This window comes from Primulina tabacum, chromosome 6 (assembly GCF_025594145.1).
Source record: "Primulina tabacum isolate GXHZ01 chromosome 6, ASM2559414v2, whole genome shotgun sequence".
Taxonomy (NCBI): Eukaryota; Viridiplantae; Streptophyta; class Magnoliopsida; order Lamiales; family Gesneriaceae; genus Primulina; species Primulina tabacum.
In genome coordinates, this window is record NC_134555.1 from 964356 (window position 1) to 1079065 (window position 114710).

Consider the following 114710-nt stretch of genomic DNA (forward strand, 5'->3'; position numbering starts at 1 on the left):
CTGGGTGCTTGTTTGCTTGCTGAAATCGTTGGAGAATGATAGGAAAAAAAAAACACATATATATAAGAAAAAGAAAAGGAAGGAAAAGGGGAAAAACACATTTGCATTTCAACCAATATTTTAAATGATAAGTAATTGTTTATCACGAAAACTTGCGGACGTGTCAGGCACTTGATCATGCGAAAGATGAAATGATTTGACTTTTTTTATTAAGCGTTGTGTGTCTCGATTCGATCTTTCGTTATAACATTCGGTATGACTTCAAAGCTAAAAATATAAATTGAGAAATATGATGAAATTATAGAGAGAGTCCATGAATAACATCACCTCTAATTATGTTGTTATGAACTTGAACGATATTTTTATAAGAAAGTTGAAGAAATATGTCAAAAATTAAAGAAACTAGATTGCTGAAAATTGAAAACACAGTCAAATGATTGAAAGAATTTTTCATAAACTTTGCTCTAGTTTTTTGATGATTTTTTCGAGAGTTTGTTTGTTATTTGCTGTTGGTTTTTGTTCAACTCCGCCGAGCAGTTATGACCATCTTCCAAATCATCAATCATAGATCGTGGGTCGGCTTCTACAAACGAGTGTATCAACTGATTTCTTCATAGACTTGGCAACCGGGCTTCTCACATTTATTGGACTTCATTGTCGATGGGCTTTGCAGAATTTGAGCTCAACAACATATAGTTTTTTTAGACATATAACTATTTTTTTAAAAATAAAACCGAGAGTGGGGCATATATCCCCAATTTTCCCCCAAAATAATGCCTAAACTAGTTTGGTGTAGTGGTGAAATTTTTTCCAAAATCCCAAAATATCTTTCAACTTCTTTACATTTTGTAGCTATTCGTTACTGTTGAGCATTGTGGCACACACACACAATGCATGCTCGCCGAATACGGAAGATAGCGTGCGCCAGATGTAGAACGAAAGAAAATTAAGTATCTCAACCATATGATATGATCAAATCTTATTCATGAGATCGTCAATATACATGTCAATTTTCATAAAAATGTGAGAGATCTAGGTGATCATATTTAAAAAAAGAAAAAACATTATTGATATAATACTGACTAGGGGCGGAGCCAGGATTCAAAATTATCTTGGGCTGGCTCCGTCCCATGCTGTATTTAATAAAATAAATAAAAAATCTAAAATAAAAAATATGTAAACATTGACTTCATGAAAACATAGAACAAGTGTATTTAATATTTAATATCTTCAAAAACGTGGAGCTAAAACACTACTGAAGTTGTGCTATTCGATTTTTCTTAATTTAACTTATTATGACTAACTAAATCAAATCAACATTACCGATACTAAATAATTGTTAGTCAATCCAATAAACCTCGAACAATTATAATTATTCCAAAACAATTTACGAAGTTAACATTTGACAATCCTAAGGCATAATACATTTAAATATAAAAATTTTACGGCCTTATAAGTTCGAAAATCTCATTTACATAATTCTGAATTTTTCAAAAATTCCTACAAAATTTCATAAATTTGCATTTACATTTTCTATAGCATCTAAACATCCAAATAATAAATAATCAACACTAAAAATCGAAAAAACCCAATATAAATATGAAAATTCGAAATAATGCCCCCCAATCGGCTCAAATATAGTACCTACAATCATCAATTTAACATATATCAATTATTGGAATTCAAAAGAACCAAAATACCCAAATTTCGAAACACTAAACTCCGAAACTACCTTTAAAATTCGAAATCTAACTTAGAACAACAAGAACGAGCTGTAGTAAGTCTAACATTAAGATTTTCTCACGATCTCCGGTGAAAACGACGATCGATGGCCGATGGCCGATTTCAATATGAAAAAGAAATGTCGAAAATTTGGTATTAAAAGAAAGTTTATGTCGCGGACTTTCCGAATCTACAATCGATTTTGAAAATCGACGACCGACGGTGAAGTTACAGCTATTTCAAGTAACGAAAATTGTGATGGTTTGAGGGAGAAGAATGAAGATGCCACTGGGAGTGTAGAAAGTGAATAAGAGAGAGAAAATTGATTGGGGCTAGTCAACAAAATTTTTAAATAAAACTTACCTATAATTTTTGTAAAAAAAATTAGGTGGGGCTAGAGCCCAACATGGCTCCGCCCTTGATACTGACTAACCCGAAACGAAGATATTGCATAACAAATTTTAAACTACTTTTACTTATATTGATAACAAAACACATTTCTAAAAACTTTTGTAGTGTATCTCAAGTTCAAAACAAAAAAAAAAAAAAAGCTTAAAATGAAGGCACTGACAATTGCCATTCTATTTAAAATTGTAGTCGATGATAACATTTAACTTAAATATTTCAATTATTTATTTTTAATTTGAGTTTGATCTTCTGACGAAATTATCAATTATAGTTGAGATTTATTATGTCTAATCAAAATTTTTGAGTTATTACAAACAAAATTACGAAAATTAGACATAAAAAATAATTTAATTTTAAAATAAGTAGAAATTTTATTTTTAATCCTCAGGCAATAATCAACAAAAAGAGTTGTCTACAGTGAAATTAAATTGAGACTTGAAATAAATTATAAGATGGAATGCTTAGTTAATACTATGACCCATGATATTAAACTTCTGCATTTCATTTCAAATTTATAAAAATTACATTCTTATATACCAAATAAATAAAATAATATGCAATCAATATAACTTTTACCAAAATCAAGAATTAATAGATGACAAAACTTGTGTTAGACGATATCACAGATCGTTTTTTGTGAGACAGATATCTTATTTGGGTCATTTATGAAAAAATATTACTTTTTATGATAAGAATATTACTTTTATCTGGGTCATTTATGAAAAGTATTATTTTTTATTGTGAATATCGGTAAACTTGATCCGTCTCACAGATAAAACTTCGTGAGACCGTCTCATAATATACTTACTCTTGATAGATATGGTAAATTTGTGCTTTGAAAGTGTTATTTTATGGTAGAATTTGAAAAGTAACATTTAAGGTAACTTTGTCCATTTTTAATGCAAAATATGGAAATAGTGTGAGGCACCCTTTAACTTTGTCCCCATGTAAATGGCATAGAGAGGTTCGAGGTTTACGTTTCAACTTGAAATTCAGAGAGAAGATAAAAGAAACCGTTTCCGGCAGCCAGCGACGTCACGTACTGCACGCGCCGCCGCACAAGTGATCAACCCATTTGCTTTGTGTGACGCGTAGTAGTGCGGACACAAGTTTCGCATTCCCCATGTCTACTAATTATTGGTCGTCCTCTGGCATTTTTCGGATGATGCGATAAGTTCTTTAAACCCTAACTAAGTTTCCTTCTCTTTTAATGCTGAAACTAATATAATTTCGACGAAGCCTTATTTTCTTGACAAAAAAGTATGGAAATCGATCAACCCGAAGAAGACGATCCAGGAAAGCATCTGGCGTTACGAAGCCTTACAGAAACGAAAGGGTTAACCACCTCGATAGCGAAGCTGTCAGGTTCATCTAGAGGGGTGCCCTCACAAAAAGATTTCCATTTCTATAACAATTTTCAAGAATTCAAGAACCCAGTTGAAGAAATTGATGGAAAGTCGAAATGCATGCTACGAAAAATTGGGGAATCAGAAAATTTATGCGGGAAGCCAATTGCTTTTCCTGGTGATAAATTTGACGACGATGCAGCGTACGATTGGCTGGAGAATATGAATGACCAGATTTTCGACAAGATTGATGCGTGCTTGGAAGAGTTTAAGAGTTTGCAGAATAAAACAGAAAGTAGGGGATTGAAGGGAGTTTTAGAAGTGAAGGTGGCATCGAAAGTTAAACAAAAAATTCCGTTTCATGTTCCCACGACACCGAGGCCGCAGGACGAGTATAAAATCGTCGTGGACAATTCGAACCAGCCATTTGACCATGTCTCGTTGCAGATAAGTGACGATGGGTCAAGGTTCATACATCCCTTGGTTAGTTATTGAATGTGTGTGTATGTGTGCGTGTGTGTGTTTTCCCCGTTCTTTGTTATTTCTACTTGCCTGCACGCTTGATGTTATATGAGTGTGTGCTATGTTTTATTGACATTGTACTTCCCCTTTGGTGAATAGTGGTACTGATATTGACTTTTCTCGGAAATTCAGTTTTGTTGGTTCTGTAGTTTAATAGCAAGCATGTTTGTTGAAGCAAATTGCATGACTTGAAGCTTTATGAAATAATCAATACACTATTTTCTCATGCACAAGGGCGCAAGTGAGTAAAGGTGAATAACAATGCCAAAATATTTATTTCTTGTCGTGGTTACGGATATATATGGCATGGAAGTATGAAGTATCTAGATTGCCTGGATAAATACTATTAATAGTGCACTATGTCAATTCCTCGAACCTGGAGACTATGTTGAACAATGCCATTTTTTTTAAATTCTTGTCGAGATTACAAATATCTATCACATATAAGCATCTTAATTACCTTGAGAATCAGTGTTTGATAGTGCACACTTTCCATTTTTCTAAGAAGGGACTATGATGCATCTATTAACTCATGTAATCTTTACTATACGGGCGAATGTGCTACACTCGAGTTCACGGATGATTATCACAATGTTCCCTTATATTTTTCAGTTGCATCTGTATGTTGCTCTTTTCTCTTTCGCGTTTCTATTTTTGGCATAAGAGAACGGTAAAAATATAGATATTTACTTCTAATTTTACCTTTGATTTTAAACCATGTGTTGCAAAATGCTAATTGGCTATTGCATTTTTTTAACATTTGTCTCATGGATGTATAAAATCATGTATAATACCAATTTATTTTGTGTATGCACTAACAGGATAAACCTATTACCTATTATCTATTATGCTAATTCGTTTTGTGAATGCACTAACAGGAGAAGCTTTCTGTCCTCGACTTTATTGATACAAGTGATCACAATGCCGAGCCTGTAAAACCTCCTCCAATCGAAAATACTCCATTCAACTTTGTCCAAGAAGTAAAGGAACTGAAGCAGTTGGCCATTAAGCTGCGTAACGTCAAGGAATTTGCGGTAAATTTTGCAGTGTCTATGCCTCATTGTAATATATCGACAAATGTCTTTTGTTATTGCAAACACATTAACTAAATATGCCATGGAACATGCAAATTTAATACTTGTGCTCTTGGGCATCTAAGTTTGAAAGGATATTTCTGTTAGAATAAATCATGGCTTCAATATGATGTGATTTGAGTATTTAATGTGGCTTAATGCATCACGATAATCCTTTTTTCTTTGAATTTGATTGTTCAAACTATTATATCATATTTTTTTGAAACAATTGGTTTATCTTTCTGCTGTGGTTTGTGATTGCAGTGATTTCCATCTTTAATTATCGCAATTTCCTGTTTCTACTTGTCAAGTAACAGAATTGATAAAATCGAGAATTGGCTGCCGCCTATGCGATTTTTCTTTTTTCTTAAATATCTAATTTTTTCTTGAATACTCCAATAATTCCTCTATATCGGATTCAAACTTAAAATCAATGACATATTTTTCCTCTTAATATGATACAAATTGATTGAAAAATATGTCAAACAATCTTATTTTAAAAAACATAAATAAAAAAAATAAAAAATTATATATGTTAAGTTAGACGGCCACCTAAGCCGGCTTATAAAAATCGGGGCAATGGACGACCGCCCAGCGCCTGGGCGCCGCCTTTTAGAACAATGCCCAAAAGAAGAAAGTGGTTTTAGGAATTGCATTATTTACTGGCAAATGGCGTGATTCTGTTGATCTGTTTTTCTGTGCCTTAGCTACTGTTATGCAGGTTGATTTGGAACACAACCAATTTCGCTCTTTTCAAGGGCTAACCTGCCTGATGCAAGTATCTACAAGAACCGAGGATTTTGTCATCGATACCCTGAAACTTCACGCTCAAATTGGTCCACATCTCAGAGAAGTATTTGAGGATCCATCAAAAAGAAAGGTGAGTTAACAGATTGGTGTACGTTGTTGTGATTGAAGTATCTTTAGTTTGTCATGATCTTTTTTTGCGTAACAGGTATTCCATGGAGCAGATCATGATATTTTGTGGCTTCAACAAGACTTCGGCATATATGTTTGTAATATGTTCGACACAGGACAGGTTCTTGGCTGAAGCTCTCTTTGAGACAATGTTTATTTTATCGATTCTTATGTATATTTATGTTGAAAAAAGATTTAACATTGTTTTTGTCTCTTATTGTGGGGTCCTGCTGTCCCATTTGAGCCATTCGAAATGTGTCATTTACTCATTTTATTCTCCCAAACACTTTATATGCACGATTTTGACAATTACCCTAGCAAGTAATTTAGCCATTCAAACTCTCAACACAAGAGTTTGTAGTAAACATTATGAGCATGATTTTGGTTTACATATATGTGTTTGTCAAAAGGAGCTTCCTTTTTTTTTTTTTTTATTTCTGGCTGCTGGAGTTGAGTATGGCCGCACTTCCTTTTCTTATAGGCTTCAAGAATATTGAAATTGGAGAGGTTCAGCCTTGCATACCTGCTGCTTAGTTTTTGTGGAGTTGCAGCAAACAAAGAGTATGGTCTATTGTTGTTTTAGAAATCATAGAATGTGGTTTGCTTCTTTGAATCCTCTACCCCGAACAACACACACACCCAGAGATGAGAAATAGCCAAAAGAGGTGGGAATTATTAGAGTAGAGGAAAGTTGTCTGTACTTAATTAACTATCCTATTTTGTGAAGGTACCAGAATGCTGACTGGAGAATCCGCCCACTACCTAATAAGATGATCAAGTATGTTCTTTTTCAGTTGGTTACCTGTTGCTGTAAACACCTGTGTGTTACTAGAAAAATTTCTTTTGCTCATTTATACTGAAGTTGGATAAAAAGATTTACTTTTCAATAAATTGTTGCATTCTTCAACTGATTGCTGCTGTATTTAACTTTTTAATTTTAACATAATGTGCCTCCAAGACTTCGGTTGTAGAAGACTGTTGACGTTTGTCTTGATTCATACAACTTAAACACGTTGTCATTTAACTAACTTAAATATGTACAGTTTTAATGTTTTGATGAGTGACTGTTGTGACAATCAGTAAGATGCTGAACATGGCTGTGGTATGAGCTCGGTCACTGTATCTGAATTATAATATTTTTATGTGGGTGCTTCTCTTCTTGTTGTTTTTTTTCATGGATGCGTTTGTATCAATATCTGGGTGTGAGAGGCTGGTGACTGGGCATGTTTTGAAGATTTATAAATTTTGCTTAAATCATAACATCCAAAACATGAAATTTATGGCATCTTTATATGCTTTTTGAACCAAAACTATTGTGAAATACTATTATATTGTGTTTGAATTGATGAATTTTAACTTGTTTGGATTAACTAAATTCAACTGAATTTCAAATCCACTCTATATCAAGTCAGAGAGTTTTTGTAATAATTTTGATGAATTTCAAAAACAAATCCTTCCCCAAATCGTATTCCTTCGTATGGAAGAAATTTTTCCATCCAAATACAATCTTAGCTTCTGACATTCTCTTGGTTTATACCAACTTGATTTTATTGTTAGTCTATGGAATTCTGCATTACAGATATGCCAGAGAAGACACACATTATTTGCTGTACATCTATGAAATAATGAGGAGAAAGTTACTCTCATCGTCTGCTGAATCTGAAAGTTCTGATCCTCCACTTGTCGAGGCAGGCTCTTAATCTTTCTGCTTTCTGATTGAATGTAACCATTGAGTAATTTCTTATTGTTGAAGATTTCATTATTTGAAAAAGTTGAATTTCCATTTACTCTGAAATTTGACAATAGTTCATCATAATTCATATTTTAAAACTGTCGTTCTTCCTAGTTTCTATATTACTTTTGCAACCTAACTCGTTTCTGTTATTTCAGGTCTATAAACGTAGTTATGATATATGTATTCGACTATATGAAAAAGAGCTTCTCACAGATAGTTCATACCTTCACATCTACGGGTATATTTTTCTGGTCATTTATGGTTACGATTTAAACAAAGACATTACAATCTATGGAGTTAACTGTTTGTCTTTTGTGCATTTCATCTCTAGGTTTGCTGTTTCACTGATTTGTTTACTTGTAAATGATGATTCAGGGTGCAGGATGCTGACTTCACTGCTCAGCAACTAGCGGTTGTTTCTGTAAGTGATTAATCCAACTACCTTCATAATGATTTCAATTATCTATATTTTGGACTTCGCTTTTCCCTTTGATGAGTCACATTATCCCACTCTTGAGTTGGTCCAATTGCTTTCCTGAGATGTGCAAATACAATTAATTTCCATGAGTTTCATGTTTCAGCTTTATATCGAATTTCTATTTTCTTCGTCTTTTGTCTGCTATTACTGCAATTATTAAGTGGCATTGTAGGGACTCAATGAATGGAGGGATGCTGTAGCTCGTGCAGAAGACGAGAGTACTGGCTATGTTTTGCCTAATAGGACTCTTTTTGAAATTGGTATTCACTTGCAATTAGCTGTAACTTTGTCGCTTTGCTCCAATACTCTGCCTCCTCACCCTTCCATTTATTAATCAAGCTAAACAGATGCCTCTCACATCTAGTAATTTGCGACGATTGTTGAAATCCAAGAACACATTTATTGAAAGAAACATCGATTCAATGGTTAGCATTATAAGACAATCTATTAAAAAAGCTCCTGCATTTGAAGTGGCCGTTGAGTATCTGAAGCAAAGGCGTCTGCAAGCGGTAAGTCTACAGTGGAAAAATTATTACATGTTATTTTTTTTTTCTTATTTTAGCTAATTTCTTCCTCGAGGCCTGGTGCTATCTTATGCAAATTGAGATGTAATCAATCAGGTATGACATTGAGTTAATCTTGTTTCCCGATGTTCTAAGCCTGTCCCATGCAGGGAAACTATCTATCAAGAACTCTGGTCCATAACATCAATGTGTAGTATTTTTGTCTTAGAAGCTTTTAATTTTTTGATATCTATCAAGAACTCTGGTCCATAACATCAATGTGCAGTATTTTTGTCTTAGAAGCTTTTAATTTTTTGATGGAGCTTCTTTCTCTGGTCTCTATTTCTTATTCTCATCATTCCCCCTCATTTTGAATACTTCAACTCATGCCTCAGGTATGATGCTTTGATGTTGGCACATTCTCTTTTGCAGGCAACAAAAGAATCTGGAGTTGTGACTCCTGAAGAACATAAAGTGTTAAGAACTGCTGAAAACGTCAGGTTTAAAGAGTATAATAATTCACCTAATGGTACCAAGTCCCAGAACTTGCTGTCTTCTGTAAAACGCAAGAATGAGGCTCAAAATGTTGGAAGTTCCAAGGCTAGAATTGTCACAAACATACAGGTAGCTTTACATTGGCTTCCTGGCAAAAGTGGGGAATGAAAATTGAAATGATGCCCGAGACATTCCCAAATATACACAGTAGTTAGTAATTTGAATTTATCGCATTTAGCTAATTTTCCATTTAATTAATCTCGTTATTAAATATAACCATTCAAATCCGACGCAACAGTGAAAAAATGTGCATATAAATTTTTTTAGTAAAAGACTGGCTTGTTTTATGTTAGGCTAAAGCAACTGTTCAGTTTGTAAAGAAACCACTTCAAGCTTTTGGATCATTGCTTGGAAATTCAGAAAAGAGGCAGCGTGTCCCTGATAGAAGAGTGAGTACTTATTGCCATTAGAAGTTGGAAACTTTCTGGTTCGTTATTTTCTTCTGATAGAAGAGAGTATTTATTGCATTAGAAATCAGAAACTTTCTGGTTCATTATTTTCTTCTGGTAGTTTATAAGTATTATTGGTAATAATACTTCACGTGCTTGCAATGTTGCACTCAAACATCTTCAGTTGAATCCGTACCTCGAAGGAATATCAGAACATGATACCTTGTAGTTGATGGAATGAAATCTATCCGTTGTTTGACTTTCATCTGCATTAGTTTGGCCTAGCCAGCCATTCATTATTTACCTTTTCCGCTTGTAGATACATGAAAATAGCCTACGGGAGCAGATAAAATCATCCTCTAGCGGCGCTGTGTTGGACAGGAATGAACCATTGCTCACAGATGCTAAAATATCTGCCATAATGTCAGAAACTTCAAGTTGCAAAGATACGGTTGCAGGGCCTGCTACACGTTCAGATATTGTTGTTTTAGATGATGATTCCGATGCGGAAGGATCAAGAAAATACGAGTTCAAAAGCCCCTCCTCCTCCTACGAGTTGGCTAGTCTAGAAAAAAGCATAGCAGATTTTGCTGCTGAACTTGATGCGGACAGTGACGAAGATGATTTCCTGTGAATCTTTGATTTATTCTCTTAAACTTATTGTCACTAATCATAGATCAGACAAGAAAGTTCCGAAATCACGATTTAATGTAACATCTTTCATGGTTTCTTGTAGGTGACTCGATACGATTACGAGGGCGCCACTAATAATGTAATATTTCGAGAAGCTCCCAAGACAGGAATGGTTGGAAGCGCTTCAACAATAAGAGTACCTTGACGGGGGAGGTGATTTTTAAACGGCAGTGCTATGTTTTGTTTGATTTAAAAACCTCAACTGAAACTGGTTTCTTGTATCATTGCATGTACGAAGAATGCCAAGTAGATTGGAGGGGGAAAATTAATGAAAGAAAGTTGGAAGAATATAATTATCATTTGGAGAAAGTTGAGTGTGTAAGCGAACCATTGAGTCGAATATAATGAAAAATTAAAGGTTCGAATTTCACTTGAAATATACATATATATTCGATCTCGAGGTTCAAAGTTTGAATTTTTTTAAATTTTTTGTTTGAGTTCGAATCAAATTGGGGTTTGAGTTCGGTTCGAAAGATTCAATAACATTGTGAGCTATTCGATGTTCAAAAATAAATATTTGAATGACTCGGAGTATATTTATTTAATATATTAATAAAATATCGAGGTTTATGAATTATAGAATAATTTAATTTAGATTTGAATTCAACTGAAAAAAATTACAAACATGCGTTTAATAAATTCAAATACAAAATGAAAGTTTTCGAATCGGCTCGAAAAGATAACTAACATGCTCGGTTTGTTTATATTTTTAGTCGTGGTATGCATACAAAACAATTTAGAATTAAAAAAATATATATTAATTTGACATAATCACAACTTTAAATATTTGAAAGATAATTGGAAACTTAAAGGATATATTTAGATTAATTTTAATTAGCTTGAGGGTAATGTTCCATGGAGATCCTTAATCTAGGTTGAACTTCAAAGAAATTTAAAATATTTTAGTTTGTATGGAATTATCTCATTATAAACAAATGTATTCGATTCGCATTAAATCTGATTTTTCTCTCAATTTTAATTTTTTTTTTATTCTTCAAAAGTTTTATTTATAGTTTTGTTTTTACGCAATTTAATTTGTTATTGAAATTAGAGAAGTTTTATAGGCGTAAATTTCTCCAAAGCGCAAGCAGAAAAGGCAAACCCTGCGTTGGGTGTTCATTTTTAGGCTTCCATTCTTCGCTGGTCACTCCAGTGGTCGTCTTCCTTTCCTGAATATGAGGTAGCCTCAATAACTCGAAATTTCTACTCTTGGTAACTAATTGCGGCAGAATTCTACTTTGATCTTCCTTCGTTTGATACATGCAGCCGGCAGCCGGAGGTTCTGTGGGCACAGCGGTCGGACAAAATATATCTGACCGTGTCACTGCCCGATGCTAAGGATGTTTCGGTCAAATGTGAACCTGAAGGCGTCTTTACTTTCTCTGCGGTTGGCGTCAATGGCGAACCCTTCCTGGCCACTCTCCGACTCTTTGAAAATATTAACCCCCAGGTTTTGTTATTATTTATTGGAGGGAGTTTTTAATTATCAAGCGTGACTTTTTTTGTGGGATGTGCTTCAAGATTTTTATTTGGGGCAATTGGCCTCTTGACTGTTGCAACTTGCAATAATCCTGTATGATAATGAAGCGGAACTGTTAGAATGTTGAAGCAAGATTGTGTCCTGACGACATAGTATGAGCGACATTGTGGAGGTGTGATGAAGAAAATAAAAATATTTGTTGGTCCCGACAGTTTCTCTGTTTTTTTTTAATCAATGAGCATGTACACTGACAATGAAAAATGAACTTCTGTTCCCTGTGAAGCAGTTGGTGAAATTTGATTCTTGATTCAAGTTTCAAGAATGAGTTAGAAGTCTTTTTCTCATTTTCTTCTGTGTTTCATGTATAATTTCTGTTGGGTTAGGGAACAGGTTTTGTGCCAGTGACAAAGGTTGAGTATAATTGTAAAAACGTGGCATATTTCATTGTTATTCTCTGTTGTTCTGAGGAGTACAAGGCTTCTGCTGCTAATGCATGCAATATTCTCCTTGTGGGAAAGTTTTGAGATAAATTCTCTATATTTTTTTATTTAGGCAAAGAAGCATCGAACTTGTTTGCTTTACCATCTTTCCTAAACTTAAGAACCTCAATATTGTGAATTCTGTTTCATGGATCTATCAATTTATTGCTCCTCAACTTGCCTCTGGATTTCCAGAGTTAAAGTACGATTTGTTGTTGGACTATTCTGTCTTGTGGATCCTCAACTTTGTGTGGCTAAATAAAAATAAATAAATAATGAAAGTAAGTGATATAGCAGTTGCAATCTTTGTATTTTCATTTTAGAGTATAAAATTGCCATTCTATTTTACTGAAATCATTTCCTCAGGCCGCCCGTAAAATCATCATTTTTCATTTTATTTTCTACTGTGCAAACTTTCCAGCCACTTTTGTGAAAGACCTTCTTTGAAAGATGGTGCATGTCTTCTAAATTCTTAACTGTGAACATAAAGATAGGATTCAATGTTCAACTTTTTTCGCTCTATGTATTGCTGTAATGAAACTTTGCTGCAGGGATGTAAGACAAAAATTGGTTTGAGGAATATACTATGCTCTGTTCAGAAAGAGCAAAAAGGGTGGTGGAAAAGACTGTTAAAATCTGAACAAAAGCCTCCTCCATACATCAAAGTTGATTGGAATAGATGGTGTGATGAGGATGATGAAGATTCAGAGTGTAAGTTCATGCCACCACTTGGAATTCCTACCCATATTTACCTATTCTTCAATGAAGGAGGCTTTACGGTGGGAAAGAGTTGTATTGCCTCTGGTCCTCATATATACTTATTTTATTGAACTCTATTCACGTAGCACGTTCGAAGTTTTTATTGTAGTTTCTTTTAGTCATTTGGGTGTTTGTACAGAAATGTGGCTAAGCCACTGACTACCGTAGTCAATTTTCAGATGATCAGTGAGGCTTCTTCAAATGATTCTTGAACCTTAATTTGACAAGGGCAACTTTTTTTATGCTTGACCATATCTTTTTTGCATTTGCAGCAAATCTGGCTTCTGATGAAGACTTAGCGGTAACCAAATCCCTTTTTAGATATCAATCAATTCTGGTCAGAAGGGATGTCATCTAACTTAAATATATGTTGTTTTCCAGTACGCTGGTGAAAATGATGAGAGCAGTGGTGATGAAGGAATGCTTTGTAAGTCTATCATGGATGAGTAGCATAATAGACTTGAACATTTCACTGGTTACAGCGAGAATGGTTGTTAATTGCTTTATGTTGGGTGTTTTAGTAGTTTTCCATGCTAATAGATGGCATTTCACTCCCATCGTTTTTTCATGATTTCGTAGGTTGCTTATTCATTTAGTTAAATGCTAAAAAATACTTGCCTTCTCTGACCGATTGGTCATTGATTTTTGCGTAGCTTTTTTGCAACCTTTTTCATTTTCTACTATTCAGTTGAATGTCATTGCTTGCATTTGGCAAGCTAAAATAGTCGTTCTAAAGCTCTCTTGGTCATACCCACAATGAGGTTATTTTTTACCATCTAACGACTGCTATATTGCCCCAGAAACATGACAAATTCGATGGTGTATTCCACGCTTGCATTCACATGCACGTGTTGCCTTCCTTTGTCTTACATTTTACCTTTTCAATCCACTGCAGATCTTCCTGATTTGGAGAAGGCGAGGGGAAACTAAACAAAATTCCATTCTCGGGACATTAGGCATTGCCGTGCCTATGGGGTGTGGGCATGAAGATCGCCCCGCAGTAGCCATGACTTTCTGCTTTATCACAATGTTATATGTATAAAACATTTATAGGATTCAATATTAGCAAAGGCCTGAGCCCATGTTTGACATATTTGAGCGTATGTGTTTTTAATCACATCTCCGTGGCTTCCCCACCCACTGGCCACCAGCTCTCTCCGATTGGCAGTTGTGGGCGCTTGGGGAGAAGGCAGTGTTCTAGTTATTTGAGTACTCGGGTTTCTTTTATTTTTAATAGAATGTGTCAAACTTGAATGAATGGCGCTGCCTTGCAAGGCTTTTGAAGGGGCCCAACAAGCATTACAATCAAAAAAATGCTACATTTTCCTTCTACTCGTTATCTAATTTCGTACCAATGCTCGCTTTCTATTGTAATACCAAGTACCCGAAATTCTATTGCACTTAAATGGTCTTCTCTTTTTTCAAGATAAGTTGAACGGTTCTCTCTTTTTAAAAAAAAAAAAAAAAACTTGTTATTTTGCCATTTTTAAAAAATTATATCGATAATGACAATGCAACTGGAATTTTTTAAAATTTTAGAGAAGCTCAAACTCCATGTTTAATTGAAGAGAAAATTATTGCTTCTTTTATTGATACTCATTAAAAATATAAGATTGGGTTTAGGTGAGATTAGTTCGAATGTAGATTTTGAATTTACTCTAGTTCTGAAATGACAAAAAAGATCGTTAGAAGAGTATCGGGAGGGTGTCTCCGCGTAGCACTTTGACGCTCAAATCAGGTATTTGAAATAAAATGAGAGAGAATCAATATAGTGAATTAATGAATTGGACTCTCAAACTTGATACTCTGAATCAATACTGTGAATGAATTGAAATATTTGTAAGAAAATGCATGAAGTCTAGCTTGATTAACAATGGACCGATCTAAAGTTCGATTTGAGTCTGATATTTGATTTGAATGGGATATCACTTATAATAATCTCTCTTTTCGAAGCGAAAATGCATAGGTGACGTTAGAATCGAAGAAAGGAGTCGTAGAAATAAATGCGAATCAGCTTTCTTTATAGCGTCTGAAAAGCTTTAAGTTCAAGCGCAGTTGATCTTTGAATCCACCAAAACCCTAAGAATGTACAAGAGCAAATTGCAGGAGCTTTGCCAGAGGAGGAGCTGGAACCTACCTGAGTACACCACCGTGAAAGACGGCCCAGATCACGTTCCCAGATTCAAAGCTACTACTGTTGTTAACGGCCAAAGGTTCGAGACTCAGGCTGAATGCAAGTCTGCTAAGGACGCTCAAAACTCGGTGGCTAAAATGGCCTACGATCACTTCAATATTTCTACGCCTTCTCGTGTCCATGTCCAACGATCTCCGTTGGCTGATTCCCCGGTTATTCCTTCTCGGGTTCCTGCGTGTTCTTCCCCTGCCGTTCCTGTGCCCAAAATGCAGGCTGTTGCTCCGGTTCCTCAGCTGCCACAAATTCCTATTCCAGTTTCCCCGCATCCATTGTCACTCCCACTTCCGCCTTCCGGTAATTTTTAGTTTTCATCCCGATTTGTTTCTCTTAATGATTTGGGTGATAGTTAAGCATTAAGGATGTTTTTTTTCTTGTTCAAGAATGTAAATTTGGTTGTCCTGCTGCCGTAGTAATGTGGTTGTCGGGGTGGCGTCAGTTCCTTGATGCTCTCATGTCATGTGTAGACTAGCATCAATTTTTTTAAAATCTGCATTCTAGTATTTGCACTCTTCAGTTTCATAATCATATAATTTGAAGATTTCAAGTACATCATTGTGTTTTTTGAGCATCTCTGTTATTTTTTCAGGACTTTTGCCACCAAACAATAGTTCACTTACAAAACCTGTCCACAAGGACATGTTGCAGCCAAATTTTGGAGATACGACACAACCTTCTATGATTTGCGGAACGCCAATAGGTTCCAGTGGTAAAAGTTTAAAATATCATAAAAATATTTATTTCTTTATTTAGTGTGTTAAGGTCTTTTGGCGGATTTAATTTCTTTAATACCTTTATCAATTCGTGAGCTTTTGTGTTGTAGCCTTGTTTTTTGTAAAATGGCAGCTGGGTGTTAAACATTTGTGTATTTTAGAGCCTTTACAATCTACACTAAAACCAAGGACAATGGCATCAAAACTGGTAGATTCTTTGCATATCTCAATTGAATGATAAGCTACTTGAGCATCAATTTTGTCGTTCTTGAACACAAATAAAGTATTCCCATGAAATCAGTGTTCACAATTGTTAAAATATTTGCATATCTCAATTGAGTTATAACCCTTGAGGATAAACTTCTTTGTTGTTCTTGAACGCAAATGAGGTATTCCCAAATGAAATCAATAGTCCCCAATTCTTAACTCATGCTTGGATCATTTAGTAATTCACATGATGCACCAGACTTTGAACTTGATATTGAGGTATCGTTTTGTGATATAGGGATAATATGTAGTCATCATGGTCATGTCTTACAATGGAAATGTTCATTTAAAGTTTTCATCTCTTCTTCTTGTGTTCTTTTTTTCTTCTACAGTTTCCAACTTTGGAGAAAAGTGACCTGTTAAGTCCAAAAAAATGGTTTGAGGCTATTGCATATAGGAGAAGCTTAAGTAAAAAATTAATAGCAACATTTCTAAGGCATGTTTATGGCTAGAGATGCTTTTCCTTCTTCACTTACTATGTGGATGTGGTAGGCGAGTATTTTTTTGTGCCATGTGTTAGACAGCAATTGTTCCGGTCAGGAATTTAAGTTCTTCTATCCAAGGTGGTTGGACAGGAAGAAATCCTTTTGATCAAATTTAATTTCTTTTGTCCATTGTTAATTATATGATTGCAAACATCATATATTTTTGCAAGTTTAATTATCAGCATCTATCCTGGTTGACCAACTGAATAAAAGTTTGTAAAACTGAGTAAGGATGTGCAATAGGTAAAATCCTGACGTGTGATTAGAGCAAAAGGAAAAATTAGAGAGTGACTCCAATTTATGAGTTACTCTAATTATAAAATGGTTTCAATATTATTTATTTTCCCTGAAGAGCGCCATCTCTTCGAACTTCCAAGCAAATTGTTTCATCAATGATTATGCATCTTGATCAGTATATGACGTACATTAGGGAAGAGTGGAATAGTTTTTCTTTTCCCTGACTACAGTGTTATATAGACCAAAATCAAAGACATCATTCAGATTCTCAAAGCTGTGTCCATAATTCAATTCAGCGAAAGCCTTGCTGTCAATAAAAAGGTTTCCCGTCCGACGATTCAATGCTTAAACGCAGATGGAGGGATTTGTTGTTTCCAAAATGTCACATCATCGTTAATTTTTTTCCTTTGAAAACAGGTACACTTCACATCTATAAGAATCGGTTGCAACAATACGCTCAGAAGAAGGATCTTAGCTTGCCTGTTTACACATGTGAATCCGAGGGTCCTCCGCATGCTCGCCACTTCAAGTCAAGAGTGTCATTTGATGGAAAGTCATATGAAACGATGGAATTTTTTCCTACACTAAAGGAGGCTGAACATGCGGCTGCAAAGGTTGCTTGTCAGATGTTGCAAATTGACCAGATTCAAGAGGCTAGTGCTGCAAATAAATAATAAATATTCACTTATTTTTTTAGCATGTTGCTAATTTTGTTATTTATTATGAATTTGAAAATAACATCAGGATGGAGGCTTGTACAAAAACCTTCTACAGGAACTGGCACAAAAGAGGGGTCTTCTTTGTCCAACCTATAAGACTGTCAGATCAGGTCCACCTCACAGACCTATATTTTTGTCCATTGTGGAGATAGGAAGTAGTACATTTCGTGGGGATGAAGCCAGAAGCAAGAAGCATGCAGAGATGAATGCTGCCACAGTCGCTTACTGTGCTCTAACAAAGAGTAAGAAACTAATTGGGTGTTGATTTGGTTTTGGTGTCTGGAAGGTATCATGCATAGCTATTTACTAGAATGATTGATTGCTTTTGTTTTAATCTTCTCTTCCATTTCTCATTGCAAGGAATGTCCTGACAATTTTTTGGCATTTACGTGCTGATCAATTGCTGAATGTTTTATTAGCTTCTCCATTTGGTTAGACTGATTTTTGATATTAGACCTCTATGACAATTGTAGTTTTAAATGAATGCTGTTAGTGACAAATTGTCTCACCGCAGTTATCCTTTTGCAGCATCCCTTGTGACAGAATGCTCAATGGCGTCATCTAGCATGGAATGTGTTGTTTCTGATAATCTTACACAGAGTACGTTGCCCACAGGAACAATGAAAAGGGATGAATTTGTGGCAAATGAAGGTGATTTCAGAAAATTTGAGTACTTCCATCCGTATATGCTCGTGGTTTAATTTCAAACGGGATATTTATGTATATACATAAAAGGTTGGCGGTGGACAAGATTTTAATAATATAATTTAGTAGAAAATCTAACTTCAAAATTGGCCTCATAGGATCACCATCCATCCTCCTTACAGCTGTTATGGCATTAAAAAATTAGCATTGTTTGGTTCCATTGAACTTTTTTTACCTATAATTTGTTGTTATGGCCTTTAAAATTACCATTGTTTGGTTCCATCGAATTCTTTTTACTTATAATTCGTGGTGCGATCTCCTTAAAGTGTCACCAGTTCAAGTTTGTGCCTATTACTCATTTCTTTCTCCTTATGCCTTTACTTGTCACCATAAAGTTTACAAACTCATTTTGCGATATAGCATCTCTAGTTCTATGATGATTTGCTGTTTCTTTTCTGATTATAATCCTAAATTGATTCTAGTACACGCAAGCACTCATTTTTACCCATTTTGTCTCCAGAAACTGATATTAATGCCAAAAGAGTCAAATGTTCTTCTGAAAACGAGACAGCCAATTTGCCGGATCTGCTCCCTCCCCACGTTCCATTTGCACAAGTAGAGTACCAACCTGTCACTGATCTTGTTGCTGGACAGCATGACGCCCAAGTAGAGTACCAACCTGTCACTGATCTTGTTGCTGGACAGCATGAAGCCCAGCGTGCGTTTTGCTACAAAACGGTGGTTTTTCCGCGCAAATCAAATTTTCCGATTCCGGACGGCGCCTCTGTGATGTCCTGTAGCGATGACCAATGGGTTGCTTATAAAGTGGAGCATAAGCAGGAACCGTCCACATAGGTGAAGTACAGGTTTGCTTGTAAGTCGAGCGTAACAGATGACCAACTGAGAATAGGTACACTGCATCTCTTGTCAAAACTGGCTAACATATTCGCGTAGCAGTAGAAGTCAAGCCTTAACAAAGGAAATATTATTAGCCAATCACCAGGTCTGCTTAATCACTGCAGTCGTCACAGCTAAGAGCTTCAAGGCATAAAAGAATCATTGAACAACACAAGACGAAATGAAAGCTAAGAGCTCAGTCATTTACTAAGGTTTTGAAATCTTCCAAGCCACAAAACCTCAAATATTTGCAGAGAAAAGCCCTCCTAATTTCCCTAATACAAGAAAGGCACAAAACAATGTTAGGAATAATAGAATAAGAAATCATGGAATGAAACTAGAGGAAGAAATTCATTATTCGACTTTGGAGGATGTTATGTAACTCATAACACCTGCCGTTGTGCATCATATGCAAGCCTAACCGCATATGCATGCCATGTGCACCTGGGCAGGAAGTTCACCAAGCCATGAGCTGCACATGCACATCACTGTGCACGGGCCATGGAGAAGTCCAAGACATCGTAGCTAAATTGCCGAGACTTTAATCAAGATGTAGGTAGCACTTCCACTTATCGGCCGCTACTCGTCCTAATGCGCCATATTCGGATACATTTTCAAGAAACAGGCTGCCAATGCCGCCGTCTACGTGCAAACACACCATATTTGATGCGTGCGCGTACATGCTTAATGTATTTTTTACCAAGTCGGACAAATTGGATTCGACACCATTAAAAAAATGAATTTTTTTAAAACATTAAAATTGATAAAAATAATAATAAAAAAAAATTGGTGGTATGTTTCCAACCTTTCATTGTAACTAGAATTTTTCTTCTGTAAATATCTCAAAGAACCTCGTCATATAATGTCTCATCCCGCCACTTCATAATTTGTCTATTTTTGAGTATTCTAATAATATAAAGAACTATCTCTAGTAGCTTTCTTCTTGTGTTTTTTCGTTTTGTTCCGACTTGCCAAGTATACTTTATGAGAAGATACTCAACATGCCCAACCGTGGGGTCAGAGCATGACATATGACACATGCATGCAATTTTTGTATTGTTATTTTTTTTTATACCAATTTTTACATTTTATGAAACACATTAATTCAGGTCTAGCAAATGGACCTACTTGACAGTTTTACTAGTGTAAAATTCACAATCGAGGAGACAAAACACTGTCCGCCAAAGACATGATAACATGATGAAACTATGAAACTGTTGTTAACAATCAGTTACTATAAAATCCATTGGTGTTTCTCACTGCTATTTACAAATGCGAGTTTACGAACTCAGGCTCCGATTTAAAAGACTTCGTCTTCGTCAACCTGCACAAAACAAGATTTTTGATGAGCAATCATATGCAGAATAAAGACAAGTAATCTGTGTAGAAATACCCTATCTTTCTCAAGTGCCGCAAAAATGTGTTTGCACAGAGAATCATTGAGAAGAGCGGTTGCTAAAAGTAAGGTGAAAACAAAGAGTTCTCGAGCAGAAAGAAAAAATAGGAAGTTCAACTAGATAAAGAAGCAAATTGAGCAGTGCAGTTCGTGAAAATTAGTGTACAATTACATATATTATTGGACACATAATAATAATAATAATAATAAAGTACCCGAAAGTTATAAATGATCTTCTAGACTCTAGAGTTCACAATAACGTGGATTGTAGGTTTTATTAGAGTTTGGAATAGATTATTTAAACGTGACATCATGTTCAACTTTTAACAACAATAACAAACAAAGAACCCAAGTCTCCTAGGATCAGCAAATATAGTATGTAGAAATTTTGGAAGCTGTTATTCACTTACATCTACGAAACAAATTAGTGTTTCCATGGTAAGGAGCTTGTTCCCTTGTCTGCAAAAAGAGGTTACAGAAGATATCAAGTGTTATTATGTTAATCCAATGAGAGTATCAAACAATACAATATTCTTGTATGGAACCTCGAAACGTAACAAAATTCAGGGAACCAAAAGAATAAACAGAAAACAATATTCTTTTTCTGAAAAACTAGACATCTAGGCTATTTTTTCCACGATAACAATGACTTTCCAGACATACAAAAACCACAAAATAAGCTCTCTCAATTTCTCACACTAATGACAATTATGCTCATTGAATATAGTATCAAGCCAGTACTCCCCAATATGAGAAGCTAAATCCTATAGGAAATGCCTGATCAAAGTTCTTATCATGCCACAAACAAATTTTGTGGAAAAAGTTTCATCCGTCATATAACTTAACACAGCAGAATCTATATATACCTATGAAGCAAAAAGAAGTCATTTGAGTAGGTGAAAACCAGTTGCTTTTTAGATATTTGATGGAACGAGATGAAAAAGAAGCTGTCTAAATTTACATTTCATGGTCAATACTCAATATTGACTAGGACACCAATTAAAAGGGCGAAAGAACAAGACTACGCACCTGGAAAAATCTTGGATATATTCTACCAAGAATGACTGATTCTGAGATACAATGACCATAAACCATTTGTGATGTTAGGAACGCTAGCCAAAGCATACAAATATGTAACAGCTGCTTACCAGATGTATGACCAGACCCTTGATGATGATAGGCATAAGAGGCTGTACCCCCATGTGACAAAGCACTGGAATCAGAAAATGATAAATCAATATCATGTTAGAGGAAAGTACCAGCACACTTTCAACAACTTGTGTGCCGTCCTCAAGAGGAAAATTGTTCTGTAATTTGTAGCTTAGAAAAAGTGAGAAACCTAGGATCGGAAATTGAATAACTCTCAATTCGAGCTCGAGGTAATGCTCCTGGCTCCAAAAAAAGCTGATCAGTCCCCTGAGTGAAAGGATGCAAGGTTAATCAGTTAGTTGTTTGCGCGTATTGACAGAAGACAACACTTGAGTTTTGAAAAGAAGTTTAATTTTTAGGATGATGTAGAAGAGCATATGTAAAGACCTCAAGTTACTCACCCCAAGTGAAATTGGCCGTTTGCTACCACGCAAGGGAAAATGGTCTAAAACGGAGTTTCCTGTTTCAAAAACAGAGATGAGAGTAAAGAATTGAGCTAGCTGCACAATAATCCCTCAACCAAGAGTTATAAGAGTCTAAGAATAACTTGATTTGGTACATAATGCAAATAAACGAAAGAAAAACAGATGCAGCAGTCTGTTACATTTTGGGCATAACTTAATAATAATAAACACGCAAAGGAATCTCCATTTGATGCCATGACATGTTAAAATTATTATTTTTTAAAATGAGTAAGAACTGTGCAGAAAACTAAGATGCATGAGACTTGCACTAAATTTGTACACAAAAGCTCTTGGAGCACAAGAGTCTTTATAAAATAAAAGGCCCTCGAAGTAAAAAGTATGTTATTTGGATGACTTATTAAAAAAAAATTAAAAAGACCCCTGTTTGACAAAGCACTTGTCGAATATAAGTGCTTCTACATCCAAAATGACAATTACAGCTCATTCCTCCAATAAATCCTCCCACAAACAACACAAATATGACGCCAAAAAATGCAATACAAGATACCTGCAACGGGATGTGGAGGGACATATTTGCTTGATGCTTGTTGCCTCAATATCTGCACTAGTTCATCCGTAGTTGAAGACCTGTGACCAAACTTGTCAACATCGTAATTACTGCTAGTAGCCTTTCCCTTGCTTCTTGGTTCATGAAACTTCATGGTGGCTAAGAACACACGGAATTGGACAATCAATTTTAATTCACAAGCGGTATTATGCTCTAAAAATCATCATATATATGTATATATATACATATTCTGTTTATCATCAAGAAACAATAAGTGGTATTGGAAGCGGTACGATCCATATGTTAAAAATTACAACAATTATACCTCAAAGTAGCATTCTACAAACATATCATGCATATAGTTAGCTTTGGAATAAGTAACTAAGAAAAACATATTATTGCATTAAATATTCATTTCACAGCATGGGGGCACGAACATAGAAGACAAATGTTTAACATGAACTATACAAAATTATTGGTATGAGTGACTGCGTAACTGTCATGTGTTTTCTCAGAAAAGCTCCTTCACAGTTTTTAGAGGACAAACTGGAAATTTTTGAAGGGCTAGGAAAGATGGTAGTGACAATTTGATGTGCAAACTTCAAAAATTTAATTTCAAGAACTCCACTGACAGTGGTGGGACATTACATGCTATGAAAGGACGGTCTAAAGCAACATGGTCAATCTAGGGTAGGGCTAAAGAAGACAACAGTGGCGATTTAAAAAACTTAATTTCAAGAACTCCAACTTGTGGGATATTGAATGGCAAGGACAAGACTGCATAAACCTACATGATCAAGCTAGAGTAGGGCAAGAAATCATACATAATGACAGCAATCAACTTTTCTATAATCTGAATCTCAACAATATATTTACCACTCTCACCATATACTTAGACTTCAGATAAGATTATTACAAGGCTGGTAATTTCAGCAATTAATTGTGTCAACTCCTGAAAAAATGCGCTAAAAATGAAGGAGTGCTAATTTCTTGACTGTTAAGGTTGCATTACTTCATCAAGGAGGCAAGGACCCGACCACTTTCCTGAAAAAATTTCAAAACTTGAACAAGAATCTACACAATAACCCTTTCATATCCTCGTTTATCAAACAGCAACAAAATGAAAAAAAAAATGTTTTGAGATACGAGTGCTACCCTATCCATATGAAATGTGGATGGAAAGTGTAATAAACTATAAAGTTGGATTAGTAACACAATTCACACCCATGTTATCCAAGTTTCGAAATTGTTAAAATAACTAAATATATTGATTTTGTTCTGGTGGTTTCCTAGGCACTTCTTGTCCAGTAATCAGACCGGACCAGGCTCTAACAAACTCTGACATAAAAGTAAATTTGCATGTTCTAGGACCAACATGTCCATCAAGAGTTCTCTCAAAGACCACACAATAAAAATTACAAAAACACTTCTCAAAAATAATTTTTACTTATTGCGGCTAGCTTTTCATGGAACTTCAGCATTTTTTGATATCATGTTTTTTATTATGATTTTACAAGTACAGACACAATAGAAAGAATGCAACTCCTCACCTTGCAATACCTTTGGCTTTTCCTGAGAGAATTGTTGACTAGCTGAATCAGAGGGAGGTTTCCGTTGCTTGCTCTTTGGTATTGGATTTGCAAGAGAGACTGCAATTTTAACCTAAATTATCATCGATAAGAATATCTAATCAGTAAATTAATTCCCGATGTAAATTAATATAAATTATATGACAGCGTAACCTTGGAGCCACTATGCTCTGTTCTCTCTCTGCTGACTGCTTCAATGCATGCGAGAGCAGCATCTCGGGTTGAATAGTTAATAAAAGCAAAATCTTTTCTCTTGGATGAAGTAAGATCTTTGGAAAGGACAATGTTTTCAATTTCACCAAATCTTTTGAAATGCTCTTTCACTTTTTCTTCATCCCACGAAGGAGGTAGATACTCCGCATAAACTGATTTCACCTGAACATAATTATGTTGCCCTAAAATGTTAGACAAGGTCAATAAGAAGTTCAAGGAAACAATAGATTTATGATAGCGAAAAATGAAACTAAAAGTTGGGAAACAAAGACAGGGATGGGCCAATAATAGAATAAGGATATGAAAGAGCTCAACAAAATTGTGCATGTGATGTTTCAAGAAAAGTTTTACAATGAAATTAACCACATCATAATTGGTAGGGGCGTAGGGCCATGAAGATAGATAATTCTCAATGCAAAAGAATGATCCCAGAGAACTGACATTTAAAATTTCTTCTTCTGATGCCTCGATCAAGGGTTGTGCCCATGCAATTTTTATCTTCTGGTTTTTTCCAAAAACATCCTTCTTTTTGAGTTTATGAAAAGCAATTTGAGCATCTTTATTTGTTTCGAATTCAACAAAAGCAAAACCACGATTGTTCTCCATGTTTTCAGGATCAGTCTTGAGAGTTACTACTTCGATTTTATCAACACCAGCTTTCTCCAAGAATCCCACAACCTGCAGGAAGACAACCCTTCAGTTACATCACTCTTTAGAAGGTATTCTTGAACAAGAATCAGTGCAGAACATAATTTTGCTTACATCTTCACTCTTCCATTTTCTATCTATATTGCCAAGAAATATTGTATCATTGCCCTCAACTGGTGCAGCATCACACTGATAGCCACATATCTAATGTAAAAATACAGAAGTAGAGAAGGTAAGACATGCTGCCGTTCATACTGAAGACATGCTGCCGTTCATACTGTGGTTAAAGTAGAATGCTTTCATGTTTTGCATAACAGGGCCAGAAAATTGCTGCACTTTTTTCAAGCAAGTTTTCTACTCACGTATAACATGGGTTTTCAAAGTAACTTTTTTTCACAGACAAATATGGAAACCTAACCGTTGCATGCTTTTGCCAGTTCTTGTTTCATTTTCATCAACTGCGTCTTTCAATCAAATCACAGTTAAATAAACCTTTTTATTTTTTCCAAGAAATCTGATCTAAATAATGTATCTCTAATTTTTTTTCCAATTTTTTTTCAAAAAGAAATGTTGGATATGTGACAAAACAAGTCTAATCCTCCCGATCTCATAAGGTAAAATTAACAGTCTCATAAAAATATATGTTTACTACATTTTAGAGTACGTATTAATGCTTTAAGAACACTCATAACTACCCAGCTCTAAATGTGACTAAACAAGCAAATATGTTTATGCCATTTTAACATGCCATAACTGAAATATGATTTTCACCTGTCCAACAACCTTTGGCAAACATGAACCACGATTTAGATTTATAGGATCTAAAAACTAACAATTTAGATGTCAAATTACTGAATCAACATTAAAATAAATAAGCCACCACTTGCACAACCACGAGCACATAAATCTACAAGTGATAAGGGTTCAAGGAAAATTCCACAAACTAAATAAACCAGAAATTACCTTGACTTTAGAGTATTTTTCTAATGCATTTTTAGCATCAGCTGCAGTTGCAAATCGTACAAAGGCAAACCCTTTATTTTTTCCTGTCTTATTATTCATAGCCAACCTCACTTGTAAAATTTCTCCAGCCGCATCAAACGCTTTCCGTAAATCATCCTCCTTTGCATCCTTGTCCAAACCACCAACAAAAATCTCTGTTTTTCGCCTCTTTTTGCGCTCCAACGCCTCTAATTCTCCACTCAGTAATAATCCATTGTTAGTATTCCCCATTAGAGGTTCATTCTGACCCCTAAATAGAGCGATGCATGTTTGTTCCACTGAATGCACCTTTTGATCTATAACTTCATCAACATCCCCACTTTTTGCCTCATCAGACCTCCAATTTCCCTTCAATGCATTATCAATCACGGAAGCGTCAACCCCCACTGTCAATCCACTCTGTACAGCGCTTTCACCGGCAGAATTAACACTTTCAATGATAGGATCATGATCCCTCACATTTGTCCTTCCATTCTTCGAAGTACTTTCAGCAGCTGAATTAACCTTTTCAACTTCCATCAGATCAGGATCTCTCAAAGTTTCCCCTCTGCCCAGTGCATCATCACCCTTTAATTTATCCATCTCTATCGGATGAACGACAAGCACATTGCATCTTTTTTCTATCATCGGCTCCAAGACACTAGCATCAATATTGAAATTTGATGTCTCCGTGACCTCATCTGCCGTGTTTGATTTGCCATTCATCTCATTAACAAGATGACATTTCTCCATCGCATCAAGATTATAATTTTCCATGGAATCGTTCCTAAGATTTAGATTTTCACTTATCTCGTTCAAAACGACACCAGATTCTTGATTTTCTGAACCATCCATCAAAACTCTCTTAGGAACTCTCTTCCTTATCACCCTCCTCACCACTCGCACTGTCTTTTTCACTATCTTCCTCTTCCCATATCCAGGCGCTACCACACCACCCTCCCTACTTTCAGGCCCATCCGTAGGACCAAATGATCGTCCATCCTGTCCGTACGCCAGAATATGCTCCCTTGTTACACCATGTCCACTTCCCACCACAGTTTCAATCTCCAAAGAACAGGCTTTTTGGGGCTCAACAAGTGTTACCGTAGTTGCATTATCAGTACCATTGATAACACTGTTTTCAGACTTAACCAATCCCAAATTACCAGCAACTGTTTTTTCTAAATTACTAAATCGAGACTGGGAAAGAGGGGTTGAAACAGCGGATTCATCAGGGCAGCTTTTGATTATTGATGAATTTGTGTGTACGGCTTTCTGTGAAAATTCTCCAGAGGTGAGACCCGCGGTTGACGGCGGCTCACTGACGGCGGCGGCTAACGGAGCATGGTGATTAGGTTTCCGTATAGCACGAGGGACGGACGTACCGGCGGCGGACCTAATTTCCCGCGGGTGCCGGGCGGAGGATAATTTTGGGGGCATTTTCAGCAGGCAACGTCTTCTGCAAACGGAGTTGGATTAAAAATTTGTTCTTTATATAGCAGTTGGGTAGCAGAATGAATTGGATATGTAAAATAGAATTTTAAAATTGTTCTTAATATATACACACATTTTCGAACATTGAATATACATTTGTAATATAGCATTCATATTCAAATACTTAGTTATTATGCGCACGCGCTGTGTGTGTACAATTTTTTTTAATCATTATCAATGTATTAAATTGTAATTTGACAATTTATGGAGTGATTAAATTGAATTTCAATTATTGAAATAAAAAAAAATAAAAGTGTGTTAAAATTTAAAAAAAAAAACAAAATAACAAAAAACAAAAGTATAATATTAGTATCATGTAAGGGTAAAATTGGAAGAAAAAATCGATGTGGTAATTACTGTCATGTGCTCAATCTTAATAAAATAGAATAGATACAGTTGAAAATTTATATTTTCTATCCCATATTTTCATTTTTTTAGTTCTATTAACAATATATCTACATTTTTTTATCTTATATCTGCATTTTTTTTATGTTCGTTGCGTTAACCGTAAATTTTCGTTTTTAGTAATATAACTTATATGTATTTTTATAATGTCAACATTGAATTGTATTTTAACCATGTAATTTACATGTCTTTTTTTTTTTTTTTTGCCGTTTTTTGGCCAAAGTTCGTCGTGTTTTTTTTTTCAAATAATATTCTAAAAAATTCACTATACATGTGTAAATTTCTTTCCAAAAATCCATATCAGCATTCATGTTTGCTACATAAGTAATTTTCGAGTGAGTAGGTTAAAAAAATTAAAAAAAAGATAAAAATTTATCTTTAATATGATGGAAAAAATGTAAATTAAAAATACACATTTAATTTAAATGTAATAAATAGGCAAGTTACAAGCCATTATTAACATTTATAGATCATCCGACATCATAACGGAAGTTTGAACCGAAGCAACATTTCGAAACTCAAAGCCCGGCTGCCCCAGGATCCAAACACGGCTCAATTGTTAATAATTTCAACCCCCACCACTACTGTAAATAGCACCAGCAGGAATCTTGCAGTCGCTGATGTGAAAAAATATTAACACAGAGATTACCATTATCATTAAAGCAGAAAGGAAAGTCTTTGAATTCAACATTAAACATTCTCCTGTGGCACTTACATGCTTCCTCCTCTCTCCTAAACTTCTGCCAACGGTTGAGTGTATACGAAGTATTCATATCCTCGCGCGTGTTTCACTTGAACTATTGGCACAATATCACAGAATCAAGGGGAGATTTAGCGCACAATGCAGGTAATTTTGGTTGTGATGTTTGTTTTTACTTCAGATTTCGTTGTGCTTGATGTTGTTTTTGAATTTATCACGCAGACGAGGACGGTGCAAGTTAAGAGATTGTCAGATCTAGCGACGGAGAGAGAAATCCACGAGTTCTTCTCATTTTCTGGTGAAATTGAACACGTTGAGATCCGAAGGTGAGTTCGTTGCTTTAGTCCCTCTTTGATTCGGTTTCGATTCGAGTTGCGATAATCGAAGTAGTTTTGTTGTTTCTGATTTTGGCGTGGCTCTGTGTGTGGTTGCAGAGAGTTAGGGCCGTCGAAAACTGCGTTCGTCACCTTCAAGGATGCCAAGGCTCTAGAAATCGCCTTGTTATTATCTGTAACGCTCTCTATTTTTTCTCCTTTTTACCAATTTATTGTTTATCGCCTGCTTATTTTCGAACAAATACTGACTGTTTATTTACATTTTGAGAAAGTATGGTTATTGCTTTGGCTTAAACTGACATGTGACCTAGAATATACTAAGTTTTGCAGTGTCCCTTAGTAACATATCATACTTACCAAAAAATGGAGGATAGAATTTAAGGGGGTTCGCGTCAGACTTCCCTTGCCCCGACTAATGTTTATTTAGTGAAGTGTAAGATAAACACTGATAATTAATTTTGCAATCATGTGTGCCGGGGATGTTAAGCCTGATTTGCGACCTTCATTTCTTATGCATAAAGTATGAATTATGACTGTAACTGTAAGGAGTCTTTTATAATCTCAAAAGCATCCTGTTGGCGCTATTTACAAATGATTTTTCCCTTTGTTTTCCTGTTAATGGAGGGCAAGTATGATAACATTGCTATCATCTTCATTTTATGTTATTTCTGTAGTACACCAGTACTCGTGGGTCAATGATTAGTTTATGAAAATTTCAGGATTGTTTCAATGGATAGGGAAACTGAAAGACTAGAATGGAATGTTCTTTATGCATATGCTAGAATTTATATTTATAAATGGTTGGACATCAATAATCATGTAGGACAGGATAGCAAAGCTCATCATCCATATAGCAGGATGGCAAAGTTCAGGCGTTCAGGCAATGGTTATGATTGAATATTTATTCTTGCCTCATTGCGTTTGGAGACTAGTCTTCCTACTAATTACTCGTGGCAATTTTTGAGTCAAGCTTTATGGATGTTGTTCGAAAGTTTTGATATCCAACATAACATTTTATTTGATGCAATGTGTTCTTCTATCTGTTGGCCTGGAATTTTCAGAATCGTGCACCTTATGAAATAGACAAAGACAGATGGATACTATATGTAAGTTTTTGTCGGTTGTTTGTCATGCAGGGAGCAACCATCGTTGACCAGGTGGTTAGCATAAAGGCCGTGGAAAATTATGTACCACAACCTGATATTCAGGTATCCAGTAGCGCTACTGTATATGACATTTACGGTGTCTTCGATGGCTTGGTAAATGCTACCCATATGGGTGGTGTACTCATCCACTCAACACATGATACGTGTGTCGAGTCATGAATCATGATCACTCATCCATGCATCATGGTTGAATGAGTGACCATGTGTATATGGTTGAATGAGCACACGTGTCACGTGCTGAGTGGATAAGGACACTTTCTCTATGGGTATCATGAACATAATCGTCTTCGACGTGCTATTCTTTTTAACTAACTTTGAGTCGCTGACATTTTCAGGAAGTAAGGATGGCTGACAATGATGTAAGCATTTCCCAGGATAATACTTCTCCAGTTGCCGAGGTGCTTTATTACTCAGAACTTGTTAAAATTTTAATGGCATGTGGGTTGTATGACAATATGGCACTTGGCACTACTTGTGCAGTTCTCATTTGGTGGTGTAGATGATGTGGATTGCAGCAAACACAAATATAGAAGATGTAATAACATGTTTTACACTCTGTTCAGACGTCTATCAATTGTCGACAACTAATTCGTCGCCTTCCAAATTCTTTGAATTTCGATTGTTTAGTCTTGGTTTTTCGTTTCTCCCATAGCAGGGAAAAATGAGCCCAAATAATGGGAGAGTGTACGTGACTAAAGCCCAAGATGTTGTGTCAAGTATGCTTGCAAAAGGTTCGGCTATACGCCAAGATGCTGTGAACAAGGCCAAAGCATTTGATGAAAAACATAGGTTGACTGCCAATGCATCTGCCAGAGTTATTTCCTTTGACAGGAGAGTTGGGCTTTCAGATAAATTTACCGTTGGAATTTCGGTGGTGAATGAGAAAGTGAAATCTGTGGATCAAAGATTTCAAGTATCTGATAAAACTACGGCAGCTCTTATGGCTGCGGAAAGGAAATTAAATGATACTGGGTCAGCTGTCAAAACTAGCAGGTTTGTCAATTTTGCCCAGTATTCCGTAACTATATCCTGGAATGGAAGCAAAAAGAAATTTAGGTCATTTTCTCGATGATTTTACCTCAAATATGATTTAGTGGATGTTTATATTACCTCGTCGCCTGCATGTGGCTAGACGACCTGTCTTTTATTGGCACGTCATTGACCTGTTTTCCAGGCAATTTTGGCTAGAGTAATTTTTGTATTCTCTTGGTTGAAAACTAGAAGAATTGGCTCAATGTGGATTTTATCAGGTATGTGACAGCTGGATCCACTTGGCTGAATGGTGCTTTCAACAAAGTGGCTAAAGCTGGGCAGGTAGCTGGTGTAAAAACTAGAGAGAAATGGAATGTGGCCATTTCTAATTTGACCGCAAAGGTTTATTCTAGTCCTAGATTTATGTTATGCCAACTGCCATGGATGTTTTTTTGTCAGTATATTCGAGGTTTTGATTGAAACCTTTTATTCAAAAAAATTTATAATGGTGACAAAGATCATTTCTTTACTTGCATCAACTTTTCTGTATGATTCTAATGTTTCTTTCTTTTTGGTTGCATATATTTACAGGATCCCTCGATTGCAGCATGAATCAAGGTTCGAGCTACAACAAATTGCTTGGTCTCTCTCCTTTTATTTGTTAATCTTGTGAGATATCGTATATGATTTTGATGTAATCTACACTGAGATCTATTAAATGTGTTATTGCTTTAATTTGTTAAACCTTGTGTGGGTTGTCTTGTTGCTTTGGTGCGTACTTAGCGTGTGAACTGATGCCTGACATGTTTAGGGACCTGCAAATTGTCATCTATTTTTTCTTCCTCTGTATTGATTTCACCTCTATACTGTCAAACTAAAGAGGGGTAAACTAGGCCAAAATAATAGTTCATATTTTACCGGAGATGTGTTACTGCTCTGCTTGACCTTTGGTGGCCTTGTGCCATCTTTAAATGAAATTATGATTTGCATGTGATTGAAGCCAAGATTTCAAACCTTTTCTGTGACATTTCCTGCAAAAATAAATAGTGGATCATACAAATATCTCGTGGAATTTTGATTATCAAGAACAAAATGTGGTTCCCATGAAATATCGTCAATTATTGTCTTGTGCGAGGCTATGAAAGGAACTGGGATTTTGCGGAAGAGTCGTGTTTGACCGAGGTTTGGCAGCCAATTTGGAAGCAAAGATACTTCAATATTCAAAGAAAATGAAAGTTATCCATGACTTGTTACGCCATTATGGTTTCTATTTGAGTTCAGTAACAGGTTGACTTGTTTACCGGTTTTGAAACAAGTGCACGTGCATAGCAAATTTTCTGGCGACTTAGGAGCAAAAAGTATTACATATATATATATATATTATAAAATTGTGGACACTGGGAAAAAAATTCAATTCGGACATCATTCATATGTTTATTTATTTATATATATATATATTATAAAATTGTGGACACTGGGAAAAAAATTCAATTCGGACATCATTCATATGTTTATTTATTTCATTCATCTCTCAAGTGGCAAGTGTGGTACGTCCACACCTTATCTATTGATTAATATTGCTCATCTAGTAACTTACACTTTTATTTTCATGACTTAAATGTCATGTAATTTTAACTAAATACGTTGACAATTTGATGTCCATTTCGAAAGAACAAGAAATATAAATCAATAACATTATGACATGAATAAGAGGATATGTTTGCCATTTAATCACAAGGAAATGAAGGGTGTATAATCAGCTGGGTTTTTCCAGGATTTTTATTTGAGCTTTAGTAGGGGTAATAGTTGATCCTGTTTAGAGCTCATGAAGGATGACCATGGAGACTATCCCAGTGGATTTGGAACTATATCTACTAAATTTAAACAGTAATTCTTAAAGAACTTCGCCGAAGCCATAACTCGTACATAACCATGTAAAAAGCATCATAATCCACAGGAGAAAGATGCCACTGGAAGTGTATTCTTGCCTTCAACACATTATTTTGTAAAATTAAATATTTCTCCAAGCTTACTCCTTGGAGGATTTTCTTCAGAAGAGGGATATCTAACGTAGCAACGGTGATTGAAAAACTCTTCCAGTTAAGTATATCCTCAAAAGGGAGATCATAATGATTGGCTATTATTACAGGGACACAACCGTAGTACAATGCATCGCCTATGCGGGCTGTATTGACTTCAAATCCTTTGACATGAAGGCAGAACTTACTTTTTAAAAGCTCCTCCGAATAGGGTGTTTCGAGGCGACCAAAGTGGACTGATATCTCAGCGTCATTTTCCCATTCCTGAAGCAGCGTTGCACGTACCGGTGAGTTTATTGATCCGGCAAAAAAAGCCAGCTTGAACCTGAGAATTTCGGGATCAGGTAAAATTAATAAACATTGTTGAGACAACTCCGATGAATAGCTTAGTTTAGCATCTAGTTTTAAATTGGATTGATAGATGTCATCATTCCGCGGTCAGAATTAATCCAAGAAATTGATGCAAATGCAACCAAATCTACAAATATTCAAAAGCATCCACACACCTTTCGCGTTCAAGATTTGGAGGGTTGTCCTGCCTAGGCCAAATTTGTGGCAAGGATGCATCTTTATGAGCAACATAGGAAGAAAGATAATAGCTTGAAGAGCATACGATTTGTATCGCTTTAAGCTTAACTTCAACTGCTTTCTCCATTGCAGAACGTCCAATGGAATGGCAGGCAACGTAAAAATGGTCAGCTCCCCCACTACGATTCCAGTAAGGGTACTCATGACTAATGTTGGTGATATAATCTTTAACAAAGTCTTGGAGACCAGATATCCCTACGCGAGGGTCGTGCCTCAGTCTTGCGATTGAAAAAGGTAAAAAGAAGAGATCCGCTTTGGAAGGGTCTTTTGTACTGAAATGACTATTTACGAGAATTTTCTTGAAATAACTCTCACTGGCATAATTACCATTGGGTTCGAAATCCACAGGCAAGAGCACATTAGCGAAGGGATCATCCTGTTTATATGGATAAACAAATATCTTTAAGCTTCTATTCATTTCCTTGTAGTTCTCCAGGAAGGCATCTTTGTCATGGAATATTTTTGTCTCACTATTATACATCCCTGAACACAAAACACAGCAATTTCAGACCATAATAATAAGGAATCAACTTTAGAAAATACTTGCAAGAATCCGAATCTTGACTGCAGTGACCATTTTAGTGGCATTCATCAAGTATTATTGCCTCGGAATAACATGGTATGTCCAAATGAGATTCTAGGCGAAGCTCGGCAGTGGAGACAAGCATGACAGTACATTTTTACCAGATGAACAGCAACACAGGAGAAACCAAACAAAACATCATGTTTGCTCAATTATTAATTTATGCTGACTGATAAAACTTCAACTACTGATATTACCACTGTTGGAGCAAAAGAGTAAAAGCTATTTCGAAGGAGAATCTTATAGTTTAGAAATTACACATGATATTTGGAATTTTTTTTAAAAAAAATAACGCAAAAATCAGAGAGAACTACAGCAAAATGAGAAAATTTCCACACATTAGATAATACAAGAACACATCACAAGTCATACCACCATCTATGTTCTACCTTAGCTTTATTTATAGTTCTATCTTCTCAGATGATACTTGCACACGAAACGAAAGCCAAAAGATTGCAAAAACACTACCATACTATTCCCAAAAAAACCAAAAATTTAAGAGTCAACCAAGCTGAAAGAAGAAAAAACATGAAATTCCACATACCGAGTGATCTCTTATCAAACTCCGCGTCACTTCGACCCTTCGTCTCTCCAAGAACAATTCCCCTCTCCGAAAAACGAGGAATCTCGCTGTACCCAACAGATTCCGGACTATAAAAGGTGAAAACTTTCGAGGGTTTGTCACGAATCAGAACTCCCCCATTTCCAGAACTGGAAATATGGAGCTGGTGAGGATGAATGAAGAAGAGATTAGAAGTGGATGATATATAGAGGAGTATAATAAGAGAGGTGGTAAGAGCTAAGGTGGCCGGCATGAAAAAGTAGAGGGATTTGACCGCGTAGGTATGTCTACTAGGATCGCGGCGGCGCGTGAGGAGTGTGTGCATGAATAAAGACGAAGTCGCCATTGGTGTGTGGCTGGAGGCACTATGAGGGAGGTTGGATAGTCCAAATAAAAAAATATTTAAAATGATAAATTTTATAAAATAATTTTCTATTTTAATTGAATATTTTAGTAAGATAAAAAAAATTTACGGAAAAAAATGCAGACTAGAGGAATAACATGTATATATATAATTGGGACGATGAAAAAAATGTAAGCTAAATAAGTGAGACAAAGAGAATATATATTGTTAAAATTAAGATTTGGATTTAAGTGAATCAAAATATGTTCATAAAAAAAATATGCAAAAATTTATGTAAAACGATTTCACGAGTCGTATTTTGTAAACCGTATCTCTTATTTGAATCATCCATGAAAAAATATTATTTTTTATGCTAATAATATTATTTTTTATTGTGAATATCGATAAAATTGACCCGTCTCACAGCTAAAAATTCTTGAGACCGTCTCACAAGAGAGATATTCAAAAAATTATCTTTGTTTAAACTCTTTTTTCTTCTCCAACCAAAAAAAATTCAAGGCCGTATGAAGAATTTAAAAAATGGGTGATTTGAAAACTCCAATTGCATTTTAATTTTTTTTAATGACAAAAACTTGTGTGAGACGGTCTCACGGTCGTATTTTATGAGACATATCTTTTATTTGGATAATCATAAAAAATATTACTTTTTATGCTAAGAGTATTACTTTTTATTGTGAATATGGATAGAGTTGATCCCTCTCACAAATAAAGATTCGTGAAACCGTCTCACAAAAGACGCACTCAACTTTAACATATTCTAAAGCACATATTTGTAAGATAATTATATATTAAAAAAAAATCGCAATCTTGTATCTTTTATACATATAGTACTTGTTATAACTGAGCAGAAATATTACTAAGTATATTATAATAAACAACAAATAGATCATAAAGTACAACACATATTAAATAATCTACATTTATTAGAATTTATTTATTTATAGATAACTGCATTGAACGTTACTCATGACCAACTTTCGTAGGCGGCTTCACAATAAGAACTGGGCAATGAACATGGTGAGCACAGTAATTGCTGACACTTCCCAGCAATGCTCTGCGTTAATAGTACACAATCTTTTCTCAAAATTTCGATTTAAAATCTCAGTGAAATTGACAGAAAACAAAATAATTCACTGGTACGACCTCGGCTCGGAGGGGTCGTCCCAGAACCTTGTATCCAGATTAATTTTTTGATGTAAAAAAAATATTTAAAACTTGATGAATTTATAACCTTTTAATGGTGCCGAGACCACGGCTTCCAACAACTAAGATATCAGCATGCAATTGTTCAGCGGCTAAACATATCTTTTCTTTTGGATCTCCTTCAAGAATCAAAGTTTCTGCCTTTATCTGAAACCGGCCCAAAAGAAAAGAGTCATTAATCTTGGGATATAGTAATCTTATGAATAATTTAATGGGAGTAAATACTTGAAAATTACTAGATGTGAGGCCCGCAAACAACCTTCTTCTCTTTGCACATCTGCAAACCACGACGAAGTATAGCCGCAGAATTTTGTTGCTGGGCTTGCTTCACAGATTCAGTCACTGCTGGTGTCGCGTAGACAACTGCATGTATATATATAATCATCAACAACAACAGATTAACATTTGTCTATATATATGTATGTACGTATGTACGTCGGTATGTACTTGGCCCGGCAGGGTAGATGAAGGGCTGGAAAAGAGGCTGGACATTGACTAGAGTGACCATGCTTGACTCTCCGGCAGCCAAATTAGTGAAAAAATGGTCAAGAGCCCATCTCAGGGCGTAGAAACTTCCGTCGCTCTCGTCAATAGCCACCAACAAATTCAATTTCTTTGACTCCGACAACATCAAGGGCTGCGGCTCCATTCCCTCAGCTGGCGCCCCATCACTCTTCTGCGGCGGCTCCCCTCCTGTGTCCATAGATTGTAGACTTTGGGCCATGGCCAAATATTATATTTGTATAAATTAATAAAATCTATAGACGCGAGTCACGACACAGTTTATATATAATACCCTTTCAGCTAGCAGCCTAGCACATATATATTACGTAATTAGCGAAGCTCAAAAAGTAGAAACATCTCGTCGGAATGATGAGGATGATTTGAAGTGTAATTAAGGAGTAAAATATATCTTATAATTTACAAGATACATTTACACTTGTCTTGCATGCGCAGAGAAATATCCAAATGCACCGCCACGTCCATTGACATCTGTCGGGTAGGCTTAGCCTTATCATTTTGTCGTGTATAAATAAAAATTCCTGCAAAAACATTAATGCCCGACGCTAAGGTCCATGAGCAAATAAATAATTATGAAAGCCAATGCGCCTAAACGTTAAACGTAGTTATGTATTTATTTATAGTAGATGCATGCATGCAGTACTAACGGGGTCTGTGGTTTTTGCTGAAATTTATTTTATATATAAATTAATTACATATTAATAATTAAGAATATGAGCAAATATCTATCTATATACAATAAAAAAAAAACTAATTATAGTTTCAGATACATACATATCATATTCTTGGAAGAGGCAGGCAAGGTAGATGGATAAGGTGATAGTGGCGATCGATGAGAGCGAGGAGAGTTTCTTTGCCCTCCAATGGCTACTCCTAAACTTGGATATGAAATCACTCAATATCATCCATGTCTTGGAGCCTTTCCCTCACTATGTCTTTCCAGGAGTCCAAGGCGCGTATATCTATCTATCTATCTAGCTAGCTATACACACACACACACATATATATATATATAACGATTCCAAGTTGTTGTTGTAGTTGTGTTTCCTGCAACATCGATAACTCAATCTGCGAACAGAGTTCGACGAGAGAATGCTGAAGCCCTACTTGCTCACGCAGCTCACATGTGTTCAAGATCAGCACGAGTTAGTTTTCATGCATAGTTCTAGTCCTACAGTGTCATTCCAAGGGTTCTCCAATCATCTTAACTGGATAATAATATTGATTATTTCTTGATACTAGTAAGGATCTAACTAGTTTTATCAATAAATATCATAAATAGTAATATTTTTTTAATAAAAATTAATATTTCTTTAATGTGTTTAGCAGTCTTTCTTTTTCAAAAATAAAGCTTTTTAATCTATTTTGAAAAAAAGGGCATGTCTCAATAGATAAAACGTGGGATCGTCTCATGTATACTTCTTGATGTTTAGGGGTTAATTGTGCTAAAGATTTTCAAAATTTTATAGATAATTTTTTTTTTTTAAAAAAAAACATTGCTTTCAAATGAATCTTTCAACGTTGACTTTTTGAAAACTATTCTTACAGCTAAATTTCAAATCACACATTTTAAAAAATGGGACAAAGTTAGGATGACAATTGCAGGTGAAAAAAGCAAACACATCAATCCTCGAAGGTGATCCAAAGGAAATGATATGTGAAGCTGCAGAGGAAATGCATGCCGATCTCATTGTTGTAGGTAGCCGCGGCCTTGGTAAAATCAAGAGGTAAAACAAAGATAATTCTTTTGTTACAAAACTTTACACCTTGCGGAAGAAATATATAAAGTTTTTGTCCCCAAAAACATAAAATTGGATTTGATATGTCTAAGGATGAGCATGGATTTATTCGTGACGCAGGGCTTTCTTAGGAAGTGTGAGTGACTACGTGGTTCACCACGCAAAGTGTCCTGTGCTCATAGTAAAGCCACCGGATGCATCTCCACAATAGAAACTGACATTTCCGAGAGTGTTTGTTTGTTTGTTTTAATCTTTTCATTTCACGTAATTAATATAAACTAGTGATCAGCCGAGAGATGTTTGGAGTAAATATTTTACAATGTAAATAATGTTTTTATATTTGTCTTAATCACACAAAACTATCGTACTCTCACATTGCATAGGATTTCTTTCTTTTTTTGTCGACGTCATAATTGCGACATTCTGGTAAGAGATCACACCTGCCTTTGTCTCGACTTTCACCCGATTCATTTTTATGGCGCGTTATAATTATTTTTTATTTCCATGCTCAGAATCAAATGATATAGAATAGAAAAACAATATGTCCAAATTCTCCAAGGATGTCGTATGCTTCTGAACACAAAAAACATGACAAATCTCATAAAACTGCACACACCACATAATAAATGTTGGATATGTAAATTAAACGAGTTATCGTAACAAGATTACAAAGCATGAAGATCAGTCGAGCAATCGTATACGCGATATTGGCAATTCAAAGTGTGGTGAATCAAACTAACTCCTACCCAAGAAGGTTGTATTTCTGACTCTTAGATATAGAAAAACACGAAAAGACAATCGACCCGACGAGATAAAGTGGACGCTGTTTTGTGTCTCCGGTCGGGAGGGAAATAAAGTCAGTCCATAATCAGACTACTAAATTGTACAGCTGCCAGGTTCTTGGCGCAGTATTTAAGTAGTAGCTAGCAGCAACCTCATGTATTGTGGTAACATCAGCTGATGACGCTGGTTGTCGTAATTGTGTGAAGTTAAACTCGATCTGTAGTCGATGATGAAGGGGTGTTGACATTGTTAAACCTTTCTTGATATCTTCCTGTAGTTCTCTAATTGGAATTGCAGCCAAGAAACTCTTTATGTACTCTTTGCACGATTCTTTGCCTTGACAAACCACCTCTTCTTCGGGTTCGTCTTTCATTGGTTCCTCGGGTCTTGTAACCGATGTTTCTTCTTTGAAATCTTCACTTGAGCTGATTGGCTGAGCACTCAGGTTCAAAGACTCCGGTGCTGATGAAACGGCAGCCTGCTCATCGATGGGTTTCTCTTCCAATGGTTGTTCTGTATTTGGCAGTTTATAGATAGTTGTATTCCTGTCGAATTTCAGTATGTATGCCTGGTTGCATCCCTCATGGAGTCGCTCACCTAGTGTGTCGATGATATAATAGGCGTTTTTCTCAACCTTGAGGACGAAAAAATGGTCATTCCAACTGACGATGAAAACTTGGGCATCGGTTTTCAATGAACGGTTAATTTCGTCCCAGATATTGTCGAAAGACATAGCGCTTTGCAAAAAATCAAAGTTTCCACCCACAATTTTGTCCGGGTGAAAAAACCCGATAAATGACTTTCCAGGAACTACAACAAGATCACGAATTTTAGCTTGATGAATTGTCTCAAGATCAAAGTGCTTGTCTGGGAACCGTTCCATGTACACTTCATTCTCACAAAGTTTTCTCCATTCAAAGGAGCCATCTCTGATCAAGCTATCGAACTGTGATTTTATAGGCATTAGATCAGAATTGTTCTGCAACCAGTCAGCAATAACAGCAACAAGGGCTGTACAAGCACTTTCTCCTGCAGCCCGTTCACTTCGCTGATCAATGGAGGCAAAGAAGACTTGTGTTTGAATCTTCATACGTCCATCCCTGCTAACTATTTCTTTCTGCTCCCAAGTGCCGACAGCAAAACTATCACCACCAAACTCGGAAACTGGTGATTGGTTTGAATTTGAGAATTCATCAATTTTATGCCACTGAAGAGAAGTAGCCACCACGTAATTAGACCTTGAGTAGAAATATTACTAAGTTGGAATACATGCAATTGTTGTATTTTACGTTAAAATATAATGGCAAACACTGCATTCCCTTAAGCAAATTGTATCGATATAAAGTTACCTAGAACATACGAGGGCATAAGAACGATTTCGTTAATCTAGATGGTGTATTCCCAAAAGAGGAACAAATTTGTCGATAAAAAAAAATGCATAATTAACTGATATACCATCTTTTCCGACTACTACATGAAAACAGCATTGAGTATTCATCTTTATACTTGAGCAACTACAAAATAATCAGTAATTGTGGGCTCCAAAAACATTTATTTTTATGGTTCACATTTTGCAAGTAAAGCATGAATAAAAAAGTTCTTACCCCAGAAGAGAGTGACTCATCAGAACTCAGTTGCCTTCGATCAAAGTCTATATCATCTCCACCTTCTTCTCCATATGATTTCTTCAGCAATGGCTCGCCTTTAGCTGCTTTAGGGGACCTAAAACTTAGCTTCCTTTTCTTCCAAGGTAAAATACTACGTTTAGAGTTCTGTGGTAAAGACTGCTCCGTGAAAGTTGATCCCAGTTCCTCTTTCAGTGAGCAGCCAACATCTGATCTACGGCGGTTGCTATAGTAAATCCAGTCCTCATCCTCACTGTTGATTCTTGCAGTGGAGTAAAATGACACGCCTGCGTAATTGGCATGTGCCAACGTGCCATAACTAAATGAATTCCGAAATTTTGGATCTCCCTTGTTTTCCTCGGATTCTCCTTCAGACTCTTCAGCCAAGTCTGCATCATACGGGTAAGCAAATTCACCCTCTTCGCTCTTGGCAGAGCACCTGCCCTCGCCACCCTCATCATCATGGAAGGCTTTTTTGGCTCTTTGAGATGACACATACTCGGTAAAAATTCTAACCTTTCTGAGACCAGCTTTAAGGGCCGAAACCTCATCTTTCTCCGTGGAAGATTCTCCGGATACCGAAGGGGATGGAACAGGCACAATTGGACTTGAAACCAATTCCAGTGTGTCTTGTGCACTTCTAAGTTCCAACAAGCTGAGAGATATCTGGAACATAGATGAAGATGGGACGTAATCACAAGAAGTTCAAGGTAAGTGTTAAAAACAAAAACCTAAGCATTGATGTTAAATATCAGTTACTTACACAGAGCAGAGGACAATGCTCCACCGCAGTGCTAGAAACTGCCAAAGGAATTTTGACTTCAGTCACACGGCCATCAGTCTTTGAAGCACAATCAGCAAGGTTTAGGGCTGCCAAACCAATGACAGAAAACTTGCTCTTCACTCCTTGAGTCTGCTCCTGATGCAAAACAAAATGGTTAAATACTCTAAAAATAATATCTCTAAGAACTTTTTTTCTCACACACAATAACTAGTAATCAGTAAGTCTATAAAATTTCTAAAAACGACTTCTGATTCTAGAAAATTCAAGACCAATGATGTAACAGCATAGAGCTCATTTGATTGTAGACGAAGAAAAAGGTAGAAATATTAAAACAACAACTCAATTGAATGACCTTAAAGCTAACTAATTTTTTATTAAAAATCATTCGTTTCTTATGTCACAAACCGACCAATCTTTTCTATCAGTGTGAAGTTTCCAATGAAGGATCTGCAATATGGTAATGCATTTATAGATCATTCTTCGAGACTAAAATTCAGATGCCCATGGTTTTTTCATTTGTATAAGTTAAACAGTTTTACTAGTTAAATTAGCTTTTTACTTGTCAAGTGGTGGCCGTTATCAAGATAATTAATGAACAACCCAGAGTCCTGACAAGTGTCGTTCACTGGTACCCTGTTCTTGACAAAGATTCTTAATCTCCAAATAGTTAGCTCTGAAGTCAGATTACATTATACACACAGTTATTGAATATAACAAACTAACAGGCAACAGCTCAAACCTCCAGAGGTACTGCTCAATAAAGATCATTATAAGAATAAATAAAAAATAAAAAATACACAATGCAAATCCTCAATCGACAACTGCTTACACATGGAAATAGTATCTAATGCAACTACAAATCCATTTGCAGCCACATAATAACAAGAATCTACACTGCCACAAAATATGAATACTAAGGCCTCAACAGATTCCAACGGCAGCTAAATGATAACAAAAACCCGTCATGGCACAAATCATGGATGTGAGATCACATTTGTAAACCCTTGAATCGGTTGAAAAGAGATGGCCATTTCGGGAGTGCATCCGACTTCAGTAAAATAAAGCTTTGCAAAGAGATAGTTAAACAGTCAAACGTGAATTTCAACCGAGGGATTTTTAGCAACCACACTTACAGCTCAAGATTAAAGAATCAATAAGTCTATAAAATCATATAGACATTCTCATACAAATAACCTAAGAATGAGCAATAAGATTGAGAGAAAACACAAACTAAACGGTGGTGCTATGAACAGAACCAAAAAATACTGTCCACGATAGTACGATACATAGAAAAGAAAACATCAGCATATCTTACAATTTAACTAAAAACAGTTGAGCAATTTTTCTTGATTGTGTGAACTTTGGAATAGTTGGCAAGTCAACATGGCTGTATTTCCGACTTCCAAGCGTATAGCCAGATATATGGGCCAAAATCGAAACAAAAAACCCATAAAAGAATTCAAAAATACACAAATAAGTCAAAGGGAAACATAAACTTTCGAGAAAGATAATACAGAGAAACCCAATAAAATGCGTAAACAGGTATTTAATATTTCAGTTTTTTATATAATAAAATGCGTAAACAGGTATTTAATATTTCAGTTTTTTATATATAAAAAAAGTCAAGGAAAGTAACTCACATGCAAAACAGTAAAATTGATCTCCCAGGGATGAAACACGCTATCCTTGTACCCAGAAAAACTACAAACATTCTGAAATTCCTCGCCCCACGCCACCAAAACCCCGCCGTTTAGGCCCTGTTTCACAGCCTCTATTCTGGTAAAATTTCTTTTAACAGTCCTCCTGAATGAACCCAGCGAAATCTTGGGACCCTTCCACCTGATCTCCACCGCAAGGCCACCATTATCCTCCTCCTCTTCACCCTCATGCACCCAATCACAACCCTCGAGCCTCTGCACTGTGAGTTTAACCTCATACTTCCTTGAAATCAGAGGCGGCCACGGCCTCCACCTCATCATCTTCACCACCATCCTATTATCAATCCAAGAAACAGAAAAGAGATGGGAAAACGAGAAAACTTAAGAGAAATGGTCCCACTTTCCCGAAAATTTGAAGAGATCGTATGTTAGGTGTAGGGTATGTGAAATATAATACAAGAAAACAATGAACTATCTGTGAATTCTACATGGGTTTTTCTTAATCCTACATACGCAAATTTCTCAACAATGCGAGCTTGGTTTTTTTTTTTCCTCTCTTTTTGTGCGGACTTTCCTTTCGAAAGCGAGTGGGATGGAAAGGAGAAGAGAGAAGATCTTGCCGTTACTTATCTGGTTTTGAATATAAAAAAAATACTATGAAATTGGATTAGAAAATGATGTGTGTGTTGGCAACGATAACGGCGTGGTGAATAGATATAGTTGACCATGTTTGGAGCTTTTAAGGTCAAAAGAAAATCAATATTAGGTTACTTCAGACGTTTCGTTATCCTCGTTCAATTTTAGATTTTCTGCTTTTTTACGTATTTATAATTATAATACAATCAATGTGACTCTGTATAGTTATCCGAAACATATCCAAATTATACGTCAAATAGATAAATTATATTATATTGATAGATACAAGGTGAGTATGAATGAGTGAGCAACACATCCAATAACATGATCAGATAATCAAACGATTTTTTTACAATCTGATTCGTTTTTTATAATATCATTGTTTGGTTTATAGTATCATTGTTTGGTTTATACGGTCGGTTTATATGTTTGTCAGACAAATTCAATTAATTCATTACATTTCATTCTAAAATGTATAAAATAATAATTTGAATTCAGTTTCTATAATTTTCATTCGATTTTTTGAAGTTACGTACAATTATGTAATTTGATTAGTGACTTATCTTATTTTAGTATAATTGTCTTTAGAAAGGTTAAGTTACTTAAATTTTGTTATTATAGATTTGCTAATTATGTGAGTTATAAATTAAACTAATTTTAAATAGATAAAATATTTTTGAACCGTTTTTAATAAAATCATTTGAAAATATATATAATAATTTACATTTGAAAAATTTAAAATTATATACAGTTACTAATAGTATAAATATAAATAAAATAGTTATTTTCTTAAAAGTACAATTTAAATCCGTTTTAAGTTACACAAAATTATAATGAAATTACAAATAATTTCGGTTTTAGGTTATAAAACCAAAATAAAAATTTTGGATTACGATTCAATTTTGAATTTTCGGTTTTTGCCGATCTAGACCATATTATGCTCACCCTTAATGGAAATATATCTAAATCTGTTGTTGTAGTAACAATATTCAAAACTATTTCATGTAACTTGGAAGAAACAAATACCATGCATGTAATTGTGACTATCTTTTATTCGGATCCTTGGTAGAAAGAGTGGATTATTATTAATCTTGTAATAATGGTCCACCTGCACTTTTTGACTGCCCTAATTAATATACGACAATGACACAATCTCTTGAACATTTGGTATTCTTGTTATAATTTTATAATTACATAAAACTTGTGTGAGACAGTCTAACAGGTCGTATTTTGTGAGATAGATCTCTTATTTGGATCATCCATGAAAAATTATTACTTTTTATGCTAAGAGTATTACTTTTTATTGTGAATATAGGTAGAATTGATCTGTCTCACACCTAAAGATTCGTGAGACCGTCTCATAAGAGACCTACTTTTTTATAATTCTTAGAGCACCCACCACCTCATTAAAAAGTATGGAGTCCACATGCCACATACACATTACATTAACAACTTCATTCTCTCACATTCATTTTAACATTAATACTCATTATCTATGGGTCTCACTGTCCACTTATTTATCATTATTCTTATTTTATATTAAATAAATATAATTTCAAATTGTTTACACAATTTAAATGATTATTATTTAAAATAAATAATAATATTAATTTTAAATATATTTATTGAGTAAAATAATTTTATCTTATATTACGAACGTCATTTATTTAAAATTAATCGAATAATTGAAAAGTACAATAATCGAAATTTACAATAATTGAAAAGTAAAATAATCGAAAATTACAATAAATAAAAATTACATATTCCATCTCCCCCTAATCTGTTCACATAGATGTTCGTGGATGATAAGTTGCTCCTCTGTCATTTGTGAAGTGTCTTTCGAAATGATTGTGTATTCCTTTGGTTGAACTTTGGCTAAGGCAGCTTTCGCTTTCATCTCCTTAACTTCGAGTTGTTTTTGTTTCATTTCAACTTAAACATTTTTTACGCTTGTATACTCAGTAAATTTTGCAAACATATTGTCCAAATTTATTGTCATACCTTCAATGTCAGATTTCATTTTCCCTTTTCCCTTTCTCTTTGCTGCCTTATGACCCATTGGACGAGTTTCTTCTTCATTTAAGTCTACATGTAGACTTGCATCTTGGTTAGACGAGGTATTGTTTGCCCCTGACTCCGAGGTCCTCGCCTTCTTTGTGCTAACAAGGTAATCGACGGACTGTGGAGTAAACATTTGACGGTCTTTTACGATTCTCCACACATGCTCGAGATTAAATGCAATGCCGTTATTTTCCTCACGATATTTTTCATACGCAAGCCGCAATATATCCTCATCACTGTGGCCGCTACGATACGCACTATATACACTATTGTAATTTGCATTGAAGCGATATACCTTTTTTTGTATGGTATTGTGCCGTGCGATCGTATGACACTTGCAATTCTGCTGGGTGTACCTGGAGAATTGTGAAAATCCGTCGCAAATAGCGACGGTTTGTGTCCAATTTTTTTTAAAAAATAATCGGACAGATGGGCGTTCATAAAATATAATTAAAATAATTCAAAACATATTGGGCCCGCGTGTCAGCAAATCAGCGACGGTTTCTAAAAAGCCGTCGCTAATAGCGACGGTTTTTCAAAAATCGTCGCTAATTGTCCAATTTTTTAAAAAAAATAAACTGACACAGGGGCGTTCAATTCTTTGAACGCCCCATACCCTCTCTCCTGTGAGTGGGCGTTATAACTAGGGCCGTAAACGAATCGAATCGAATTTTATGAAATTTTCAGTATTCGAGCTCGAGCTCGAATTCGAATAAACATATTCGAAGGTCGATTCGAAACTCGAACTTTTATTATTTTCGATTCGAACTCGATTCGAACTGAGGCTCGAGTTCGAATTCGATTCGAACTCGAATAATATTATATATAATATATTATATATAAATATATATATATATTATATATATATATACTTAATAATATTATATATACATATATATATATATATATATACTTAATAATATTTTATTTATTTTTTAAATATAATGCTAAAGTTCGCGAACAGTTCGCGAACAATCGAACAATATAATTTTAGCTCGAATTCGATTCGAAAAATATTCGAACATGTTCGAGTTCGGCTCGAATTCGAACCAAATATTATTCGAACCGGCTCGAAAAGTTCGTGAACGTGTTCGATTCGTTTACACCCCTAGTTATAACGCGCACTCACAATGGAGAAGGGTGTTAAATGAGTGTTATAATTTTGATATTATAACTTAAACCTACATATATTTTAATGCATTTTATCAATTCGTCGTAAAGTTAAGGATGGCCAATTTTAGGTATTGTCAAAAAAGTGAAACACAATAACAATTTTGCGCCTTTAACGGTTTAATAGATGGTGAGTTTATTGCAACCACACCAAACAATTTAATATCATTTAATAGGATTAGTCCATGCTTTATCTCGACTAATTCTTATGTCATAATATCATTAGTCAAAATGCTAAATTTTGGTCATATTATTTGAACATTGTTCTAAAAAATGGCAGACGGACTGTCTTCCACCGCCTTCTCCTAGGCGATTTTTTTTTACCTAAGTATATAATTTTTTTTGTTTATCTCCGTATTTCTCTAATAATTTATCTATATCAGATTTTAAACACAAAAATAATTGCATATTGTTTTTTTTATACGGTACAAATTGATTGAAAAATATGTCAAACAATTGTTTTACATTTTTTTTATAAAATCCATATATTATTTTGGACGATAGTCTAGACGACACCAAAGAGACCTTAGACTGTTCATTTTAGAACACTAATTATAAGACAAAATACATTTGATGTAGCATTGAAAAAACCCAATACTTCTTTGTCAACATTTTTTGGGATTCAGTGATCTTGGTTTAAGTTGTCCAAGTTAGGTCAAGTGTTGTAATTCTTTAAAGAGTAGGTTTTTGTGAGACGATCTCACGAATCTTTATCTGTGAGACGAGTCAATCATACCAATATTCACAATAAAAAGTAATACTTTTAGTATAAAAAGTAATATTTTTCATGGATGATCCAAATAAGACATCTGTCTCACAAAATACGACCCGTGAGACCGTCTCACACAAATTTTTATCTTCTTTGAATCTTTGTTTCACTTTCCAAAAATTCATTAAAAACAATGCATTTAGATAAATTGTCGTTGTTATTGTCCCCGATATTTTATATCTATTACGTTACAATTTATAACACATTAAATATCATTCGAAACAAAATCGAACCACTTTAGTGATTTGGCACACGAAATACAATTTTTTTTTTGGGAAATGAGATAAAAATACAAATTGGATCGACACTTTAATATTTATATACATATTGAAATTTGTCTAATGTAGTTAAAAATATTTAAATTATGTTTACAATTAATCAAAATATGTCGAAAAAAATAAAGTAACATTTAAAAAACAATTGTAAATCAGAATCTGTCTTATTCTGACTCGGGTTTTATGGACAAGGCCAATTGAGAAAATGAAATACAGTGCAGTAAAACTGGAAGGGCAGCGCTCTGTAGTCTGACCGGCGAACCCCATCCTTATGACGTCATCCGGCAATGGTGAGCGCTAGCTATCTTCTCTATGCAACGTAATCTCTGTGATGTGTGTAGTTGGGATGAATCGGCTCGAGCTTTTGGTTAAACTATTCGCACATGGTTAATATCGCACTCAAACGCAATCGCAGTTTGCTTATAATTTGTTCAGAGGATTTTCCTGTGTTCAATTTGGGTTTTGGGAGAGCTGATTTTGAAATCTAATTCCAGTATTACTCCAAAACCCTAAATTCCAACAAGTGTCCGACCTGGAGATATGAAGAAGGGTTCGGTTTTACAGTTTTTCGAATCTGGAGATGGGTTTTCTTATTTTTGGCATTTGGCTTAATAACCTTCTTTCGGGAGGGAACAAAAATATGAAGTTGATTTTTTATTTTTTATTGGTTGAAATTTGTGTTATTTGTTGAGTGCTGTATTCTTTGTGTTATTGTTATCTGGAGAATCCGTGAATTTATTATCCAAGGCCTAAGACACATGATCAGAGAATCTGCGAGTGAGCTTGAAAAATCATTTTTGAGCTCGGGTTCGAGCTGAAAATTTCAGTCGAGCTCCAGTGCAAGAATTTTTTTAAATCATATACTCCTGAGCCTATTCTCTGCTCTTTTTGACTTGATAAACACTTTTAATTCTTATTATTCGTGCTATATGATACTTGATTTGTCAACAAAGTATTGTCAGAATAGTAAGTAGTGTGTTCTAATGCTAGCCTTCGGTTTTACTTGTTGGGGCCGCAGCTTATGTAGAAACGACTATGGGTGACAAGCTTGTATTAAGGGGTTTAAAGTTCCATGGGTTCCACGGGGTAAAGCCCGAAGAACGGGTGTTGGGTCAGAAATTCTTGATAGATGTAGATGCCTGGATGGATCTTCAGGCTGCGGGTAATTCGGACGACCTATCAGATACCATCAGTTATACTGCTATATACCGGTGAGTCATAACTACGATTTATCTCGGCAGTTTAGACATGAATGAATTCGAAATGGGGAAGTCTGGGCTCCTAAAGTTCGACATTGAATCTTTGTATTCTTTAACAGTTTCACTATGTAAATGTTGTCTTATCTAACAATTGCATAATTTATTTCGGATGATTTAGCTAAAAGTTATCGCAATCTTTGATCTTGCCCGTGTGAGTTAAGTTGATTCTTTGATAACTTGACCATGTTCGTGCAGCATTGTTAAAGAAATCGTCGAGGGTTCACCTCACAATCTTCTCGAATCCGTAGCTCAGCTGATAGCTTCCTCAACCTTGTGCAAGTTCCCCCAGATATCTGCAGTTCGTGTACAGGTAGGAAAGCCACATGTTGCTGTGGTTGGCCCTGTTGACTACCTTGGCGTCGAGATCATTAGATATAGGAAAAACGAAGGACAAAGCTAAGCTGTACAAATGCTTCATTGTTCTAAGGCACAGGACACAAATTCCTTTATTTGCTCTTTTTTGTTTGAATGTGTGTTTTATGCCTTGCCTGCTGTTTCTTCCTCGATTTACTTTTGTCCTAAATCAAATTATTCCGTATAATCTTCAACTGCTAAAATGAATTTTGATAGGTTAGGGTTATTAGTTTTAAGAAAATAAGGTAGAATTTAGATTTATTTAGGTTTTTATCTTTTTACATGGTAAATCAATCTATATATATAGATACAAGCGCGGTACGCCAACCAATTATGTACCAAAAGTCAACAACTGCCTATTTATTACAACTATGATTGGAATTGCTGGACTGGAAGCCGACAATAAATTATTGCAAATTATATTTTTTCAAAAGTTACTGGTATATCAAAGTGGAACTTTGTCAAATTTTTCTATCCATCTCTAAATGCATATTTCATTATACGTACAACAAGTTGCTTAAATTATCGAAGACAAAAATTTATGTGAGACGGTATCACGGATCGTATTTTGTGAGACATATATTTTATCTATGAAAAATTATTACTTTTTATGGTAAGAGTATTATTTGTATTATGAATATTGGTAAGGTTGATCCGTCTCACGGATAAAGATTTGTGAGATCGTCCCACGAGAGACCTACTCATTATCGATAATTACCACAAGATTGGAAATAGTTATGATTAATTTTACTAGTAACAAGTAAATATGTCACACTCAGTTCGATTTCGATCAGTTTAAAATCGTCAAATTCTCACCAGAGATCTACTCATTATCGATAATTACCACAAGATTGGAAATAGTTATGATTAATTTTACTAGTAACAAGTAAATATGTCACACTCAGTTCGATTTCGATCAGCTTAAAATCGTCAAATTCAGTTGTCATATTGATCTTTCTTCGAATCTGTACCAAAAAAAATTCCAAGCAGTCGAAACTTTTTCATCAATTTTTTTTAGACAATAAAAAATATTCAATAATTTGGGATTTAAAAATTCCTGCTTTTCGATTAGTTCCATCCAATTGCATTAAATACATTACTGAATTTTTCCAAGTACGATTCAACTCCACAGATTGTGTTCCTACGAAGTTCTCAAGAATTTGATGCCGCATCACTTCATTTTGCCTCGTGTCTGCAAATTCGTGGTGTTCAAGAGAGACCCATTTTAGGCTTGTATAGTATCAGCTGATATTGACTCGACTCCTCTTGCGATCATCTCTGTTTGCGATTTGCGATTTTCTTGCATCCGACGTTTAGTAAATCTATTGGGTTTCTGTTGAATACAAGGGCTGCTAGTGAGAGTTTACCTGCTTTTATGGCTATTTATTGATTCGGATTGATTTTGCTTATGAGATATGTAGAGATGATCAATATGCTGTTTGAAGGTTATTCAAACGATAAGTAGATTGAGTATGATTCTGTTTGGCGTCCTATATCATTGGGTGCTTTAAAAGATTAGATCTTCAGCAAGAATTTGTTGAACTATTCATTTCTTGTACTGCTACGGTTGATTTTATGGCCCGTTTCTGTATTATGGTCACATCTTATTGTTTTAGAAAGTATGAACACGTTTAAATGTGTCATAATGTAAATAGTTATATCTGTTCACAGTAACGGCATCGATTGCTTCTTTTTATCTTATATCATAGTATAGAATATGGTAATTTGAAAAATTCTCAGACTGTTGGTTTTTAATTTTGTGTTTTGTACTCAAATAGGTTGTTTTCTGGCTGACAGATTATTCTCTTTTAGTTTGGACTAGAAAAACTATATTTGGTTTTGTTGTAGTGCACTTGTATGTCCGTGATCAATAAAAATCAATTTGTTTGTTTTGATCATTAGATATTCCGTGGGAGTTTCCCCCTTTTGTTTTGAAAGCAAATATGGAGAGGAAAGGTGATATATCTGATTATAGAAGCAAACTGGATAACACCTTGGCATCTCCTGACTTGACAAATGATGAGACAATTAAGACCCTTCTGAAGAATCAAATTTTAGAGTCATCATATTTGCAGTTTGAAGGTTTGTTTTTTGATAACTGAGTTTTCTGATACATGGCTCTACTATTAATGTGCAAAGTTTATGTTTTATCGAATATTATTATGTCAGTTACATTACTTTCAGAATACCTAGATAATGCGGTGGAAAGAAAAAGCAAGGAAGTTTCCGACTTCCTAGAAATGTTGAGAAGTGCAACAAAATCAAGCAGCAAGGATTTAAATCGTGGTTGGAAAGTATGCTGTCCATTTTCCCTTTGCCAAATCTTTTTTTTTTCCTGCAATCTTTGTAATACTAACTCGATCAAGAACATCTCCCTTCTATCTTTTTTCTTCTGTTCATATGAAAAGTGCTGTTGGTGCGTCTTTTTATTGAAGCTTTCATGACAAATTTCTCACCTTAGCATTCCACATTTGGCGTGTGAAAGCTCTGAAAGATTAAATTTGACATTTGGCCTTCCTATATTTTAATTTTAGTCCTATCTGGACCGGGAAATTTTATCTAGCTTTTGAAAACTCGTTTTTTCTAGCCTGTTAGTTGATTATCCATGATGGCTCATATTGATTTACTTTATCATTAACTGCGGATATACATCTTATTGGGTTTAGCAGTTTAGAGTGGAAAATATGTTTAACATTCTTTTATTTAGGTAAAAGAAGAAACAGAAGAATTTCGAGTTATGTATCGAGAAGGACCAGAGGGCACTCCATTCCATTCACTGCTTGTTGAAGGCTATGTGGATGGACCTCTCGATGTTTGTAAGATAAACTTAAAAATACTCAGACATTACTCTTTTTCAAAATGTTATTAAATGCATCATCACTTTATGGATCACACAAAATTGTGAAGACATTTCTTCATCTCTGACAGGTCTCTGTATTTCATGGGAGTCAGGTCTCTATCAAAAATGGTAACAGTTAACTTCTATGGCAATGTTTGGTTTCATTTCTGTCGATTCCAAGTTCGTGATATATGTTTAGTATTTGGGTATCTTAAAATATTAAATTGAGTTAGTGTATATTATAATGTTTGAGTTTTCTTGGGAAATGGTAATTAGATGTAATGATTTTATCAGAAGATATGAAAAATGAGATGAAAATAATATTGGGAAGATTGTAATAGAGATTTATTTCTTCTGTGTTTGAATCTATAATAATGCTGCCAGATTTTATCCTTCCAGGTTGCCTCAAATTTCAATTCCAACATTCAAAGTCGTCTCATCCCAATGTTTACGAAGAATCAGAACCAGTGAAAACATATCATTGGTGAGGTAATGTGTTGCTACTCGTAATTTTTGCAGTAGTTTTGGATGTGGACCACGGCTATAAAATGCTGATATTTTCCCAATTATTTGGAAGAAAGGATGAAGGTTCCGTGGCCGCTTTCCAGTAGAGAGGCTTTACTACATGGTTTTACATTTGAGTATTTTGAGGATGGTCTAATCGTGGTGCTTTTGAACTCTGTAAGTTATCATTATTTCTTTGTGAGACAAATGACTCTCTTCTTTATTAGAAATATGAAATATTTGATAAATTTTCAGATATCTGACTCAGAGACTATTGATATACGTACTCATGGGTTCACTCGAGACGGGATACCTGACGCACAGGATGTAGTAAGAATAGACTTGGTGGGAGGTTTTGCTTTACAGAAAGTTACCGCAGATAGAAGCTTCTTCAGGTACAACATAAAACTATTTTCATCATCCTAGTTTGTGTATATCATCAATCTTGCCTTAGATCTGAAAAGTACATGTGCATAAAAACATGTAGAAATCAATTTTTGCTATAATGCTTTCGAAAAATGGGTGAATGTGTTTTGATATGGACGATTGATGCATGCGGAATGCACAGTATCATTGTCTGGGCATGTGTGCTTAGCTAAGTTGGCCAACTGAATGACCGTCATACTGTTTTCTCCTTTCTATTTAAGTTATAATTTAACAGCCAGTGTTTCGTTCTAAGGTTCTGATTTTTATAACAATAAACCATGATCAATTCAAGAAGGTTCATGATGAGTATGCATCATTTTTTTGTGATGATTATGCTTGTTAGATTAAGGAGATAAACAAAAAATTGGTCTGTGAGTTTTTCTTTTCCATCCCCATTTGAAGTCAACAACAAAATTAGAGCGAGCGTAAAACAGTTCAGAAATTAGTGTCATTATTTCATTTTCGAATATAATCTTTTCTCCATCACCCCGACTCTGGTCACAGCGTTCCCAGTTTTGCAGGACAATTGCAAACATGGATATCAAGTTGGACTTCGTTCCTCCAGCATTAATCAATTTTATCTCGAGGCAGCTTTTAGGTAGTGGTTTTAAGCTCTATAAAAAGGTAACTTTCGAAAATTGATTTCTATAAAGGTGTCTATCGATTGATTATGATCATATGATTAATAATGAGTGGAAAACTCTGGATATACTGTACGTCCCTTTAATCAAATGGACGCCAGAATATTATTTTTCTTCAGTTAGTTTGTTGGCAGCCCTCTTATTTTTATTAGTCTGGGCCAACTACAGGAAGTTGCTGCTGTTTCTCAAGGTGATGAAAAATTTCTTGAGGCCTTGAGAGACCCCTTGTACTGTCGTATCCGTGAGGCTCTTTTTATGGGAAATACATTGTATGAATCCCCCGAACAAGAAAATCTGAAACAAAGCATGTCCATTGAGCTTAGACAACAAGGGACAAAAGAATTGGAACTTAATCATTCTGAGTCGAATAATGGTCGTGATGACTCTGTTATTGCCTCAGAGTATGTAGTGAGTGTAGGTCGAAATACAAGTGATGAAATTGAGGAGTTAGATGAAAATGATACTAAAGGAAGCAAATTATTACTCAATAATGTTGAGAAATTGTGTGATGATTCAAGTAGTGAACTTACAGAAAGGGCTGACAAGGAAATCGTTACAGGCCAAGAGCTAGAACAAATTTCAATAACCACCCATGAAATTGCAGAAACTTTAAAGACGAAGAATGCGATTGTCAGTCAAGAGGTTGAACAAGCTCTCGGAACATTGGAAAAGATCATTTACATGTATCGGGAGACTAATGGTAACCAGGGAATCTTTCATCCCAAAATCCATACAAGAGTTAATTTAGAAAAATGTGATGTGGAAGAATCTCTGGGCTCTGAAGCTGATCGGATGTGCAGAAAAAGCGAAAATTGTGAATCCTCAAGAACAGGACCAACAGAAACGACCTCACAAGAACTCAGAAACAGCTCTGACCATCATGCTTCCAGGTAGTATATTTTTTTATTTTATTTTTTTATTATTATTTCTATATAAGAAACGACTTCCAGGTAATATATTTTTTGGAGTAATTAACATGAAATTGGCCGTTAGACAACAAATGTCGGTAAAAAATAATGCTTGTTTGCGTAATTGTTCTGCTAGGTACTACCCTTACCCCACATTTCACATTACCTTTTCGACCTTAATTATTTATGGTTTCCATCAAGTTCCATAATCAAAGCACCTTCTGTTCTGACGAAGAAATAATACCATGATTTAGTTTCGCTTTCTTGAAACCAAATATAGTTCGGTACTCGAAGTAGACAATACCAAGTTGAGCCAAACCTACTCTGCTCTGATTTTTCTCGTTAAAATCTTACTTCAGGCTTGAAGAGTCCACACATTACTCAAAGGGAACAAACCATAGCCACAATGCACCAGCTTCACAGGATAAATCCTCCTCTCACGCCAAGCATGTTGCTTCAGGCTCCTTTATGGACCAGAGAACTGAATCGCCATTCCGTGAGAAGACGACAGAGAATCATGCCGTGAATGCTAGTGCAAACAACACTAATGGACATGTCAAGACTAAAACAAGAAATGAGAAATATCGGTATTGTTGCTTCAATTCTATTTCTGGGAACTAAAGAGGGAAGGAAGCAACTCCTGTAATTCATTGGATCGGAAGGGTAGGAGTTTTTGACACGATGTTGGGCTCCAACACATTTTTATGCAGTTCATGTTGCATGGAAACAAGAAACAAGAATATCGGTATTGTTGCTTCCATTCTATTTCTGGGAACTAAAGAGGGAAGGAAGCAACTCCTGAAATTCATTGGATCGGAAGGGTAGGAGTTTTTGACACGATGTTGGGCTCCAACACATTTTTATGCAGTTCATGTTGCATGGGAACAACAAACAAGAATATATCTCATTAAAAGTGTATAGTTGACTGGTTTGATTAATTGCATGGCATATGTTGTGTAGTTTGGTTCGATAAATTTTTATAAATATTTTTATCACACCAAGTCATATTTCATATGCAGATAAGGGGTCTTTCGACCCTACAGTTCTCACTATAGGGAAATGATCCAAATGTGATCACACGTGATTTTCATATGAGGTCCACGTAAATCACGTGAGTCATACATAAAATTAGTCAAATCTTGTTTATTGATGTTATAGATGGATAGTGCAAATAACTTATGCAAACTTTCACTCTCTTTTTTGTTGTTGTAATAATCTGAATGTGGCTACATAATTTCTCAATTTTCTTCATCCTTTTTCCTAGGAAGTTTGAGTGGCAGTTAGGTGTCGTTAGGACAGGGGTAATTTAGACATTTCGCTCCAATGCCAAAGAACCAGTCCATTTGTTTATTTAAAAAAAACACTTGAAATTCTCCATGAATGAAAGGAAACCTCTAACCTTGTGGAAGGAACCACATACGATAGAAAACAACATTCAACTTCGATACAGATCATTTGTTGTGTTTCGTTTGTCGCAGCGTTGATCCTCACACTAGGTAATGCTACAGTTATAAGTTAAAATACTTTTCTCTATATGCCCTGTGGCCTGTTTCTCGATTCGTGCACCAGTGGATTCTTTGCTGTTGTTGATTCATCGCTAGTTTGATCATTTGCACTTGCCTTTGCTTACTTGGTTTAGAGCTAAAATTTACTGGAAATGGAGACCGAATGTGGGGTTCCTATTGAGGATGAGAAAAAAGTTATCCTTGATGGGGAAGGCTCTGTTCTTGATCTAAACAACGAGATTACTAGCAGCACTGAACCAAATCAAGTGACTAAAGAGAAACAAAATGGTTGCATAACATCTGCAGCAGAAGTCGAAAAGTTGGGTACCAAATCACCAAATAATATTAAAGATTCTAATAATAATTTCCTCAAAACCAAAAACTTGGTCAAGAATCTATCGAACCCAATAGGAACACCTGCGTTCGGACGAAAGCCGAGTCCAGATATTCAGAAGTGGACTCCAGTTCTGGTTCACGTTTGAACTCATCCGAGAAGGTGTCATCTCCTGAGGCAGCTGGCAGAAGAACAACGTTACCATCTGGTTCAAGCCGTCGTCAATCTAGAGTTAAAATACATTTCTAGTTCTAATTTCCTACGTCATCAATTCTTGATTCTTTGAATAACATTTTTTTTTGAACTGTAATCTTACATTCAGCCTGTGAAACATGCATTCACTAACGGTACTGCAGCCAACTTAGCACCTAATGGGTGAGTATATAATGCAATGCTCGATTTGATTTTTCTCAAGTGCGTACATTTACTTATCGAGTATTTAAATCAGTAATAGTTGCAGATCGATTGAGATAAATGCAGAGAGTGGCAACAATGTATCATTGCCCATGAAGGAGGAGGATGCTCAATCCACCACTTCATCGTAATGCTCATAGATCAAGCCATTTATCTTCATTTTTCTATGTTTCTTCTAGTTTTGCGGTACTTTAATTAGAACTGCTACTCCCCGGTCACAGCAGAAGAACAATGTCCCCATCTTTAGGTTGGAAGAACGCTCATCATAAATTGTTTGGAATTCAAATTTTTTGTTCATCAAAGCATGATGTAAATGTTGGTATTTGATCTTGCTAATCAGTTCTTTTTAAAGATAGAAGAGAAAATACATGCCAAGGAAGTGGAAAAAACTAAACTTGCAAGCACGATCAAAGGTTCTTGATAAAAAAACACTCGAATAGAAGTATTTTCGATTTTTTTTAAAAAAAATCTTAGACGCATTTCAGTGAACTGCCTGTCTTTTTATCTTCTGGGTTTCGACAACAGGAAAATCAATATGCAGAAATAAAGCAACTGAGAAAGAGTTTGACGGTCAAATCTATGCCTATGCCAAGTTTCTACAAAGAATCCCCTGAAAAAGTTGAGCTGAAGAAGGTAATAACCACCTTGAGTACTGTATTTTCCACTGATTCTTGCTTAAAATCAGAGGTGTTCTTTTACATTTGATAGTTACCCAAGTAAATGAAATACCGATGAGAGATTTCAAAGAAGTGGCTCAAACTTCAGTACTATGATGAATCATCATACAGCGTAGCGTGTATATATGAAAATTATGATTTGTTTTTCAATGTGATGATCATTTGCCGACTACTCGCCCAGTATCGCCCAAGCTAGGAAGGAACAAGGGCTTTTGCCCCCATGTCTAGCAATGCCCACGAAAACGGCGGTACGCATCTCAGCCAACAAATGACTAGAGGGGATGCCAAATTGCGAAAGGTCCCCCTAAGAAATAGTGAAAAGGGCAATGCTATTTTGAAGAAATTCATCAAGAACTCCATAGCTAAGGCTCAATCTTGTGAATCCTCGACTCCAAGAAAAATGAAACTTGCCGAAACAGAAAACTTGGAAGAAACACAAAATCGGCCTCATTGCATTGAAGAATCGCTCGAGGAGCCAATACAGGAAGGGGGTGAAAAGACTCGCACCGATTATCTTGCTCCAAAAAATTCCGAGGGGGATTCCTGCTCTAGCCGTTGAAGAGTAAAAGATTCAAATTCTTCAAACGTAGTTTTTCAAGGCGTTGTATCATAAAGCTACATTTTGTATGAAATGTTAATGTTTGGGATATATATCATATGTGTTCCATACCGTTCAATCATTTATAATATATAAGTTTCAAGGGGTGTATTTAACTGTTATCTGTATGGTGTGGCTGTAAGCAATGCTCTATTTTCGTATTCCAACAATAGCTGTTTTCTTTTTGGTAACCCAAACATACGAGCTTCGTCCGACTAATTCCCGAGGAAACAATAGCTGTTTCTTGGTGGCATTTACGTTATTCGAAGGTGACTGGTGGAGCGACCATGGGTGGTACTCTTTGCTGCTAAATCATCACACGAACATAATAAAAAGATCTAGATGTTCAGTTCCTTAATTCCTAATATGAATTGCTTGGCGAGTTCAAAAGTATGCATAAATCGCATTTTATATAGTGAGAATTTGATAAATATTAGCTTATTGACGTAGTTAGATATTGACAGTCCCAGTTTGTCTTGTTTCTTACGTCGACCTTTTTATTTTATTTTTATTTTTCGTGGCTTGTAAAATTCTCTGCAGCCATGTATATACAGTTTGCATCTCAAAAACTATTCATCGAGAATTATTCAATGTCAATCCCTGCATGCATGCAAGACCACCACCTGGAGGAGAACATGGCGGCTGGAATTCAGCAGCTTGAACATATTTCTAAAGTTTACCACCAAGATTCTCCATCAAATCGACACATTAGCGAAATCTATGGAATTATTGATGTTCAAAATCAACACATATCTTTGTTTAAATCTATCGATCTTTCTACTATAATATTCCAACCCAATTAAACCGTATACACGTACCAAAATCAGGTGACACGGTCATGCATGTGTAGGAACATGGTATCATAACCATTACAAAAGCGGCTAAAAATTAATTGTAGCACAGGTAGTGATTTAGAGTTTTTGCCCACTATTTTTTTTGTAGTTGCTGGTTATTTTAGTACACGCTGAAATCGTTTATTAATTTATTGATGTCAAGAGGTAAAATAAGAGCCATTATGTTTATGAGGTTGAATGGCACAGATGAATTTATTAATACCTGGAGAAAGTAAAAGCACCAATCCTAAAATGCAGCCTAGAATAGCCAGTTTGAATTATCTTTTTGCCCTTCCCCATCAAACCATGTCTGGTGGACATGCATCCAAGTGAGCCCTTGTGCAACACTCATATCCTGTGGGTAAAACAATCACAAGTAAAAGGATTAGCGCAAAGAAATGGATCCAATTCAGCACAAAATGTAGTTCAGAATTTTCTACCTTAGAGCTCAACAAAACAGTGGTAAGACAACTTTTTCGCTCTTCGCCTGCATAATACAACCAGTACTCGGTCAAATCAAGAGAATTAGAGATGTTATCTGTTTCTACAACTAAACTTTAGTGTGACATAAAAATAAAAAAGGCTTCAATTTCAATGGATGCTTGAGTAAAACGCCAGCAAGCGGGGAAATCGAGATTTACCAAATTGCTCCCATTTCTTGAATTTGACAAGCCACGAGTCTGAACCAATCTGTACGGGTAAAACCTGATCAACCCAAACCCGGAAATTTTTCCCTTGTTTATCACCGTAACACGTTTTAAGCAAGTTTACACAGTCATGAAGAGATTGCTCGATGCCAGATGGATGGATGAAAACCCCGGATGGTGACTGCAAAAGAAAGCAGATAGTGAAGCTCGATTGCTATAACTTACCAGGAAATTCAAAGAAATAAGCTCCAACACTGGTTTTGTCCTAGTAGGACAGCAATACAAACTGTCGATACAGGAAAAAAAAAAGAAACAATGAAAGAATGACACCATCATATATAAACACATCAGTTTTTTCAACTTTGTTCGAGCCACGGCTGCTTCAGAGTTTAAGTTCAAATTCAAATAACCTGAGGAAAACAAAAAAAAAAGATCTGGATACAGAGAGTGCATCCTTCCGGTTGATAAAATATATTTGGCCCATACACTTGACAACATAGATTTTCAAACTGAAACTCACAAACTAACCATCTATGGGCAACTTGGCATGTCTTGGGTCATATAATAAAAGAAAATATGATGTGACTTATCCTCTTTCACATTTCATTTTCTTCTACAGAAACAAACCAACATCAGGCTGACTTAATAAATATAACAAACGTCTTCGATATTCTTATCTATCCTGAGCTCATTTATTCTGGCCAAGAATAAGAACAAAAGTCATTTCAGTCTCAAATTAATAGCAGCTGTCAACATTTAAATAGTAATGAATAAAAAGCTCATCACCAGAGTGAATAACACAAGAACCTACAAAAATAAACATAAATATCATGCTCCCAGACTTCATGCGGCATAGAATCTGGCAACATTTGATTCTCACTCACACATAGATTAACAGCAACCCCAAAGCATGCAAGCAATGTGTGCATAAAGATACAGTTACATCAAGAAACGAACATACACAAACAGCTTTCAGATTTGCCAAATACAGCTCCGAACTTTGAACTTCAGCACGTCTCCATCTCTCATAAAACATGTAAAATTTCACAACTTCATAAGCAGGATCAAAGTTCTCCATCTTAGAGCTGGACAGATCCGTATCATCTCTGGGAGATGTACTTGGACCAAGGTTAAAATGACCAATAGCTTGTATAATACCAGCCGCACATCTCTCCGTTGCATGTATTATTTTAGAATTATCCTTTGCATTGGCAGCATGCCACTGCAATAATTCTTCCTGGGCATTACTGACCTGTAAGAGGTTTTTTTTTTTTTAAAAAAAAAAGCTTTCAGAAACTAATTGCCATAATCTTGAGATTCCATCAAGGGGAAGCAAACAGTAGCAAATATTTGTGAAACACTGACCATGACACCATGTACGTCTGGAATGCTAAAGAGTTCAGCATCATTTCCAGAGTCGCCACAAACAAGTGTATTGTCTGGCGTTTTCCCCTCAGACTTGAAGTTTTTGAGCAAATAAGCAAGTGCCTGCCCTTTGCCAGCACCTCGTGGCAATATGTCGAGGTCTATTCCCCCACTATAAATAATTTTGACATCCAACTGGAAATCAAAGAGCCGAGAGGTGAGGGACTAAGCCAAAAAGAAGAACGCTGAATAAAATTGCTTCTATTTCATCTCCAGTGAAATAAAATAACAAGATTTTGCATAAATATAACATAGTTGAACTTGACATGGTAACACATAAATGGGAAATAGTTATCATACCCCACGTTCTTCCAAGCGCATTGAAAGAGCCTTCATAATCTCCTGAACCTTGTCTTTCTGAACATAAAAGCTTACTTTGTGTAACCGTTGCTCTGTTTCCGACTGCAATGCCACAAAATGTTTAGATAGACCACATATTCCCATGTAAACCTTACTAACCAGGTGGTATTTTCAATTCATATATCAATCTGTATGCTGTATCTATGACAATACCTGAAGTTTAAGTTCAGAAAATTTTTTGGTCTCTTCAGATACAATGTTTCTGTCCCATTTATGATTTAAGAATTCAACCCAGCCTTCATCTGGTACCATAGAGTTTCCATATGTTATTTCTGTTCCAACTGACAATATTGTGATATCAGGGGTTAGCAGCGGCTTCTCTTTCCTTAGCTCCTTGTATAGTGTGGGTGACCTTCCAGTTGAAAACACCAACAAGGAATTTTCACGATAATTGGATTCCCACAAGCCATTGAATCTAAGAAGCGAGAGGTTCTCGGGATCATGATGGTCAACCTGAATTATACAGTCTCATTTGTTCAATCAACATAAGCTGGATAATAAAAGCAAAAACTTACCATCGTATGGTCAAGATCTGAGACAATCATGAGACGTGCAGCACCAGATAGCCTGTCCATGCTTATCCTAAGGTTAGGTTCAATCTGTAAATAAATAGGCGACAATGAGGGGAAAAAGTAATAAAGAACTAATTTCATCACCACTCATTTTTAAACAACATTTTCTTCTTGACAATAATACAGCTAAAAGACGAACACGTTCTATACATTTTATGTCACTGAACTGAGATATAGGAACTTACTTGAGAAGTCTATGCCAAATTTAGGACTTAAATTTTACAATCTATCCCCCATGCAAACAATTTGCAAAAATAGACAGACCCCAAAGATAACACCCTCGCACAAACAAATCACATGATTCGATAATAAAACTAATGAACCACACAGAAAATGAAGATCACAAAACATTTAGTCACAGAGAATCAGTGATAAGATTCAACAGTACAAAATGCCAATATAGCACATCCAGATAACTGATGAAAAATTCAAAAAGATAAAAAAAATTTTCACGTTCATCACTATATCACTAACATCTATTTTGCATGCAAAAACGTGAAACTATTTGGGGCAATATGTTGATACTAGGAAGCTCGATTTCAGATCAAGAAAAACGTACATCTCTACCACCAAATCAAATTTTCTCCCTGTCATACGACATCCAGTAGAATAAATGGAATAGCACTAAGATTCAAAAGCAAGGTTCAAATTATTTCGTTCAAAATCCATAAAAATTGATCAAACAAATTTATTCACCAAGAGAGAGCGAATTGTATTTGTATATCCTCATAAATGAACAGAAAAAACCACATCTTTCTTGTAAAGAAGATATTGGCAAACGCAAGATTCGAATTTTAGCAAATCAAAACTACATAATCCATCCACGAAGAGGAAAAGAATATCAGACGTGCAAATTTCAAGATAATCACATTCAAAACAAACTCGTCTTATCATCGATTCATAGAGCAAAACCCATAACACAAGATTCCCTTTTTTAAAGAAAAGAGACAGAATATCTCGCTATAGAGATTTAACGATTCGATCCCACACGCGGATACACAGACCCAGACCACACCCAACCGTTGCTCAACAAATAAAAATACACGTCAGCATTCGTAGGTGTTCCGATGTACCTGAGTAACAGCCGCGGATGCGGTGACGGTGGTGGAAGAGAAGCGAGCGATGAAGAAAGGCGACGAAATTGGAATATTCGCAGAGGGAGGAAAGCGGAACAACTGAAGTGTGAGATATGGTGGCATGGAACTGCTGCTAATTCGGCCAATTGGCCTCTCACTTTACTGGCAGTTAATTAAACTTTGCCACCCTTTCTCTTTTTTCCACAAATTCATGCAATTAAGACCCCAAATCTTTATTTTTTTAAAAAATATAACACATTATAAGCAAAATCATTAAAAAAAATTCAATGCCTATCTTTAAATTCTCAAAGGGAAAGAATTATTTTCACGATGAACCACAAATATGTGACAAAAACAATAAATTAATCACTTATTTGGATGATTGAAAATGGAGTATGTCTCTTCTGAGACGGTCTCACGAATCTTTATTTATGATACGTGTCAATCTTACCGATATTCACAATAAAAAGTAATATTCTTAGCATAAAAAGTAATACTTTTTCATGGATCACCCAAATAAGAGATCCGTCTCACAAAATACGACTCGTGAGACCATCTCACGCAAGTTTTTATCTTGAAAATGACATTTCACATTGATTAATTTATAACTTCCAATCTAATATAATTCTAATATATAAAAAGGGCCAGGTAATGAGAAGCCTGACACGTTTAATATGAAAAGACTAAGCATTATTAATAGATGTTGTCAATTAGATATTATTCAACTATAAGATATAATACACAATATTTAAATTATATATTTAATAGATATGAAAATGTACAATATATTAAAATTATATACGACTGTATGTATATATGCATAATTTATACATTTCTTTGTGGTGCACATTTCGGATAGGGTTGGGTTAGCCAATCGTGAACGGGTGGGTAATGCAAATGGGAGATAAAAGATATTAATATTTTTTAAAATTAATGGCAGATTCTATATAATATTTTAAAAATAATATAACTTTTGATGACATTTATTTTCTCTTCACAATTAAAATTATATAATATTTTATAATTATTTATTATTTTTAAAATTAAACAATTCAAAAAAGCTACTAAATAATTTTTAGTAGTGGTGATTCAAATATATTTTTATCTCTAACATTAATAACATGGAATATGTATCCTCCATGCATCCCTTAGTCTCCCGCGATTCTCTCGCAAAAACCTGCTCTCATAATAGTAGGCAATGTAGGATTTGGATCTGTAAACAAAGCATTTGATATTGCAATGTAGGATTTGGATCTGTAAACAAAGCATTTGATATTGTGCAATTTTTACGTCAGATGATCACCTGATCATCTTGTGAACATCTTGTCATATAAAATAAATTTAAAAAATTATCAGATTAAATAAAATGATCATGTGATATCTCGGATAAAAAATGCACTAACACTTGTGTATTTGATACTGTGCAGGGGCTGTGTTTTCAACGCAACGGAGATCCAAATCCAGGCAATGTAAGTGGCTGAACGAACCCAATATCGATCTCGTGCTCCAAATATCCAGTGACCTCGTAATTTCAAGAAATGGGATCGGTCTGGGCTCTGACAAGTTGAAGGCCAACTATGGATATCTTGGATTTTGGGTTTTCGAATTCTCACCGGTTCAGCACTATAAGCAGGAGTAATCCTTTGTTCGGCTTTGGCGTCCAAAAACCAAGAAACCTATGCCAGAATGCATTTCGTTTTAACTCGTTGAAGACCCAGAATTGCTGTGATTACCAGCTTCATAAGTTGAAATTTGGGGGTGGGAAGGCTAAACAGATGAAAAGATTCTACCTTTTTAGGTTAAAAGCAGGCGTAGACGTAGATAAAACAGTGGAAGATGTGGGTAGTCTTGTTGGTGATGCACATAGTTCTTTTTATGACGCTATTGTTATAGGTTCTGGAATTGGTGGATTGGTGGCAGCTACTCAGCTGGCTGTGAAAGGTGCCAAAGTCTTGGTTCTGGAGAAGTACGTGATTCCTGGGGGAAGCTCTGGGTTTTACCAGAGGGATGGATTCACTTTTGATGTTGGTTCATCAGTGATGTTTGGTTTCAGTGATAAGGTTAGTTTATCACTGAATGACGTCTCCTCATTCAAAGGTTTTGAGCTGTTTTTTCTTGGATAATTTAGTTCTATGCTAACCTGAGGTTGCTCCATTTGTGTGGAAGATCAATTCAATATAGTCTAAGAATCCAAGTAGTAATCATCCACTCTAATATACAACGCCGCCAAATGTTAACGGGATTGCGATTGATGTTGTAAGTAGTTCTCCTTTTAGATTTGTCTTTGATTTAAGGCTATTATTAGTTATAACTTATAATTTCTATTGAAGGCATAACAGATTGGTCTACCGGATTTTCAAATCATATAAATATTGAGTGTTGTAACTGGCAGTCGGAATGCCACTTCGTTGGCAACAATTTTGGTCCACTTTCATGCAAAAGAATTACAGAATATTTCTTGTTAGCATTTAAGGCAGCGGCCTACTTAAACATACTTATTTGGCTAAGACTCGGATGAATTCTGTGTCTAAAACTTCCAGAAGATGGAAGATGTGAACATCCAAATTTAGAGATGCAGGTTACTTTTCACATGCTTGTCTTCTAATGAAGAATGTGATGCAATGGAAAGAGTTTTGGCATGGTTTTTCTTATGCTATTTGGTGAGAACTTATTGCTGGATGTGAGATTGAGAGATTAGATATAAACCTACTTATAATGAAAAGAAGATGTAAATTTGTGTGCAATGATATTTGGAAAAAACAAAAAAGTCTTAATACTGCAGTAAAGCTGGTAAAATTTGGCTCCAGGATGAAATATTTAACTGTGAGATCATAAATCTTGTCCTATTTGGTGGTTGACTAGATTGAAGTGAGAACTTGTCTCTTTAGTTTCGATGGTAATATACCATAACTGTATATTCTATGCAGCTTCATATCAAATTATAATCGTTGAGTTGAATGTGTCCTTGTTTCTTCGATTATGTTCTGTGGTATGGCAATTATCTTGTAATTAAAATATTTTCCTAGAACAGATTGGGTTGACTTGAAGTTTGATGCCCTTACTAATGTATGGCAATTGTTCTTGGAATTAAAATATGCTTAAGCATGGATTCAAAAAAACACCTGCTTAAGCATAGTAAATATATATTATATCTTTTCAGGGGAATCTTAACTTGATTACTCAAGCACTGGAAGCTGTTGGATGTAAGATGCAAGTGATACCTGATCCTACCACTGTTCACTATCATTTACCCAACAGCCTTTCCATCCAAGTACACAAAGAATATGACGAATTTATTGCGGAACTTGTCAGTAAATTTCCCCGCGAGAAAGAGGGAATTCTTAAATTTTATGGTGACTGCTGGAAGGTTTGTTTTGCTTAACGTGATTTCTGTCTACTCTTGATTATGCGACAACTGGCCTTGATAGCTTGAACATCTATTGGATAGATTTTCAATGCGTTAAATTCACTGGAATTGAAATCCTTGGAGGAGCCAATCTACCTGTTTGGACAATTTTTTAAGAAGCCACTTGAGTGCTTGACTCTAGGTAAAAATACTTATTGCCCTACTGTTAATTATTTTAAGTCCGTTGGATATCATAAGGCATATTGTTGTCGGATGTTTGAATTGCAAAATTTTCTGTATCATTTTCTATCACTAGTTACTAGATCTTGTGCATGAAGGGGCATCGGCTAAAGATCCTTTATTTGTTTGTAAACAAGTAAAATAAACCTGTGAATTTTGTATCTAATAATACAGGTGCCTCTCAGATGAACTACTCGGGTGTCCTTGTCTTTCTGTTTTGTGTCTTTAAGGAGGAACAGCTAATTAATGATTTGATAATATTACTTCTAACCATCAGTTCAATCATTAAGAATGAGTAATAAGTGTTCATCAATCATATTCAAACCGTATGGGGTGGTTATAGAATATTTTATACTTGTACCATATCACATTGAACAAATCAAGGAAAAGCTGGACATCTTGAAGTCAGTCATTCCTTTTTCTTTTGTTTATGTCGTTAACTTTGTGCCATAAGCTGCAGAGGTCATATTGCATTTTATATGGATCATGCTTTTGATGTTCATCTCAGCTTACTATCTGCCCCAGAATGCGGGTAACATAGCTCGAAAGTACATCAAGGATCCCGAGTTGCTGTCCTTTATTGACGCAGAGGTATATCCTTTACTCCTTTTTTATATTTGCCAGTACTTTATTTTGTAGACTTGTTGGTCTGCCAAAAAATGGCAGTTTGTTCGTTATTATTCAATATGGATTTTGTATTTTTTGCAGTGTTTCATAGTCAGCACTGTTAGTGCTATGCAGACACCAATGATCAACGCAGCCATGGTAATCTGGTTTATCATATTTTTGTCCATGTTCCTTTTGGCTCACGTCCTGATTTCTTAATGTTGTCAGGTTTTGTGTGACAGACATTTTGGGGGAATCAACTATCCTGTTGGAGGAGTTGGAGAAATCGCTAAGTCATTAGCAAAAGGCTTGGTTAACCAGGGGAGTGAGATACTATACAAGGCAAATGTAACAAATATTATGATCGAAAATGGAAAAGCAGTGAGTGTAACAGCTCCCCGAGTCCCTTGTTACTGTGTTCGGCATTTTAAGATCTGTAAGAATGAAAAAACATCTTGTTCCCCTTCTTGCAGGTGGGGGTGAATCTGTCGGATGGGAGGCAATTCTTTGCAAAGACCATAATATCGAATGCTACTAGATGGGATACATTTGGTTTGTCCCCATGAACTCGGTTCAACCATTTCTTGAAGTGCTTGCCTTTTTCTTTGACACGGAATCATGTTACTGTGAATTTATTTTAATAGGCAAGCTCTTAAAACTGGAAGATTTGCCGGAAGAAGAAGCAAGATTTCAAAGATCATATATTAAAGCTCCATCGTTTTTGTCTATACATATGGGAGTTAAAGCTGATGTTTTGCCGCCAAATACTGACTGTCACCATTTTGTCCTTGAGGTAAAATGTTGATTTCAGAGCTCCGAATGGGGAGTTACTTCTTTGTTATTTTTATTCTGATTCATGATACTCGATTTGTAGGATGATTGGAAAAATTTAGAAGAACCTTATGGAAGTGTATTTTTGAGCATCCCAACCGTTCTTGATTCATCGTTGGCTCCAGAAGGAAACCACATTCTTCACATTTTCACAACTTCTTCCATAGAAGACTGGGAGGTGTTATTTACTTAATCTAGCACTAGTAAAAGCTTCATCCTTTTCGTATATTTAATTTAATGTGTTCGCTTTACCCGTGAAATATAACAGGTTAACCATTTTGTCTCAGGGCGTATCTCGGAAAGTCTACGAGACAAAGAAGGAACTTGTGTCCAAAAAAATAATAAGCAGGCTTGAGAAAAAATTGTTCCCAGGGATCAAGTCATCGATTGTTTTTATGGAGGTATGAAAATATCCTCTCACAAATTCACGTACTTAGCAAGTTCGATTTTCGAGAGCTCAAAGGAATAGAGCACTTGATTTTCATTCAAGATCTTGTCAGAAATCTGGACACTTCAGGTTCCATATGAGGCGTTGCTTCCAAATATGACAGGTAGGGACACCTAAGACACATAGGCGATACCTGGCTCGGGATAGTGGCACATATGGTCCAATGCCTCGTGGTACTCCAAAGGGATTATTAGGAATGCCATTTAACACAACTGTAAGCAAATTATCCTTTCATTCATCCCACCTCCTTCTCGAGGGGAACAATGGTATGTAAAATTTACTTTTTCTTGTTATGGAACTTGTAGGCCGTAGAGGGTCTGTATTGTGTGGGCGATAGTTGCTTTCCAGGTCAAGGCGTTATAGCCGTAGCTTTTTCTGGAGTAATGTGTGCACATCGAGTAGCAGCTGATATAGGTAAAATGGATTGGAAGCATGTACCGGAGGAGTTAAATTTGTCAAAACTGTACTTCTCTATTCTATATAAATGAACTTGTGTTTTCTGGACTTCTCGTAGGATTTGAGAAGAAAAATATCGTACTTGATGTCGCTCTTCTTCGATTACTTGGTTGGTTAAGGACATTTGCATGAGAGGTTCAACAGGTAGGCGTCGGGTGCACATGGACGAGAATGACAACCTCTTTGATTACTAAGGGCTATCTGTGTGCTTGGAAGTTCTGGGGACATGTGAAGTGTGAGGCGTGTCGATGGTGGCTGTTTAGCCTGTTTGTATGACCTGTCCATCTTGTCTATGATCACAATATAAACTCTCTTTTTCATTCTTGATCGCTATTAGATTTGGAGAAGGTCAAAATGTGAAGTTATATTAACTGATTCATGGCCAATAACAAAATTCAATTATCTCAAATGAGAGTAAAAAAGCACAAGATTGAATAATCAGTCAATCTTACCGTAGAATGCCTTCTTCGATCAGCTTTCAAAGGTGTGAAGAGCAACTGAAAATAGAATCCGATAAATGGGGGGTACTAAAACAGCAAGCACATAACAGGCGCATTAATCTCAAAAAATACATTCTTATAAGTTTTTAATTCCCACTTCCTACTAGAAGTTTAGACGTGATTGTAATCTCTACTGTTTAACAACCAGAAACGAGTCATGATCGTCATAACCAGTTACATGGCTCAGACCTTATAAATTAGCAAAATTAAATGGAGTTGCAGGTCAACAATTTCAGAAAGCAACCTTTGCAAAGAAAAAAAAACTAAAAGGACAGCGTGAAGCTCATGTTCCTGATCTAAAATCCAACCTGATCTTTACAACAAAATGCATCAAAATTTTCCTTCTCATATCAAAAAGCAAAATTTACACAAGTAACGAACATGAATGTTTCAAGTATTACTCGACTTACAAGTACCCTTTAGCCCCATCATTAGACCGTTCTGAGTCCCTTCTTTCCAAAACCAGTGTCTTGCATCATGGCCACGAATTCACTGTAGTCAATCCGACCATCCTGAAAAAGGTGTAAAACTGGTAACACAATCTTTTCTTCCAAAAGTTGAAGTTCATATTCAAGAAAATAATATACATTATCCTGATCAACTTCGCATATTATTTCTTCCAGGTGAACATCTCCTAGACCAAATTGCTCACAAGCCAGTTGGAGCTCATCCCGTGTGATATAACCACCGCCGTCTTTGTCAAAATAAGAAAAAGCTGCAAACAAGTGATCTTCTCTCTGAACTTTGTTTAGATTCACCATTGCTGCTACAAATTCTCCATAATCTATGGTTCCACTATTGTCAATATCAGCCTGAATTATCAATGAAATAAAAGGTGTTACGATGTTGACTGGTAGAGATTTTCTTGATGTCATATCCCTTATTTAGGAAATCGTCTGAGGATTAGTCATTCTCCAAATATTCATTGTTTTGGATTATTTGTAAAGATTAAAGAATGAAATTTCTCGCAGATAAATAATCTGTACTTACAGCTTGCATCAGGCCAACTATTTCAGTCTCTTTCAGATCGGCACCAACTCTTTCCAAACCGTTTTTCAGTTCTTCGAGAGTGATCTGTCCACTGTTATCTGCATCTATCATTTTAAATAGTTCCTTTAGCCCAGCAATCTCCTCCTCTGAGAGACTTTCAGCTATAACCTATTGATGAGAGAGTCAATTTGTAAAAAGTAGAAAAAATAATTGTGGCTCTCTTTTAGGACGAAAAATACTTGCAGATTTTTATGTAACTGATGTCTGGTAAATTCAAAACGATCTATAATTTTTTTTTGCTACAGGTGGGCTGTAAAACAATGAAAAAACTGCAATAAAATACCCTGATGGCTATCTTCTTGAGTTTATTCATGGCAGAAAATTGCTTCAGACGAGAGAGAACAGCTGAATCAAGAGGCTTATCTGGAGCTTCGCCATCAACTTGTACCCATGGATGGCCTGCACAAATGTATTGTATCTATAAAATTCATTCAGAATTTGAATTCAATTCATCCTTAAGCAGTCAAAAAACAACAGCTCACAGGCTCTATCAAATCTTACTCAAAATATGCAGATTTATGAGGAAGCTTTTACACAATAAATTCTTTCAATTGTCAAACAGAAGCGGTTAATGCTAACAAATCTCGATCGAAACTCATGCAAGTTTCTAGTCTATTGCATGCATTTTCCTTCAGAATGATAAGCCTTGTCAACACCATCAACAATTACTTATGCATAATGTGGTCAACTCTTAATTAATTCTTCAGGTTTTCTATGATACTGTATTTTTACTAGAGAACAGCAGTACTAACTAGGAGGTGTTATATTATAAGGCTGTTCATAAATGCACATGTGGTATACTCACAAAGAACTTGATAGGCTGATAGCCGCATCTTGGGATCTCGCACAAGCATTTTTCTGACTAGATCTTTTGCACTTTCAGATATATCAGGCCAAGGTTCTGATATAAAGTCGAGCTCCCCTTTCAGAACCTGCTCGAATATTCCTTGTTCCGATTCTAATCCAGAACACAAGATTTCAAGCAAGGAATCAGATAACTGCTAGATCAAGCATAATAAATATATATGAAATGAAAAAACAAGAAATATGGAGAAAAATTGCTTACCATCCCAAAATGGTGGAACTCCACACAGCAAAATGTAAATAATAACTCCTGCACTCCAGACATCACATTCTGGGCCATAGTGTTTCCTTAACACCTCGGGGGCTACATAGTACGGGCTTCCAACCACATCAGAAAATGTTTCACCTGACAAATTATATTTTTCAAACCTAATCAGGGCAGAGAAAGAAGGACTAAAATACAAAAAATAGGTAGACAGAGAGAGGGATTCTCTAGCTAATTTTGAAAATTCATGCATTTCTGCTGAATCATCCGAGACCATGTAAAATTATTAACAAAGGTTAATGATAAGGTTATACAAAATTCCATCTTCACTTAATTCTCAAAATCACTATAATGGCCATTTTGTGAGGTCAACAGCAGAACTATTCGGAACTCAGAGACATATTTTTTTAAGTAAACAAACCAAAATTAGATAAAAGTTTCATTCATGAGTACCAGGTTTAAAAAACATTGAAAGCCCAAAGTCAATGGTCTTAAGAGGTGACTCCTCTTGCTCGTTCACGAAAAGAAAATTCTCAGGTTTCAAGTCTCTATGCATAACCCCCAAGGAATGACACGCTTCCACAACACCAACTATTATCCTTGCAAGCTCCGCGGCCTTTCTTTCACTATAATGGCCCCTTTGTATGATCCTGTCAAATAGTTCTCCTCCCGCACAAAGCTCCATTACAACATGAACAGCCATGGCATCCTCATAAGCTCCTACAATAGATATTACGTTTGGATGTCCAGCCAAGTGGTGCATTATCTGAATCTCTCTCCTAACATCCTCCTCTGTAGTTAACTTCCTCTTTGGAATAGATTTGCAGGCAAACTCTTTGTTGGTTACCTTATCCACACATAAATATGTTGTTCCAAATTACCCTTGTCCTAACTTCTTCCCTAAACTATATATCTCTTTTAGATTTTCTGTTTTTCGTTGTAAAACTGATTCAACTTGCAGTCCTATACTCGACACTCTCTTGATGTGAGTAGGCTTATTATGTTTCGTCCCATCTTTCGGCTTGTTACTGGCGTCATTAGTATTTGTATTACTATGATCACAGTCCTTCACCTCTGGATTTACCAGATTTTGGGGATCCACGAAGTAAGCTTCCTCAGCCGCAATTTTAATTGGCGTTGGCGGGACGCTCTGTACACAAGACTGACAGGAATCGGAGATTTTGATATCTGGACTCATTGGGCTGTCACTGTTTTTATTGCCATTCTTGTTTTTAGTACTGCTGGCTTCTTGTTCTTGATTTGGAGGCGGAAGGGTCTCCGGCTGCCGAGTTTTCCACACGGCAGCTGTCACGGATTGTAAGAAGCCATTTTCGCCCAAGTTTGGACCTACACATGTATTCCCCATCAAATTCTGGATAACCTCAAATAATACCCAACCCTCTCGAATATAACCATCCAAACATTCCCTTGTTGATCTCGTTCACAACAATGTAGCCACAGAGGTTTCAACATTCAATATCAGATCAACACAACCTCAATCTAAAAACCCTCAAACAATTCAACCCAAAAAGACGATCTTTTCTATGTAACAACCACAAAAATCACAATCTTTTGATGAATGAAATTGAAGCCAGAAAAGCAAAATATTTCTGAAGCAATATACAATACGATATTAATCTTGAAGAAGAAACCACCCAATAATTTGCAGTACCATTAACGAATGCAACTCTAAAGCCAGCACGATAATGAAACACGAACAACAAAAGAATATCATCAATGATTATAAGAATCTGGGAATGCAGATGAACACGTATATATCATTATATGGGTAAGGAAACATGGATTAAAGAACAAAAACAAAAAAGATCAACAGAAAAATGAATGGAGGAATCGAAGAAGTGAGAAAATTATGGAATGTGAGAAGTGACTTGTTGATTCAACTCGGCAGGAAACATCAATGGATAGATTCGTTTGATTGGTTTTGGATTCTCAAAAGAAGAAGATGAAGTTGAACAGGAAATTTTCCACGTAAATAAATTGCATGGGGTGGCAAGCTTCTCATAGCATTTACTGAAATTTATACAAAAAGTAATAATACAAAGAAAAGTATATACTAAATAAAAATTTATATTTCAATCAAATCATAATTTCGCCGGTGAACAGTATATTGTGAATCACGTTAATTTATATATGAAAGAAACATTTACATGTACATATTAATAATATTTTGGAAAGACAAAAACTCATTTGAGATGATCTCACCGGTCGTATTTTGTGAGACGAATATCTTATTTGGGTCATCTATGAAAAAATATTAATTTTTATGCTAATAGTATTATTTTTTATTGTGAATATCGGTAGAGTTGACCCGTCTCATAGATAAAGATTCATGACATCGTCTCACAAGAGACCTACTCTTTTGGAAACTAAAATTAATTGGAGAAGTATTTCTTATTTATTTATCGAATTAATGGTAATTCTAGTAGTTTTATGTAAATATTGTGTACTTCACAGTCGTTTTTCTCGTTATAGTTGTTAATATATTATATTTTTTGTAGTTAAATTAAGCAATATATAAGTTCTTTAGAATTTATATAAATATTAAGAATTTTTAGGGAAAGGTTGTTTTTAATTATCTATAATGACTTTTTGAGTGGGGTTACTTTGGTTGTTTTAATGTATAATTATTTTATTATCATAAATTATGATAATTATCATAGCGCTGATATATTGGGTATTTCTAAATTTTGATATCTTCGAGCCTCGAATGAATTTTACTTGAAGGAGAAATAATATTCATAATGTAGTTCCCAAAAATATATGGATACCGATTTTTAATCGTGAGATGAATCGAGGTTAGGAAAATGAAAAATAAGAACATAAGTTTTATGTATTTTTTTTAAAGTAAAGGTGTAATTATATTATATGTATATGGTAAGTGCAATGGAAGGGGCGTTAAAATATTTCATAGTCTCTCATCATTATATATATTGAATGTTATTTTACTTGAATCTCGGCTTAAATTTGAGATTTTGATGAGTTATAAATAATGTAGAAATTTGATTTTCAATTGCCTATCATCTTATATACGACCTGTTCCGGGATTCAAATTATAATGAGGACTTATTCGATTTAGAAATCTAATTGTTTTTTTAAAAAAAATTATATGAATAAAAATTAAGGGGCAGCTCATTCCCATGCAAATGAAACAAGTATAGTATTTACACGTAAAGATAAAAACGGGTTAAATTACCTGTCGAGAAGCTCCAAATTCAAGAATGGCTCAGGCGGGACTTCTTCCTCGGACTTGCTTCTCACCGTGCCTCCAAAAAACGGAGCCATCAGAACGTAACCCCACACCCTAACCGGCGCTGAGACCCGCGGCGAAGCTGCATCGCCACGTGGTGGGCCAGGTAACCAGGTTACCACCCGACGAATCGCCCACGACGATGAAAGCCCTATCAAAGTCAACCCCTCAATTCGCCAACCATTCGTCTCCATCACCGCTGTTCAATAGAAGCGCCTGGTTTCGGAGCCACTCAACGGAGCTTACAGCATCGTCCACGCGCCATATGTCTTAGCTTGTGCTTAAGTGACAGTCGAATACTTTGAACAAGTATAAAATATTCTGTGTTATATATTAGTAATCAAGAGAGTGTAGACACAACAATTTCACGCTCACAATACAACAAGGAACATACATACGCAGCACCTTTTTCTGTCTTGAATGTAAGAAATTAGAGAGGTGGTTTATGATACCGATTTTAAAACATAACTAGGAAGAAGGCTTTTGAAGCTGCTGAATATTTCCTTCTTTTTTTGGCCTCATTCCTACATGAAATGTGCATGTATGTGTTTTCCTCAAGGTGGTTAACCATGACAATGGTTTATTTGGTCAAACGAGGGGGATTCATAGACGAAGAAAGAGAAAAGACATGAATCTGGCGTCTACCGTAACCCTCGTTATCTTTCATCTGTGTTCATTAATACTTACAGAATTTTGATTTACAATTCCTAGGATTCTGTCGGAGGCTATATGGTGGCATTTGCTGGTCGAAAATATGCTGCAAGGTCAGTCCCTGCTTTCGTCGCGAATAATACCTACATTGTGACCAGTTATACTCTGGTAAGAAGTTAATCAATGCCAAGTCAATTTTACAAAGAATTATATATTCTTGTTACCTGCATCATCTTTATAATGATGCAGGTTCTTGAATTCAAAAGGAGACTGGAAAACTTGTTCTGGAAAAGAGATGGCTGTGCTTCGTGCGATGGTCAATCCAGCTTTGTGTGCCTCAACAATCAAGATTCAAGAATGTGCCAGAAAATCTGGCGATTGTACAAACCGAGGGGGCCTGTAGACTGTAGCCTTGCTATACAACTAGCGTTCTCCGGCACAGACAAGCAGAAGCGGTTTTCAATTCGTGGGACGAGGTTAGCAACCTTCGACAATATTCCCTCGTTCGCCTTTATTCCAGTCTAAGGGACTCCCTCACCAGCCAATACAACAGATTCATCTAGAAGTTTGTAGATTTATCGGTATTGTAATTTTTTCTTCGCCTTAGGCTTGTCATCTTGAGGTCCAAAACCGTTGTTTTAAATTTCTTTGATGTCTCTAGGTTTTGGAAATTTGATCATTTTTCACTTACAGCACTGATCATCCATCTCATTGTTGGAAAGTTGACATCCCATTCAAATGTCTTGTTTATAATCACTTTATATGCTTATGTGAATAATTTATAAGCCATATTGATATATACCTTGGAACTACTAAAAATCACAAGATTGGGAAATTTTAAATTTCTAGTTCGAGTTTCAATTCTAGGTTTAGAACCCGGCAAAAATTTGCCTCTAATTGACGTCAGTCAACAGAAGGAAACATATGGTCTAATACTTTTTTTTATATTTTTAATTATAAATAGTAGAACGGATAAAGTTTGATTTCTGAAGAGAAGTGCAATTAAGAGTAATTTGGGTGACCTTTTTTTAATTAAATTTCCAGTCAAAGCTTTGCTGCCCGTTGAAGTCTCCGATAAATGTATAATTCCATCATTACATTACATGGAATTGTTGAAAATGAATAATTATTCACCTTTGAACCATAGAAGGGCAAGCAACTCCTTCCTTAGCTGTAAAAAGAAGGCCTTGGAATCTATATCTGCTCCTTGTTTTGCAGTTCATTAAGTAAATCCATTGCCAATCAACCAAATGCCTTCAAACGGCTGTAGATGAGAATCAGCGGTGCAGAATGAAACAGTCTGCGCCTTTTATCATCTGAATTTGACACGGTTCTGTTTGTCGGATAAATAAAACAAAGCCGATCATCTGGGGGGCAAATTGACCCTAGGTGGTACATCAGCAGTACCAGATGATGATTGTTCCGTCGGTAGCGTTGTTGAACCAGCTGCAGCTATATTCAACTCCTCGTGAAGTATATCCATCCCATTCCAATCGATACCCGCTGTCAATATCATAATACAAAGCATTAAAAAGTGGCTTAGATATTCGAAGCACAGAAACTATAACAAGCCTGGGGAGAACAATACAATCTGTCTTCCACATGTCTGTGATGCTGACATCTGCATCTGATAGAAGCCAATAGTCTGTTTCATCCTATAAAAATAAACATGAGTTCAGGATGGATAACAGTTGCAGAAACATGGTAATGTAAAAAAACTCAGACTGAAATAGGAAGTAATACACAAGTCTCAGGGGTTTAACAATCAAAATCCACAAAGTTTCGTCAACATTTTTGCTCGTAGATGGCAGATTTCAGATACTTGTGATGCTAACAGAGTATAAGTGAAACAACCTTACAAAACAACACCTGGACATCAAACAAGAATAAAAAAAATAAAAAGAAAAAAAGAACGGGCGAACACTAAAAAAATTTGTATCTTAAACAGAATGCGTGTATAGCTAGTAGACACCCTTTAAAGTATAGGGTAAGTTTAATTTGTCGGGGGGTACTTAGTCAATTTCATACTTATTTAACAAGGTACGATTTGAACATCCAGAAAACACTTACACCAACGCTTGATGGGACTATCTTTGTCATTCTTCCAGCGAATTCTTGTGAAGCAACAAAAATAGAATCAAATCCTTGACTATCTTGTGCCGCAGCTTCAATTTCTTGGCAATTGTTTGGCAAGCAGGTCCTCTGAATTGTTGGATTTTCATTTGAGCCAGAAATTGAAGCAATGGGAAAGCTTGTTGATTGTTCAACTCCATTCATATCGTCGAATTTTTCCTCGAATTGGCTTGACCAAAAAATAAAATATTTTGGAACAGTTACAGATGATAAAGGAACAAGTTTACCATTATTTTTCATGGCTGGTTAAGTCTAAAATGATACCTGACAAGGTAAACATCAATAGGACCCATTGTACTTCTGAGTATAATTCTATATCTTCTCTGGTGATAATCAACAGCCTGAAGACGAAAGTATAGTTTGAACAAATGACTAAGAAGAATCAGTAGTAAAGCTCATATAAGATCCATTCTACCTATACCTCGTCAGGATCCGGAACTTCCAGAGTGGTTCCATGCGGAGCTTTGATTGCTATGAGGGTTTCATTCTGTCACGAAACATAAAGTTAAAATGCAGGAGAGATGACGGGACAATCCTAGTCAATGCATCTGTCAATAAAGGTATCTGAATATTCTTCTATATTTTTTCACTCGAACTTAAAATGTTACATAAAAACAATTACAAAGAACTGTACAACCAAAATGTCCCAGTACATTGAACCTACCAAGACCAAAAAACTAATAAAAAATTTCCACCAACACTCCTATCAAAGTACAACATAGAACATCTTATGCTCCAAACTCACCGAAGGTACTAAAAATAGCAAAAAACCAAACTAAACTCGAATAATGACAATGAGATAACAACTTTCTGTGCGGCAATGGTTGACAATTGATGACAACGACTGACAGCTCAGTGATCAAAAAGATTGTCACCATTCTGGAATCCACGAGAAACAAAGACTAGTTTAACTCAACAACTTCTAAACCTTCATATAGAAACCTCACACCCCTCCTTTCTTCGAGTCATCTTATTTATATACACAGAGTAACATATAAGCACCATGGGAGGACAAGAAATGAACCTGGAAGCAGGGTAAACCTTTAATGTCATCTTCGGTTACAAAAAGCCATCTAAACCGCCAAAGTGAAATAACATTAGTAAACTAGAAATGAAGTCGAGTCGAATAACAGAATTTAAAGTTATCCAGACAATTACTTTTGATTGTGTTCATCTTCGCTCAAGCATCTTAATTTTTCCTGCATTTGCCTGCAACATGATGAAAATTGAGCAGTAAGCATGTATCATTGCAGACAACAGCAGCGCCATATTGCTTCTAAACATTCGGATTTTATTACCTTGTTCGTTCATCTAAAATTCTTTCTTCCATGGACAGGTTTTCAATTTCTGCCTGCAAACATAAGCAGGACAAATAACATAGCTAATGCATCAATCTACTCAAGATAGTAGAATCCTCAAAAGTAATTTTTGAAGTGATGATGAAAGGAAATTATCATGGTCATGTCAGTTCATGCTTTGTCATGCTTGAACTTGAAAGGCATAAAGAACAAACAAGAGTACTTTCTATAAAAACCAGTCTTTATACACATACCTGCAAAAGAGTGGCATCCTCGTCTGCTTCTCCGGGTTTCGAATTATCAAGTCCCCTAGAAAGCGATATATTGAATTTTCATTAAGATCTACTACTCGATGCCATCCCCTATATCGATTATAACACAGGGTCAACAAGCTCAAGATGTATCTTTAGATGTAATTCATCCTTACTTCCAGTGGATTCTGTTTTTAAGCTTTTTTTCTATAAGACCAATCCCTTCAAGGACATTGGTTATGTCATATATCCTTCTCTTCTGAACCTGTAACACATATTTTCATTTGAATTATCTGATTCACATTATAACATATATACTCATGCAGCTACCAGTTGATCACCTGTAAAGTGTCAGCAGCTTTGTTCAAATCAAGCTCACCATCTTCTGCATGCTTTATTAAGTTTATGAACTTTTTTGTCAAAAGACCTAGGAAACATCAGAAGTAGTTGTCAGTATTAATCTTGTGAAACTATGTAGTAATATTCAAAATGATGCAGAGTGATGTAATTACTCAAGGAGCTATCATAGCGGCAACTGCTAGCAGGAGTAAGAGGAGATGGAGCATCTGCAAATTTATGTCATGATACCATTATTCAGATAATAGACAAGTAAAATTGTCAGAGTGCAGACCTAAAGGCATCAGAGTAATGACCATATATACGGATATTTTTTGGAACATCAACACCGTCAATAATTTGGTTCATTCAAGAACAATGTGGTCCATGATAATGATGCTAAATTAACTTATCACAAAACTGCAAGAGTGTCTCACCAATATTGGAAATAGAGGTTGAAGGCATAGATCTGTTATTTTTGGTGACTTTTGACCGTCCATTGAGCCTTCCTCCTTTAGCAGATACAGGTGTACGGAAGGGACTGTTAGCTATATCACTTGTTGTCCACTCATTAGAAACCGCTTCGTTTTCCCCACTCACATTCTTCCTTTTCCAAGGCTGTGAAATGACAATTTGGGACAATATGGATCAGCTCCTCAAAAGACATTTAACCAAAACGATTCGAATAGGACGACATGGAAAATCATGTTAATGATTGGGGGAGGATATTTTCATTGATTCGCTTCTGCTTATATAATATATAATAGAAGATAAAACATCAAATAGGATTGAACAACAGGCTAGCACATTTTAGCAATGAGATTTTCAAAATAATGGAACTCCCAATTTCATCAATAGAGTATCAATACTCTCGTCGTTTCACTCATATGTCACAGATCTAACCACCCATAAGTTAACAATTTGTCGAGCTATCGTCATGCTCAATTATATAAAGAACTCGAGAACAATAATAAAACTCAATTAATTAAATTATATTCAGGAATTAATAGCACGGTCAAAATCCAAAAACAAAAAATCGACAACCAACAACACAAACAAAGTTAAAACGAAAAAATTAGCAATGGAAACGAGAACCGACGGTAGACTTGACAACAACCGCATCCGGGAGCTGATCAGCCGCAGAAACGGCCGAGGCGGCGGCGCGCGCAGGTGTGGAAAAGTGGTGGTAGTCATCCGGCTGAGTAAACGGCGGCTTCATGGAAGCGAAGGGGAGGTGTCTCCTGATCGCAGTCGGCGGCGTCAGCTGCAGTGGGAAGATCCGCCCATTCTCCGCGGCCGTGGCTGGAGGCGTCGCCGCCTCGTCACGGGGTCCAGCCATTTCTGTCCAATTAAATGAAACGAATTAGTACAGTTGGATGGGATTTGGGAAAGGTTTTGGGAATCGGAGCGAAGAGGGAAAATGAGGGTTTTATATGGGAGAAAGTATTTGGCGTGGGGGCCTGCGGGAAGTAGAAAACGAGGAAAGGGAGGGAATTTTTGGTTCGGATGGTGTGGAGGGAAGTGGAGAGAAAATGAAATGAATCATTCCCCTGGGTTTTGCATTTCAGTCCGTTCAGTTGGGATTTATTGTATAATTGCCCCTCTTCACCAAATCTTTCAACTTATCTGCGTAATAATTTCAAAAATGGCAATATACAACAAGAAGTAATGCGGCAGAGTAAATTTGGTCAAGATCTTTGTATTAAAATTGTTTTTTTTTTTCTTTTCAAAATTCACATATTTGGATCGAGTTTTAAGATTTCGCGACTTTGATCTCCTGAAAGACGATATATTATATTTTAGTCGTATTATTTTTTATGTCAAAAATATTAATTTTAATTATAAATATGGACATGATTGACATGTCTCGTTAATAAAAATATATTACACTGTCTCAAATTATACACACTCTTAGTTTATAACCCATATGATCGTGCTTTTTCAATGGATTTAACTTATACATACTAATATGTAATATAAAATCACATTTTGAATATTCAAATTATTAAATTCGTCTAGTATTATTATTATTTGATGATCATATAATAAAATCTTTATGACATGCTGTTACAGCAATCATAATCCTAAGACATAAATTATCCGTTTATTTAGTTGCCGCTCTATATTATTTGGTCAATATTTATACTATATTATTAAGTGTGAGCACATGATAATAACTTATCTAAAGAGGACACTAACTTTTTTTCCAAATTTACCATTATATCTATACTATATTATTAAGTGTGAACACCTGATAATAACTACCTAGAGATGACATTAACTTTTTTTCCAAATTTACCCTTATATGATACTAATATTACACTTTTGTTTTTTGGTTTGTTTTTTTTTAATTTCAACACACACTTTTATTTTTATTATTATTTTTATTTGAACCATTCAAATATCAATTTAGTCCCTCCATAATTTTTCAAATTTCACTTTAGTCCATCGATAATGATAAAAAAAATTGTACACACGCATCGCGTGTCCAGAGTAACTAATATATAATAATAGCTAAAGAAGAACACAAACCGAAATGAGTGGCGGCAGGCTGAGCGAGGTGGGAATTGTGCTGATTATAATCTTCGCAATCTCACTTGTGATGCTACTCGCCCAGCTCTTCTATGTCTTATGGAGGCGTCACGGTGGCTGCGGAGACTACTTCTCCCAGCATTCGTCCTCAGACTCGTCCTTCTCGTCCAAAGAGCTTCTCGCCAACTCTATGTATGCTCCAAATGCTGCCGGTGACCTCAATTCGAATCCGCTACCGGAGATGTTGACCTTTTGAAGATTCATGGCATGTTTCTGTTCATCATTAAAGAAGAGGAGGGGGAACTCACGGAATCACCTGCCGCGGAGGAGGTTAAGAAGATCGATGATGGTGGTAGGAGCAGGATGAACTTGCATGAGGGTTTCGAGGTAGCGGAAGAGCCTCCGGAGACAGAGGCGGCGGCGTCTGTGGTGGAGATCGATGATCGCTACTGGATTGATACGACCCCGTTTTCGACCCCCTGTGATTCGTCCATGTATTCCACTCCCTCGGCTTCACCTGTTCACGAGGTAGTCAACGGTTGGTCTGTGGAAGTAAACCGGCGTCTCTTTTGTGATCAGTAGGGTAAACGTCCATCGCTGGTGTAGGTTTTTTTTCTAAAAAAAATAAAAATTCTTTTATTTGTATTTTTTTACAACGTGATTTGTATTTTTGTGAATATTAGCCAAAGGTGATGATGAACGAGCCTATAGAACAGATTCTGTTCAAGTAAGGTCGTATCCATTGCTGTGTTTCTTAAAATAATTAAAATAATTTTCATTTCCATTTAATTACAATAACGTACTAATTGTCATCATTTTGATTATTGTATTATCCCAAATCTCGCAATATTGCGTGAAATAATATCTTATAATTTAGAATGTTAAATTATCTAATATCCGATCCGTAGGTGTTTATGCACAATTTTTACATGTTACGGCGTGCTATGTTATCTAACTTTAAAAATAAAACGATTGCAAATCTCCGATTTGAGATTATTAATTATAATCTCCTAAGTTAATATATACCAAAATAAAGGAAATTGATCGAAAAACACAACGAAATAAATCTCCAAAATGATTATCATTCTGATGTGACATCATTTAAACCCACCCCATATTTTCACTTGAATTCCAATATTCATCGATAAACTAATCAAGTTGGTTTAATACATATCAATTTGTATTATGCGACAGTCTTCCGAAACAATAATAAATATAAAAAGAGTAATTAAGTAAGTGATAGGGTATTTGGATTTCAAATATTGAAGGCAAAGACAAGCGGGATATTTATATGTACATAGTTATTTTCAATGAATTTTTACGTAAAGAGAATTTTCTCATAAATACGGCAAAGGAGAGTATGTATTTGTACCTTTTTACAACAGAAAAGAAACAATTTCTAGGAAGAGGTTTGAAAATGACAAAAGCAATGGATAATACAAATTACTAAATAATTATTAATCAATGATCATAGAGTAAAGAACCAATCAACTTATATTGTTCGATGTATTTTACTAATCAATGATCATCATAGAGTAAAGAGCCAATCACCTTATATTGTTCGGTCAATCAGCTCCAAAGGGACCCACCCAACCAACACCAAAACAGATAAACCTTTGCTTAGTACTGAAGCCAGGGACATCTCAACCGGTTAATTTTTAAAACTGAATTAGATTGCAAAGATTACAAATCTTTATCGAACAAACATATGAATTCATTAGAGATTGTGGAAAAGATGAACAAGCAGCCGAACTCATGTAATAATGACGATGATACATAGTAAAAAATGAATGGAATTATGGAAGAAATCAACGCCAATCAAAATCACACCTCTTCGATTCGTAACTCACAGATGCTGTTCCGTTGGAACTCAAAGGGATTCTCAAATCGCAATCAATTTTGGGCTTGACCTTCGTAGATTTCACGAACCAAAATTTCAACCTGATCCTTAGATAAAGCTTTACATCGACGCCGAATGCGCCGGATTCCTTGTCATCGTTGTAGTTCGAGGTCTCTTTACTCCCAAGCAGAACCAGGTTCTGCCCCTTGAAATCGGCATTCAGCGAATTGGTGCTCTTCTTATCCTGATAAAAAGGCGTCAATTCCACGGTGGAGAATCTCTGCCCCTGGTAAAACGCACGTGCTTCGATCTGATCGTAGTAGATCCCGATTCGCTTGTTAGGGTTGCGAATAGTCAGGTTAAGCGCGAGATTGTAATGCAGCGTGGTGCCGTTCAGATTGAATTCGGTGAGCGAGGCGTCGGTGGCGTAGAATTTGACGGTGTTGGGTCGGAAAATCAGCCAGCAGATGAAGACGAAAATGCCGACGATTATAAGAATGGTGATTATGATCTGGAATATGCAGGTGCATATACAGTTCATGATGCAGCTGCAGCAGCAAGTGAAGGGGTTGCAGCAGCACCCGCCTCCACCGCCGCCGCCGCGACGTCCGGGTCGGTGGTAGGACTTCGACGGCGGCGGAATTGATGGGCCGTAGTATGCGCCATTGAGATGGGGCTGTTTGGTTTCACCCATTTGTTTCAGATTGAGAAAGGAACTCGAATTCAAAGAGATACAGACCTCTAGGGTTTGGGAGTGGATTGATTGGGGATTGTAAGTTGTAACGTCTATATATGTTATATGGGGAAGCGTATCTATCTATCTGCGCGTGGGGTGATCGTGTGGGCTTGGGCCAACGGAAAATTCGTAAAACGCGATATTTGATTGGTCACGTCCCCATGGGGAATAAATTACATTTCCTTAAAAAATTAAAATTTCATTATTTTTTCATTTAAATAAATAAGAATAGTAATGTCTCACGTATCTTTATTCGTGTATATTTATAATAAAAAATAATATTCTTGTATAAAAATCAATACATTTTCATAAATGATCAAAATATGTGATTCGTCTCACAAAATTGACATGTAAGATCGTCTCACAAGAGTTTTTATAAATAAATAATAGTCTGATTTCTCAACGTTGTGTATTAGTCATTTAATCTAATAATTATAACTAGTAACCAAGCACACGCAATGCATGTATAGTATTGTTAATGTGCAAAGAAAGACATGAAGCTAAGTTCAATTCATTTCTTAACTTCTGGAAAAATTAAATGTTCTCGTACAGATCCAACATATATATACAGAAGGGTAGTCAGTGTGTGTAGTTAACAAAATCGTGTATAAAAAATGTAGAACAAATGTAAAAGCGTGTTCCATATATCTAACACTCTCCCTCAAGATTGGTGTAGATTCAACACACCAAGCTTGGACAGCAAGTAGGAATGTTGTTCACGACTCAAGCCTTTAGTAAAGATATCCGCAAGTTGTTCATTTGTAGAAATGTGGGCAGTTTGGATCACACCATTTTTGACTTTTTCTCGTATCAAATGACAGTCAATTTCTATGTGTTTGGTACGCTCATGATACAACGGGTTGGCAGCAATATGTAATGCCGCTTGATTATCACAAAACAGGGTCGGAGGCGCAAGCAGTATCACTCCCATATCACTAAGCAACCCAAGGATCCAAGTAACTTCACATGTGGTGCTTGCCATGGCTCTATATTCCGCTTCTGCCGAAGAACGTGACACGGTGCTATGCTTCTTAGACTTCCAAGAGATCAAGGAACTCCCCAACTTGATGCAATAGCCCGTGACTGAGCGACGAGTCATTGGACATGCGGCCCAGTCGGAATCACAATAAGCTTGAAGAGAAAAGGAACAACTGGCAGACAACAAAATTCCTAAGCCTGGTGCAGACTTCAAATAACGCAGCACACGAAACGCAGCATCCAAATGGGATTTTTTAGGTGCATGCATAAACTGACTAAGGACTTGTACAGCATAAGAAATATCCGGTCTTGTGACTGTTAGATAGATAAGCCTTCCAACTAACCTCTTATAAGCATCAGGGTTGGATAACAAAGGATCTGTGAGACCAGAGATAGAGTTCTTTCGATTAAATTCATCAAGTTCATGACTAGTCAATTTGAGATGTTGTACAACAGGAGTATCACAAGGTTTAGCACCAATTAAACCAGAATCACCGAGCAATTCCAGCACATACTTTTCTTGATTGAGGTAAATTCCCAACTTGGATCTAGCGACCTCTATGCCAAGGAAATAACGCAAAGGGCCAAGGTCTTTGATGTGAATTTGTGAATGCAAGAAAACCTTTAAATCTGAAATAGCTTTCTCACTACTCCCTGTGACAATGATATCATCTACGTACACGAGCAACAAAGTGATATGAGCAGAATTATGTTGAACAAAAAGAGAGTGATCGTTGGCCGATTGTGTAAAGCCAGCAAGCTTCATAATACAAGCAAATTTAGTGTTCCATTGTCTAGAGGCTTGCTTAAGGCCATAGAGGGACTTAAGCAACCGACAAACACGCTGCTCCCCCTGAGGAGAACACCCCTGTGGCACACACATATATACCTCTTCATCCAAATCACCTTGGAGAAATGCATTAGTGACATCCATTTGGTGAAGAGGCCACTGTTTTGCAGCTGCTATACTCAACAAACATCTTAGAGTGACGGTTTTAGCAGTAGGGGAAAAAAGTGTCATGATAATCTATCCCTTCTTGTTGTGTGTAACCTTTGGCTACGAGACGGGCTTTAAAACGATCAACGGTCCCATCCGGATGTCGTTTAATTTTATACACCCACCGGCAACCAATTGGCTTCTTTCCAACTGGTAACGGAACTAAATCCCAAGTATGGTTGGATTCTATGGCTGCGAGTTCTAGGTCCATGGCTGCCTTCCATCTAGGATCTAAAATAGCTTCATGATAGGAACTAGGCTCCCTGTCTAAAGAAATGGATGCTAAAAAACTTTGGTATGGTTGGGAAAACTTGGAATGAGTAAGATATTGGGTAAGAGGATAAGAAGAAGAAGCTAGATTACTGTGAGACAAAGTAGGACAAGAATAATCCTTAGTCCAGATAGGAGGCTTGGGAGTGCGCAAGGATTTTCTTGGTGGCTGGAAAACAGTGACTGAATTTGGGACTTCATGTAGGGCTGGACCATCTAAAGGAGAAGATGGGGCAGAGGAAGTAACCTCAACAGGGTCTGATGGAGTTGAAGAAAAATCAGGAGAAGGAAAAATAGGTTGAGGATGACTAGGAGAAGCAAAGGGAAAAATGCTCTCATGAAAAACAACATCTCGGGAGACAAAAAACTTTTGTGCATCAAGACTCATTACTTTGTATCCTTTTTGATTGGTGGAATAATCCAAGAACACACATGCACTTGCTCTAGCAGAAAATTTATCTTTATGAGTCAAGGATGTGACGTAACATAAACAACCAAAAACACAAAGATGACTAAATGACGGAGGTCTATGGAGTAAGACTTCATGTAGTGTCCTGTTTTGCAACAATGGAGTAGGGGTGCGGTTAATGATATAGCAAGCAGTCAAGACACATTCCCCCCCAGAATTTCAAAGGTAAAGAAGATTGGAAACGCAAGGCTCGTGCAACATCAAGTAGATGCCTATGTTTACGTTCAACAACTCCATTTTGTTGTGGAGTGTATGGACAAGAACTTTGGTGCACGATACCTAAGGAATCAAATAACAAAGTGCATTCATTTTTGAAAAAATCAAGCGCATTGTCGGTTCGAATGACTTTCACAAGGGCAGAAAATTGAGTCTTAACAAGCTGAAAGAAGTTTTTGAGAAGTTGCAATACATCAACTTTAAAATGCATAAGGTAAACCCATGTTGCTTTTGAAAAATCATCCACTATAGTGAGAAAGTATTTCTCACCATGATGCGTAGGAGTATGAAAAGGCCCCCATACTGTCAACATGAACCAGCGCAAAGCAACAAGAAGATTTAGACAAGCTCATTGATGGAAACTGAACTCTAGTCTGTTTAGACAGTGGGCACACAGGGCAATGAGGAAACTTTACAGATTTTGGCATAAACGGAAGTAATTGCATTCGAGACATAGACATATGTCCTAAACGCTTATGCCAAACAAAAGAATCATCAGAAACGATAGGCAAAGAGCTGCAACTATGCACAGAATTATTACAAAGAGAATCAAGAGAGGGGATAGAAGGTACTGAGCTGTGATTTGAACTTGAAAAGAATCTTGTGTTAAGGTGATATAAGCCATTGCACTCCTTACCAATCTCCATTAATCTCCCAGTCTTGAGGTCCTGAAATAAGCAAAAATGGGGATAAAGGGTGACAAAGCAATTATTATCTTTGGTAAACTTTGATATGGAAAGAAGATTGAGGTTGAAATCTGGCATATGTAATACATGGTCAAGGGTGATAGAGTCATTAAGCAAGACAGATCCTATCTTATTCACAGCAGCCTTGTCACCATTTGGCAATCTTACGAACTTAGATGGAAGTGCCACAGAACTAGGATTTCGCAAAAGACTAGAATCACCAACCATATGTTCATTTGCTCCACTGTCAATGATCCAATGAGAAAACATACTTGGTTTAGTTGAAGTACCAGCCATATTGACTACTGGTTCAGCTGGAGATTGAACTTTGCAAGTACCCAACAACTTCAAGATTTCGGCATACTGAGCAGGCGTAAAAATGGAAGGGACAGCAGTGTTTTTGTCATCTGTGTTGGTCAAGGTGGAAGCCTCTGTCTGTGCACCTTCAGATAAATTTGCAGATGGCCTCGGAGTTCGAGGATTATCCCTATAAATCCGTCCATGCTGGCCCTTCTTAGTATGAGGAGCTTTGTACAGTTTATGGCCCGGGGGATAACCAACAAGCTTATAACAAAATTCCCGAGTGTGACCATTCCAGTTACAATAGTCACATGTCAAAGCATCCTTTTTTTGATAATTTTGCTTGCTTTGTGCAGAGAAAAACGCTGTTGATGGGGGTTCCACCGTGGACAAGGATCTGTGTGATTCTTCTTGAGAGATGATCGAAAACGCTTGACCAACAGAGGGCAGAGGACTCATCATCAAGATTTGGCTTCGAATTGAGATATAAATTTCATTTAATCCCATCAAAAACTGCAATAGCTTTTGTTGTTGATCGTGCACAATGTATTGCCTCGCTGTTGCACATTCACAGGAAGGAAGCACAACCAACGACGAGTACTCATCCCACAATTGTTTCAGTCGACAATAGTAACTTGACACAGTGTTACCAGCTTGTGTCAACCTGCCGATTTCCCGGTGCAAAGAGAAAATTCTTGAACCATTAACTTTGTCATACTGCTCCTTAAGATCGGTCCAAACGGTTGATGCATCAATAGCATAGACGATGCCCCCAAAAATTTCTTTCGAAACAGAATTCATAATCCAAGACAACACTAAAGCATTACATCTCTCTCATTGATGTAATGTAGGTTCGTCACACGGAGGTCGTTTACATGTGCCATCGATGAAGCCGGTCTTATTCTTAGCACGCAAAGCAATGAGCATTGCCCTACTCCATATTCCATAATTATCAGTACCTACTAATTGATCAGTGATAAGGCTCATACCAGGTGTATCCGAAGGATGTATGTAGAGAGGATCGTTGAATCCGATGTTAATCGCCATGGGAGCTTGCAAAAAACCAGATCGTAGCCAAAATATCTCACAAAAAAATGACAAAATGTACGTACAGATTCTCAATCTGCACTACAGAGGAGCTAAGATCTTGGAAAAAAAAAATCGGAGAAGAAATCAGAGTGAAGTCGCCAGTAACCGCTCTGATACCATGTTAATGTGCAAAGAAAGACATGAAGCTAAGCTCAATTCATTTCTTGACTTCTGGAAAAATTAAATGTTCTCGTACAGATCCAACATATATATACAGAAGGGTAGTCAGTGTGTGTGGTTAACAAAATCGTGTATCAAAAATGTAGAACAAATGCAAAAGCGTGTTCCATATATCTAACAAGTATAATACATGAATATTGTCGTTTTTAGAAAAAATAAACGAATGAATAAGATTAAAGTTTCTAGCATTAACAATTTTTTGTCGACAAATTACCAGTTATCAATAATTAACGTTGATGTAATCAAGTGGGATCAATACAGTTTCTATAACATGCTACACCAATGTTGGATCAAAACAGTTTTTATAATATGATAAAGTTTTATGATATAATAAAGATACATTTAAAAAATAATAAATATTAATTTTATAAAAATAAGAGTTTAGGTAGTGATATTCGATTAGCTTAGTTTAGATTGACGCGGTTGAGCATGGAGGCGGTTCGTAGTTTCCTAGTGTCTAAAAATTTGACTTTAAAATTTTCTCAAACAATATTTATTTGATAAATTGATGTGAAAAAAAAAAAATTTCACCTAATTATTTTCAATTTTTCATTAGCATACTTACTTTTTTTATCCAAGAGATAATTTTAAAGATTTGAAATAAATAACACTTTTCCAAAATTGTTGTGAGTGCCTTAAAATTGAGATTATTCTTTTAGTTTTTACGGAGTTCAAAATTATTTGGGTCCTTAATATGTCGATTATTCAAAGCGTGTTACATTTCGAACTCTACAATCTTTTTTTAAAAATTTCATGTAAGAATAGGTCTCTTGTGAGACAGTCTCACGAATCTTTATCTGTGAGACGGGTCAACCCTATCGATACTCACAATAAAAAATAATATTTTTAGCATAAAAAATAATATTTTTTTATGAATGATCCAAATAAGATATCAGTCTCACAAAATACGACCCGTGAGATCGGCTCACACAAGTTTTTGTCTTTACATATAAATGCCCGATAGAGAAAAACAAGGGGAAACTGAGGAAAGGGTTAATTTTAGTTCATCTATCAACTATCATGACCTTAGTTGCGCTGTAGGTCAAACAAAATGGGTAGATATGTGTTGTCATTTTAATATTGATATAGTTTCAACATTACTTAATTGAACAATCCGAGTGAAAAATAAATAAAAAATTTGAAAATTGAAAAGGCTAAATGATACAAGATGATAAAGGAGGTAGGGGCCGAAACATGCCGTAAACGATCATGCCTGCCGCTTACTGCACATATTAAATATAATTAATTGATTAGTTACAAATATTTTATTCACTTTACTGAAAAAAAAAATTTATGTATACCAATTAAAGATTGGGTAATCTTTTTTCTCTGTTGGAGTAATTTTTTTCTTTATGTGTCTTATCATATACTGATATAGAAGAAATCAATTATAAATTAATTTAAAATAAAATTTGTTTTTGTAACAAATATTTGATGATGCCAATATATAAAATGTAGTTACGCATAATAGACACAATAATAATGTTTCCAAAATAGGTCGATAATACGCGAATTGTTGTAGAATTTGTTTTTAAACTCAATCTAAGGCTATATTTTATCAAAGAGAAGATCTATTGTAAAACGGTCTCACGAATCTTTATTTGTAAGACGGGTCAATCCTACTGATATTCACAATAAAAAGTAATATTCTTAGTATAAAAAGTAATACTTTTTCATGGATGACCCAAATAAGAGATTTGTCTCACAAAATACGACCCGTGAGACCGTCTCATACAAATTTTTGCCTTTCTCCAATTAAAATATGAGATTACAACAAAGCAAATTAAAGGTGGGTTGCTATGTATGACAAAGATGAAAATATTTTTACTCGAAAAGATATCAGAATAGAAAACCAAGTAGGTTTTATGATAAGGACGTCACCAAAAACTATATGTATTAGGGTAGGTAATGGTAGTGTAAGCTTTCCAACAAATTATTCAACTTCCATTCTCATATATATTTGATTAATTTGGGTGGTATTCAATAATTCACCTACACAACATATAACTTTAGTCGTAAAAGATTAGTGAACGATCTACCTAATTTATCTGCTATTAAATTTGATAATTTAAAATATATTTTTTTTCATATTTTACATTCACAAGAAAATGTTTTTTAAAAATATTAATTATAAACCGCACTGCATACGCGGTTCGATTATTTTTTTTGCCAAGAACCGCACCAAACTGCACCGCCTAAACCGCTTGCCATAATATTGGACATAGAATTAGAATAACTTGTAAACAACATATTCAAATAAAGAAGTCATCATTCATTATATTCCAACTCGCTTCAAAATTATTATTTTACAAATAAAACTTAAGGCTAATTTTTCATGTAAAACCGCGATTAATTTTTCAAAATAGTAACCGACCGCATATAGCAATTCGGTTTGAATTTTTTAAAAAAACCGTAAAACTGCACCGTGATCACCTCGATCCAGTGAGACCTTATTATCAGATCAGACATGGAAGTAGCTTTCTAGCAAGAGTGTGAGCAACCTGATTCGCTGATCTAAACCATGCGTATTTTTTATAATACTCAAAAGGCAAAAAAAAAAAATAGATCGATCTGATAGGAAAAAGGAAAAAGAAATTAAATTTCTCATCTCAACAAGAGTTCCAAATAATAAGATAAATAACTAAAATATATTTCACAGTTTAAATATATAAATTAATACACACGATGAGTTGATAATAAAATTTATGAAAAAGAGATGTCATGAAATTAATCTCAAACACCAACACTACAACTCTGTGAAAGCTCATACTTAACTGCGTTTCCTATGGAAATTCCATTGTTTTTGCTACTTCCTAGCGGGATGTAGGCGGGGCAGCTCACATGTAAATGGTACCGCCCCGAAACAAACGTCCCCACTTTCCATCTAACTCGGCCGTTCAGCTTGATCACCATGAATACCGCGCCGTTTGCCTTGTCCTGGCTGAGGGTAATGCCGTTGTACGGCGCCACAGGGACGGTGTTGCCGTAGACGAATGGGGACCAGACGTTGACGTCCTTGTTGCCTTGATAAACAGGCGGGATAGCGGTGAAGTAAGTGATCTGCTGGTCGTGGTAGGCGGCGTACACGTCCATCTTGTCGTAGTAGATGCCGATCCTGGAGTTGGGGTTGCTGGAAAAGACTGTGATCTGAAGGGTGGTGGAGATGATGTTTGGGGCGGAGACGTTGAGTTCGAAGATGGTGGCGTCTTGGAGAATGAATATTGGCTTTTTAGGCTGGAGGATTACCCAGACGAGGAGGACGATGAGGAGGATTATGAAGGCGGAGATGAAGAGGGCGGACAGCAATCTGGGGGTGAATTTCCGCCACTTGCTCTCGTGGTGGTTGCATACTTTCTCCGACATGGAGCTGATTTTCGAGCTCTGCTAGAAGGGTAAGTTGGAAGAAATGTCGTGTGGGTGTTAACTGCCTATATCTAGGATATGAATGGAGCCTTACACGTCGTGGGCTTATCGAGGATGTGTGAATGGGATCATATATTTATAGATTCAAGCTTTTTATTTTTTCAATTTGAGGATGAGATTGTTGCAGTTAAGTTTTGAATTCGAGTTTGTCTTTTATCTCAAACTTGAGACCTCAGTGCGATATAGGCTACAAGTCATCCGCAGATTCATGTTATTTTAGCATTCTTAACTTCTACTTTACAATTTGCTTAGTATCAATTAATTGCAGTTTTCGAAAACGAGTAAAAATTTTTTTTACAATGAACCCAAAATATGACAACTATAATTATAATAATAAAAATAGTATAATAAAATCTCGTCGAAATAAATCACAACATAAATAAGTCCAAACATGGCTGAAATCAACTACGTCCAAACAACTCACAGTAGCCCGAACTTCAATAATATTTGCTTGTCCTAACTTAGGGGTTATATATATATATAAAGGAATCTTTGGTGGTTAATTAGGTTATGCCATAAACTTCATTAAGAAAAAGACATGGACGGCCAATATATACAATCCAAAAAGCTAATTAGCTTTTAAATGAGTGTTTTAAATTAAGAATTTCAAATGGCAGGGAAAAAATTAGATGAAATTGGGACAAAAACTGAACCTTGAACCTAAGATAGTTGCTCTGGCATCGGAAAATGGATTAAAGATAAGAAGCATTTGATGACAAGTCTTTACAATATCTTTAAATTTGTTTTATTTATCTTATTTTTGTTTTTTAATTAAATCAAACTCTTGATAATATTATATTTTAGTTTCTTATTTAAAGACTCTCGTTAGCATTTATACAGAGAGATTTTTATATTTTAATAAATCTCGATAAATTTTTTTTTCAATTATGATATGATACCCCGGGCCATGGATAGTGCCCGGGTCAAGAAGATGGATTGTTCCTGGGTCATGGGTGATCCGGGTCAATAAGACGATCATCTGCGCAGAAGTCCGGATCTTGGGCTGTCCAGGACATTGAAGGTATAGCTTGACACAGAGAATATGCGAAGAGACCTTTGGTATAGCTTTGACAGGGAGAATATGCGAAGAGGCCTATCAAAGGGCCGGGCCATGGAACACCCGGGACATATTATCTCCGGACTATGGGATGCCCGGGCTCTAAGGCCAGTTCTCAGGAGGCTTTTTTCCCAGGCCACTTCGACACTAGTGCCGCATTTAATTATACCAACAAAGTAGGACGTGAGCGGTCGATCTATTTCTAATACCAATCCAAATAATTGACAAAATTAGGTAGGCTGGATGTGACTAATATGAAGATTTGATATGTCAGAATAATAGGGTATAATCAGCCACTCAACTATAATTAATGATCAGCACAAAAAACGAGGTCATCATTACATCCCATACTATAAATAACAGGTTCTCTCTTTGCATTTATTTCTCTATTCAGATATTGAATATACACATTTATTGCTCATTTACTACTCACCCTCCACACCAATCTCATCACCATTACCTGGTTACATTGGTTAATTGTTTGAGTCCTTCACTAACTTAAGCATCGGAGTGGCCACATCGGATATCCTTCCGACGCCCACTCACGTGGTTACCTTTGTAGTTGCAGATCTTCCTAGCTATTTGGGGCAAGGAGCTTTTTGATCCATACATCTTGCTTTTATTTCTTACATATCGATAGCAGATCCGGTAGAGCACCCACCCGGCTCCCCTGATTCACCCGGATCGCATCATGATACTTTGATTTACATCAATATTTTTTTTGGTATTATCTTATTTCTCTTGTAATAAAACTAAACATGTTAAAATAGGTTAACGGACAGACTTATCCGTCGTTTGTTTTGACAAGTTAAGAAATTATCAACACAACATCCCGGTCCGACGACCCTACCCATTTCGATGTCTTTAAGTAAAACCATAGGAAGCGTTTTCTAAATGTGGACAACCCAGAACAAAGGCAGGTTTTGCATTTAGTAGTGCACAAAATTATTTCGTTACAAGAGTACTACAAGAAACAAATCCAGGGCTTCACCGCTCAAGACAAATTCCGGGCGAAAACCTCAGAATATGTTTCAACATCAACAACAAAATCTCAAGAATCCTAAAATGCATACATTTTCGCAAAATTTAAGCCAAAATACAGTGTTTTATGGTGGTAAAATTAAAGATGAAGACACTTCCTTCCTTGAAAATCCACTGCTTCAGGGAGGTCTGAGCAATATACGTGTCCTTAACCATGATTAGTACTGCATCATAGAAACAAACATCAATTACCACGCAGTTGTTGCTTGCATGCCCATTTCGCGAAAACATACCAAAATATTAAAGAAGCAAACATGTCCAATTAAGAAATAAAAGAACACACACAAATATTGAAAGACAAAAGTAGATTTTTTTTTCATTGGAGTTCATGAGCTTACTCCTTCGTCACGTATGCGCATCAAACACTCGCTCCCTGATCCCTTAGTCAATGTCCCTTTACCAGAAGACGAAAAGTTAACTTGCAGATTATCACAGTACACCCTCAGACTCTCCTTTCTGTATACCATATCAGCGGATGTAAAATTAGCCTCAAAAGCCATCCTCAAGCTAAATACGACGACCCCGTTTTTCTGATCCTGAGCAAGACTTGGCAACACTATTCTTTGAAGCTCGTCATCGCTCACAACCGGTTCTGCAGGTACACTTATGTTAAAACCGAGACTTTGCTTCTTTTGCAACAACAAAGGCTGCAATGTAGAGATTCCCACCATAGCCTGCCTATAGAAAATCGATGACATGATGTGATCGAATTGGACTTCAAGGTTTTCGTTAGCATTAGAAACCACAACACTGGCATCCCATTGCCCTGTTAAGGTAGTATTTGTTGCAGTGAAGTTCGAAACATCGAGAGATAAGACCTCGAACTGGGGAATGTAGGAACCGAAAAGGTACCACATGACTAGGCTCATCATGCACATCCAGCAACGAGTACGACCATCAAGATTAGCATCACACGGCCAAATGAGACACTTTTATCGGCCTCAGGCATCATAGGCAAATAGGATTGTTTATAATAGTATCCGTTAAACGATGCTGATTGTGAATTTTGGGCTGCGTAATTGGTATATCTCCCTTGATTGTGAAACGATGATTGTGAAGGAAAAGTCTGAGGCTCGAACGGGACGGGATATCCAGGATGCATTTGAGGGTAAGGTGAAGGTGAGAGATGGTATCTGTCCATGGAAGGGTATCCAATTGCCGTTCTCTGTTTCGGATCGAACGATGCTGAAGTTGGGGTTGCCATTTTTTAGATTCTTCTCCCTGTGATTTTCCAACGAAAGCAGAAACGGAAAAGAGGCAGACAGAAGAATCTAGTTGGCAAATGGGATCATAAGGATAATTGGGTTTCAAGAATTTGGAATAACTAATATTTGGTGATGGTTTAAAATATGTGTTGGGAGGATAAAAGGTGGTAATGAAACGATGTGGTCAACGGAATAATTGGTGTGGGAGGATGGAGAGTCAACTGTTTATAAATGGCTTGGCCTGGTTTTTAGGGTGAGTCAAACTTGAGATGGAACGATTAATTTGGACCGCCATTGCAGATATATTGGATACGACCATTGAAGAAAGAAAAGTTATCCAAAATCTGGGACTTAACATAAGGGACACGTGTAATAAATATTTTGTATTTTATTGTGAAAATATCTTACATTCTTTGAAATGAAAATGGAATAAGATCATATGAAAACTTCAGCCAGGAAAATTTAGAATATCGATTTTTGTTCCCTTAAAAACATGAAGGACGATAGAAAGGTTATTGGGTTGAATAGAATACATAAGAAAGCGAGTATACGTATGATGTTTTACTTATAAGAGAGAAATTGGAGCAGTAAATGCTACAAGATTGAACAAGGTTCTTATTATCTACATGATCCATCAGTTTGATAGTGAATAACATCTAAAGCTAGGAGGAAGAGCATTAGTATCTATCGCCTCGGTTCGTTCCAGGTCTTCCCTTCGAAAAACTCGGCCAGCATTCTTTCGAGATCTTCTGGATTGTATCGGATGTACTTCTGTGGATTCTTTCCACCCTCGATTAAAGGTCTGAGAGAATTAAAATATTCAAAGACAGTTAATTCTAAACGCATAATGAAAGAGCCAATTCCGATTCCTTTTTCCTATGTAAGTTGCAAAATAAAATTTGGGGCGGATGATGATGAAAATATCATACCCAAAACGTTTAATGAAGGATCTATATGCAGGAAGTAGGACCTCAGCAACTGCGAGCCTCAAAGACTCCCGTAATTCACTGTCTGGTACTGTCCATTGAGACTGTCTTTGATGAAGCTCCTCAAAGAGCAAATTGAAGGTTTTGAATCTGTCTTTCACCGTTGCGCGGGAAACACCGCTTGTGCTGCCACCATCTCCAAAAGAACCACTCCCACCGGTCTGAAGCCCCTGAATGGATAGGCACTGTAGAATCTGCAGGTATGGACTCTTCAGGATCAGAAAATGCTACAAATAATGTAAGTGATGATAATACAGAATATATTGCTTAGCTAGTTAAAATAATCAAGATGGTGCTGAGAGTATTAAAAGAAATTCAGGAATTAAACAAGGGCAGAGTTACACTCTTAGACAATTAGCATAAGAGTGCACCAACATTATTATATTGAGTCTGTATGTACGTACTAAAAACTTTCACAAGGATTACAAAACCTTAGACCAAGAGATCCTCTTGTACTGATTAGCATGCTGCTGGACGACTCTTCTATTTATTTGCACCCAGTCATCACCTAACAGATCTTTTGCTTCTGACCTGAATAAAATTTCATGAAGCATCAGGGATGGATTATTTTCTATTAAGTCTGAATATCCCTATCACGCGGGAATTAACCCTTACCTGCGCACAGATCTTACAATATAGTGAATATTGTTCATCAGAAATAATTGAGTTAAAGATGGATCTTTATATAGTTTGGATTTGCCATCAAGGTTACTTTGAAGAGCCTGCATTACACGTGTTGTTATAGAAGCCAACTGCTCTTCCACATCACCATCACCAAACTCTCCGAAGAGTAGCTTTAGAGTTGATTGATAGCTGAGAACAAGAAATACAAGTGATGGGTTTGGACATTTAAGACTTGGTTACTGGATTTGAGCTGTGTGTAATGCACGACGTTTGCTTAAAATAAAGACTTCATATAGTGTTCCGACTTAAAAAAATTCGTCTGTAAGAACTTACTCAAACAGAAACTTCACGTAGTTAATTACATAGCTGGTTAGAGGATGGACTGTTCCATCTAGAACAGCAGTTTTTGTAGCATCTTTTTCAACTGCTTCCTCAAAATCGCTAAATGTTTCCTGGGCCGTCTGAGCCAGACGTTTTGTCAATACTGCAGCAGCTTCTCGCATGTCACCACAATATTTACTCTTGAATATGGTATCCATCTGTCAACAAAATAAAAAGCCCAATCCACGTCACAACAGAAAACAAAGAATATGTATAGATCTAATCTCCATCCATATTGAATATTGAAATTTCTGAGTCTCTGACAGCCTGCTTTCAGCAGACATCATTGTCCTGACAAACGAGACAAAAAGTCAAAGCATCAACGCTCAACAATAGTTTTTAAAATAAATCCCAAGCTCGGGTGTTCAGAATAAGCTTTGAGAAAATGCAATTGAATTCTGGTCAGAAGGATAAGTTGCAAAGAAGATGAAAAGAATTTAACTTCATGTGGTTCACATGTAATATGAAAGAAGTGGAAATAGTGGTCCAAGTAAATGCTCCAAATGCATAGCAAACGGGAATTGCCAAAAATTGAATATTTATTCCTTGATGTAAACCCTCCCATATCGTCATATGCTGAGTCAGGGGGTTAATTCACATATTTATGTGCACAAAACTTGCATACTCAGGAAGATAACATATAAAAAATTGACTTTTTTTCCTAGAGGAAAACCCTCTCCCATCGTCATACGATGAGACTATCCTCACGTGCAGTAAGGTAGCTTTCCAATAGGCAATAAATAAAGAATAGAAATACAATACATAAGAATAAAAAGAAGTAATTCAACACATAATTGAGATTCTTTTCAATTAAGAAAAGCGTCCTACCTCTGACTGAAGTTCTCGCATGATCTCATACATGTCTAGGAGGACAAACAGTTTTTCAGGCGAACGTTTGCTCTTCGCTATAGCTTCTCCAAAACTAAGGAGCACTGTTACACTGTTAGCTGTAACTTCCGAAAAGCATTGATCTCTAAGAGTATCGTGACCCTCAAATATCTCATCACATACTTTCTTTTCACCAACAAACAAAACTTTGATCTGTTTTAAAAAAGAAACAAATTTTTTGTGAAATGTCAAATTAGCATATAAAAGGCATATTTTTTGTGTATAAATTCTTACAACAATTCGCATAAAATGAACCCAGCTTCCAATCTTTGCCTCTAGAACTTCCCATTGCATCTTTTGTACATCCTCTTTACCCAATCTTTCCACACCCAGTTTTCTGAGAGTTTGTTCTATAGCTGAAGCTCGAGCTTCCCTAAACAGAATGACCATGACAACAATTAGGTCCTGGGGGAGGGGGATGTTAAAGCAAGGCAGTCTATATTTGATTATTTTTACAGGATTATTTGTGGTCCATGAAGAATATTTGTTATCATTGTTATACTCTGTAATTATGTCTAAACGAAATAAAATCGATTAATTATTTCCTGATGTTCAAAGTCATATACTATCTTCCCAGTGATGATTTCGGAAAACAACAGAGTGTTACTATTAGTTAAGTTCACGTTACAGGATTTTGGGATTTCACATAACTTTCATACTTTCCTTATCATTTTGGGAAGAAACCTTGTGTTTTTTTCCAACTATAGATGGCCATATAAAGTCCTCACAAACAAAACAAATCAGATGAAAAATCTAGAAGATTACCTGTATATGTTAAGTAGTTGCTGTTGATGACCAGCTTGAATCATTTGCTGGGCAATTTCATGCAGTAAAGGAAGAATTCTAGGTGGAATTAGAGCTGGAGGGGGACGAATTGCATTTTCCAAACTTTTATTTTGATGCTCTGGAGATGATTTGGGTCCACTGGAACCATCATGTCCATGTGATGCTGAAGATGGCTTTGTAGGGTTGGGAAGGCAATCTGTTAGGCGGTCAGGTTCCACAGGTTTACTGGAAATGCATGAGCATAACATACCAAGAAATTTACAAATAGTTTTAGTTCATAGAGGGGCATGAACTTAATAATCATGTACACGTACAGCCATAAAAATATAAAGTTGAATCATGGAGGGGATTTGAAAACAAGAGACTTGAATCAGAACTATTTCAAATTCCTTCTTAAAAAAATAATTATTTCAAATCCCATAAGATGCAAAATTTCTCATGTTTTAAGGTTGTTTATAGAGGACATACATTTTTTTACATAGTCAGCATTAGGTGCAAATTTTTCTGAGTCCACGACTACAAGCAACAGTTTCAAACAGTTAATTGGCATTGCATGCTTAACTTGGTTCATAAGACAATGCAAATGATACACACATCTCACTTGCCTCCTTTACACATTGCATCCAACAATTGACATAAATTAACATATAAAAGAATTCATAATTTGTGCAAGCTTGCGAAGAGATCTTGTTTCCAGAAAATATCTATTTGAGACTAGGAAGGAAATCTTGTAGCCAGAAAATATCTATTCGAGATTAGAAGGAAATCATCTTTCCAGAAAATAGTCATGATCAGAAATTATCGTGTTCAGCGAGTAGGATACATTAATCTAAATCAATGATCCTTTCAGAACTATTTTCGCAGTCATATTAAGTTTTATGATGGAGTCTTTTGCTAAAATTACTATACTAAATATATGAATAACAGGATTTGATTTGCAAGACAAATGTTCATGAGAGGATATAAAATAACCATTTTATGAACCGAATCACCAACCAAAATAAGTCTGTCATACACCAAGAAAGATCGTATGAGTACTCTAAAACAACGTCAACAACAGTTTCATGCATGATCAATTAGCACTACCATCTGGCTATATAAAGAAGTCATATTGATACTAAATAGAGCTCAATGAGAATTTGGACATTATCTAGTAACTGAGCATGTGTGGCAAAGGATTTTTTTTTTGGTGGTAAAAGGGAAATAAAAGTTAGATTCATAACTAGATGGAGACATCTGTTGATTAATAGAAATTTTTCATAAAATTTAATAAAACGGAGAGATAAACTCTTTTAGATAATTGCTAAGGGTTTGAGAACCTGTATGATGTGAGAAGCTGTCGAAATTCGTCTTCCAGTTTGAAGATTGCCTTTCCGAGTAAGGTGTTGGCCTGGTTGATTACCCCAATGCTACTTTTAAGATTTTTGTTGCTACTGAAGAAACGGATAATACTCCTCAGTTGATCAACTGCTTCAAGGTAACTTTCTAAATCCTCATGCGGGCCCCTCAATATTTTAGCCTCAGCCTGAAAGTTAATACTCATGGAGATAAAGAAGTTGCAAGCTACATACTTATTTAGGATTAATATGCTTGTGCAGCACCTAAAAAGTAAGAACTTCGGTTCCCAAAGTTCAAAAAGACTTGAAAGACAGACAAAATGTACATTATAGCAGCTTATATCCTATATGCTAGTTTAATGTAAAGGGGACCTAACATTTGTATGAGGCCAAGGTTAGCGCTCAACGATCAGTTGTTCAAGGGCATGATTCTATAAAAGAGTTGCAAGATACAGTTGGGCCAGGAAAAAAGCATGCTCAAAACATTTTGATTGCTTCTGTGCAACCATGATCATACTTTACCCTATCTAATGTGAATTAACATACGGACTATTCAGATTTCTTTTTTATATGATAAATGTACGTCGTACTATTTATTCAACAGATTTTTATCGGCAGAGTATCTTCTTTTAGAACAATGAGTATCTTGGTTTAAATATTGCATAATAAGTTGATCATTTCCTCTATAATATATGTTCGTTCCAGCTGGCAGCTAGCAATCATTCAAAAACCTATGCAATTACTTGGAAACTTGGATACTTCCGATATTTTTCTAGTTAATTTAACGGCCATTGCACATCAAAATCGTTCTCAAACATTTTATAATTACTCCCCACCAAAGCAATAAAATCATTCTGATTTAGAAAACCAAACAAAAAGGAAAATTGATCTGAACATGAAAATGAAACTTGATACGACTTGCAACAATGACAATTCATTGTCTCCCTTAGAAAATTAAACCGGAATAGTATAAGAAACAAATCAACAACAGATTAAGCAGTGAAGGGAATAAAAAATTCAAAACGAAATTATAAAAAAATAGGAGCCAAAGATTAAAAAATAAAGAAAAAAAATAGGAGCATTAAAAATAAAGAAATAAAGAAAAAAAAGGACCTTGCGTGAGAGATCAAACTGACTAAGAATAATCTCAGCGGCCTTCAGCGTTTTGTCGATGTTCTCGTGCGCTCTCCTTATTGAATGCGTTCTCAACTAAACGAGAATCAAAACAACTTGAATCACATCAGACATATCGACCGGAAAACTTTCATGCATTCATGTGCAAAAAAAACCAATTCTAGCGATTATTATTTCAATGCCATGCTAAAAAAATAAAAGGAAGTGCCTGTGTGGGGCGCATGGCGGTCTCGAGGGCAGAGAGGCGGTGGTCGAAGGAGCCGAGAATGGCCACCATGTTATCGGTGATAGCCTGCGTTTTCTCCATGGATTCCCTCATCAGTGCCGCTCGCTCGCTTAGGGTTACAATTGCTGTGTCGTGTGTCGCCATTTTCATAGTTTTCGTAACAGATTTGTGGATCATCCTGCCGGGCTCTAGGGCTGGAAGAAGCGTAAATTGCGAAACGTTGGGGGAAGTGGGATCGTCCAAATGGCAAGACTGCTGCCTGCGGCGCGGTAACTAATATGCGATTTATATAGTTTTCTGTCGTAGAATTTATTTCTACAGTCGAACTCGTCACACTGCTGATTTTTAATTATATTATTAGTGCACCGACGCACGCGTTGCGTATTTGTATAATTTTTTTGTAATTCATTTAATTTATATTTAAATGAAAATCAAAATATAATTATAAGAAATAGTGAGGGACTACGTTGTGATTTTGATATATAAATTAAAAAATAAATTGAATCAATAAAAGAATAAAATAATAATATGAGTGAGAATTGAACCTATAAACCTACACCCCAAAAAACAATTACTCTATCCGCTGAACCACATATAAATTACATTAAAATTTTAACATTTTATTAATATATATAATTATTAAAACAGACCATGACACCAAAGTTAGTTGCTCTAAGTGTCTTAAACTTAATAAAACAGCATAGATTATATTTTTGCATCTCGTAGTTTAAAATATTTTTCCATTGAATAAATAATAAAAGCACAAAAGTTCTCGTATTATGATCAAGTACATAAATACGATAATAGAAAATTTTATATTGGCATTTTTTATATAAAAAATTGGGTTATCTTTTCTATTTATTTATACAATTGTAATTTATATTACAGACGAATCATTTAATATAACATTTTGATAAATAATTTAGGGCAATTACTACAATGTGTGCCTGGTGAGTACAAAAAATAAAAAATATTTTGGTAAAAATAAGGAATTAATATTTGCATTTTTATTAATTAAACATGGCTCTATTTTGTATCATTCCTAAGGAAGAGTGGAGTAAATCTAAAAAGCACTGCCGAGCCAAAGCCAAAGAGATTGCCAACCGTCCATTGTTTCGAGAGATTTACTTGGTTTTCAAGCAACGACTCCACCCCTGCGCGTCGGCTGTAGGCGTGACTAATGGGCTGTTCATTCTCTTTTTAAAATTAAACAATGGGAATTGGATTTTTATCTAGTAGGAGATTTCGAATTTCAAAATATTTTATTGGTTTCATGTGCGGAATTTGAGATAATAAAATCTGAAAATAAAGAATAAACTGGATACCGAGATTTACGATTAAAACACTTAAAAATTATTAGGATAAAAACCACGAGCAACATGAAAATAATTCCACTATAATATTTTATTGTATATAACTCACTCATTGTGTTTCCAAAGAGAACACACACTTTTAATACATGAGAACAAACACCTCACAAATATTATAAAACTAAACACTCAAATGCTATAAGATGAGAGAACTAAACACCGCTTCTTTTTCAACAAAGAAAACCATATAAGAATTCTCCGCTGTATTTTGTTGAATTCTTTGCTGCATATATTTATTATGTATGTCCTCGCCTTTGTTAATTATTTTGCCGACAATATTTTCACAATTGTGTTCTTTTTTGGAAAAAAAACAAAGATAAGAAGAGCTTCCCTCTGTAATGGTACTATAAAAAAAAATGCGATCACCTTATTAGTAGCTCGCAAAAAAATTGCGTAATCCATATTTGAGAAACATGAAAGAGGAAAATTAAGGAGATGACATTAAATAATGTTGACGACTCATTTTCATAATCTTTAATCAAAATAGTTGAGGTTGTGAAACTACAAAGCGGTTGAGGATTTTCCAACCAACCCAGACTTAATATCTAGTCAACCCTGTAGCCTGACTAGGAACTAGCAGTAGCAAGAAAAGCAGTTGAACTAGAAGAGGTACACCGTATACTCTTCTTAAACTACCACAAAACAGACAGGATGTGTTAGCAATTCAGTAGGTTGCTTAATTCTAACCTCTTTAAAGACCACAATTATTAGAAGTTACAAGAATCCTGAAACAATGCAACTTTCTGAAATCATAAGTAGAAACAAAGGTGTTGACAGATCCTACCATGTGTTGTACTTGTACACTTGTTTAATCGTCTCTTATTCGCCATTACTTGTTGTATACACCAAGAAAGAAGTGGTCCTAGTATAACTGGATATGAAAGCCTTCCCAAGCGAGGTGGGTTGAGAAAGCGCCAATTGCATTTGCTCGAGATATACGCCCGTGCGGAAACTTTTCCTGGAGACGGGATATATAGACAGGGAGGCATTGTTAGAAATGATAAAGAAAGGAAAAAAAATCATTTACAAAATGTCTATAGATTCACGCAGAAAAGAATTCTAGCGTCATTCCTACATTTCTCATGGCATGCATATCAATGGCGCAAATCAACTACTTCTTCGACAGTTGGGAGTCATTTTGCCGGCATGATTATATTGAATATCACTTAAATTTTTATATTCGTGTTTACGCTAAAATCTCAAGTAATTCGTTCGAGCACAGTTTGAGGAAAGAACTATTTTGAACTGGAATTTGACTCCCATTATCATTATAGATTGGGTTTGGGCTGGAACTGTTGTTTTGGAGCTTTATTCCAAGCTCTATCATGTACAAGCCAGCAATATGACTCAGGATCCCGAGTTTTACTCAATCTGATTCTAAGTACAAAAACCTCAAAAATCAGATCGTTTCATTTGCCTCCAACTCTGATGACATATGATGGCAAGTATTAAAGCCAGCATTTTTGCAAAAACACCAGTCCGGCAGTCCTAACATACCTTGCAGCATCGAGTAGAAAAGAGGCTATGTGCTTTCTTCTGTTACAAGGAGCAACCCAAATGGCTCTAATCCCACAAGCAACAGGCACAACACCCTTCTCGCATAAAATCACACCATCAAGGCTCCCTTCTTCATAACGTTTATCAGAATTTTTTTTCATTATTTCCCTCTGAAGACTAACACCACCAAATACAAGTGCAACTGAACTTCTTGTTTCTTTTGCAGGAACGTTTTTGCATTTTTCAGATACCGAGCCTGGGATAATTTTGTGAGCTCTCTCGATTGGTTCAGCTACAAGACATCCTGATATCCGTTGGGATGAAACATGTTGTTTGTGGTATTCAAATATGAGAGGAAAGCAAGAAGAAAACAAATAATATGGCTTGTAGAGGCAAGTGTTGAACACTTTCTCCTTAAGAAGAATTTGCCCCTCAGAATGTGCTAGAGGTTGTGGCAATCTTCTCCCAAGATACAACTACAACACTTGAATAATGAGCACTCAAATATTCAAGTTCTTTCACAAAGAAATGAAGAAACTCTCTCTTGTTGAAGAAGGAAGAAGAAGATGCAAAAAGATGTCATGATGTAATGTGTATTTTTATTTTCAAAATATCAAGCATTTAATGTTTTTCATGTAAAAGACATGATCTTTCATTCATTGGGGTGTCCCTTGGCCATTGTAACTGATCACAGTCATCAAACAATGCCAAGGAAATGAAAAACATCAGAAAAAGTCGAAGGGATGCGAAGACCTGCAGGCACCCGCTCGCGCCTGCATGCGCGCGCGCGCTGCCGAGCAGCTCTCGGCGCTCGGCAGGCGCGTGCACCAGCGGGCAGACATGCGCGCGGGTGCGCGCCTGCCACTGGAAGGTACGCGCGCCGGCTACTGTACACGCGATTTTTTTTTTTTCGATTTTTGTCCCTTACACGTTCTGACTACTCGTTTAAGTTTCTTCCAACATTTGATGAACTCTTCTCGAGTTTTATTCAGAACCACCGAACTTAATATTCGTTCATTACGCTTCGTTCTTCGTTTCGAATTTTTCCAAATCAAACACATTGATTTATTTGCTTAATTTTCATTCATTAAGCATCAAAATTCCAACAAATCAAACATATATAACTGCTATCACAAACAATGCGCAACGTATCTCTCCAGTTGCAACTTGCAAGCAAAAGAGTAAAAAAAAATTGCGAGTTAATTCAACAGAAAAAAAAATACTTCAAACCCATCCTGTAGAGAAACTAACAGCACGTTTGGGTTATATAATAAGGACCAGATAAACAAAAAATCAAACCAAGAATCCTCGACAATGAGAATAAATCAGAAAAGTTGACACTGGGAGCTAATAAAACTGTAAGAGACAAGAATTATAAAGAATCTAAACAAAAAATGGGGAGAAATATATCCAGAGTTCAATCAACTTGCAACCTTACACTGCTTATGAAGTATCCACCCCTCTCCGTGCTCCATCTCCATCATGTGCACAACATCCCGAACCTGAAAAGTAGAATCCCGCTATACACCATGGAAAAGAAAATAAACTTTACCAAATACAAGTCATGCAATCAGCGAAAAGTTTAGCCTTGGGCAACCTTGTTCTGATGTGAGACAGGATCATCCTCTTGCACCAAAATTACACGTCCTTTTTCAAGGGAATCAATAATCCTTTCACTGCACCAACCCTTGAAATGATAAAAATAAATTATATCATTTAAATCAAGTGATAAAACCATTAATGTGAACCGTAGATACACAATTGATCATGCAAACTGTTTGTTGCAACCTTGAAAAGGATCCCATGAGTGTAATTCTTGTGAAACGTCTTGTGAACCTTCTCATCACCTTCATCCCCAGTAGAATACTTGAACCCACAGGTTTTACATGTATGTAATAGAAAATCAGACTGCCCGACCTCCAAGTATAGCTGGGCATAATTTCTCTTGTTCAAAACATTTTTACACTTAACCATCCCAATTTTGTCCATTTTCCCCTCAGAATCCTGTTCCTTCGATTCCTTCAGATTTGATGCATTATTATTCTCACTACAAATCCAAGAAAATATTAATGAACACGGTAAAGTTGATAGTCTACTATATGCATATATTTAATATAAGATCGCATGCTGTTATATGGGTATACTAAGTACAGGCCATAGGGATTGTTTGGCGTAGCAACCTGTATCCAAAGTGGGATGTAACTAATGCATAATAAAAACTTGAAGAAAACAATAGTTCTTCATGAGCAAAAGAATAACTGAAAAGCCTTGATCAACTCACAGTTACTGACAGCAATCGATTCTGCTTTCCTTTCTAAAAAATGGCGAAAATTACTTTAAATACCAAAAACTTTTACCCAACATAGAAAACTAGTTAAAATGAATGAACCCGAAAATGCAGTAACGCAAATATTTAATTTGAAGAAATTGCTAATTTTCGATTGCATCCCTCCGATTTATTTGCCAATTCTGTCTCGTCGTTTGATTTGTTGATGATTGAGATTCGGGAAAGTTGTCTGTGTAATGCTCTAAAATTCGAGTTTCGATCATTTCCCCGCCGAAATGATAGCAGAAGAGGGTGTCTTTATATTTTGGGCCGGCCCAGTTGGCAACCAGCCAAATCCAGACCACAATATCGGCTCCAGAACACTATCAGATTTATATATAATAATTGAGGAGATTTCATGGTAAATTCAAACAAAAAGGTAAATATTTGTAATAAGGACTGGGGTTAAAAAGCTTCAACTTATAAAAATAAGCAGATTCTAAAAAACACTCCAAGTATGGACCGAGTCGATATGCTTTATGAATATAGATCCACGAAATCGTGTCACATGAGATTTGCTAATAAACTAATATGTTTATTTAAAAAAACCAGTTATTATTTTAATGGCAGCGGACATTCAAAGAGACTAGTCTATGCATACCAATTATATGTAATAATTAATTAATCCAATATTTTATCTTGCGCAGAGAATTTACAAATGGGGCATAATAAATTTAATAATAATATGAAATGAGAATTCAGAAGTACCATATGCAGACAAAATCTTGTTGCATGTATTATAATGACATAAAAATTATATGCACGCATGCAAGCTTACAATTATATATATATAACTTAGTAACTGAATGTGTGACTTGATAATGAATATGCGCGCTTCTAGAGTTTTTTATAGTGTAACTTCGTAACTGATTGTGTAACTTCGTAGCTGATCTTCTCGGTTATTTATAGGATATATATATATATATATAAATATATAAAAGAGAAATTAACTAACATTAACATTCTGCATTGGATTTCTTCTTAGGTGAGTCCGATGACGATGCCATTATCACAGTCCTCAAAAGAGCTCACGGGTTTCACACTTCCACGGCGAAGAAGCAGAGTTTTCGATTTCGTTTTTTGGAAATGCGCTTCTTGGGAAGTGGGAGAGTCCATAAACTGACGCCCAAATTTCCTCGACGCTTTTGATGATGTCTACGACCACGGATACAATGACGAGCAGTGACATCATCTCTTGAATATCTGCTTTTAAGGAGCTTTCCAGTGTGTTCTTGAGTTCTTCGACGGTGGCTTTAGAGTTTTTCGTGTGGGTTTCGACGGCGGATGTGGGAAATCTCATGTTTCTTGATGTGATCCGGGTGAAATGGATGATCCGGGTCAGGTGCTCCACCAGATCTGCTATCAGTATGATGAGGGAAATAAGAGCAAGACGCTTGGATCAAAAACTTTTTTCATTGGACAGCTGAGGAAATCCGCAAATAAGGAAATAACCACGTGAATGGGCGCCGGAGGGGTGTCCGGCGTGACCACTCCGATTCTTAAGTCAATGAAGGACTCAAGTCTTAAACCAATGTAGCCAGGTGATGGTTGTGATATTGGTGTGAGCAATAAATGAGTAGTAAATGTGAGTATTCAATATCGGAATCGGAAATAAATGCAAAGAGAGAACTTTGTATTTATAGTAGGGGATGTAATGATGACCTCGCTCTTTGTGCTACTCATTAATTATAGTAGGGGCACTCACACTTACTTTGCTGGTATACTTGAGCGAGCCGCTCATATCGAAGTGGCCTGGGAAGAAAGTTTTCGGGGAATTTTCATGACAGCCCGGGCATCCAATAGCCCGATGAGAAAACGTCACGGGTGTTCAATGGCCCGGCTTGCTGATGAACCTTCTCCATAGATTCTCCTTGGCGAGCTATATGTCCAATGTCCCGGTCACTCGAGATCCGGGCTTCCATGACCTGGGAATATTCCGTTTTCCTGACCCGGGCACTACGCATGTCCCGGGACATCCCGGGATATCATCATTTCTAATGGCTGAGGCTAGTTCCGTTAGGGTTTTGCTGCATTCCTTGCTCATCTTTGAGCATGGTTGCTGGATTTTCTTCTGAAATTCCGATGTAACCTGCTTTTACTTCAAAATTAATGAAGCATATATAAATCACTAAAAATTTTAACTTTTCGTGGTACTAAAATTGTTCGATAAAAAAATATATATGATGTGACCGGGTAAAAATGGGTATGATATGCATGGGCAAATTCACCGGGTCGGGTTATGAAAATGATTATGGATGAGAGCATAACAATGTATATATATATATATATATATATATACACACACACACACACACATATATACACTAAAGATCTTGCTCCCGAGAAAAGCTGGTGCTGATATGCAAACACAAAGATAACCATGTTAACGGGTGCCGGAGAAATTTTCGGCGTGGTCACTCCAATGCTAAAGTCAACAGGTGAATGAGATAAACCAATGTAGCAAAGAGAAAATGCCGTACGCATGAGCCCGTGAGTCTCTAATAGGGCCGATCCCCTCAACCCTTGCCAACAAAAGACCGAGCTCACCAAAAGGCCGAGAAATCCGAGCCCTGACATGAGTAGAAAATCTGAAGACATTCTCATTAATAGACTAGAAATCTCGATAAATACGAGGTTCGATAAAATCAAATCAAGATAAATGAAGAGTCATAGCCGCCATCAATAATCCCAATTGACATGGTCAAGGATTCCTACCGTCCGAGGTCCCCTATTTCAGATAGGATTCTACCTCAGCAAGACTCATACTCCAACAAGGTAACTAGTATCATTTCTCTATAAATACCTGGTAGTGGTCACGGTTTTGACACGCGCATTCTCTTGCTCACTTAGCATTAATATAATTTCTCTCTCTTAAGTTTATCATTCGGACTGACTTAAGTATCGGAATAATCACGTCAGACTCTCTGGCGCCCCCTAACCCTATTTCTCTTTGCGCAGGGTGCACAACGCTGATCCAATCCACTCAACCGTGAAGATTTGGAAACTCGCTATCGGGACTAAACTACCATGGTAAAATGTATCTAAATTGAGAATTTAATTACGAAATTAAAATGTAATAATCTGGAAATGGGGAACAGATTGCGTTATTTGCGTGCAAATAGTTGGGGGCAATTATATCCAAAGGAAAATCCAATAAATTAATGTGACGTAATTGTACGGAATTTGTCAAGACTGTAAATTTATGACAAGCGGATTCATGGCCCCGGTAAAAAAGTATGGGATCCTTTCTGCGTACGGAAAGTCTGATTCTTGCACAAAATCTCATACTTTTTCCATTTATTTGGTTTGCGTATATACGTATATGTCTGTATATTATATGTGTGTGTAATATTATTTATAAATTTTAAAAAATAAACTGCTCAAAAAAGTTAGATCCATGGGTAGTTTTGCCGTTGTAGAAACTTACCCATTCGCAAGGCCGTTTATATAATTTAATTTGGGCAAAAACTTGTGCGAGACGGTCTCATAGGTCGTATTTTTTGAACCAGATATCTTATTTGAGTCATTCAAATACTTTTTCATGATAAAAATATTATTTTTTATTGTGCATATCGGTAGGATTAACTCGTCTCACAAATAAATATTCGTGAGGCCGTCTTACAATAAACATGCTCTTTAATTTGGCCCAAAACACAATACTAAAGTTGTTTCATTTCTATCATGGCGTAGTTTGGTCCACAGAATGGCTTTATATATGTTTTGAATTGTACTACCTTTGGTTAGAATGACGAGACCATTGAATAATTATCATGTAAATCATAAAAAGAATGATTAATGTACAAATATAATATACAATGATAAAATAATATTGTGTTTGGTATGATTTTTGATCGTATGATAAATTAAGAATCTTTTGACTTTTAGACAAAATTACCTTTGTGCTATATTAAAATTACGGGAAATGGTAGATCGGAAACAAATGTGTAATTAAAAAAGTGATAGTAAGTACAAGGCGGTGAGATTTGTTTTCCTTCAATTAAATATGAATTAATCCTTCGCTGAATGGATTTAGTAGAAGAGTAGGTCTCTTGTGAGACGGTCTCACGAATCTTTATCTGTGAGACGGGTCAACCCTATCGATATTCACAATAAAAAGTAATATTCTAAGCATAAAAAATAATAATTTTTCATTGATGACCCAAATAAGAGATCCGTCTCACAAAATACGACTCGTGAGACCGCCTCACATAAGTTTTTGTCTTAGTAGAATTATTAAAAATCCAACCAAACAGTGGATAAACCGGTTAAATCAACGTGCCTATTATTTAATTACGTAGTATATTTTTCCACATTTTTTTAAAAATCAATGTTCTGAAGCTTTTTTTTTTTTTTTTTTTTTTTACATCAAATATCTATCTAAAGACAAATATTTTATACAATAATATAACTTAAATCATCGGCCACGTATAATAACTTTAGTGGCCGTTTCTTTATTACACGATCGACTTAAATTTCTCTTATGTGCGATATATTTGACGCAAATTTGCAAGTACGTATGAATATTTATGATATATATACTTGGTTGGTAAAACGATAGAAAATGAATGGAGTGAATTGAAAGATACATGCACGGCAAACAAGTCCATACTGACATATATATTAATTTTATGTGTTCCTATAAATTTGTCCTTACTTTGTGAGGCAAGAAATCACCAATAAACCTCGAATTATAAATTCCACAATGGAGAATTCAAGTGATCCACGAAACGAAACAAATTTATTAATTTAATGATTATTTATGTGCAAATAAGTAAGTTTACCAAAACGTGCCAATATTTTTTTTTACTGGGTCCGACGTGTGATGATCGCTTACACCCCTCAATAATCGTACGATTTGGTTAGTATGGACGATAAAAAAAATTTGAAAGTTATGATCATTAATGTATTTTGACAAAATATTTAGTGTTTTGTATGATTTTAATTTATTATTTGTTTTTCCCTTTGGAAAGAGGCGAGGAGTGTCAGCCACTTGACTAATAATTTTATCAGTGCATCTCATCTTTTTCACGAGACAATGATTAAATCTTAGCAAGCATTCTTTAAGGTCACGATCCATCTCTTTTAGAGATTGAATTGATTGTTTATTCATTCCTCTTCACTTTTAACATAATTCGTAGATGCCCCATTATTCACAGTATAACTATGCTACTTTTAATGGAATACATTGTTATTAATATCTCGCGTATAAACTCGGAATATTCGTGGTAAGAAAACATGTAATCCGAAAGTGAATGATTTTTTGGCTCGTAAACTTGGTAAGAAAAATATTCTACTTTAGGGTTTTCGTTATTATTAGATGTTGTTTTTGGGGTTTTAAATGTAAGGATTGGTGAGATTGCCAAGAAATTGCTGGATAAGATTACATTAATTGAGAGACCGCATAGGAAACACGACAAGTTTTCCTTAAGACAATATCTTTCCTCTACCGCATTCCATTTCATTAACCAGTCCCAATCGTAGGTGTTAGAGATTGTGATCCATATTTTTTTTTAATGAAAAAAAATAAAAATATATATATATATATATATAACCTAAATTATAATTTTTATATATTATCAAAAATAAAAAAATTTAAAAAAACAGAAATTATAATTTTTGTAGATTTTAAACACCTGTTATGTTTAGATGATGAGAACGTTGACGTGGCAACGACGTAAGGAACCCA

The 114710-nt window shown here is 35.9% G+C and overlaps 21 protein-coding genes, 1 long non-coding RNA gene and 1 pseudogene across 36 annotated transcripts; 10 read left to right on the top strand and 13 right to left on the bottom strand.

Annotated features, from left to right (window-relative positions):
- Positions 1–3068: 3068 nt before the first annotated feature.
- Positions 3069–10719, top strand: LOC142548469 (protein RRP6-like 2). Of its 2 annotated transcripts, XR_012820967.1 has the most exons (16): positions 3069–3959; positions 4877–5032; positions 5793–5951; positions 6027–6110; positions 6471–6550; positions 6717–6767; positions 7569–7677; positions 7880–7962; positions 8100–8145; positions 8375–8462; positions 8542–8711; positions 9138–9329; positions 9554–9649; positions 9969–10279; positions 10386–10495; positions 10581–10719. XR_012820967.1 is itself a non-coding variant. In XM_075656810.1 (15 exons), the coding sequence occupies exons 1-15, from the start codon at positions 3393–3395 to the stop codon at positions 10387–10389; spliced, it is 2196 nt and encodes a 731-aa protein (XP_075512925.1). In that variant the 5' UTR covers positions 3069–3392; the 3' UTR covers positions 10390–10719. The 2 variants fall into 2 exon arrangements, 1 of the variants encoding a protein (XP_075512925.1); XM_075656810.1 differs by having other exon boundaries at positions 10386–10719.
- Positions 10720–11406: 687 nt separating this feature from the next.
- Positions 11407–14434, top strand: LOC142548470 (co-chaperone protein p23-2). Its single transcript, XM_075656811.1, has 6 exons — positions 11407–11522; positions 11609–11792; positions 12853–13012; positions 13333–13361; positions 13442–13487; positions 13956–14434. Exons 1-6 carry the CDS (start codon positions 11518–11520, stop codon positions 13988–13990), a joined length of 459 nt encoding a protein of 152 aa, XP_075512926.1. The 5' UTR covers positions 11407–11517; the 3' UTR covers positions 13991–14434.
- Positions 14435–14993: 559 nt separating this feature from the next.
- Positions 14994–19313, top strand: LOC142548473 (uncharacterized). Of its 2 annotated transcripts, none has more exons than XM_075656816.1 (6): positions 14994–15548; positions 15841–15951; positions 17371–17606; positions 17698–17914; positions 18201–18323; positions 18838–19313. In XM_075656816.1, the coding sequence occupies exons 1-6, from the start codon at positions 15146–15148 to the stop codon at positions 19170–19172; spliced, it is 1425 nt and encodes a 474-aa protein (XP_075512931.1). In that variant the 5' UTR covers positions 14994–15145; the 3' UTR covers positions 19173–19313. The 2 variants fall into 2 exon arrangements, with proteins under 2 accessions (XP_075512931.1, XP_075512930.1); XM_075656815.1 differs by having other exon boundaries at positions 14995–15548; positions 15841–15960.
- A 992-nt stretch (positions 19314–20305) lies between these two features.
- Positions 20306–27687, bottom strand: LOC142548471 (uncharacterized). 5 transcript variants are annotated; one of them, XM_075656813.1, is made up of 13 exons: positions 26145–27686; positions 25296–25385; positions 24975–25211; positions 24474–24695; positions 24282–24393; positions 22732–22890; positions 22161–22219; positions 21950–22026; positions 21759–21823; positions 21640–21680; positions 21021–21069; positions 20487–20538; positions 20306–20335 (listed from the first exon to the last, which is right to left on the bottom strand). In XM_075656813.1, the coding sequence occupies exons 1-12, from the start codon at positions 27600–27602 to the stop codon at positions 20534–20536; spliced, it is 2574 nt and encodes an 857-aa protein (XP_075512928.1). In that variant the 5' UTR covers positions 27603–27686; the 3' UTR covers positions 20306–20335; positions 20487–20533. The 5 variants fall into 5 exon arrangements, 3 of the variants coding, with proteins under 3 accessions (XP_075512928.1, XP_075512929.1, XP_075512927.1); XM_075656812.1 differs by lacking the exon at positions 20306–20335 and having other exon boundaries at positions 20349–20538; XM_075656814.1 differs by lacking the exons at positions 20306–20335; positions 25296–25385 and having other exon boundaries at positions 20347–20538; positions 26145–27687.
- An 883-nt stretch (positions 27688–28570) lies between these two features.
- LOC142548474 (binding partner of ACD11 1-like) lies at positions 28571–32151 on the top strand. 2 transcript variants are annotated; one of them, XM_075656817.1, is made up of 8 exons: positions 28571–28908; positions 28984–29087; positions 29196–29271; positions 30233–30304; positions 30598–30660; positions 30915–31255; positions 31513–31636; positions 31826–32151. In XM_075656817.1, exons 1-8 carry the CDS (start codon positions 28903–28905, stop codon positions 31844–31846), a joined length of 807 nt encoding a protein of 268 aa, XP_075512932.1. In that variant the 5' UTR covers positions 28571–28902; the 3' UTR covers positions 31847–32151. The 2 variants fall into 2 exon arrangements, with proteins under 2 accessions (XP_075512932.1, XP_075512933.1); XM_075656818.1 differs by having other exon boundaries at positions 28575–28908; positions 30918–31255.
- A 787-nt stretch (positions 32152–32938) lies between these two features.
- LOC142548475 (putative glycosyltransferase At5g03795) lies at positions 32939–35403 on the bottom strand. Its single transcript, XM_075656820.1, has 3 exons — positions 34989–35403; positions 33780–34344; positions 32939–33598 (listed from the first exon to the last, which is right to left on the bottom strand). The coding sequence occupies exons 1-3, from the start codon at positions 35350–35352 to the stop codon at positions 33115–33117; spliced, it is 1413 nt and encodes a 470-aa protein (XP_075512935.1). The 5' UTR covers positions 35353–35403; the 3' UTR covers positions 32939–33114.
- An 816-nt stretch (positions 35404–36219) lies between these two features.
- Positions 36220–37335, bottom strand: LOC142547959 (uncharacterized). The gene is made up of 4 exons (XM_075656329.1): positions 37021–37335; positions 36833–36936; positions 36602–36720; positions 36220–36424 (listed from the first exon to the last, which is right to left on the bottom strand). The coding sequence occupies exons 1-4, from the start codon at positions 37295–37297 to the stop codon at positions 36331–36333; spliced, it is 594 nt and encodes a 197-aa protein (XP_075512444.1). The 5' UTR covers positions 37298–37335; the 3' UTR covers positions 36220–36330.
- A 488-nt stretch (positions 37336–37823) lies between these two features.
- Positions 37824–39134, top strand: LOC142547960 (uncharacterized). Its single transcript, XM_075656330.1, has 4 exons — positions 37824–38047; positions 38134–38240; positions 38701–38822; positions 38955–39134. Exons 1-4 carry the CDS (start codon positions 37903–37905, stop codon positions 39043–39045), a joined length of 465 nt encoding a protein of 154 aa, XP_075512445.1. The 5' UTR covers positions 37824–37902; the 3' UTR covers positions 39046–39134.
- A 322-nt stretch (positions 39135–39456) lies between these two features.
- LOC142548476 (uncharacterized) lies at positions 39457–44370 on the bottom strand. 2 transcript variants are annotated; one of them, XM_075656822.1, is made up of 4 exons: positions 43667–44370; positions 42006–42155; positions 41222–41908; positions 39457–40824 (listed from the first exon to the last, which is right to left on the bottom strand). In XM_075656822.1, exons 1-4 carry the CDS (start codon positions 44015–44017, stop codon positions 39703–39705), a joined length of 2310 nt encoding a protein of 769 aa, XP_075512937.1. In that variant the 5' UTR covers positions 44018–44370; the 3' UTR covers positions 39457–39702. The 2 variants fall into 2 exon arrangements, with proteins under 2 accessions (XP_075512937.1, XP_075512936.1); XM_075656821.1 differs by having other exon boundaries at positions 42006–42161; positions 43667–44368.
- Positions 42003–43715, top strand: LOC142548477 (uncharacterized). The gene is made up of 3 exons (XR_012820970.1): positions 42003–42179; positions 43359–43568; positions 43613–43715. It is a non-coding gene; the product is annotated as an uncharacterized LOC142548477 (long non-coding RNA).
- Positions 44371–48734: 4364 nt separating the features above from the next.
- LOC142547961 (dihydroneopterin aldolase 2-like) lies at positions 48735–50303 on the top strand. The gene is made up of 3 exons (XM_075656332.1): positions 48735–48885; positions 49614–49806; positions 50050–50303. Exons 1-3 carry the CDS (start codon positions 48867–48869, stop codon positions 50252–50254), a joined length of 417 nt encoding a protein of 138 aa, XP_075512447.1. The 5' UTR covers positions 48735–48866; the 3' UTR covers positions 50255–50303.
- Positions 50304–51228: 925 nt separating this feature from the next.
- LOC142548478 (uncharacterized) lies at positions 51229–56522 on the top strand. 3 transcript variants are annotated; one of them, XM_075656823.1, is made up of 11 exons: positions 51229–51653; positions 52111–52290; positions 52378–52502; positions 52916–53024; positions 53137–53176; positions 53447–53536; positions 53629–53728; positions 53807–53946; positions 54499–54601; positions 54787–55508; positions 55886–56522. In XM_075656823.1, the coding sequence occupies exons 1-11, from the start codon at positions 51617–51619 to the stop codon at positions 56145–56147; spliced, it is 1908 nt and encodes a 635-aa protein (XP_075512938.1). In that variant the 5' UTR covers positions 51229–51616; the 3' UTR covers positions 56148–56522. The 3 variants fall into 3 exon arrangements, with proteins under 3 accessions (XP_075512938.1, XP_075512940.1, XP_075512939.1); XM_075656825.1 differs by having other exon boundaries at positions 51229–51563; XM_075656824.1 differs by having other exon boundaries at positions 51233–51653; positions 52393–52502; positions 55886–56521.
- Positions 56523–59435: 2913 nt separating this feature from the next.
- Positions 59436–64170, bottom strand: LOC142548482 (sucrose-phosphatase 2-like). The gene is made up of 9 exons (XM_075656829.1): positions 63965–64170; positions 62835–62918; positions 62473–62772; positions 62260–62361; positions 61900–62094; positions 61496–61786; positions 60529–60715; positions 60328–60374; positions 59436–60242 (listed from the first exon to the last, which is right to left on the bottom strand). The coding sequence occupies exons 1-9, from the start codon at positions 64088–64090 to the stop codon at positions 60147–60149; spliced, it is 1428 nt and encodes a 475-aa protein (XP_075512944.1). The 5' UTR covers positions 64091–64170; the 3' UTR covers positions 59436–60146.
- An 887-nt stretch (positions 64171–65057) lies between these two features.
- LOC142548479 (prolycopene isomerase, chloroplastic-like) lies at positions 65058–70214 on the top strand. 4 transcript variants are annotated; one of them, XR_012820971.1, is made up of 14 exons: positions 65058–65162; positions 65432–66027; positions 67128–67334; positions 67416–67515; positions 68062–68144; positions 68262–68318; positions 68388–68540; positions 68633–68711; positions 68804–68952; positions 69034–69168; positions 69278–69391; positions 69508–69652; positions 69744–69852; positions 69953–70214. XR_012820971.1 is itself a non-coding variant. In XM_075656826.1 (14 exons), exons 2-14 carry the CDS (start codon positions 65545–65547, stop codon positions 70024–70026), a joined length of 1854 nt encoding a protein of 617 aa, XP_075512941.1. In that variant the 5' UTR covers positions 65060–65162; positions 65432–65544; the 3' UTR covers positions 70027–70214. The 4 variants fall into 4 exon arrangements, 3 of the variants coding, with proteins under 3 accessions (XP_075512942.1, XP_075512941.1, XP_075512943.1); XM_075656826.1 differs by having other exon boundaries at positions 65060–65162; positions 69542–69652; XM_075656828.1 differs by lacking the exons at positions 65058–65162; positions 65432–66027 and adding an exon at positions 66249–66627 and having other exon boundaries at positions 69542–69652.
- A 149-nt stretch (positions 70215–70363) lies between these two features.
- On the bottom strand, positions 70364–74059 carry LOC142548481 (calcium-dependent protein kinase 20-like; annotated as a pseudogene).
- A 2291-nt stretch (positions 74060–76350) lies between these two features.
- Positions 76351–76957, top strand: LOC142548342 (uncharacterized). The gene is made up of 3 exons (XM_075656645.1): positions 76351–76359; positions 76493–76600; positions 76682–76957. The coding sequence occupies exons 1-3, from the start codon at positions 76351–76353 to the stop codon at positions 76955–76957; spliced, it is 393 nt and encodes a 130-aa protein (XP_075512760.1).
- A 483-nt stretch (positions 76958–77440) lies between these two features.
- Positions 77441–83594, bottom strand: LOC142548483 (transcription factor E2FA-like). Of its 2 annotated transcripts, XM_075656832.1 has the most exons (15): positions 82983–83594; positions 81550–81791; positions 80888–81068; positions 80627–80680; positions 80456–80541; positions 80291–80379; positions 80118–80172; positions 79864–79916; positions 79724–79774; positions 79590–79638; positions 78987–79052; positions 78830–78906; positions 78503–78734; positions 78021–78087; positions 77441–77935 (listed from the first exon to the last, which is right to left on the bottom strand). In XM_075656832.1, the coding sequence occupies exons 2-15, from the start codon at positions 81787–81789 to the stop codon at positions 77796–77798; spliced, it is 1440 nt and encodes a 479-aa protein (XP_075512947.1). In that variant the 5' UTR covers positions 81790–81791; positions 82983–83594; the 3' UTR covers positions 77441–77795. The 2 variants fall into 2 exon arrangements, with proteins under 2 accessions (XP_075512947.1, XP_075512946.1); XM_075656831.1 differs by lacking the exon at positions 82983–83594 and having other exon boundaries at positions 81550–81988.
- Positions 83595–84625: 1031 nt separating this feature from the next.
- On the bottom strand, positions 84626–85609 carry LOC142548484 (NDR1/HIN1-like protein 3). Its single transcript, XM_075656833.1, has one exon. It carries the CDS (start codon positions 85514–85516, stop codon positions 84791–84793), a length of 726 nt encoding a protein of 241 aa, XP_075512948.1. The 5' UTR covers positions 85517–85609; the 3' UTR covers positions 84626–84790.
- Positions 85610–87531: 1922 nt separating this feature from the next.
- On the bottom strand, positions 87532–90275 carry LOC142548343 (uncharacterized). Its single transcript, XM_075656646.1, has 3 exons — positions 89262–90275; positions 88759–89156; positions 87532–88357 (listed from the first exon to the last, which is right to left on the bottom strand). The coding sequence occupies exons 1-3, from the start codon at positions 90273–90275 to the stop codon at positions 87532–87534; spliced, it is 2238 nt and encodes a 745-aa protein (XP_075512761.1).
- A 3098-nt stretch (positions 90276–93373) lies between these two features.
- Positions 93374–94361, bottom strand: LOC142547962 (NDR1/HIN1-like protein 1). Its single transcript, XM_075656333.1, has one exon. The coding sequence runs from the start codon at positions 94104–94106 to the stop codon at positions 93477–93479; it is 630 nt and encodes a 209-aa protein (XP_075512448.1). The 5' UTR covers positions 94107–94361; the 3' UTR covers positions 93374–93476.
- Positions 94362–96295: 1934 nt separating this feature from the next.
- On the bottom strand, positions 96296–104041 carry LOC142548485 (exocyst complex component EXO70A1-like). The gene is made up of 12 exons (XM_075656834.1): positions 103814–104041; positions 103585–103680; positions 102454–102659; positions 101114–101359; positions 100583–100721; positions 100289–100501; positions 99413–99618; positions 99071–99268; positions 98887–98986; positions 98399–98649; positions 96603–98271; positions 96296–96428 (listed from the first exon to the last, which is right to left on the bottom strand). Exons 1-11 carry the CDS (start codon positions 104006–104008, stop codon positions 98154–98156), a joined length of 1968 nt encoding a protein of 655 aa, XP_075512949.1. The 5' UTR covers positions 104009–104041; the 3' UTR covers positions 96296–96428; positions 96603–98153.
- Positions 96591–97121, bottom strand: LOC142548345 (uncharacterized). The gene has a single exon (XM_075656647.1). It carries the CDS (start codon positions 97119–97121, stop codon positions 96591–96593), a length of 531 nt encoding a protein of 176 aa, XP_075512762.1.
- Positions 104042–105702: 1661 nt separating the features above from the next.
- Positions 105703–109119, bottom strand: LOC142547963 (protein CHROMOSOME TRANSMISSION FIDELITY 7-like). Its single transcript, XM_075656334.1, has 5 exons — positions 108487–109119; positions 108296–108385; positions 108122–108200; positions 106699–107026; positions 105703–106159 (listed from the first exon to the last, which is right to left on the bottom strand). Exons 1-5 carry the CDS (start codon positions 108685–108687, stop codon positions 106021–106023), a joined length of 837 nt encoding a protein of 278 aa, XP_075512449.1. The 5' UTR covers positions 108688–109119; the 3' UTR covers positions 105703–106020.
- Between the last annotated feature and the right edge of the window lie 5591 nt (positions 109120–114710).

Bases quoted from the DNA above. Each gene is read 5' to 3' on its own strand.
- LOC142548469 (XM_075656810.1), top strand. From the start codon at position 3,393: ATGGAAATCGATCAACCCGAAGAAGACGATCCAGGAAAGCATCTGGCG. The intron at 3,960-4,876 runs GTTAGTTATTGA...ATGCACTAACAG, and splicing joins CAAGGTTCATACATCCCTTG to GAGAAGCTTTCTGTCCTCGA. The intron at 6,768-7,568 runs GTATGTTCTTTT...TCTGCATTACAG, and splicing joins CTACCTAATAAGATGATCAA to ATATGCCAGAGAAGACACAC.
- LOC142548470 (XM_075656811.1), top strand. The intron at 13,362-13,441 runs GTAACCAAATCC...GTTGTTTTCCAG, and splicing joins CTTCTGATGAAGACTTAGCG to TACGCTGGTGAAAATGATGA. The intron at 13,488-13,955 runs GTAAGTCTATCA...AATCCACTGCAG, and splicing joins TGGTGATGAAGGAATGCTTT to ATCTTCCTGATTTGGAGAAG.
- LOC142548473 (XM_075656815.1), top strand. From the start codon at position 15,146: ATGTACAAGAGCAAATTGCAGGAGCTTTGCCAGAGGAGGAGCTGGAAC. The intron at 15,961-17,370 runs GTAAAAGTTTAA...CTTTGAAAACAG, and splicing joins AACGCCAATAGGTTCCAGTG to GTACACTTCACATCTATAAG. The intron at 17,915-18,200 runs GTAAGAAACTAA...ATCCTTTTGCAG, and splicing joins TTACTGTGCTCTAACAAAGA to CATCCCTTGTGACAGAATGC.
- LOC142548471 (XM_075656813.1), bottom strand. From the start codon at position 27,602: ATGCCCCCAAAATTATCCTCCGCCCGGCACCCGCGGGAAATTAGGTCC. The intron at 24,394-24,473 runs GTTACGCTGTCA...ATGATAATTTAG, and splicing joins CAGAGCATAGTGGCTCCAAG to GTTAAAATTGCAGTCTCTCT. The intron at 22,027-22,160 runs GTGAGTAACTTG...CCTTTCACTCAG, and splicing joins AACGGCCAATTTCACTTGGG to GGGACTGATCAGCTTTTTTT.
- LOC142548474 (XM_075656817.1), top strand. The intron at 31,256-31,512 runs GTTTGTCAATTT...GGATTTTATCAG, and splicing joins TCAGCTGTCAAAACTAGCAG to GTATGTGACAGCTGGATCCA. The intron at 31,637-31,825 runs GTTTATTCTAGT...ATATATTTACAG, and splicing joins TTTCTAATTTGACCGCAAAG to GATCCCTCGATTGCAGCATG.
- LOC142548475 (XM_075656820.1), bottom strand. From the start codon at position 35,352: ATGGCGACTTCGTCTTTATTCATGCACACACTCCTCACGCGCCGCCGC. The intron at 34,345-34,988 runs GTATGTGGAATT...TTTTGTGTTCAG, and splicing joins GTTTGATAAGAGATCACTCG to GGATGTATAATAGTGAGACA. The intron at 33,599-33,779 runs GTGTGTGGATGC...CGAAATTCTCAG, and splicing joins CCAAATCTTGAACGCGAAAG to GTTCAAGCTGGCTTTTTTTG.
- LOC142547959 (XM_075656329.1), bottom strand. From the start codon at position 37,297: ATGGCCCAAAGTCTACAATCTATGGACACAGGAGGGGAGCCGCCGCAG. The intron at 36,937-37,020 runs GTACATACCGAC...ATATACATGCAG, and splicing joins CATCTACCCTGCCGGGCCAA to TTGTCTACGCGACACCAGCA. The intron at 36,425-36,601 runs GTTATAAATTCA...CTATTAACGCAG, and splicing joins GGTCTCGGCACCATTAAAAG to AGCATTGCTGGGAAGTGTCA.
- LOC142547960 (XM_075656330.1), top strand. From the start codon at position 37,903: ATGGATAAGGTGATAGTGGCGATCGATGAGAGCGAGGAGAGTTTCTTT. The intron at 38,048-38,133 runs GCGCGTATATCT...TTGTTGTTGTAG, and splicing joins TGTCTTTCCAGGAGTCCAAG to TTGTGTTTCCTGCAACATCG. The intron at 38,823-38,954 runs GTAAAACAAAGA...TTCGTGACGCAG, and splicing joins GGCCTTGGTAAAATCAAGAG to GGCTTTCTTAGGAAGTGTGA.
- LOC142548476 (XM_075656821.1), bottom strand. From the start codon at position 44,017: ATGGTGGTGAAGATGATGAGGTGGAGGCCGTGGCCGCCTCTGATTTCA. The intron at 41,909-42,005 runs GTAAGTAACTGA...TCTATGTTCCAG, and splicing joins AGCATTGTCCTCTGCTCTGT to ATATCTCTCAGCTTGTTGGA. The intron at 40,825-41,221 runs GTAAGAACTTTT...ACTTCTCTTCAG, and splicing joins ATGAGTCACTCTCTTCTGGG to TGGCATAAAATTGATGAATT.
- LOC142547961 (XM_075656332.1), top strand. The intron at 49,807-50,049 runs GTGAGTCATAAC...ATGTTCGTGCAG, and splicing joins AGTTATACTGCTATATACCG to CATTGTTAAAGAAATCGTCG.
- LOC142548478 (XM_075656823.1), top strand. From the start codon at position 51,617: ATGAGATATGTAGAGATGATCAATATGCTGTTTGAAG. The intron at 51,654-52,110 runs GTTATTCAAACG...TTTGATCATTAG, and splicing joins GATCAATATGCTGTTTGAAG to ATATTCCGTGGGAGTTTCCC. The intron at 53,947-54,498 runs GTACAACATAAA...CCAGTTTTGCAG, and splicing joins GCAGATAGAAGCTTCTTCAG to GACAATTGCAAACATGGATA.
- LOC142548482 (XM_075656829.1), bottom strand. From the start codon at position 64,090: ATGCCACCATATCTCACACTTCAGTTGTTCCGCTTTCCTCCCTCTGCG. The intron at 62,919-63,964 runs GTACATCGGAAC...ATTTATTTACAG, and splicing joins CATCCGCGGCTGTTACTCAG to ATTGAACCTAACCTTAGGAT. The intron at 61,787-61,899 runs GTCAGTGTTTCA...AACCTCTTACAG, and splicing joins CAGACGTACATGGTGTCATG to GTCAGTAATGCCCAGGAAGA.
- LOC142548479 (XM_075656826.1), top strand. From the start codon at position 65,545: ATGGATATCTTGGATTTTGGGTTTTCGAATTCTCACCGGTTCAGCACT. The intron at 67,516-68,061 runs GTAAAAATACTT...TGTTCATCTCAG, and splicing joins ACTTGAGTGCTTGACTCTAG to CTTACTATCTGCCCCAGAAT. The intron at 68,541-68,632 runs GTGAGTGTAACA...CCCTTCTTGCAG, and splicing joins TGATCGAAAATGGAAAAGCA to GTGGGGGTGAATCTGTCGGA.
- LOC142548342 (XM_075656645.1), top strand. The intron at 76,601-76,681 runs GTAAGAAGTTAA...ATAATGATGCAG, and splicing joins TTGTGACCAGTTATACTCTG to GTTCTTGAATTCAAAAGGAG.
- LOC142548483 (XM_075656832.1), bottom strand. From the start codon at position 81,789: ATGGCTGGACCCCGTGACGAGGCGGCGACGCCTCCAGCCACGGCCGCG. The intron at 79,917-80,117 runs GTATGTGTATAA...TTATGTTTGCAG, and splicing joins AGGATGCCACTCTTTTGCAG to GCAGAAATTGAAAACCTGTC. The intron at 79,053-79,589 runs GTTCATTTCTTG...GTTTCGTGACAG, and splicing joins AAGGTTTACCCTGCTTCCAG to AATGAAACCCTCATAGCAAT.
- LOC142548484 (XM_075656833.1), bottom strand. From the start codon at position 85,516: ATGGGTGAAACCAAACAGCCCCATCTCAATGGCGCATACTACGGCCCA.
- LOC142548343 (XM_075656646.1), bottom strand. From the start codon at position 90,275: ATGAATTCTGTTTCGAAAGAAATTTTTGGGGGCATCGTCTATGCTATT. The intron at 89,157-89,261 runs GTATTACATATG...TGCTTATTTCAG, and splicing joins ACTCTATCACCCTTGACCAT to GACCTCAAGACTGGGAGATT. The intron at 88,358-88,758 runs GTGAGAAATACT...GTTGCAAAACAG, and splicing joins TCATACTCCTACGCATCATG to GACACTACATGAAGTCTTAC.
- LOC142547962 (XM_075656333.1), bottom strand. From the start codon at position 94,106: ATGTCGGAGAAAGTATGCAACCACCACGAGAGCAAGTGGCGGAAATTC.
- LOC142548345 (XM_075656647.1), bottom strand. From the start codon at position 97,121: ATGTGGTACCTTTTCGGTTCCTACATTCCCCAGTTCGAGGTCTTATCT.
- LOC142548485 (XM_075656834.1), bottom strand. From the start codon at position 104,008: ATGATCCACAAATCTGTTACGAAAACTATGAAAATGGCGACACACGAC. The intron at 103,681-103,813 runs GCACTTCCTTTT...ATTCTCGTTTAG, and splicing joins CCGCCATGCGCCCCACACAG to TTGAGAACGCATTCAATAAG. The intron at 102,660-103,584 runs GTCCTTTTTTTT...ATTAACTTTCAG, and splicing joins AGTTTGATCTCTCACGCAAG to GCTGAGGCTAAAATATTGAG.
- LOC142547963 (XM_075656334.1), bottom strand. From the start codon at position 108,687: ATGGACAAAATTGGGATGGTTAAGTGTAAAAATGTTTTGAACAAGAGA. The intron at 108,201-108,295 runs GTTGCCCAAGGC...TCTACTTTTCAG, and splicing joins CTGTCTCACATCAGAACAAG to GTTCGGGATGTTGTGCACAT. The intron at 107,027-108,121 runs GATTGAACTCTG...ACCACAAACAAC, and splicing joins GCAGTGTAAGGTTGCAAGTT to ATGTTTCATCCCAACGGATA.